Here is a 144,179-nt window from a genome sequence, read left to right on the forward strand (position 1 = left end):
AAATCAATTCTGATATGGACATGATCTTTGCAGATCAATTCTGATCTGAACATAATCTGTATAGAGTCGATATGTAGACCAGTTATAATCTGGACATATCGATTATGATTTGGACATGATCTGTACAAATCAGTTTTGATCTCAACATATTGGTTCTGTAAGGATCGGTTCTGATATAGAAAAGATTTTTGCAGATTTGAACATGATCTGGAAATGATATGTACATATCAGTTATGATATGGATATTGTCTGATCCTATCAGTTCTAGTCTAGATATATAATGTTTCTGATCTATAAAAATAAGTTCTGATATGGACATAACCTGATCATATCGTTTCTGATCCGGACTTAATGGTTTTAATTTGAACATGATGAATTGAATTTTTTGTTTATGTATTTTTATGCCTTAAGTAATAGATTTTAATTGCACCGACAACAACATACTTTTTTTTTTATTAAAGCAATAATAGTAATAAAATATTAAATACAATGATATAAATATATACCAATAATAATAATAATAATGATAATAATAATAATAATAATAATAATAATAATAATAATAATAATAATAATAATAATAATAATAATAATAATAATAATAATAATAATGTGTCTTGTGCTGGGATTGTGGGTATCAAACATCGTCATAATGTTGTTCGTGATACCCTTTTGGATATTTGCTATCGGTCGGGGATTTCTGCTCGCAAGGAGGTTGATGTTGGGCTGACTAGTGAGAGCGATGGAGCTCTTCGTCCTGCAGATATATTGCTTTACTCATGGGATGGCGGTCTAGATGTGTGTGTTGACTTGACTGGGTCTTCCCCTATGACGCAATCTGGGTTGTCAGGCTTCATTCCGGGTCGGGTTGTGGCGGTTGCAGCTCAGCGGAAGCAGGATAAGTATGCGGCACGTTGTAGGGCTTTGGGTTACGGTTTCTTTCCTTTTTCCTTCTCTTCTTTTGGGGAATTAGAGAAAGGGGCTGTTTCTTTGCTGAAGCGGGTTCAGGCGTACTCCAGGGCTCAGGACATTGGGGCACGTGCAGCTGCCCACATTTTCAGCAGGATCGGGTTCGCCATAGCTAGAGGAGTGGGGGCCCAGATTGTATCTCGGCTCCCCTCCAACTTCTTGTAGTTCACTTGATCTTTATAGCTTGTTAAGCTTGTAACGTTATAATAATAATAATAATAATAATAATCATAATAATCTGGTATGATCTGATCTGAATTTATTTTTTTCTGATCTGATCTGATCTGGTCTGATTAAATCTGAAATAAGTAATAAGGTCCTGAAATAAGGTGAACTAAACAGGACCTTTAATCTAGAAACAGTTAGAAAGAACAATCAACAATGGTGATAATGTAACATATAATATCAATATAATGTCAATAACAAAATAAACGGTTATAAAATAATCATAATAAATTGACGAAAATTGAAGCTTAGCCATAGAAAAAGAGAATAGACACATCACGTAAAATTAAAGCACATTACCTCTGATAATATATGTTTTTATAGTGTTGATTGTGTAAGATATAACGAAAATGGTGCTGTTAGTCAATTTAACTTAGCCCATAGAGTTATGATTAGTTAATTATTTGTATGAGTGCCTTCTATTTTTATTTAATTTGTCTTTGCAGGGGTTGTCTTTGGGTTTTTCCTTTTTTAACACATGTACATGTACATTAATAATGATGTCTTTTGAATTATCTCAATTTTAATAGTAAAAATAAAAATAAATAAAAGATTGATGATGCGAAGACACGTGTCACATAGTCACCTATGGTTTTAGTTTTTAAATACTAGGTTAGATTCTTGATGGAAAATATATTATTGTGTTGTGTGTTTGTGTTCGTGGGCATACACCTCTATTTATAATACAAACTAGACATCCTCCGCTTCGTAGGTTTCCTAAGTCATACAGACTTCTATCTAATATCACATAGTTAAGATATAACACAACTCTACCACATACGTTATTCTATCATCTAGGATATAACTACGTTATCCTCAATACCCCCGCAATCGGAACGACAGTTTCACGAACATTGCGATTGGAGAAATAAAAAAATGTCATATGCTTGTCTTGTCGTGTCAAGGAGTCCAGACGTTACTGTCGTTTCAAGGATTCATATTATTTCGTACAAGGAAAAAAATATCATATGCATGTCTTGTCGTGTTATGGAGTCTTGTCATTACTGTCATTTCAAGGAGTCATGTCATTCCGTACAAGGAAAAAATTTTCCTATGTCTGTCTTGTCGTGTCAAGGAGTACTGTCGTTACTGTCGTTTCAAGGAGTCTTGCCGTTTCGTACAACGGAAAAAAATGTCATATGCCTGTCTTGTCGATCGGGTCAAGTAGCCATGTCGTTACGTTGTTTCAAGGAGTCATATCATTTCGTACAAGAAAAACCAAACCTTGTATCACGGCACAAGGAGAGCAGAACCCTATCTCACGACATAAGGAGAACCGTCCATGTCTTACGATACAAGGAGAACCGTCCATGTCTTACGATACAAGGAGAACCGTCCATGTCTTATGACACATGGACACCGATAAATCATGTCAAAGGGTAATTAATCACCTAGTGCTCCAACATGAGATGCACACATCATCAATCGCCATCACCAAAAAAATTATTACTGAGCACAACATATAATTAAGTTAGTCTCCTCGTCAAACTCAATTTTTTTTTTGATAAAAGCACGACAAACCTCAATACTCACATCAAACAACACGAAACAAACATAAATTTTCCCTTTTTTTTAATGAAAAAGATAAAAATCAAACTTATCTCTAATACCTACCCCGCCTCATCCCCATCCCCATCCGCCGCGCCTCATCCTCATCCCCATCCCCATCTGCCCCGCCTCATCCCCACTTGCCCCGCTTCATACCTGCCATGGTGATGGGGTGAGTGTGGATTTATTTGCATGTCTAGGTGATAATATGAATTTAGGTGAGTTTTTTAAGTTTTCTGTTTGGAATTTTTTTGTTATGACGAGTATTTTTTCGATTATATATATTACTTTAGTCATAAGGTATTTTTTTTTCTAAACTTAACTTCCATTACTCCGTATATATGACAAATGTTTGTTAAATAAGAAAAAATAGGCGAGTATGGGGCGGGGCTAAGAAGGGGGATGGATACCTAGTTGGGTGGGGGGGGGGGGATGAATTTTATTTTATACCCGTTGGGGCGGGATGGAGATGAGTTTTGTACCCGCCATGGGTGATGGGGCGGGGATGGAGATGAAAATTTTAGGTGGGATGGGATGGAGGGACCTACATACGTACCCGCCCCGCCCCATTGACATCCCTACTTGCGCGCCAGGCAACGACGTGGCAACGCCCCGTGATCTTCAACCAATTATGCGCTTAGTATTTTTTCTTTTTATTATTTTAGTAAATTCGATTCTAAAATTTGAAAGCCAAAGATCGTAGTTCTCGGACGAGCTGTCGAAAAGATTCTGGAGCAAGCCATTAAGGCGAGCCAATGCACGTTGGCCAAGCGAATGAAGCAGCATCAATAACATCGACGAGCTGAGAATCTGCGATGGCAGCGCTGCTGTGCACAACGAACTATTGGGCTGGGCGCAAGCCTAGCCCATGTTGTACCTATTTTAGTATTTTGCTTCATTTTAAATCCCGAGGCCAAATTTTGGGTCTAGGTGGTGGTGGATTTGGGGTGGGTTTCCATGGTTGTGAGGGCAACATTTGTGTTGGTCTGTTGGAGTTGGGTGGTGATGTAGTGTATAAGTTGGTCAATGTTGGTCAAGGAAGATGAGTTGAAGAGGAGTTTAGGGGGTAAGGTTGATACCCTTGGGGGGGTGGGGACTCGTGGTATAGGGAAGTTGGGGAATGAGAGGGGTAAAGGTAGAGATGGCCAGTTGGTCGGGTTTGACCCAACCCATCCTGACACAACCCATAGTGGGTCACATTGGTCAGACACACTTATGACCTATGATATAACCCAACCCAACCCGGATATTTTTTTGATGTGTTGTGGGTCGGATTTTTTCAACACAGTCCATTTCAACCCACCCCATCGGACCCTACTCAACCCGCCACGCACACCCGACCCACCCAACCCACCCAACCCACCCAACCCAACACACGAATCCAACCCACCCAACACACAGACCAAACCCGCGAAACTCATCCTAATTTAAACAATTTATGTTTAAAATGCTAATAAATTCTAATTTTATTGTGTAAATATACATTATCCACATTTATGTGAGTAAGTGAATAACATAGAATTAATTAATGTAAGTTCATACAAAATTTATAACTTTTTATCGCTTGATTAATCTTCCAAACCCACCTGATCCAAATCATTTCCTAAAACTCATGTAAACTCACCAAACCCACCTTACCCACCGAAATCACATATGTCGTAACTCACCAAACCCATCAAACATACCCGACCTTTGCAACCCACCTTGACTTACGACCCACGGAACCCATGACCTATCATGTACTGTGTCCATTTTTTCCGACACAGTTCACGACTCGACCCACCCTAGTTTAATCGAGGCAGGTCGTGTGTCAATTATCCCCAACCCACGACCCACCCATCCCGCCACGTTGGCCATCTCTAGGTAAAGAGAATCTCTATTATATAAAGGAACAGCTGAGGGCGTTTTGGTAACTCAACTTTTCGTGTCCTCAAGCAAAAAGACGGATATACCCCTGTAATTTATCAGTTGCAACACAAACCTAAACCTTCGGCCGTTCACTTCCTCAACCGTTCACCTCCCCATACTTTCTTTCTCCTCCCTTTTACTCAAAGATCTCATACCTTCGATTCTCTCTCATCTTTGATCTCATCCTCAGGTAATTACAAACAATTCCCTTCTACTCTCTCCTCTCCTTGATCTCTTAAGATCTCAAATGCATTTTTCTTTTTGCATTTTTTTTGCATTTTTTCTTTTTTATTTTTCCTGATTCTTCGTGTAGCAATTACACCAACATCAATGATTTTCAATTGGTTTTTGGATGTGACGAACAGATTTGATTAATTTTGAGAAATTGCGAATATTGTATTTGTAATTTATGGGTTAAGGTTGAAGTATGGCATGGCGACGCAAGTTCGGAGCAAGAACTGTTTGATTCCGACGCTGAGTTCGTTGAGGTTGATCCGAATAATCGCTACGGTAGGGTAAGTATTTCTTAATCGAATTTCATATTTTTTTTTTCACTTCTGTAATTACGACATTTTGGTAAATTACAATTAGGTTATGAGTTTGGAATTAGATCTGGGTTTCTTTTTGTTGTTAGGTGAACTCAGTTGAAACATCTTCCTGCAAAAATATTCACGGATGGCCTCGATAATAGTGCCCTTCAATGAGTTTGTGAGGTATTCCGTATTCTTCTTCTTCCTCCCCTTTTCTATCTTAATTTTTTTTTTGTTAATTTTTTTTTTGTTAATTTTTTGTGTGTCTGATTTTTTTTTTTTTAAATTTTTAATATTGCTAATTTTGCATTTTATGGGGTATTATTTTTTGAGAGTCTGATTTGAATTTTGATGAAGTTTTTGATTTTATACTTTTTAGTGTTCTTTCAAAAAAATAAATAAATTACATTCTGGGTATGATTTGAATTTTCGTAGTGTTACAAAATTTACAATTTATATTTTGAATTTTTGTAATGTTACAAAATTTGCAATTTACTCTTTTTTGATGGAGGATTTACATTCTGGGTATGATTTGAATCCGTAACTACATGATTGTTGGAGGATTTGATGAGGAAGGGAGAATATATGGCATTGGCTTTCCCTGCTGAGCGATGATTAGTGCGATTTGAGTGACACGGATTAAGTGACGGTTTTGTCGTTCGATTAGTTTTAAAGTATTAGAATGGACGGTGCAGATTAGTTTGTAATATTTACATGTGTGTGGGAGGGGTATTTCTTTATCTCCTTCTTTCTCTCTCCTATTTTCACATCTATTGCAATTTGGATGAAATAAAGCTTGGAAATTATGGTTGACGGTTCATTGTTTGTTCTCAAGTGAAGTATATTGCAGGCTTGCAACTGATAGAAAAGTTGATTTGAGGTACTTTAAATAATTTATTTTCCCATAATTTTATGTATAAAATTTCCGTTTATTTTTTGGGGGTTTTGAACCGTTTCTTCTGGGACTTTTGGACTTTAGGGATGACGGAGGGGATCGATTGAAAAACTCAAAGGTCTCATGAATGACGGATATGGAATTGGATATAGAGACGAAACGGTTTTATCATGGCAAATCTGAGATCTTTAAATTTTTGTGATTAGTGTTTTATATCCTGTTAATTTCGAATTTTGTTACTTTAACAAGTGAATGATCGACTTTGTGAAGATTGGTTTTCTTTTATTTGTTGAATTCGTGAGTTTTTATGATACATGTTTTAGATTAATTCTATTGCATTCATTTTCAAATTGTGAGGAACAATTTTAATTTTTTTTAATGAAAAATCAGGTCCAACCGGACTAAAACCGGAATAGACCGGAATAATCAGGTCTGGACCGGAATTATACCGGTCCGGACACCGGACCAAGAAATTTGGTGATTCCAGTTCAGGACCATTCCGGTTCAGGTCCGGTCCGGACCGGTTTTGGACCGGTGCACACTCCTAGGCTTGGCTACCAAGTCATATTTTGAGAAGCCTGATGCAAGCACAAGAGGTAAAAGGTTGAGAAGCATGATGCAAGCACAAGAGGTAAAAGGGCTCAATCAGAGCACGACAATCGTATCATCGAACTTAGTTCCGTAAATCTAAAAGAACAAAATATCCCGATGAGACAGTAAAGCAAGTGAAACTTCTCCGAGCACAATTCCAGCTACTTTCTCAACAAATGACTACGGAACACTGATAACCTTGATGTCTTGGAATATACTTTTGGTTGGAAATGTACCTTGGTGTCTTGGAAAAGTCTTTTGAATGGAAATGTACCTAAATGCGCACAACAAGGTTTCATGTATGTTTGGGGAGGTTGGTTTTTTGTAAATTGTAGGGAATTTAGTAGGTAGAGGATGCTTTTTGAACTTGAAAATTACTATTGTTGTATTAACTTCATTGTTCTTACATATTCCTGCTTTTGTGATAGGTATTGGGTTTATGCCATTGAATTATTCAGTTTTAGCTCAAAAACGAATGTTGACCAAGAATTTGCTATAGAAAACACATTATTTCGTAGCAGATTATTGTAGTGCAGGGTGTAGTACCTTCAGAAAGTTGTTAGGTAAGAGCCGTAATAAAAGATTGCTACGGATTATTAATTTCAGTAGCAAATATTGCTATGGATTCTAATATTGCTGTGGAATGGGCTATCTATTGGAATGGATCCGATGAACTATGTGAACAATATAATAGCATAAATTTTATCTATGTGATGCATACTTTTATTAAGACGAACTTTATGAATAATTTTTATTGCCTAAATTTTAGGGTGATATATATAATAACACAATTTTTTTTAATATACCCGCACGCATCGCGTGCATATAAGACTAGTGATTAAAATGAATAAACAAACAACAACAAAGGAAATGAGAGGTTTTAATACCGACTCCCAAACAAACAACCCCTTACTCTCTTTTAATCAGATCAAACAAATTCCAACCAAATTTAATCAGATTTTATAAATTAAATTAGTTCAAGTTCACCGGCCTAAAAAATGTGTCACTGTTTTCTATTCACTTGATTTTCACTTATTTTTCCTTATCTGAACTTATCTTATCTGAACTTATCTGAACTTAACTGAACTTATCAGAACTTATCAGAACTTATCTGAACTTATCTGAACTTATTAGAACTTATCAAAACTTATTTTAGTTATAAATTGTACTTGGTCAACCCTTATTTTTCCTTAACTTATCTTATATAAATTTATCTGAACTTATTTTTTCTGAAATAAGTGAAAATAAAGTGAACAGAACAGGGCCTAACTTGAGTTCCATACAATTTTTTTCCCGGTTAACTATAGTCACGAATTAGTAGTAGTTTGTTTCTCTGTTGTCGTGAATTACTCCAGCTTATTTTTCCTACCTAAAAAACTGTACGACGAAAAAAAAGACACGAAACAATTTTTTTTCCCATTTTTGGTAAGAGGAGAGAGAAAGGGAGAAGGAAGTTCATTGAAGGTAACAATCTTAACCTCTCAAAAAGTTTGATCTCATTTTTTTTGTTAATTCTGATTGATTTTTGCCCAAGTTGATTGATGATTATCTGTGAATGTTAATATGTTTTTCGATCTGGGATTAAATTCCACTCTTCACGATTGGACCACTTTAACAATTCTGGGTTAATACGATGAATTGATGGTAGTAGGAATGATTTTGAAAGTTTGATTATCAAGTTTATCGATAATTATATGGTGTATGATGAAGCTTAGCTATCAATTTAGGATTATTTTCATATATTTGAGGAGATTATTTAGAATTTTAGGGTTTTTGAGGTGATTTAACGGAAAAAATGGTTGAAATTGGGGAAGTATCTGAACCTAGGGTTTGTAGAAATGGGTCATGTGTGGAGGTAGATGATTGTTTAACGCAAGTGGTTAGTTTGAGTATTGGTGGGACTAGGAGTTCGAGTACATTGGGGGGATCTGGTTCAAGGAATACGAGCCCGGCAGGTCTAACAGGGTCTAGGAATACAAGTCCATGTAAGCAGAAGGTTGTTAAAACGAAACCACGGGGTCTGGACGAAGAAACGGTGGCAACTTTTAGTAAAGCATTACATCCGGATGTTCAGATGGAGGATAATATTTGGGCGATGCTTCCTGAGGATTTGTTGAATGAGATATTAGCTAGGGTTCCTCCTTTTCTGATATTTAGGCTCCGTTCTGTTTGTAAGAGATGGAACTCCATTTTGCAGGATAGTAGCTTTTTGAAGTTTCACTCTCAAGTGCCATCTCATGGTCCGTGCCTTCTTACATTTTGGAAGAACTCTAATACCCCACAATGCTCGGTCTTTAGCTTACCCTTGAAAACATGGTATAGGATTCCATTTATGTACCTGCCCCCATGGGCATTTTGGTTGGTTGGTTCTTCTGGTGGTCTTGTTTGCTTTTCAGGATTCGATGGTTATGATTTTAAAACCTTAGTGTGTAATCCCCTTACACAGGCTTGGAGGATGTTGCCAAGCATGCATCATAATCAGCAGAGGCAGTTAATCATGGTTGTTGATCGCAAGAATAGATCTTTTATAGTTATAGCCACTTGTGATATGTTTGGCGACAAGTCATTGCCCACTGAAGTATATGATTCTAAGATGAACAGCTGGTCGGTCCACCAAATAATGCCTGCAGTTAACCTGTGTTCTTCGAAAATGGCATTTTGTGATTCGAGGCTGTATTTGGAAACACTTTCACCACTTGGTTTGATGATGTACCGTCTGGACACTGGATCTTGGGAGCACATACCTGCGAAGTTTCCTCGGTCATTGTTGGATGGGTATCTGGTTGCTGGTACACAGCATCGTCTCTTTCTTGTTGGAAGGATAGGTCTTTATAGTACCCTCCAAAGCATGAGAATTTGGGAATTAGATCACTCTAAGATCCAATGGGTGGAGATCAGTAGGATGCCTCCCAAATATTTTCGAGCTTTACTGAGGCTATCAGCTGAGAGATTTGAGTGCTTTGGGCAGGATAATTTGATCTGTTTTACATCCTGGAACCAAGGAAAAGGCCTCCTTTATGACGTGGACAAAAAAGTTTGGTCTTGGATTGTTGGCTGTGCTCTGCAATCATACAACAGCCAAGTATGTTTCTTTGAGCCAAGATTTGATGCATCCATCTATTGACCTTGATTTTGTTTCTTCTTTATGGAATGTACTCTCAAAGAGGATTTCGTGGGGCTTCTTTTGGCGTTTTCAGTCTTCAACCATGTAAATTTCATGCCCTTCATGCCTCGTATTGCTTCATCTAGAAATAACGTTTTTCAGTTCACTCATATTCATGTGTCCAAGATAAAGCACATTGTTTTGTTGATGTTAGAAATTTAGTGGCTGTTTCATGATGAAATTATGTCAACACATATTCCACATTTGCCGAACAATTTTGCTTCCTGATGAGTTCACTACAGCAGTGGTCTTTTGTTTAGGCATATGATTGGCCATTTTGACTGGGGACAGTGATTCAGTGCTGATGCGACATTTGGTATGCAGTGGATTAGGGTTGGTGAGATTTGTAACTGGAAAAGTAAGCATGAACTCCATCTGCGGAAGAATATGAAAGGATCTTTTTGTCTCTCCAACTGTTGTATACTAATAGACAATGTCAAGCATTTCAAGTTTTCAATGTAAATTTCTATCAATCTTGGTAATTGTTATACACACACTTATGTTTAGTGCTTTTGTAGCTTGTATATGTGCTGAAATCATCTTGCTAACTCGTCTTTCTCTTAACATATTCTCGTATTATCTTTGGAAATTAAGTTTACGACGATCTGGCTGCTAATGGTTCAGACTTGGAATGGATGCCTATGAGTTTCATTGCTGTTTTCGGCTGTCTAAAATTGCCAGTTTCGCAATTGTAGGTACTGCTACCAGCTGTGATGGTTGCTTGCTCTTCCCTATTGCTAAAATATCATCTCGAGAAAGCAATAATGTAATGACGATGAATATCTTTTCTTGTTACCTCCAAGAGGATTCTGAATTTAAACTACCTTTTTTTTTGTGTAGTTCATTTTCAGTGTCCCAATCACTTTTAGTACTTGTCTAGCCTTAATTATGCATTTGTTATGTCGATTATTCATCTGATGCACACATTTAATAGTTATCCTTTTGCATCTATTGGTGCAACTCGAAGGTTGTCAAGGCTCAGCTGTGTAAGAGCTTTATTTCATTGATAATTTGAACAGTATCATTCAGGTCTTACCTACACTTCAATTTGTACAAGCAATGTGGTGTTTAATGGTTTAGTTTCTCAATGATTAGAGGGATATGCACAATTATTCTGTATTTGTTAGGTTACAAATAGTCATGGGTCTTGATTATCGTTATACACAGGCTGCCATAGCCTTGTATGGCCTGTTGGTATGAATTTTGGTTTTGGTGCAGGGAAGTCAAACTGGCCAGTACTCACTGAAGTTACTAGCTCCTGAACCCACTGAAGTTGTTTACACTTTTTGCAAAGTTGTTTATTCAATTCTATCACATTATCTTTGTTGTGTTCTCCACATCTGCTTCTTCGTGCCAGAACCAGAAGTTAAGTTAGGTGTATCAGAATCTCTCAATATTGCATCATTAGTGTACCAATATTGCATCATTAGTGTACCAGAAGGTTGGTAGATTTAATAAGCTTTAAGATTGATGCATTAGTGTTATGTATTTTGCTTATGGTTGTTTATATATTGGTGGATCCGGTGATAAGGATTGGATTGGAAATTTGTTATTGCCTTTTCTATTATGTTTATTGAATAAGAGGGGATATCTTAGGAGAAATAAAAAAAAATGTCTCGCAGTACATCCCAAATACTGTTTACTTATGTGTGGTGGAAGCAGAAAACATTATACTGTGTAGTGGCTTTTTTTACCATGTGAGTAGGGAGACTGGGGATTTGTAAATCTGTCAAATTCTTGGGTATACTGTCTGTTGCTATAACGTTATTTTTTGATTTACTTTTCATCTCTTATTGATTTTTATATTTCCTAGCAACTACTATGAATGTAAATATAGAGCTTTGTCAAAAGCTGGAGTGCGGAACTGTTGACCTGATCAATTCAAGAAGGTCTGGCAAACCTTTGACTTGGGTGGCAATGTAGAGTTTGTTCTTTGTTGTGGAGAAGTTCTTAGTGATAGTGTGATTGACATGCGGAGAATCAGAACATGTCCTGAAATTTTTGGCAAGGTTCAAACTGGGTGTTCTTATTGTGAGAATTTGGGTAGCCTTGAAGAGTTTGTTCTTTGTTGCAGAGAAGTTCTTGGTCATACACATGTGGGAAATCGGAACATGTTCTGAGTAATTTCCTGCCAAGTTATGGACATACTTGAGAGTCAGCCACTCAGCTCTGCCCAAATAGACTGTCTGATGTTGAGGCTGTGTACATATTTACCTCCCAAGGCAAGAATAAAACTGGGTTTTCTATTGTGATAATTTGGGTGGCCTTGAAGAGTCTGTCCTTTGTTGCGGAGAAGTTCTTGGTCATACACATTGGGGAATCGGAACATGTTTTGATTTATTTGTTGCTAAGTTATGGTCCTTAAGGACATACTTGAGACTTGAGAGTCAGCCCAACAAGACTTCTGTTGACGAGGCTGTCTACATCTTTACCTCCCAAGGCAAGAATCAAACTGGGTGTTTTTATTGTGGTATGTTGGGGAGAGATTAACAGACCATGCTCATTGCAGTTTCTATATTACAAAAATATAATCCCTCGTCTTCACTTCACCTTGAAAGTTGAAACTTTACTGTTGGTTTATATTATCTGGTTTCTATTTTTCGTTTCCTTTTCCAGAAAAGTTTGTCCAATCTTGTTCCATTTATTCCTTATTGCTTGTTGTTCTAGTTTTTGTTGCTTGTCAGGTCCGACCATGCTTATGGAAGACTCCTGGGTGGAGTGGGTGGTGTGTTGTATCCTTCTATCCTCTATGGCAAAGGAGCTATTTCAATACCTTTCAAGTTATTCAGATTTCAGGAAGGGCATCTTATGGTTTGTTTCCTTTTTCTTGGGTAACTACTTTAATTCCTTTCCAGACTTACTGTTCTACTGGTAAAATGATAATGATTATGAATAGAGCTCACAATTATATGTCCAATTTGGTGAATTCGGTTCGGATCTATTCGGTGATGTCATTTGATTATATTTGGTTCGGTTCATGTCATATTTAGGTGGTCACATTCATGTCTATTATAAATTGGTTTTATCATGAAAATCAATAGATATTCATTATATTAATTTTCTGTTTGAGATGAGAGGGGTTGAGGGAATGGAGGGTGAGGATGTATGTCGATGACCTCATGACCATAGGAGATAAAATCTTGGTTCATGTGAATTCTGATGTTGGTTAGTTCATGTTGGGTCAATTTCAGTTGGGTCCCAAACAAATTATCTAGTTACCAGTTTACGTAGTGTTTGTGATCTTTTGGGTCAAATAAGTATGGTCTGCTTATAAACACTATTTTTTAATGCTATGGTGTAATTTCTACTTTCCAATTTTATTACATAAGAGTACAATGCAATGCTAAATCCTTGCTTAACTAAGTTAACATAATACAATAATAGAGAAGCCTAATAGGATTGGGTGACTACATTTGAGCTTCATGAACTTATAGTTGTGCCAATTGATAGATGCTGATTGGAATGCAGTCAGTGGCATACTGGCTGTAGCCTCTGCGTGCTATGATTGCATTTACCGCTTGGGTTGGGTGGAAGGAATCCCAGAAGACATACTGATTTCTATCTGCACATGGTTGCTGCAAAGGAAGGCAGGTAAGTTCCCCTCCTGCTCTTCCGTTCCCGCAGCAAGCCTTGGTTGATACAGTAAAACCTGTGCAGAAAGCAGGAACACTAACTAGTTAGTAAGTGTTATACTTCAAAGTTAATATCTGATTGTAGTTGATGTTGCTTCTCACCGTATTTAGAAGGGGTTTTTATCACGTCGTAGAAGAAATCGTAAGTATTCTGATAGACAAAGAAAGAACCCGGAAGGCTTTGGTTGAGTGTATTTGTAATCTGAGTTAGACGGCTATTGAATGGAATGATCAAATTATTGACGCTCTGCACACAGCTGTTATCGCTGGACTTAGATAAGAAAGAAGGTATGCATCCGAGGGGACCTGTTCCAACTAGCACCATTTTTCTTGCACCTATGTTGTACAATCTCTGTAACCAAATTAAAGGGATAAAAGATACGATGAGCCATGATAGTGCATTTAAAATGAATTATACTGTGATGATGGTATAATAATACAGCTATTAACAGAGTTGCTAAATTAAGTATTAAGTAGGAAATTCTAGGCAAGCTGCTTAGTTTTAGTACATAAGTTGCTTAGAGTTTTTCTTTATTTTTATCTTAGCATTATTAAATGGAAGTCTTCTGCTTCCTGTAATTTAGAGTCATTATGGTAACACTGAATTGGTTGAACTTCTGGGAAGTGAGATTAAAGTCAGTTTAGAACTAGTTTGACACTATTTAGCTGGCCATCTGGACACTCCAAATAAGGCTCATTTTATCCACAAATACTGAAGTGTTTTGTCTTGGTCGACTCTTTTGTTTTGGTACAAAACATATATGGGTTTGGGCTATCCATATGTCTCATGGACCAGTTGCTGTTTTTGAGCTTGGTAATATAGAAGACACAATGTAGATTATGAAACAACACAAGGAAAACTGCATAGATATTTACTTAAAATCAACGGATTGCGTGGACAATATAAAATGTCTCATTTCCTTTATAACATGGATGAAAAAATTGTATAGGAAAGAGCCTTACTGTTATCTGTGAAGTAAGTGTATTCATGAGAAGATCAGCGAATCCTTCCCCATCGTATATACGACTACTGTCATATCTCTCAGGTTGAAGATAGTTGTTGAGGTAGTCATTGCCTCCAATGTCAATTAGAAAGACTGATTTTGCGAGGTATTGGGTTAGCTCATCCTGGTTTTGGAAAAGCAGTGGTAATTTCAGTGCAACTGTCTCCTGAAATTGGGATATCTGTCCATTCAAGGATGTCCGCTGCCCCTGAGAAGAGGTTAGTGTTAAATGCTGCTCTTTATCACTGTTAACTATAAGTAAAGATAGATAACATAATTCTGTTATTTTGATTTACTTTAACTAAGTGAATTTTTTTTTTTTTTTTCTGTCTCTTTAGAACTCTAAGATACAGAGGTACGAATCCTATAGAACATATCCTGTTCAAGTAAGGTCGTACTTTAACTAAGCGAACTTAATTTTCAACTTGATTAAGTTTGATGCCTACAATTCATGCATTGGTCTTAAGTGGAGTAAATGTCAAGGAGGTACCTACTGCAGTTGAAAAGTTGCATTGTGGGTTTCGGAAAACTTGTTTTTGTTTACTTAAATTTACCCTTCTAAATATCATGCCTATTTGTTTGTAGCATGTTTAAAGTTCCCCGAGTCCTCAAGAATACATTTATTTATTTATTTTAAATTACATGTTTTTGTTGCTTAATAAAGAGCAGGTGGATGAATGGATCAAAAACACAAAAACTTGTTACTTTTACTCAAGCATAAGTAAGCTTACATAATGTCTTCCAGTTTCATCAAGTATCCCTGCTGCTGCTGATGCGTAGTTGATTCCTCTCAGTATATGTTTGCCGAATGATGTTAGTGAGAAGTATGGCGGTATAATGGGCAAACCCAGGTACTGTGCTGTTATGAGAAATAAAAAAGAAATGAAGTCAGAATCAATGAGCAAAAAAAGATTAAAGGAGTTGGGGTGTAAATTCCAGTTACCTCCGTAATCAACAACAGTAAGACCATTGCTGAAACGGCCTGTCGGGCCTCCAGAGTCTATCCCATACGGGAAGTAATTGGCCTTTGCTGCTGTGACCAAGTAGTTATTATTTCCGTCGTCAATCAGGGAGTCACCAAAGATGAACAAGGCAGGTGTGACTGGTTCCGTTGCAGCACCATCCTGAGCATTGGCTACCACATTCAGCTCAGGTAATAATAATAATAATAAGCAGAGAAATGTGGCAGCGAATGTTACTCTTCTCCTCTCCATTTCTCTGCTCAACTCCCTTCTACTCTCCTCTCTCTTTCTCTCTGTAAATCTGTCTTGGATTTCAGTTTGCAGAGTACAGACTATGCTCGACTGCTTGGCTGTTTATAATTGCAGCGAAGGGTCAGAGTTACTACGCCAGAGGGATGAAACAGTCAAGTCGTAGCGTTAGTTGTTAATGTTTACTTCTATTTTTGGGTACTTTTGTCCTTTTTACAGTCACCCCTGTGTGCTGTTTTTGCAGCTTTGGATTCTGACTACAGTCCACGTAAATTATAAAGAGGTTTGGTCCACATTATTTTTTCACTTATTGCATGAGAAATTTTATAGTTGGCATTCAATTTTTTAAGTGTCACAGTAAACATACAAGAGTAAGCAAGTAGTAGTAGTAATGCACACAAATATCATGGGTCATGGCATCTGCCATCTGGAGAGGTTACAGGGATGGATAAAACCAGAGTAAATGCACATCACTTCTCTGTTTCCAGTTGTGATTCTGGAGCTGTCCCTGTTTTCTCCTGCAGTTTATGCAGAGCTAGTAAATACTAAATAACGTGACTTTTAGTTCATTGTCTGGGTAATTTTCTTTTTTGTTTTTCGTTTTTTGTGTCCTTGCGTTTTCGTTGTCTTATTCCCCTGTAATTCTGTTAGTTGTGTATGGGAAAGAGAGCTTACAGGGCTGCTTAGCATAGTTAAATTTCTATGTAGATCTTGTCTAAGTTGGCCTTGATATGTGCTTCGTCTTGTTGTTGGCTCCAACCTTTTGGGACAGAAGTTGGCTACGATTTTTACTGAGGTTAAAAAGATAAAAAAGAGGGGAAGAAAATCTCTATTAAGTATTAACCCATATTGGCTTCTACCTTAGTGTTACTTGAACTAGTACAGTGTGTTATTGGCTCAGAAGTCAAAGGTATAACTTCCTAGGGTATTAAATAATAAAATGTGTCGACAAAGGACAACGGAAACGGAAAGTGTCCTTATCTGTTTAGTCCTATCATTATGATCTTAAATGAACAAGATATATTAGTCATCGTAATTAAGTTGAATAGAACTCATGTCACCCTTTCCGACCCCTTGGTATTTAGGTAAGGCGGGAGTACATGTCGTTACCTTCTTGTTGGGTCTAATCCCAGTGTCCAGCTTTTGGATTGGGGATTCCCATAGGTTTAGTTCATCTTCCGTACGGCCTCACGTAAACCAACAATTACCAAAAAAGAGAGAAAAATCATTAACCCAAATGTTAATTACTTAAGAGCAGCTGCAGCAACCTAGGAATTAGTGATTATCCTGCCATTGGCAAGGTCTGGTGAGGTTGATGACCGATTAAGATTAGTGCAGACAAAGTTTTTATTTTGTCCGACTTCGAATAGATACTCTGTATGTTCTTGTCTGCTTGATCACTAATTGTTTTAATCGTTATTATTATTACAATTAGAGTTGCAAAATGACCTATATCAAATCCAAATACTTTCAAACCCTAACTGTTAATATGACTACATGACCAGATTCTGTCATACTCAACCGAACAAATCAACTTTGACAATCCTTTTGCCACCTTTAATTGTGATGTGATATTGGTTTTCCTTTTGCTATTTTATGCTGATTAAACTGTTTGAGGTTAGAGGCAAAAACATGTCTGCAGACTGCAGTCCAAATCTTGAGGTACTCCATAAATGGCATATGCAATCCCAGAAGGCCAGAACCAATAGATTTCCCACCTTTAATTTCTGTTATCCCCCCGAATCTACCAACAACTTGTTCTGTAATCGTCCTGGTTACTTATTATCAGATTTACCACCATTCTACAAGAAATTTAAGCCATGCTATTTATAGATGAAGTTCAGAATTATGCAACCACCCCACCCCAATTCATTTTACTCATTCTGACATCTGCGAGAAAAACTTGGCAAATTCATGTTTATTTTTTGACATTGTGTTAGGGACCAATAAAAAGGGTTAAGTTTGACCATCATTAAAGAAAAATGTACCAATTTGGCCACACTATCTTTCAATTGAATTCATTATATGGTTTGTGTATGAGTTTACTAAAACAGGGGTTTATCTGCAGGTGAATTGTAAACCATACAACATGAGAGACCTTCTATTATGCAGCAAGGAAGGTGAGAGTTTCATTTAATGCCCCCTGCTATTCTTTGGGGGGCATTCATGGAGACGGGCCCGCTCTCTGTCACGGATGTTTCATGACAGGAATCATTTGGTTCGTAAATTTAGCAATGGTAAGAATTTAACTACCAGTTGTTTAGATTTACCTTAACTTCGTTATTTATCTCGATCCAGATTAGATAAAACAGGGAACGTCGTTAACATTAAAATGTACTCCGTAGGAGTTGAAAATGAAAATTGTCTAGTAAATTGTTAAAATTGGTACTCAATGTGTGTGTTTGCGGGCAATTTTTTCTTGTTTGGTGTACATCTGAAAAATATTTAACCCCAAAGGAGTATTATATGGGTTTGGACCAATTGAAGGTTGCCGTTGTTCATTATTACACACTATGATCTAATACCTCTTAAGCCTTAAAACTGCCAAGGCGTAACATATTAACGTGCATACTCAGTCTTAATATTTGTGATAATAGTAACTGTAAAGATCATTATGAAACGGAGATAGTAGTAACTAAGGTGTTTATTGAGTTAGATTATTGAGTGTCGACTATTAATTGAGTGTTCGTAGGGATGGTTCGTTACAACTGAAGTGTGCATTCATTTAGAGCAGTATGCATGGACGCATGATGCTCTCAGGAGAAAACTTAAGGTGGTGAAAAAAATTGACAGTTTGTATTATTAATAATAATTATTAAGTACTACTATAAACTTAGGGTTAGATGTCTCTCCAAGGTAAAGTTAGTTAATGTAGTACTCCGTACTATATTTCTAGTTATTTACTTTTCATGGAAATTTGGTCGGTAAAATAAGTTTGTCGGTGACGATTAAAAATGCAGCAAAAATTGGTAAAAAACATTATATTGAAGTGATCAAAGCTGACGGCAGAAATTTTATAGAATCAAGTACGGAGTAGAATATTGTGTTTGGTTCTTCTCGTTTAACGAGAGAAACTACATTATTACTTTGTTTAAACCACTTTAGTTTGAAAAAACAGACGATTATAGTTTATAAATTACATTATAATGATGACCCGAGATGCAATTGAGTTCCATCTATATCATTGCCTTTGTGGCGTTTATATCATAATTGGTAAATAATAGTTACATATGCTGACTGTTATACTTGATAATTTTTTACCATTGAAGCATAAGTGTGACAATCTATTCAAAGAGTAAATCAAAGTAACGACCCTAAATAATATTGTACGTAGTACAATGAATGAGATAGGTGTGGGTTATGAATCCACCTTAATGAATAATGAGGATCCTTCTATCTATAAATGTACGGTAAAACATTTAAATTGACCAAGAGTAAGCAGCTTTGTACGGGGTATATAATACTCCCTCCGTTCCTAAATAAGTGTCGCATTTCCTATTATAGCGTTTCCTTATAAGTGTCACATTTCCTTTTTTGGACACGTACACTTTACCAATATACCCTTGCATTTCCCAACAATTACACAAAATACCAACATTTTCTTAAAAAATGTGCTGAAAAAATAATAAAAAAATTAAAAAAAACCGATTTTTTTTTTTTTAAAATAGGAAAGTCAGAAATGGGGAGTTGTGTTTTGTGGGAATCTGAATTGGTCCCTCATAAATCCCCCCACCTACCCACTCATATTCGCTCGTCTCTCTCTCTCTCTCCCTCCCTCATTCATCTCTCACATTCATTCTCTCATTTTTCTCCTCTGTTTCTCTCGTTCCTCTCTTTCTCTCTCTAGAATTTGAATCGTTTTCTCAAATTTACGAAGGTTTTCTAGGTTTTAAGGGTTTCTGATCTAAAGTCCCCTTTGAATTTGTGTTTTTGTGGCTGAAATTTTTGTGAGATCTCTTTGCATGTTCGTTTTTCTGAAAAAAAATTGGGTTTTTTCGAGTTTTTTGGGTTGATATGGGTTTCTGGGTTGGAGATCTTGAAGATCGGTGTTTTTTGGGTGATTTAGGGTTTCTAGGTGATCTGGGTTTATTGTGAGATCTTGTTTTTTTGAGTGATTTGATCCTGTTTTTTCGTTGTTCTTGAGTTTTCTGGGTTGATCTGTTTTTTTCGGTTTGATCTGGGTGTTCTTGGTGTTCTAGGTTTTTGTTTGATCTCGATTTGTGGTTGATCTTGTGGTTTTTGTGTGATCTCGATCTTTCTGGGTTTGTCGGTGACTTGGGTTTTCTGGGTTTTTGTGTGATCTCGTATTTTCTGGGTTTGTTGGTTGTGTTTGTGGGAAACCTGGTTGATCTAGGGTTTTCTGGGTTTGTTCGGTGTTCTTTGAGGGTGATCTTGGTTTTTTGGGTGATTGGTTTTTTTGGCCCCTGTTTTTTCTGGTTTGATGGATTCCAAGAAAACGGAGAGTTTTCATGGCTTTTCGTCTTCCGATGATAACAAAGGAAAGACGAAAACGTTTGAGTATGAGTGCACTGATTCTCACTGTGATCTTGGTTAGTATTGTGAAGGTGAGCACAGCTACAACCGTGAATATCTCCGGTACTTACGGCGTAGATACGATTCTTTCTGTGCTTCTCCTTCTACCGGCTTTGAAAAAACGGTGGAGGGAAAAGCTCCGCCGCCGCCGCCTCCGTCCCTTGGTGGTGGATCTAAATCTCTGATTCCGGACGATGAGGTTGATCAGCCACCACCAAAGTCCCCTGGTGGTGGTTCAACAACCGTCGATGTGGGGGGTTCTGAAACCCTAGTTTTTGGGCAACCACCGGAAGCAGTGGTTGTGAACGACGGTCCTGATGACGCTGGTGAAAAATCTGAGGGTGCATGTTCGTTCTCCTAAGTTTGTGGGTGTTGCATGTTTACGAAGGGGAGTTTTCTCTTCTTCCCTCTCTCTCTCTATTTCTGGCTTTCCTTAGAATGCATGTTTAGCTGTTGAAATGTAGGCCAACAAGTGTGATCTCTTGCTGGCAGGGTTGGATTTGTTGTTTGTTGAAGGAGATTAGTTGTTGCATGTGGAGTTTGGAGGGTTTATTCATGATTTATGCCCCTGTTTTTTGTTCATGAAATATGTCCCTGTTTTGATTCATGATTATATGTCCCTGTTGTTTTGAATCATGATTATATGTCCCTGTTTTGATTCATGATTATATGTCCCTGTTGTTTTGAATCATGATTATATGTCCCTGTTTTGATTCATGTATGATTATATGCCCCTTTGAATTGCCATGTTTGGTAGTGAAAAAATTGGCCCCTGTTTTATGTGTTGATCAAAATTGATGAAAATTTGCCCCTATTTTATGCCCATATTTTACTTGATGCAAATACAATGTATGTTAAAGGCAATAAATTGGTGATCATATGTCCCTTTGATGATATTGACTTGAAATTTTACTTGATGCAAATTGTCCCTTTGTTTGGTGATCATATGTCCCCATTTGATGATCATATGTCCACATTTGATGATCATATGTCCCCATTTGATGATCCCATGTGGTGTTTTGACCCTTCTTCCTAAATAAGTGTCACAATATGTCTGCCCGTGCTGCCATGATGTGTTGGTTTGTGATGAGTCTTCAATGTGTCCCTGTTGTGTTGGTCTGTGATGAGTCTTTAAATTTGCTGAGAACTATCCATGTATAATAAACCACAGTGCGCCATTAGCATCCAGTCATTGACTGTTCGAGGCTTTTGTGTGCTAATGGTTTATTTTCATGGTGTGCTTCGATGAAGCTTGGGGACACCTGAGATCAAAGTATCATGATTTGTTTTGGCTTTTTGATCTTTTGCCAATTTTCATGTGTTAGGACACGAATAGTTTGGCTTTTGTGTGCTAATGGTTTATTTTCATGGTGTTTGTAGTTTGGATTTATTTCTATGATGCTTGGGGACATTCTGAGATCAATATTGGTGGTTTTTTGTTTTGTTGAGTCTATATGATATTGTCATGTTTGATGTGTGATGAAGCTATAAATGATTACATTGTTGATTTCCAAAAATTTCATTCATTCATGTTTTCAAAAGGTTACGTATCTTACAAATTGTTTTGCATACATGTATTGATTACAATCAAGCTTCCAAAAAGTGACTACTTGGCCCAAAATAATACATGTCCCCAAAACAAACAAGTGTTGTACCCTCGTATCAACCCAAAATCCTAAGTCCCCTAGATGGTCTGGTTGGGTCTTGTATGTCTTCCCATTCTTCCCATTGTTCCATTGCTTGCCTTGCTCTGTTTTGTTGTGCATTAGAGCTTTCTGGTATGTCTTCCATTGCTTGCCTCGCTCTGTTATGTTGTGCATTAGCCCTTGCTGCCTGTGTTTGTCCATTTGGAATTTGTGGCATGACTTGTCCATTAGCCCTTGCTGCCTGTGTTTGTGCATTTAGAATATGTGGCCTGACTTGTGCATTAGCCCTTGCCGCCTCTGTTTGTGCATTAGCCCTTGGTTGCCTTGCTGCCTCATTTTCTGTACCATATAATAAGTCCCAACCTTCATGTACTGCCCACATTGGTGCAATGACTTGAATAGGAAGTATTCCCTGACTAAAAAATCTTGCCTTGTTCACATGTGGTAAATTGTAATCGTTGGAGCCCTTTGCCTTTAACATCTCATTCATGTCATATTGATATGATAACCACACATTCCCAAGTGTTCTTGCTTCTAATTCATAGTATGCTTGATTCACTGCATCAATCATAGCATCAACATCCTTAGGCATTTTTTTGTGCATCAAAGATTGAATACTCCTGAAAAAACCCAAGTCTAGAATGTTTAAGTCGGGGCTGTTTGGTGGTTGTTGAACAAGAATGAATGTGAAGTCTCCTTGTTGATGTGCTTGTTGACATTGTGGATCAGAATGAGTAATGTGCGTTTTTTCATTGTCTTGTTGTATGAATATTGTTTTTGGCCCTTCACTTGGTGGCCATTTTTGCATGATTGCTGGAACGATTTCATTGATGAGCATGTTCCTTGTCTCTTCTTTTCTGACTGATTCAACCATCTTGGTGACCATTGTCCCCTTTTCTCTGTTCTTTGATGTCCTCTTTGTTGCTTCTTGATAAGTGAAGGGAAATATGCCCAATTTCCCATCAAATGTGCATCTATTGTTTTCATTGAACCTTGGTCTTGCCACTGCTGCTGTGAACATCACTTTTGGTATGAATTTGCTTGACTTGCCTGATCTTTACTTACCCCGTTCATTCTTCTCTAAGTACACCCTTTGTTGGTTTTTGGTCAAGTAGAACCACTTCTCATCAATGTGTACAAAGTCAAACATTGATAGATATTGCCTCTTTGTTTGTGGACTGTCCCCTTCTAGTAAATCTAGAACGCACTTGACACGTTGTAGCATATTAGGGTCTTGCAAACCGGGATGTAGAGGGTTTGTGTGTGGTCTAACATCACCTCGTTTGATCATTCTCCAAAGTGTTGTGGGTCCAATATTTAACATTTCAGCCAAATCCCGTATGCATGTTCTGTCCCCCATGCCTAATTCTGTGATGCTGTCTTGTTCAACTTGAATTCTTTTCCTGCCTGCATTTTTTGCCTTGGTTGCCATATTGTATCTCTGAAATGCTTCTTTTTGTGCCCTTGCTGTCTTCCATATTCTTGAAACTGTTCTTGGATGACAATTGTAGATTCGAGCAACGTGTGCCATGGCCCCAAAATAGGGTTTGCCCTTGTCCCCTTTGCTGTGATTGTTCAAAAGCCACATTAGGATTTGCAACCTTGTGTCACAGCTGAGCCTTGGCTTTTTTTTGCGCTGATGACCCCGTGGCCTGTAATGTTGCTGTTGGAAATACTCAGTGGGTTCATTGGTTGCTGGTTCATTGAGGTCAAAAGGAAATACTATGTATTCCCTCGTATCTTCTGTCGGGTCACTCAAATCAAAATATTGGACCTGTTCATCAATGATGTCCCCTTCTTCATCCGATTTAGGCACCCAATGATCATTGATGTTCCAAGCAGCCTCTTGCCATTGATGTTCATCATTTGTTTCCATGGTCTGAGCAAAAAGAAGCCAAAGCAAGGAAGCTTTCCCTGTTTTTTTTGGCGTTTTTTCTATCACTTTCTGTTGTTTTTTTGGTTCTGATTTAAAGAAATTCTCTCCTCATGTAATAAATGAAAAATGGAGGGAAAAGTCCCCTTTTGGTGCCAAATTTTCCCTCAAAAAGGGATTTGTCCCCACTTTTCTGATTCATCCGTGTATTTGATGTTAATGAAATCTTATTGGCTGTTGGTTTTTTTTCCTGCAATTTGATTGGTTGCTTTTTAAGTAAGTGGATTGATGATGTGGCAGTGGTTCATCCCTTTTCTGATTTCTCTCTCTTTTCTCACTTTATTTTTTGTACTTTACTCAATTAAACAATTATCTACTTTATCCATCCCAAAAAAACATTCCCAATCATTACTTCTTACACACTTCACAATTTTATTAATTACCGTGCAAAGTCCCAAATGTGAAACTTATTTAGGAACGGAGGGAGTAATAGTCAACATTATTTAACTACTCCCTCCGTTTCTTTTTGTTGTATCCGTTTCCATTTTAAGCGTTTCATATTGTTGTATCCATTTAGAATCTTTTCTATTTTTGGGCATACATTTTATCCTAAAATACGCTTACATTTCTATCTAATTACCAAAAAACCTAAAGATTCTACCCATATTCCCACCTAATTTTCCTCACCCATAATATTTAATTAATTTATTTTTCCAAAAAATATTATTTAATTAATATTCTCTTCCCATCACTTTCACTCTCTCTCCTCCCTCGTATTTTCACTCTCTCTCCTCCCTCCCTCCTGATTTCACGTCCCTCCCCTCCCCTCCCCTCCCTCCTCTTCTGATTTCATTTCTCTCCTCCCACAATCTTTTCACTCTCTCTCCTCCCAAAACCTCTCCGCCGCAACCACCACCACCACACCTCCGCCGCCTTTGTGCCTCCACCACCATCTCTGGAAAAAAACTCTATATTAAAGCTTTAGATGGTGAAATTCGACCATAAAAATTCTAGATCTAGAGTTTTCATGGTCGAATTTGACCTCTAAATCTTCAAAATCTTGGATTCATGGTAAAATTGTCGATTTTTATTTTATTTTGTTGATTTTTTAGGTTCGAATTTGGGTTCGAGTTTTGGGTTTTTTGGGTTTGAATTTCTGGGTTCGCGTTCTTGTTTTTTGGGTTCGAATTCTCGAATTTCTGGGTTCGAATTGTTGATTTTTTTTGTCGATTTTGATTTGGTTTTTGTTGATTTTTGGGTTGATATTTTTATTGATTTTTCGGGTTGATTTTTCGAATTTTCTGGGTTGAGTTTTTGATTTTTTCTGGGTTTTTGTTCTTGAGTTTTCGAAATTTTTGGGTTTTTGTTCTTGAGTTTTTGATTTTTTGTTGATATTTTTGTTCGAATTTCTGGGTTTTTGTTCTTGAGTTTTCGAATTTTCTGGGTTTTTGTTCTTGAGTTTTTGATTTTTTGTTGATATTTTTGTTCGAATTTCTGGGTTGAATTTTCGAATTTTTGTTGATTTTTTTGGTTCGATTTTGACTGGGTTTTTGTTGATTTTTGGGTTAAATTTCTGGGTTGATATTTTTGTTGATTTTCTGGGTTGAGTTTTCGAATTTTCTTGATTTTTTTTGTTGATTTTTGTTCGAATTAAAAAAATTGTTCTTGATTTTTGTTCTTCAGTTTTCGAATTGTTCTTGAGTTCGAATTTTCCGGTATATAAATCCTTTGAGTAAATCTGATTTGTTTTAGTAATAATAATAAATATCTCCATTTACGCTAATTATTTATTGTTTTCTCTCTCCTTCTTTTATTCCAATCACTTACACACAATCATTTCTCTTACACCCAATCATTACACTTATACTCATACAAACCAAGATTCTAATTTTCTTAAAAACCACACTTGATTCCATATGGATACATCAAAAAGAAACGGAGCGAGTACTCCGTATGATATATACTCTGTATTAGGTCTACCCCTCTAGAGAAATGGAGGGTGCATAATATTGCAAGCCCGAGGCAGGCTACATCGCAGTCCACCAGCGACAAAAAGACCCCATATCCAGGGCAAAATTGTATTTCCGCTACATGAGTTGAAAGTCAAACAAATTACTAAATATCGGCAATATGACAGTAATTGATACAACAATGACAGTATTTTAATACAACAATGAGAATATTTATGTAAACGATGATAATACTTATATAACACTTGTATACATACTTTTATCCATTCATTTAATATGCAACACTTTTATCTATTCATTTAAGTGGTCTCTTTACTTTTTCTATTTCATTACACTTGTATACATAATTTCCTTTTTTTGGGTGATTGTGACAGTATTTTAATACAACAATGACAGTATATATATAACAATGACAATACTTATATTACCAATGACAGTATATAACAAGTTAGCAACACTTGTACACATTTATTTAAATGTGGGCCATCTATCCAATTATTTTTTATTTTTTTTATTTTTAGGGTGGGTATGGGTTTTTTTTGTCGTTGGTGGACAACGATGTAGACTACCTCTTGTAAGCCCTTTAACCTCTCCTCCTTACACACCCGAACACCACGGTTATTCAAAACGGTAAGATCCATTTTAGGATTTCTAGAGAGGAGTTTGTTGTCAAGTTGTATGAGAAAACTTCGTATTTTAGTACAAGTGAACATGAACTAACTAAAAAATTATGTGTTGCATAATTTAAAATCAGAATGAGTAGGTTTGTCACCAAAATTTGACAAGTTCGCTACTTGGCTCCAATATGGCATGTTAGGTGTTGCAATTTGCAATGCCAATTACAGGGGGATGTGCACACTACAGCCGATGAGAAACTTAATAACTCGGAGCACATCCAACCTCTATTGTTTATTGTTTCGTTAAATTTAATCAGTATAAGAATCAAGTGAATTTTCTATGTCTAACGCGTTACGTGTATTTGGCATAGTTGGATCATATGGAAAGGGAGTTGTTTTAACTTGGTTGGATATGAGACCCTAGGAACGAAGAAATATAATGGACTTACTCGGCTATTTCACTAAGTCCCTATGTAGTTATTACAATTGAAATTTATATAAAGAAATCAGTTGTACATATAGTACGACTTAAGACTTATGAAGACTTGAATAGAGCGAGTCTTACCTATGCTAGTTAGTCGATGTCTTACCTATGCTAGTTAGTCGACATACAATTTTTTGTTTCAAATTTCACTATTTTTTCTGGAAGGAAGGAGTGCTCGGTCTTATTATTTATTGAACACACATTAGAAAAACTAGCCATATAATTGAAACTACATAATATTTGATCCATCAAACACAACTAGAACTATACAGATAGATGGAATTAACCCCTGTTATCCGTACTTTTCATTTTACCTCAAATACTTGTATTAGATCCTCGACACTTTTACATGGATATGGATGCTTGGACACTTCATTTCGGACCAAAATCATACATTTTTCTCACAAAATAGTCGTGTCAGTCACTTGGACACGTACCTGTATCGGATATGGTATCTGAGTCCGGGTAATTCATCCACTATGAATTGTTTTATGAAGTTACAGATGTTTCCAGATCGATAAGTTAACCATTCATCCACTATGAATTATATTGTTTTATGAAGTTACAGATGTTTCCAGATAATTTTCAAGAAAGGTACGTTATCCATCTATATCGATCCTATACTACTTCATTCGCCTCTAGTTGACTGTTCATTTGACACATAATTGTCAAGTCAAATTCCTTTCGCAATCCTGGAAAGCTTAAAGCCAACATTATTAAACGACATCAACATGTCAAAAATAACTCAAGGTTATGAATCAAAATCAAGAGCTAGAAAAGATGATGAATCAGAGAGGCTTTTACAGGCTGATGAAGCGATTATGAAGCTAAATAGCTATTGCGTAGAGAGTAGAGACTACACTCCACTCCTTACCGGGTTCTGATCATTTTTAGCTTTCTGTTTTCTACATTTGCATCCTCATTTCTTTTAAGTCTAATTTTCATATTATTGGTTCATGATCTGTAAAACAAATACTGGTATAGCTTTGTGTCTTACACTCTTACTTGACCCATGAATTAAACGATGTATCCGGACCTTTTGTCTGGCATTTTGTGTTCCATATATATTGATCGATCTTCTTGTTGATTGTTGATACACTATACATAGAGCTGGCAAAAAGTAACCCTACCGAGAAATCGACCAAAATTAACCGACATCCAAATCGAATATATCTGAAAAATAATGATCTCAAAACTGACTCCAACCTATTTGTTGTTGCCTAACCCCTGAATTCAAGACCCGAACTCGAACCGCTAATAATACAAAGAAACTCGTTACCCGATTTGTATCCGTTAACTTTTAACTTAACTGAGCCAAACCCACATCCGTTCCGATAGCAATCCGAAAATCGATTTTACCCGATAACAACCGCATTCAACCCAACCCGGTATAACCCCATACTCGATTTAATCTGACCAGCATCGACCCTAATCCAAATTGAACCGATTAACGGCCAATCAGATATCTGAAAATAACCCGGTTCGAGTTAACCCGATAAACGAATATCAATGACGATAACGAGGAAAAGCATGCTCTCTCGAGTCTAATGATTCCCTTAGAATACAGAACTAGCAGGCTCTCGCAATTTACTACCAAATAATCCTATCTAATAGTTATAGGTCCAAAATATCAAATTTATACCTCTCGTCGCGTAATCCAACATTAACCAACTCAATCAATAGGGTTTGACCAAACGAAATCGACAAGCAGTGAAACAGACTATAGAAGCTAATTAACGATTAATAAATCAAACCAATCCAATCCCAATCAAACATTTATGTATCCCCTAAACCCTAGAAATAATTACTCACGCATAAAATGGGATAAAGAAATAATAATATTTGAAAACATGACTGAAATAAAAGAAGTATACCGAAGGATGAACGAGCTGAAATTGAAAAATCGAAACTTGAATTGAATAATGTTAAATGAGCAAAAGTATTTGAAAACTCTTATGTTTTTTTTTTTTTTATTTTTTTTTTATAGGGAATTGAAAACTCTATGTTGAATACATTAAACTAAGCAAAAACTAAAAACGTAGAATAAAAACGTAGAATAAAAGAAGGTTTTCTCCTAAAATAATGTTTAAGTATTTATAGGCTCCCTAAAATAAATAAAGAAAATAATACTTAGTAAATCCGACTAAAAACCGCCGGGCCCGATGGCCTCGGGCGGCTGCTGCCCGGTCGGGTGTGACTACATTCCTATAAAGCATAGGGAAAAACTTGTTCGCCCGATGAGACCGGGCAAGCTCACCCGATCGGGCCCAAATGCAGCACAACTTAGTTCCAATAAATTGCTCTATAGAGTGAGGCTTCCCGATGAGACCGGATGCGAACGTCCTTTTGTGATTTTCATGGGCTTTCATCCTTAATTTGAGGCCCAAGTCTAACTCTTTTGGGCCTAATATAGAATTTGTGGCTTCTCGAATTTGATTAAAGTTTTCCGAACAAGCTCGGATCCCGTGTAGCAATCCAAGAAGGTGGGAAACGAGTCCCAAAAGACCAATTTTCATCAAAAAGCGTCATGCAACTATAACGTACTCCGAAAGTGGACCGAAAGTAGCCCTACACAACGCATATTAGTAATAAAGTAGCCCAGGAGAACTCATTTAAGACCGAAAGTGGATATGGGGCGGGGGAAAATACTATATATAAAATGGACACATTAATACCCTATCCATAATTGACCCAAGTCCGAGGTTTGTCTGATCCAAACATGACCCGAACCCGAGACTCACCGATCCATACTTGACCGAGTATGAGACTTAGCCGATCCGAACATGATCCGTAGGGCCGTACCCAATGTAACCCGGTCAAAAGTTTACCCGGATCTGACATACATACATCCAACCAAACTCAATTCAAACCAAATCAAACCGATAAAAATATTTTAAACCGTTTTAAACCTGAACCAGTTCCACCGAAATTGACCTGAACTGAAATTACCCGAACCAAATCAAGTTCAATCCCAAAATATTTATTACCCAACTTCATCCGAACCAATCAGTATTGAGCCAAATAGAAACATTAACCCGACATTACCCGATTTCAACGTGACCTGAACCGGTTATAACGGATATGATGACCCGTTAAGACAACCTAACTATATGTACTACGTACATGATTTTTTTCACAAATTCTTATTTACAAGTGGTGTACAATAAATATTATAAATCGAAGTAAAAGTTAACTCAAAATGCTTAAAAGTTACCCTTATGTATGTAAAAGTTATGTATTTTTTAATGATAAAAGTTTTCATTTTATTTCTTTAAATCACTAATAATGCATAAAATTAATCATTTAACCCTTTAAAAGGTTTAGCTATCAACTTTTTTATAATAATATATAAAAGTTAATTAAAACTATGTTAAAGTTATAAAAAACTGGTTAAAAGTTATCTTGATATACAATAAATTTATTGTACACCTTGTGCACGCAAGACCTTTTGGATTTTTTTACTTGGTAAAGACGTCAACCAACTAAAACGAGTAGCATAACTAGCATACAAGTGATATATTGATTAAAATAGGAAACAATAATCCCCGTGAGTATTATATAGGATCATACATTCAGCCCAAGGCTTTGGGTGCCAGAACACAGAAATCGAGCTAGGCTGGAAACAATAGCCCCAACCTCGGCCAAACAAGTCGGGCCGTCCTTGACCGGCTCTTGGAAAATAACATCTTTAATTTTCTATTTTTAGCAACACTACTTGTTGCGCGCAGTCCTCCAAAATATTTGACTCAATTAGCAAAAATAAATGAATTACGTTAATAGGTTGAATATTAGATGAGGAGTAATTATTTATCAAATGTTAAGTAATTATCTTATGGTTACTAATAATACATTGCAAATGAAAGAGTCCGATTATATAAATAAATAATCAGCATACAAAGATAAATAAATTATTGAAATGAACGTAAGAGAAAAAATAAGGACAAAAGGGTTCAGGTCATCAGATAGAAGGAGAAAGAAAGAAAAAGAAGAAATGAACAGTTGATGGTAGGATTTGAACCTTAGACTAAAGGAAACAAGCATAGCTTGCAAAGGGAAGGTTTGGAATTTTTTATATGAATACTCCGAGGAATCATCACTCACATCACTATTGATAAGCATAGTACTCAAAACACATGCATTTTTAAAGGTTTTGGATACTACATACAATTTTGTTTCCAAATTTAACCGACATATCTATACTCGTGTTACGTGGCGTTCTCTCTCAATTCATGGTGCGTGATGGAGCTGGTGCGTGGTGGAGGTGTGGTGTGAGGATCAGACGATGGTGGTGCGTGGTGTTGCGTGCTGTTGGTGTGAGGATCAGACGATGGTGGTGCGTGGTGTTGCGTGCTGTTGGTGTGAGGATCAGACGATGGTGGTGCGTGGTGGGGAAGCTGACCGGAATAAGAGGGAGGGTGAAAGCTAGGTTTTGATGAAAAGTGAAGAGTTGGGGCAGATCTTATAAGGGCACAACTGTCATTTTTCATAAAATACGCAGACGTTTTTAACAAACGAGAACGTCGAATAGCGATACACTTAATATAAGAAAAATAGAAAAATGCAAATTGATAGGCAACTTCAAGGGTTGACATGTGGCAAAACGAAGTTGGTAGCAACAAAAAACAGCGTTATCAAGGAAGTAGCACTATGGTTTAGTTGGAGAAAGAGCCCTCGTGTTCTTAACTTAACACATTGATGTTACAAAAGATTTGTTTGCCGCACAAGTTTATTAAATTCAATGCAATTATCACTTGCCATGTTCCTTAAGCTCTCACTTTTATGCTTATGTTATACCCTTTGGTCACCCCCTTTATGAACTATTTTTTCTTAATTGCTGTTTGTTTTATCTACAAAGTCATTGAGATCGAGTAGGCTTCCTAGCACACTATCCGGCTCGAAAATACTCCATCCGTTTCACCCTTTAATAGTGTTTCAAAATGTTTGTTACATAAAGAATCTTTTTATTTATAAATTTGTTACTATTATTATTTTTTGAGCGAACTTTTATTTCTAATTGGTCCAACTTTTCAACTCAATAAATCTCATGCAACCAAAAGTCACATTATGACAAGTTAGCAATCCATGTGATTTTTAATTATTGGTTCATTTTGATAATAAAATAATCTTATTTAGTGGATTGAGGTATATTTTTTTTAATAAAAGATTTGCACTATATTCAAAGAGAATAATAAATGTCAGAATTTGGAAAGATAAAATCAGATTTATGATGGAATCTAGAACTTTAAAATTAAAATTAAAAATAATCTTAATTATACGTTAATAAACGTGCCAAAATTCAAACGTAACAAACATTTTGAAACGGAGGGAGTATTAAGCTTGGGGTTTGGGATGATATTTTGGTTCCAAACACTTTGACCGACTTGATCTAATGAAAAGTTTTGAGCTTTAGGCATTAATTTTAAGATGTCAAGCTTGATTGGTTTTTGTCATGGTATAAGACACTTGTTACTTATTTTTATTAGAATGATACTCCCTCCGTCTCTTTTTATTTTTTACGTTTGGTATTTTTCACGCGTTTTAACGATTAATTAATTTGCATCGGGATTCCTCAATTTTTTTGTTCAAACAAGATAAATTACGTTAATTTATAATGTTTTCACTTTTATCAAAATTCTGATATTGGGAAATGAGAAAAATTTAATGTCCCAATGGAAAAGTGTGAAAAGTTTAATGTCCCAATGAATTTAATTGGTTAAAATAAAAATTGGACACAAATTTTGATAGAATAATAAGTCATTTATGTGATAATATAAAAGGAAATGTAAAGTACATTTTGAAATACCCAAAAAGGAAAACGTAAAAAACAAAAAGAGACGGAGGGAGTACTAAATACTACGTAATACGCATCAAATTAGAATGGACCAGAAATTAACGAATTAAATTTTCTTATTTACTTTTTCTTTGATGAGATACGAGCACATTTTTTTTTTTTTTTTTTTTAAAGGAACACTACATCCGTTCTGAAAGTTGTTTATAATGTGAAATATGTGTCCAAAATATCAAAAAATTGTATCGTAAATTCTCATTATTATATATATTTTAATACATTATCATGAGCGATCTTGTTAGATTTGCCTTGGCATATATTTTCAGAATATCAACTTTTTATAAATTTTTCACATACAAAATAAGATATATTAGTGGTTAGATATTGCGTTGGAGTAGTGAAAATAATGAGTGTAAAGAACTTGCAGAAACGTAGGTAGTACACCTTTATTAATTCCTATGTATAGGTAAAAGTGATAAAAAATACACATTAATTAACTAACAACACCGTAGTTGATAATGTTTTTAATATATTTCGTATTTTTTTACCTTATTTAAGGTGAAAGAACATGTTCTTACCCGGCCAATGTTTGCATATCCGTTTAACCTTTCTTTGCTACAAGTGAGGGAGCTATTTTGATGAAAAAGGTACAAAATGTAATGAATGTGTACTGTATGTTACTAAGTTACTAATCAAATTCATCAAATATGTCTGAAATCACAGGTTTAGATGGAAACTCTGACTAAAAAAAAGGGCTTTGACCTAATTAATATCTTATCATTGAACTACTAAATTTGGTCATATAAAATTATAAATGTTAATTACTCCTATAAGTTATAACAGCTAGAAAGCTGCTATCTCTCTGCTTGTTATTGAGTTCAAATAGCATGCCTATTTTTTTTTTTTTCTTTTTCTTTTTGTTAATTTGTCTTCTTTTTCTTGGGAGGATCAAGGGGCCGGTGAACGGGCTGTTGATATTTTTATAACTGGTGGTACAAGCTAACAAGCTACTCAAATTGTATCTATGTATAATACATTTGTTTAGTTCAATCGACATAAATCATCAATCTTTGTTAAGACTTTTTTAAATTAGGGTCTGCGTATAATTATATTTCAAAATAATAGACCGTTACATAATTTTAAAGTTAAAAGTCTGTGAAATATATATGATAATACGTATAGTAGTATTATTTTGAGATTTCTAATATGGAGTTCCTTGGAAAGTAATAAATTACGAGTATTTAATACATAGAGACCATCAAATCGGTCACAATTCCATTAAATCGTTAGTATAACACAATTGTTTATAATACTATATTAAAATCGACTGTTCACAAAATAGTTACTCGAGGCATTCATGCTATTAATATAATTTGAACTAGTAACATGATGAATTGAAAACTGATTTCGACCTGGCCAGTCGGACGGAGGGATATAGTGCATGACCATATATCATCCTATAGGCTATAGTACAACACCTTCAGTAGTTCAGTCCTCCATGCATGCAAACAGCACTAGATTCTGTCAAAAACATCCATAATTATTAATTTTCAAGTAAAACAACAAACTACATACATAAGCCATATTTTTTTATGTTATTCTCAAAATTTAACTTTGGTTGCTAGCTCAATTGAGAATCTTCATATCATATGACCGCATTCAACTTTAGAACATAAACAAATAGTTAACTCTGAAATTTCTTGATTAAATTTTTATTAATTCTGAAATTTCTTGAATAAAATTTTAAGTTTCCCAATGCTTTGTCTGTACGAACAAATTATATTTAATTTAATCTTTTGGACTTAGGAACCCTAGCTTTGACTTGAGTCTCTTCAACTAGCTTAGCTCTCTATAAAATCCCATTTTGAGCTTTTCATTGTTCTTCTCTTTTTCTCTAGAACACCCCAAAAAAATAACAAGAAAATAAATAAAATGAGAAAGATGGTTTCATTAAGGTTAACAAGCTTAATTTTGGCTGGTTTTCTTCTTTTACATGCCCTAAGAAACTCCTTAGCTGATGCTCATCAAGGTGAATTTACGCATTCTTCATTCTCTTAATTACTAGACTTAATATTACATTTTCCTCTAAGAGATTTCATTTGAGCTTTCTCAATATCTAACAATCTTCTTCCTTTCTCGCTTTCTTGTAGCTAAGGTAGCAAACACCCTATCGAAGAAAAACCATGTATTTGCAAGAGAAGTATGTTATATCTTCATTTAGCTTCAATCACCATTAATTAATTGTTCTACTAATTATTAATCTTTATCTATTTATTTTGGTGATTGCTCCATTATAATTCTTTGGTCCCAATTTAATTTCTTCATAGCACCAATTAATAATATTTCATTATTTGCGCGCTGATTGAGGAAGTTTGTGCAGGAAGTTGTTGATGCAAAAAATCAAATTTCAAAGGCAAAGGCAAAGGCAAAGGCAAAGGCAAAGGCAAAGGCGGTACCTATAGGAGGAAGGAAAATGATGATTAGTCGCGAGGATGATCAAATGGTGACAGAGAATCCAACTCCAATGCTCTCAGCCTCAGGTGCACCTAAAGTTATTGATACGAGTGATTTTGAAGTAAAAGGGGATCTTGATATGAGTTTCAAAATTAATGATCATACTACTACTACTACTACTACTACAAGTGGTGGTTATAGCTCTATGAAGTTGAATGAAGGTTTTAGTACAAATGATTATCACGGTCCTCGTTCACACCCTGCTAAGCATCACTAAGTCTTATGAACCCTAGCCATGATGAGTTGTATAGTAGTTCAATCTAGGTATTAGCTAGATTCAAAATTTTGTTGTGTATATATTCTCTTAATTGAATCTCCTATTTAAACCTTCAACTCATAAAATATTGTTTTTAGGGATCTTAATTAGCTATGTGTCTAATTTGTTTCCAAGAGTTAGGAAATTACAATTAAAGTAGTATTTACATATGTGCATGTAAATGAACCTTATGTATGAATGAAGTTCCTTCTTTTCGCGGTATGCCTATGGAATTTGTGTTCTTCTAATCAAGATGTACAACCAATTAATTAGTTGTTAGTTTAAGAAAATTATGAATTTTGTTGGTTGGTTTAATTTCTTGATTGTGTTTTGGACAAATTTGTTTTGGAATGCAGGAAATGATCAAGAGAGAAATGCTATGAAGATCGCCGCCTCTTCTTTAAGATTGCATGATGGGTCACACAATCAGGTAATTATATCCCTAATCGTTTAATTAAGCACGTTATCATATACAAATTGTAATTCTCTTATTTGGAACCAATATATATCAGGATAAAGAGAAGGCTTTTCGCAACCTCGGAAGCTTAAAGCCAAAACTTAACAAGGCAAAAATCACTCAAGACTATGATACAAGGGCTAAAACAGACGAAGAATCAAAGCGACTTGTAGACGCAGCTAATGAGATAATGAAGCTAATGCATAAAGATTATGGTGGATGGAAGAAACCTAAGGGGAGGCCACCCATTAACAACCATAGTCCTAAACACTAAAACCAAAAAAATTGTCAAAATCAACCTTAGTTAGGTTTTCGGTTCACAATTTTGTACCCTTAATAGTAAGTGAACCTTCAATCTTCACTAGGTATATAGTCCTGTACTATATTCGGCTCCTATTTTTTCGGCCTCATTTTGGATTAATGTTTTAGTCTATATAAGGAAAATAGTATAGGTATTAGGTAGTCATGGTGTTACACTGTTACATGACATATAGGCATAGAAAATTAGCATGTAAAGAGTGATATCAAGTTCAAGGTATACGATTTCTTGTTGAGCTTCAAAACTACGAAAGACGAGCTAATTAGTCCCTTTCCACAACGCTTTATAAAGTGCGTGGAGTATTTCCGGATATTTGAGAAATGACCTATGTCTTGGGCCTATTGGCCCAAAAACAGTAATATTCAGCCCGTTTGCAATCACAAAGATTCCCGAGCCCGTATCTTTTGAAATGACATATGTCTTGGGCCTAAAGACGTGTATGATAAAGTAATTCGTACGTAGTACTCCAAAATATAAAACTATAACTGCATTCACGTAATCGGGTAAGGGAAGGTAAAATAGATAATTTTGTGATAAATTTACTGGGCCACGTACATGCCCATACATAAATGAGATTGATAATACATAAATCTGATACGGTTTTCCTCTTAAAACTAATCGGTGATATGTAGCGTAATCCACCAATCTTATATATTAGTCAATGTTTTTCTATTGTTTTCATGTGAGATAATTGGGCCGAAGTTATAACACAATAATTTTCAAAAGTAAATAGTTATGGTTTCAAAAATTATTGATAGCTTTGTATTAACTTGTATTCACATACGACTCTTTTTTTCCATTTTCCTTGTTCGGTTTTTGACCCACCAACTATCGACCGTCTAAAATTGACCCTTTATTACCTGACCCGCCCAATAACCAGGCCTACGCATGATATCTAGAGTTGAACAAGGTGGCTGAGATTCAAAGGAACGCAAAGAGAAGAGCCATGGATGCACTGAGCTGATAGACGAGAGTAGACAAGTTCAGTAGGATGATAACCATCCCAAAAGTAGTGGTTATTCGGGTTTTGACATGGTGCTTCTTCTGGGATGCATGACGAGGTTCCATTTAACCATGTTTTGCAACATGGATTGCTACTATCACTTAACCCTGCACATCCATACAAGTATATATACATTATTTATTTGTCGTGTATATTCTGTAAAAGATATATTAGTAAGAATAAATAAAAATTGGCATACCATATTTAGCCGGATTCATAATGGCGTCGTAGCTAAACGAGTACGTTTGCAGAAGAATGAAGTGTGAGTCTTGGAGAGTTGTTTCCAAAATTTTGATCATTTCTATTAACTGTTTGTTGAATAGTAACAGAATGTTATTTGCACCGTCATCACACTTCGTGCCGTGCTTATGGTTCAGGTTAGTTGTCACGCCCCTTGCAAATATGGGAATGCAACCAATTGGACCCACCTCAGACACCAAGAATTTCCTCGCCCCTAGACCATATAGCCTCTACACAAAACACACACCAAAAAGAATTATACAGACTATGTCACATATCACGTTATAAAAACGATAATTATTACTCCGTATTTGTTTTTTTTGAATGACAACGCGCTAACTTTAGATACAAATATTTAATTACTGAATTTTCCAACAACTTCTGTATATATATTTTTTTAACAAAACCCCATTATTTGAAATGAAATGATTTGACCATGATATTTGTTTTTCAAATGACCAACCAACCAAGTTCAAACGTCATTTCTTGTTATATTTTAGTTTTCATTAAATTGCCAAACAACATATCAATCAAGAAAACAAAAAAAAAAAAAAAACCATCCGAGACTAATAGTACATATTTAAGAACAACAGAATAACCCGGCCTACACCCAAACTCTAGTAAAATAATCGAAAGGGCTTTAATGAGCAATAGCAAGAGATGCTCTATCAGCCTCCCTAAAACCATGAACAAACTTAACACGAGAAACAAAGTTAACAAACTCAAAAATTTGACGCATAAACAAAAGGTTAATTACCTGTAGTCTTAGTGATAATTCATCGATGAGAAAGTGAGCAAAATGAGGGGGGTCATAAACCTTGCTTTCAAGATAAAGAGGGTGTAAATAATTGTTAAGATAATCATTGTTCCCTACTGAGAGAAAATATATTGATTTGGACAAATGTTGCTTAAGCTGTTTTTGTTCTTTGAAATATGGGCCTAATTGTGATTCAATTGTACTTTGAAACATCCCAATTTGTTCATCCAAATTGAAGCATTTTCCCTGAAAAATTAAGCATATAAAAAGTTACTTCCCGAGTGCTCAGTATATATTACTTCCTCCGTCTTTTAATACTCGTAACGTTTGGACTTTTGCCACTATTCATATGATCTACTTTGACTATTCGTAGTGTTTTTTATATAAGATAAAACATAGTCATGTGAGATTTTGTTAGATTCGTCTCAATGTGTATTTTAAAAATATCAACTTTTTATAATTTTTGCATAAAGAGAATTTAAGATATAATGATCAAAGTTGTGCATTGACATGCGTGAAACTAACGAACGTTGCGAGTATTAAAAGACGGAGGAAGTATAAATTAAAAAGTAACAGAGGTTAGAGGTAGTATTCTTACAAAAAGAGATCCAGTTTCTGGTAGAATGCCACTTGCACCCGACGCATAATTGTACCCTGTTAGCAAATTTGGCCTATATAGACTTGCATATGGCGGAGGATAAGGTAATTCAAGATACTCCGCTTCAATTCAAAATTAACAAACAAGTTGAAATTAATGAAAACATTACATAATTATCCTTAAGGTTACACTCGTAGTTTTTAATTTTAATTTGATGGTTATTCATTATTTAAATTGAGAAGGTAGAAATTGAAAGAATGAAAAAGTAACGTAGGTACCTATAAAATCAGCAGGAGTTCTACCATTGGTAAATCTTCCGGGAAGGACTTTAGTAGGAAAATCGAGGCCATAAGGAGAGTAATTAGCTCTAGCTATGGTCGGCAACAAGTTGTTATTGCCATTATCAACCAAAGAATCTCCAAACACAAACAAGGCAGGAGCAAGAGAGGTTGATTTGATTTTTTGGGGTGAGCTTGCATTTGTTGATAATAATGTGAGAAAGTGGAGGAAAATGAGTATGATATGATGGAGGAGGGTTGGAGGTAACATTTAAAAGTTAATGAGGCAAACTTGTTTAATTTCTTAGGGTTAGCAAGGGAGGTGAATAAAAGAATTTGTATGATGATGATGAGTTTAAGTAGTTGGAAATTAGAAGGTGGTGAGGATATGATGAGTAGAATGGAGTACATGTTAAATTTGCATGCTTGTCAAGTTTTTATTTTTATTTTTTTTGACATCAATAAAATAAACAACGGTTTTTTCACGAAATATTCTCGAGATTTGACTTTATTCACCAAATACCCTCGTAGTTTCAGGTAATCACCATAGACCCATGAGGTTTCATTTTGTTGCATGATGTGACCCTACTGTTAAGTGACCGTTAGAAACTTTCATATTTTCACCATATGCCCTCTGGGACCTAAAACTTTAACCATATGCCCTCTGGTATCTAAAACTTTAACCATATGCCCCTGTTAAGCAATGACTAGTTTTTCAAAACTAACCGTTAACCAATATTCCAAGCATCCTCTCCTCTATATGAAGAAGCAACAACATTGCTTCTCACACATTACACCCTTGCTCCCAAATACTTGCTCATAAAAACTTTCATATCTCTTGTAAAGCTACTAAACTGCAGAAATGTCATATTATTGATACATATTTTCAGTTTATTACATCATCCACTTTCTCATTACAAACACTAGAATCAGAAACATTAAATGCCAATTTTGGTAGCTCCATGCATTAATTTCTTCCGTTCCTTAAGTTTCTTCTTATTTGGTGAATTTTCTTATTCAAGCTTCTATTTTCTGGTATTCCTTCATCCTCTATGTTGCATATGTTGTTTCTGCTTGGATGTGGTTGCTCAATGCTTCCCTTGCACCACCTGAAATTGTCACATAAGTGACACTTGTAATTAATATAGTCTTTGTGCACTTTTTTTTTGGCAAATAAGGATATTATTAACCAAAAGAGAGAAATAGGCACAGCCTAACAGTTACAACTAACCATAGAGCCACAAAAGCCCAACAACCAACATAACACACCCAAACCTAAGAGCTTAAATTTAACAAGGAGTGAAGCTCATTAAACACTCTAGCTGCAACTCGAAACTGAATTGCTTTAAACAAATCAGCAGGCTGCTTACAATGATTGTTGTAAACCTTATCATTCCTATTAAGCCAAATAGAGTGCACTATTTCAGCAAAGAAAGGCACTATCAGCTTCCCTTGCACTTTTCGTTGTTTCAGAACTCCTTATTGCATTTTTTTTCCCACATTTGTTGTATGTTTTGTTTGGAACTACAATGTTTGAGGATTCATATACGGAAGAGAAAGGTTGAGAATATGAGCTTGATGAATTAAAAAGTGATACCGCAAATGCATGGTGTCTGTTGTTAGCAGATACTTAGCAAATACGGGTCGATCCCACAGGGAGACAAGTTCTATTAGCTTTTGCTCAATTATATAAACTATTTCAATAAACGAAATGTAGAATTTTGGTTTATAAACTAATGAAACTAAGCAATAATATAAATGTTGAATTTATCAATGAATTAAAGGTCTAGGGCATCTGTTCGGTTCACCATGCTTATACCAATCCAAGAACACAAATCAATTCGACAATGAATAGGCTAGGCCGAGTAATTAAAGTACTTGTTAATCCTACGGTCGGATCTTAACACTTTCAATCCAACATATGCAATACGGTCGCTAACATAATCAGAATTACTAATTGCACCAAGCCTCTAAGAATATGAGCTTTCAATTTTAATTCCTATTAATTAGCTAGATAATCAATCCACGATATTGACCAATTACATTAATAAAAAATTAAGAACAAAGCAATTGAAATTACTCAAACATAATCTAGAAATTCGCAAACTTTAATGCATAACAATCATGGTATAAACATGGCTTTCCTTACTTAGCCCTAGAATAAAACTACTCGCTCATAATTGAATTAACAAACATGATAACAATAATAAACATGAATTTCATAATCAAATGACAAATTAAACTAAGGAACGAAAACAATAATAATGAATTAAAGCAAAAACAATTCTTGAATTACCTCTAGATTGATGAATTGAAATATTGAAAAGCTAGGGTTCAACAATGGAATAGATAAGAATATGGAAAATGACGTGAAAGAGTTCTAGGAAATTAAAACATAAGAGAAAATAAAAGCATAAGGGAAATAAATTAATTCCCTTGAAGTATTTATATGCTTTCTAAATTCTAAACAAAATAGGAAAATAACAATGATTACATAATTAAGTTACGATTTAATTGAACGATCACGAGAACGAATGCAACGAATCCGAGCGGAAATCAGATAAGCGCAGAAACCAGCGGGCTCGATGGTCGGTCGCTGGTTTTCGCGCCCAAGGGGAAGATTCGGGCCAGCAATGTGGGCCGTGGGCAAATCGGATAGTCGAGCCACCTTGTTTATGTCATAACTCTTGTTCTACAATTTCTATAAGGACGTGTGACCTATTGGAAAGTTCTTGAAACCTACTTTCTACCACAATCAAAATCGTCTCATTCCGACAAGTAGAACTTGAGATATCATCAAAAGAGTGAACGCTTGTCCGTTTTGATGCTTAGAAAAATAGCGTTTAGCTTCGTTGTTGACTCAAAATTATCCCTAGAGACATATAATGATCCTCGAGTCAACATCCCATCCGTTCATCATCCAAGTCAACTCATAACACTCCGAAAGCATCAAAATGACTGTAAAATCACCTGAAACATTAAAGAAAACACAAACGGGGCGTAATAGAGTACAACAACGATAACCTATGCAAATGTGACCCTAAATGCAACTAAAATGATATAAATGCCTAATAATGCAACCTAAATGAGCCTAAAATACCCTATACAAATATGACTCATCAAATTCCCCCAAGCTAGACTGTTGCTTGTCCCCAAGCAACACTAAACCAAAGATAACGAAATAAGACGCACATGACTTTCATAAAACCATGGTAAGACTGTTAGGTTATGATACATATGACAATTCATAAATCATGCGGAAACAACCATTAAGCCAGGAATACATATTATTTACACATAATCATATAGCATAATTTAGATGCATACTCTTTGTTGCGTGCCTTCCCTAGCTGCGCCCGAACCGAACAAGAACAAGTCTTTAGGACTCCAAGTGTCGTCCCTCCGTAGATAGTCCACAGCACGTCCGGATCCGCCTTAAGATTGACCAACTAGAATCGCCCCTAAGGTACTATAAATTTTCGGCACTTTTGAGCAAGATGTGTGACTGAATTTTTTTCTCAAAAACTCACTTTGAATACTTGAATAACTCGTTATAAATTGTGAACCCAGGCCACATATTTATAGGATACGAATTAATTAAATTAGAATTATAATAAAACTCTTATTTAATTAATTTATCAAATAGAATTAGGAATTTAATCATTAAACGAATTCTGCACGTTTTAGGTTTCGTATGCGAACACAAACACTTACGCGAGCATGACCCGCAAGCGTGCAGGCCATGCCCGCGCACAGCCCACACGGCCGCACGGCCCACGCGAGCTACAAGCCCACGAGAGCTGCAGCAATGCTCGCAGCCCACTGCTCACAGCTGCGCGCGCTGCGCGCGCTGTGCGTGCTGCCACGGCCTGCTGGGCCTGGCCTTGCGCTGGGCCTGGCGTGGCCTTGGCTGTTCGTGTGGCGCGCTTGGCTTGCTGGGCGATGGCCTGGCTTCGTTCTGGGCCCTCGTCCGGCAGGCCTCGTCCGATGCTTATTCGTACGATACGCTTCCGATTAAATTCCCGATTCCGGAATTTATTTCCGATACGAACAATATTTAATATTTTCGATTCCGGAATTAATTTCCGTTTCGAACAAATATTTAATATTTCCGTTTCCGGAATTATTTTCCGATTCCGATAATATTTCCGATTCAGACAATATTTCCGTTTCCGGCAATATTTCCGATTCCGGCAATATTTCTATTTCCGATAATATTTTCCGATAAGTACCATGTTTCCGTTTCCGGCAACATCTACGACTTGGATAATATTTATATTTCCGATACGATCCATATTTCCGTTTCCGGCAATATCATCGTTTCCGGAGTATTCATTTCTTGCCTGTGACGATCTCAGCTCCCACTGAAACCAAGATCCGTCGATTCCGAATATCCATAGTTGGAGTATTTAATGCCATTAAATACTTGATCCGTTTACGTACTATTTGTGTGACCCTACGGGTTCAGTCAAGAGTAAGCTGTGGATTAATATCATTAATTCCACTTGAACTGAAGCGGCCTCTAGCTAGGCATTCAGCTCACTTGATCTCACTGAATTATTAACTTGTTAATTAATACTGAACCGCATTTATTAGACTTATCATTGAATGCATACTTGGACCAAGGGCATTATTTCCTTCAGTCTCCCACTTGTCCTTAGGGACAAGTGTGCATTTCCTAATTCCTTTGTCGCTCGATGCTTGCTCTTGAACATAAGGTAAGAGTTGTCATCCTTATTATGTCCAGAGGTGTTCCTCGGTTTCAGAGTTAAACTAATCAAATAGACAGATAATCATAGCCTATGATTCATCCGAGCACGGCCATGCATTTCACAGTTTCTAGCTCTCCGAGTGGCCTTGTACAACTTTTAAGCATCTCATCCCGATTTATGGGAGGACAATCCCAATCTTGTGATCTTGAGATTAGACTTCGTTTGATAGGTGATTACCTGAGCGTTGCCTTTATAGCCTCCTTTTACGGTGCGACGGTTGGTCAACGTCAAAGCAACCAGTTCTCAAACAAGTAATCTCAAATCACTCAGGTATTGAGGATTTAGTGTCTAATAATTTTAATGAAATTTACTTATGACAGATTTTCATCTCTTACAGTAAAGTTTCATAGGTCTTGTCCGATACTAGTCTTCCCAAAGTAAGTATCTATGCAAATGATTATGACATTGCCATGTCCACATAGTTCAAGAAACATAACTACTAGTCATCTTGCATTCTAATCGTCTAACGTTTTCTATGCGTCCAATTTTATAGAAAACTCCGACTAGGGACCATTTTCAACCTTTGACATTCAAGTTCACTTGATAGACATTTCTTAGTCACAGGACTGGTCCTGACAGTCTATCTTGAATATATCGTCAAATTGAAGGGACTCATCATTTAATAAACCACAAATTAAATGGAAAAATGAATTCTTTTCATTTATTGTGAATGATTAACCAATAATGTTTTACAAAGATTTAAACTCTAAAACTTTAAAACATTAAACAGAGACATCAAAGCCATTCTCTAATATGCTTGATTCCCATAGCGAGTTGTGCTTCGCCTGCGGCAGAGGTTTAGTTAATGGATCTGATATGTTGTCATCAGTACCAATTTTGCTTATCTCGACTTCTTTTCTTTCAACGAACTCTCGTAGAAGGTGAAATCTACGAAGTACATGCTTGACTCTCTGGTGGTGTCTAGGCTCCTTTGCCTGTGCAATAGCTCCGTTATTATCACAATACAGGGCTATTGGTCCTTTAATGGAGGGGACTACACCGAGTTCACCTATGAACTTCCTTAGCCATATAGCTTCCTTTGCTGCTTCATGTGCAGCAATGTACTCCGCTTCAGTTGTAGAATCCGCAATGGTGCTTTGCTTAGCACTTTTCCAGCTTACTGCTCCTCCGTTGAGGCAGAAGACAAACCCAGACTGTGATCTGAAATCATCTTTGTCGGTTTGGAAACTTGCGTCCGTATAGCTTTTAACAATTAATTCATCATCTCCACCATAGACCAGGAAGTCATCTTTGTGCCTTTTCAGGTACTTCAGAATGTTCTTGGCAGCAGTCCAATGCGCCTCTCCTGGGTCTGACTGGTATCTGCTCGTAGCACTGAGTGCGTACGCAACATCCGGGCGTGTACATATCATAGCATACATTATTGAACCAATCAATGATGCATATGGAATCCCATTCATTCGTCTACGCTCATCAAGTGTTTTTGGGCACTGAGTCTTGCTTAGAGTCATTCCATGAGACATGGGTAGGTAGCCTCGCTTGGAGTCCGCCATCTTGAACCTATCAAGCACCTTATTGATATAAGTGCTTTGACTAAGTCCAATCATCTTTTTAGATCTATCTCTGTAAATCTTGATGCCCAATATGTACTGTGCTTCTCCTAGATCTTTCATCGAAAAACATTTCCCAAGCCAAATCTTGACAGAGTTCAACATAGGAATGTCATTTCCGATAAGTAATAGGTCGTCGACATGTAATACTAGGAAAGCAATTTTGCTCCCACTGACCTTCTTGTATACACAAGATTCGTCCGCGTTCTTGATGAAACCAAAGTCACTGACTGCTTCATCAAAACGTATATTCCAGCTCCTGGATGCCTGCTTCAATCCGTAGATTGACTTCTTTAGCTTGCATACCTTTTTAGCATTCTTTGGATCCTCAAAACCTTCAGGCTGTGTCATAAACACAGTTTCTGTTAAAACGCCGTTTAAGAAAGCAGTTTTGACATCCATCTGCCATATTTCGTAATCGTAATATGCAGCGATTGCTAACATTATCTGAATAGACTTTAGCATTGCAACTGGTGAAAAGGTTTCATCGTAATCCACACCGTGGACTTGCCTGTAACCTTTTGCAATCAATCTAGCTTTGAAAACTTCAAGTTTCCCATCCTTGTCCTTTTTCAGTTTGAAAACCCATTTGCTTCCAATGGCTTGGTAGCCATCTGGCAAATCGACCAAATCCCATACTTGGTTTTCAGACATGGAGTCTAATTCAGATTGCATGGCTTCTTGCCATTGCTTGGAGCTAGGGCTCGTCATAGCTTTTTTGTAAGTCGCAGGTTCATCACTTTCAAGTAATAGAACGTCATAGCTCTCGTTCGTCAAAATACCTAAGTACCTTTCCGGTTGAGATCTATATCTTTGCGATCTACGCGGGGTAACATTTCTAGATTGACCATGATTCTCACCAGATTCTTCTAAAGATCTCTGAGTTTCATCCTGAATGTCATCTTGAGCATTCTCTAGAGTTTGTTGTTCGACTCGAATTTCTTCGAGGTCTACTTTTCTCCCACTTGTCATTTTGGAAATGTGATCTTTCTCCAAAAAGACACCATCTCGAGCAACAAACACCTTGTTCTCAGATGTATTGTAGAAGTAATACCCCTTTGTTTCCTTTGGATAACCCACAAGGATACATTTGTCAGATTTTGGATGAAGTTTGTCTGAAATTAATCGTTTGACGTATACTTCACATCCCCAAATCTTAAGAAAAGACACATTTGGAGGCTTTCCAAACCATAATTCGTATGGAGTCTTTTCGACAGCTTTAGACGGAGCTCTATTTATAGTGAGTGCAGCTGTATTTAGTGCATGTCCCCAAAATTCTAATGGAAGTTCGGCCTGACCCATCATTGACCTGACCATGTCTAGGAAGGTTCTGTTCCTCCGTTCCGACACACCGTTCCATTGTGGTGTTCCAGGAGGAGTCAATTCTGATAGAATTCCACATTCTTTCAGATGGTCATCAAATTCATAGCTCAGATATTCACCGCCTCTATCAGACCGCAGTGCCTTAATCTTCTTGCCTAATTGATTCTCTACTTCACTCTGAAATTCCTTGAATTTGTCAAAGGATTCAGACTTATGCTTCATTAGGTAGACATAACCATATCTACTGAAGTCATCAGTGAAAGTGATAAAGTAGCTGAAACCACCTCTAGCATTTGTACTCATTGGTCCACATACATCTGTATGGATTAAACCCAATAGTTCATTTTCTCTTTCTCCAACTTTAGAGAAAGGTTGCTTTGTCATTTTGCCAAGTAAACATGATTCGCATTTACCATAATCCTCTAAGTCAAATGGTTCTAGAATTCCTTCCTTTTGAAGTCTTTCTAAGCGTTTCAAGTTTATATGGCCTAATCGACAATGCCACAGATAGGTGAGATCTGAATCATCCTTTTTGGCCTTTTTGGTATTTATGTTATATACTTGTTTGTCGTGATCTAATAAATAAAGTCCATTGACTAATCTAGCAGATCCATAAAACATCTCTTTAAAATAAAACGAACAACTATTGTCTTTTATTAAAAAGGAAAATCCCTTAGCATCTAAGCAAGAAACTGAAATGATGTTTTTAGTAAGACTTGGAACATGGAAACATTCTTCTAGTTCCAAAACTAGCCCGGAGGGCAATGACAAAAAGTAAGTTCCTACAGCTAATGCAACAATCCGTGCTCCATTTCCCACTCGTAGGTCGACTTCACCCTTGCTTAACTTTCTACTTCTTCTTAGTCCCTGTGGATTGGAACATAAGTGTGAGCCACAACCTGTATCTAATACCCAAGAAGTTGAATTAGCAAGTATACAGTCTATAACGAAAATACCTGAAGATGGAACGACTGTTCCGTTCTTCTGATCTTCCTTTAGCTTTGGACATTCTCTTTTGTAATGGCCTATTCCATCACAATAAAGACAGCTTGATGTGGACTTGTCCTGCTTTGATTTAGCATTGCCCTTGGACTTTCCACCTTTCTTGAACGGTCTCCTTCTAGCCTTGAGTAAATCTTTGGCTTCACAGTCCAGTATTATTTCAGCCTTTCTGACAAGGTGAACAAATTCTGCAACTGTTTCTTCTCTTGGTTCACTTAGGTATAGTTGCTTGAAGCGACCAAACCCACTGTGTAGTGAATTGAGCAAGATAGAGACTGCCATCCTTTCGCTTATTGGTGTTCCTAGTAGACTTAGGCGATCAAAGTATGAACGCATAAGATCCACATGGAACCTCAGTGGGACGCCTACCCTCTGTTTAGTGCGAAGGAGCTGAACATGTGTTTCTTGGACCTCCATCCTATAACACCTGTTGGGAGAACTAACCTTTAGACCAGACATTGATTCAATCAACTCATGGACGTTCAGGTCCCTGTCCTCCGTGCTTCCACGACAGATATCCCTCAGATTCTTGATGAGCGTAAAAGGTTCATAGGCTACAAACCTTCTAGCCCAATCATCAGGGATATTGTTCAGCATGAGACTCATAACCCTTTTGAGATCCGCATCCCAGGCGTAAAATCTCTCAGGGGTCATGTCTCTGGCATAGTAGCTTGGCATGGGATGTGATAGTACATACTCAAGTCCATTGAGTTTGACTATTTCAACTAGCTTAGCTTCCCATTCAAGAAAATTTGCCAGGTTCAGCTTGACCATAAGCTCAGAACCCATGATGATGTTTTGATTGTTGTTTGCCATATTAAAAACTACAATTGAAAAGAATAAACAAATAAATAACCATTCACAGTTTCTCTTAATAAACTTAAATTCTAGCATACATGCATAATTCAATGTTTATTAAGCATTTTATTCAAGTTATGTGTTCCGGCAGGTGTGAATAAAATGATTCCAAGATCCTAAAATCATTGAAGAACTAAGCACAGTTTGTCGACTTAATCCTAAAACATCTTAGGTAAGCAAAAGCCTTTTGCTAATAGTCTAGAAACTATTCTTGGTTGATAGGTACGTCTAAGAACTTATTAGGTAAACCTATCGATTTTGCCACGACATAAAAGGACTCCTTACTTATATCGTTGAGTTTCACCAAAACTAACATGTACTCACAATTATTTGTGTACCTTGCCCCTTTAGGACCAATAAGTAACACCTCGCTGAGCGAAAACTATTACTAGATTGATGTAAAGGATATCCAAGCAAGTGTATATTTTGGCATGGCACCTTTTAACTCAATTTTTAAGTTTGGAACTTAAGGCTCTTACTATGTTGGTTAGATTTTAAGTGAACTAAAATCCTTAATCATGCAACATAATCAAGCCACAATCTTATGCATAATTAAGACATATTTAAAGCAATAAATAACTTAAAGCATGCATAAGATAAATGTGATCTAGTATGGCCCGACTTCATCTTGAAGCTTTGACTTCAAAGTCCGTCTTGAAAATCTCCGTGGGAGGCACCATTTTCTTCAAATAGGATAAGCTATAATTAAAACTAATTACAACTATTTGATGGTACGCAGACCATATTTGAATTGAAAAACAACTTTGGTACTTTAGACCAATTACATTCAAATTAATGGTACGCAGACCATATTTTCTATCCTATTTGGGCCATACTAGTCACTTCATAACCTGCAAAACAGTACATATACAATATATACCATTCACCCATTCATTATCATGAATGGCCCACATAGCTGGTTAGTAAAACACATTATGCATCACGCAAACATTTGCAGCAATTAATCAAGGGCACCAATAATCTACCAATTATTCAGTCCTTATTAATTCTAATCAAGTTGTTTTAACCTTAAGGATTCGTAGACCTAATCAAGAGTTTATGACTAAAAAGCGCTCCCACTTAAACCAATAAATTCATATGCTTTACTAATTTTAAACATAAAAATGTATTTCAAGTCTTACCGGAAACATACAAATTTAATTAAAATTTAAAGCCCATATAAATTTATAATTGAATCCAAAAATTTTAATTTGATTTCAGTCGTATTTAAATTAATTCATGATTTTAATTTTAGTAAAATAATTAGAATAAATAAAATTTATTATAATTACAATATTCAAAATTAAAATCCAAGAAAATAATTTAAATCATTAATTTTAAAATTAATTAAAATTACGTAAACTAAAATTTCAAATTAAACATTCAAAACGATCTAATCGCAACGCAAACACCCTACGCATCGCACGCCCATGGGCCACACGCACACAACCATCGCTGGCCATGTGCGCGCAGCCCATGCGCTCGTCGCATAGCTGCTGCATCTACCCATCGCAAGCCATCGCACAAGTTGGTGCTCGCTGCGCGCGCGCCAGCGCTCGATGCACGTGAGCCATCGCTCGCTGTGCGCGCTCGCCAGCGCTTGCTGCGCGCGCTCCAGCGCTCGATGCACGCGAGCCATCGCTCGCTGTGTGCGAGCAATTGCTCACTGCGCGCGATCGACGCTGGGCGCAGCGCTCGTGGCACGCGAGCTTGCGCTCGCTGCGCGCGATGCTGCGCGCGCTTGCGCGAGGCAGTGCGCGTTGTGGCGCAGCTCGCTTGCTGCCCACACGCGACTGTCGTGCCTTGCCTTCGCCCATGCCTCATTCGTCCATAGCTCGTGGCCCACGACACAAGGCAGGGCTGCTGCCTTGTGCTCGTGCACCATGCCCTTGCTCATTGCATTCGTGCCGCACGGGCGACGAGCTCCCTTGCTCGTCGTCGCATGCCCGCACTATACAACACCCCTTAAGGGTAACACGTAGCGTCCATTGCTTTGTGCGTGCAAGTTATATGAACGAATCGCATAAAAACTTAAAATTTATATTTAAAATTAATGACAAATTAATAAATTAATATTAATTTCATAATTTTAGGGCGAAAAAATCGAAAATTTATTATTCAATTGATTTCCGATTATCATGGATTCAAGCCTAGGTCATAAAAATTTAAAATTTATCATAAATTTACAATTTTTATGGTGGTTTTTAATCATAGGTATCTAATTAAATTATAATTAATTATGAAAATCAAATTAATTCTAAATTATTCTAATTTTCAACAAATTAATCATAATTACAAATTAGATTGCATAATTAACAAGGCTAGGCATTCAAACTTGTTAAACATATACAGTAGGTCAATCAAAAATTCAAGATTTATCAACAAGAATTGCAAATATTTAATTTAACATCTTAAATTTACGAAATTTTGCATTCGAAAAACTAAAACCTTCGAAAAGTCATAGTTAGGCTTCGAATTTGAGAATTCTGGGTTCGGCAGAAAATTTTAGAATGCCTTTTACATGCGGAATTGACACAAAAATCACTCGATTTGGATGAGTAACGAAGAAGCTGCCGAAAAACTGCGTACGTATAATTAAATAAACGCAATTTGCAATTAATTAACAATTACGAAAATTAATCACCCCTTTTAATTCTTGCAAATTTGTAATATTTAACCATGTTCATGCAATTTAGATTATGAAAATAATAAGAGGCTCGTGATACCACTGTTAGGTTATGATACATATGACAATTCATAAATCATGCGGAAACAACCATTAAGGCAGGAATACATATTATTTACACATAATCATATAGCATAATTTAAATACATACTCTTTGTTGCGTGCCTTCCCTAGCTGCGCCCGAACCGAACAAGAACAAGTCTTTAGGACTCCAAGTGTCGTCCCTCCGTAGATAGTCCACAGCACGTCCGGATCCGCCTTAAGATTGACCAACTAGAATCGCCCCTAAGGTACTATAAACTTTCGGCACTTTTGAGCAAGATGTGTGACTGAATTTTTTTCTCAAAAACTCACTTTGAATACTTGAATAACTCGTTATAAATTGTGAACCCAGGCCACATATTTATAGGGGTATGGAAAGAGAATTGGAATCCTATTAGGATACGAATTAATTAAATTAGAATTATAATAAAACTCTTATTTAATTAATTTATCAAATAGAATTAGGAATTTAATCATTAAACGAATTCTGCACGTTTTAGGTTTCGTATGCGAACACAAACACTTACGCGAGCATGACCCGCAAGCGTGCAGGCCATGCCCGCGCACAGCCCACACGGCCGCACGGCCCACGCGAGCTACAAGCCCACGCAAGCTGCAGCAATGCTCGCAGCCCACTGCTCACAGCTGCGCGCGCTGCGCGCGCTGTGCGTGCTGCCACGGCCTGCTGGGCCTGGCCTTGCGCTGGGCCTGGCGTGGCCTTGGCTGTTCGTGTGGCGCGCTTGGCTTGCTGGGCGATGGCCTGGCTTCGTGCTGGGCCCTCGTCCGGCAGGCCTCGTCCGATGCTTATTCGTACGATACGCTTCCGATTAAATTCCCGATTCCGGAATTTATTTCCGATACGAACAATATTTAATATTTTCGATTCCGGAATTAATTTCCGTTTCGAACAAATATTTAATATTTCCGTTTCCGGAATTATTTTCCGATTCCGATAATATTTCCGATTCAGAGAATATTTCCGTTTCCGGCAATATTTCCGATTCCGGCAATATTTCTATTTCCGATAATATTTTCCGATACGTACCATGTTTCCGTTTCCGGCAACATCTACGACTTGGATAATATTTATATTTCCGATACGATCCATATTTCCGTTTCCGGCAATATCATCGTTTCCGGAGTATTCATTTCTTGCCTGTGACGATCTCAGCTCCCACTGAAACCAAGATCCGTCGATTCCGAATATCCATAGTTGGAGTATTTAATGCCATTAAATACTTGATCCGTTTACGTACTATTTGTGTGACCCTACGGGTTCAGTCAAGAGTAAGCTGTGGATTAATATCATTAATTCCACTTGAACTGAAGAGGCCTCTAGCTAGGCATTCAGCTCACTTGATCTCACTGAATTATTAACTTGTTAATTAATACTGAACCGCATTTATTAGACTTATCATTGAATGCATACTTGGACCAAGGGCATTATTTCCTTCAAAGACCAACCCAACTCTCGAGCAAACAATCAAACAAAGTTATATTGAGACAGAAATCTAGCTCGGATACAAATAGAACCACAAAGCATCATGATCCACAATCGAAACAACCAAGCTTAGCCACATACTATTCTTAATCAAGCTAGTCGTCGCCGCATACCTTGTAGAATATAAATATTATTAGGCTATGAATAATATAACAATATAATTCATGCGAAAAAACCATAAAGACAGGAATCCAAATTAATTGCCACATAGTCAACTAGCATAATTAGTATACATACAATGTGATGCGTGCCTTCCCTAGCTGCTCCAGAACCGAACAAGGACAAGTTTAGGACTCCAAATGTCGCCCCTCCGTAGATAGTCCGCAGCACGTTCAGATCCGCCTCAGATTCAATTAACTAGAATATTATCTAAGGTTTTTTGTGCACTCGGGAAACTTATTATAATATTAGGCAAGTATTAAATTCTCTCTTGAATCTAATAATGTAGAATAGTATATTGAATTGCATTATAAATTGTGATTATCAACCAAATATTTATAGGGTGGAAATAACGGAGTTTGAATTTTACTAGGAATCGAATAACTATCATTAGGATTCTAGTTAAATAATATCATTAGAATTTTAGGTTTAATCAAATAACTAAGTATTTCAGATTTAACTAAAATATCCAATTTGAGTAGAATTAGGAAAACACGATTACTAGACAACGAAGTAATCCTAACCGGCCAAGGCTTGGTCGTGTAGCACGCACAGCCCGCGGCCCAGCAGCACGCAAGCCCACGCGTGGCGATGCTGCTTGCTCGGTTGGACCAAGGGCGCTGACAGCAAGCACGCGGCCCATTTGGGCGCTGCTTTGCTCGGCCTGCTTTGCTCCAGCCCCTTTGCCTTCCTGCTTCCGCGCGGGGGCTTGCTGGGCGCTGGGCCTTGCGTCTCGCAAGTTCGTTCGTCGATCGTTCGTACGTCGCGCTTCCGATTCGTTTTCCCATTCCAGAATTCATTTCCGATTCGAACAAATATTTAATATTTTCGATTCCGGAATTTATTTCCAATTCCGGAATTTATTTCCGATTCGAACAAATATTTAATATTTCTGTTTTCGAAATTTATTTCCGATTCCGACAATATTTCCGATTTTGGTAATATTTTCGTCTCCAGCAATATTTCCGATTCCGACAATATTTCTATTTCCGATAATATTTTCCGATACGTACCATGTTTCCGTTTCCGGCAACATCTACGACTTGGATAATATTTATATTTCCGTCATGATCCATATTTCCGTTTCCGGCAATATCATCATTTCCGGAGCATTCTATATTTTGCCTTTTGACAATTTCAGCTCCAACTGGAACCGAGATCCGTCGTTTCCGAATGTTCATAAATAGAGTATTTAATTCACTTAAATACTTGATCCGGTCACGTACTATTTGTGTGACCCTACGGGTTCAGTCAAGAGTAAGTTGTGGATTAATATTATTAATTCCACTTGAACTGAAGTGGCCTCTAGCTAGGCATAAATCTCACTTGATCTTACTGGATTATTAACTTTTTTAATTAATACTGAACCGCATTTATTAGACTTAGCATTGAATGCATACTTGGACCAAGGGCATTATTTCCTTCAGTCTCCCACTTGTCCTTAGGAACAAGTGTGCATTGCCTAATTCCTTTGTCGCTTGATGCTTTCTCATGAACATAAGGTAAGAGTAGTCATCCTTATTATGTCCAAAGGCATTTCTCGGTTTCAGAGTTCAACTGATTAAATAAAAAGATAATCATAGCCTATGATTCATCTGAGCACGACCATGCATTTTTCAGTTTCTAGCTCTCCGAGTGGCCTTGTAAAACTTTCAGCATCTCATCCTGATTTATGAGAGGACAATCCCAATCTTGTGATCTTGAGGTTAGACTTCGTTTGATAGGTGATTACCCGAGTGTTTCCGTTATAGTCTCCTTTTACGGTGCGACGTTTGACAACGTCAAAGTAACCAGTTCTCAAACGAGTAATCTCAAATCACTTAGGTATTGAGGATTAGTGTCTAATAACCTTGAAGCATATCCTTAGATATGTGGCAAGCACTGCAGGTCAAGGCATATTACTGAAAGCTTCAGACTCTTCAAGCCTTCTCAGACAGTGATTGGGCAGCATATCCTAACACTAGGAAGTCTATAATTGTCTATGTTCTACTCTTTGGTAATTCTCTTGTCTCATGGAAGTCCAAGAAACAAGGAAATGTCTCTCGAAGTTCCTCTAAAGCAGAATACAAGACCATGGCCGCAGCTGCTTCAGAGGTCTGGCTTGTTAGACTTCTTGAAGAAATTGGTGTGCTATTTAAATTGCAAAGAATCTTGTGTTTCATTAGCCAACAAAACACATAGAATTTGATTGCCATTTCACCAGAGATAAAGTGCTTGAAGGCTTATTGCAACTCACCTACTTGGCTACTCATTCTCAGTTGGCATATGTGTTCACTAAAGCTCTTCAATTCCTTCTCCTCAGTACAAAGAGATTTTGTCCAAGGTAGGATTTCTCCTGCAACCCCTAGCTTGAGGGGAGGTGTTGGATATCATGACTGAGCAAGCTAAGAAGATAAGAGCAAGCAGCAACAACATTGCAAATATGGACTTGCTCAAACAAGATCCTAGCTTTCTCCTGTAACTGAATTCAGTTACACTTATGCCAAGCTGGCATTCCTACATCATACTTGTTTATGCTCTCTGATTGGTTGTTAGATTATTGGAGCTATCTGATTGGTTATGACAGCAACATATATATAGTGCTAGTATATATAGAAATGCTTCCCCTCTTGTAATTAATTAATTCTGAGCTTTAGCTTGTACTGTAGAAAACTCTCTCTCAATATATTTCCTAGCTCTCTGCAGTTGAGTTTATAGTTTATACTGCAGTGGTCCAATTGTATTTCTGTTTGTTACTCGATTCAATACTAAGTTTTGAACAAGTACATTGTATGCAAAGTTGTTTCAACTTTGGCATGGTATCTAGAAGAGCTTGTATACTGTTATTACACGTTTAAATAGATCGTTCAAGAAATTTTGTAATGCAAATACTTATCCTTTATTCAAGATCTTTTTGTGTAAGTAAACTAACATTGCTGCTATCGTCTTATTGTTGTTTTGATCGGCTGAAACTATGCTGAACTATGTAGAGATGTAGAAATAGTAATTTTCTTTTGAACAAGTTGTTCGATATTGTTAGGGACACAAACACCGGAACCATTGAAGCATGGAGTGGCCAAGATTCTGTGGCTAGCTTCAGTAGGATGAGCACCATCCCAAAATAGGTATTCTTCTGGCTTTTCACATGGACGCAAATTTGCGAAGCATGGTAGATTCTTCAACAATTCTCCTGTTATGCAACATGAGTGGCTAACATTGGTCATACCTGCATATATGAACAATGTTTAAAGTCAATATGATATGTGTATATTTAAAAACGGATGATGCATGGTAGATGACTAAACAATTCGATCTGCAACATGAATAACTAATTAATATTAATTTGTTATACCTACATATATATTGTATAAGGTTTAAAGTCAATATATATCGTACATACATTTGAAAACGGATAGGAGGAAACATGTACTACACATTTTATATACGAATTGGCATATCAAATCATTTGACATACCGTAATTTGCAGGATTTTGGAATACATCATTTGTAAGATCATAAAGTTTGCCGAGAGTGAAGTAAGAATCTGGGTAGGAGGAAGCCATATTTTGTACGACAGGACCAAGTAGATTGTTGAACATTGCTGCCATTTCATTTTTTTCTTTGTCACACCAAGTCGCATTATGATTACCGCTTTTGCGATAAACTGGAAGACACCCAAGGGGTCCCACCTCCAACACCACTAACTTTCTGGCTCCCAATTCATATAGTGTCTGTCATATAAAAACATATTTTAAACTGAGTAAATAAAATATAAAAAAAAACTTCAAAGAGTTGACTTATAAAGTAGCTTAGTAAAGAGCTCGAGTTACCGTTAGTTTCTCCGATAAGCTGTTAATAAGGTGTAGAGCGAATTGTTCAGGATTTAACACCGGGTTTGGATCAGTAAAGTAGTTAAGGAGGTAATCATTGCTGCCGCCCCAGACGATGAATATGGAGTTGGCCAAGTATTCAGAAAGTTGCGCTGGGGTTTCGAATAAAGGGACTAACTCTTTGGTTATTGTTTGGTTCAACAGAACCATTTGTCCATCCATACTCAAGCAACTCTGCCAATATTTTATTAAAACAAATTAACAAATATAATCAACTATTCATTCAGAATGATTAAATCCGGTTGTAATAAGCTTCACTGGTCATGTAACTTGATTTGCATATATTGGACATCAATTGATTAAGATTTTAAGGAAATTGTACTCTGATTCAACTTTGATTAGATCAAGGGCCGTACCAATTTTATATATATTTTTATTTCCTCAAAATAAAAATCTATTCTTTCTTAAAGTAGATTGGTTTGGGTTCCAATACCAATATTTGGCCAAACGATATTTTACGTAATAATATTTGATTATTATACATTGGTAAAAAGATTCAAGTCAAAATTAGTAAATGAATAGTGGCAAAGTATATATACCAAACCGGTGCCAGTTTCTGGCAGTATCCCACAGCCTGCTGATGCATAAGTGTATCCTGTTGTTGACCTAGCGGGTTTACGATAAGCTCGGGGGAATCGCAATCCTAGAAATTCAGCTGCATATATACAAGTAATACAACAAATTAATTATAGACAGATATTACGTACAGTTATAAATGTATTAATCGAGAGACTGATGGATAACTCAGTTGGTTAGAATTTCCATTCAGGTTTCAGGTGATCATGAGATCGATTCTCATCTCCGCCCTTGTGGCTCATTTGCACCAAAAATAAAAAAAGTATTAACCGAGATATAAACAAAATATATACCAGTAATATCTGCAAAAGTTTTGCCGTCGGTGAATCTTCCGGTGATGCCATTAGGAAAATTGTTACCATAAGGAGGGTAATTAGCCCTGGCAACCCAGGAATAAAAGTTGTTATTCCCATGATCAGTTAATGAATCTCCAAACACATACAAGGCTGGAGCGAGTGGCTCAGAGCTACATTGTTTTGTGAACAAAGGGGAGAAAGCCAACAACGAAACAAATAATGGAAGCATTTTATATTTATTGTATGAAGCTACGTACCAAAGGAAAGAGGGTGAAGACTGAAGAGTTGATGTGTGAATTACTTGGATATAGGTCATTCATATTTATAGCTTAATTGGATCTATCAAATCACATGCATGTTCCCATTATTACCAAATTTTATATTAATAATGTTATTAAGCACGAGCATAATATTATTCATTTAATTTATGTTCATTTAAATATACTGTGCGATCATTCATGAATCATGAATGATAGTGACAGAGAAATGTACTTACTACTTGGTATTTTATCTTGGTTTGACCTTATCTTTTCGAATCTTGCATTGCGGTCTATCCGACTATCACCAGAGATATTAATTAGTCACCTTATTTCCTCTCAACTAAATTTATTTCACATACGGATTACTTTTTATCTCCATAGTTCCAATAACCCCGTTTAATAAAATTATGGACTGAATATTTTTTTATTATGAGCGCTTTCGTGGTCAAATTTACTTTAAATTTGATGAATGCATTATTGCATGTGAAGTATGTACGTGTCATGCATATCCTAGTTGTTTAATTATTCCAGCATTGATTTCGGATTTTGTAATTGTGTTGATCGAGTATTGTCCAACCAATTGTTATTAATAATAGAAGAATACGAGCTTACAATTCTACTTATGATCAACAAGAATTAAACTATAATCAAATTTCTCTTGAAGCATTAGCTAATAAAAATAACTGAAGGTTACACAATGACGGTTGACAAAGAAGAAATTAGTACGTACAATTTGTAATTTCATACAAAACAAAAATAGACATCAATGAAGAATATTCATCGTACAATTGATAGTATCATACGAATTATAACTAATGTTATTTCTAGATAGACGAGGAAGAAAATAATTTTAATTGTACTATATACGTACATACAGACAACAAATCTGTTAAAACTAAAAGATTTATACCTTTAAATACTTTTAAAAAGGTAAACATTAAAGGATTGTTCTACTTAGGGTTTAGGGTATATTATTTGAACTTATTTCTCTGAAATCATGAAAAATAAAGGGAATTTCTCAATTATGACTCTATACAATTGTACTTTTTCAATGGTAGCCAAAATAAAATTATTATCATTAGTAGCCTTATATTTGTGTGTATTATCATTAGTAGCCTTGTATTTGTATTTATTATCAACAATGACATTAAAAACTAACCATGGTAAACTAAAAGATGGTTCAATTACAATAACACCCATAAATTAATATAAAAAAAAATCCCCAAAATTTGTCTCCTTCTTCGTCCCTTTTCTGGTCTCTCCTTCTCTTCCTCCCTCTGCTTCTCTAATCCATTTCTTGAACCTTTTAGACTAATTACACCATCAAATTACTTAGAAAATTCAAGACTACTCATCTCTCAAATCTCGTGTATACTAGCTACTGCCCTATTGCATCGAAAATTACCCATTTAGGCTCCGTTTGGTAGGGCGTAAAACGCTTTCATGGAAAACGATTTTCCCATTTTTAATCATATTACGTTGTTTGGTTGAGTACGGAATGTAAAACAATTTTCCATTACTCTCTCAAAGGTGGAAAACCCTTTTCCATTTGAAAGGGAGGGAAACCACTTTTCCTCCTTACCTCCTCTCCTTTCTTCCCCTCAATTTTCACCATCTTCTCCCTTTTCCTTTAAGTTACCAAACAAAGGAAAACTAGTTTGGAATTGTGTTTTCCCTTGAAAAATCGTTTTACAATGAAAACGTTTTACACCTTACCAAACGGAGCCTTAAGGAATTGAAGAAGGTAATTAAAACCCAAAAATTATACTTCCTCCGTTTCTATTTACATGATACAATTGGATTTTGACACTATTCACACAAGCTCTTTTAACTTTCTTTTGAGATTTATACATAAGACAAAACTTAGTTGTGTGGGATCTTATTAGATTTGTCTTAATAAATAGTTTTTAAAATCAACTTTTATAATTTTTTCTTATCCATAATGGAAAATATTAACGTTTGAAATCATGTATTGACAAACGTGCCTAAATAATCGTGTCATTTATAAAAGAACAGAGGAATTATAAAGCATGAGCTGCGAGTCACAGTTGGGCTTCGTTGCTCCATATAATTTGCTATGTATTTTTAGTTAACCTAAGCCAAAAGCCTAATATTAAACAAAGCTCAAACATTAGGCGCTAATCCAAAAGACAAGTAAATGATTAATAGCTATAGAGAGATATATCTAATCTGTTCTAATATTTTAAAACATAATGTTTGCATGTAATGATGCCACATGTCATCTCTTTTATATTTTTTTATTTTTTTGTTAATTCATCCTTTATAATCATTCTTTCCAATTCTCCTCCTTAATTACTTAGATATTCATTTTATTTCAAAAATACTTTTATTCATTTCACATTCTAAATTTAATTTCATTATACTCCAAATGTTTCACATTTTATTTTTCAAAATTTACGTATCCTACTTTAAATGACATAAATGATGCACCCGAATTTTTAAATTAAGAAACTCGTGCATCGCACGGGGTAAAAACTAGTTATGTATAAACAACTCATGGATGAGTTAGAAAGCGGATAACGGTAGATATTACGGAGTAGCATACTGAGGGGTAGAGCCACTACAGAGGTTTCTACCAACATTGATGAGACAGTCTTTGAAAAAAATATGCTGGAAGTTCATTGGGTCAATGGGGAAGGCAGAGCTGAACCACTGACAATGGAGATGAACACTACAAGAATTTGTATCTTTTACGACAACTTAATTATGACGGGTCAAAAATCTCGTCGCAAAAGCCTTTTGCGACGGGGCTAACAACCAAACAATGACGGGAATTACCGTCGCAAATGTCTTTTACGACGGGTTTATAACGGGTTTACGACGGGATTTTCTATTAACGACGGCCCCCTTTTATGACGGGTTCGCGACAGAAAATCCCGTCGTTAATCAACAATTATTGGCCTTTCGCGACGGGATTTCCCGTCATTAATAGTACAATGTCTTGTAGTGGAATGTGAAAGAAAGCACTGGGTGCATGGTTAACCATAAGATCGAGAAATAAATTTTAATGTAATACAAAGTACATTTATGGCTTAAATGGGCAACAATAAATAAATAAAAGCTAACCATTTTAACCATGGTTAGATTAATGTCATTATTGATAATAAATATAAATATGAGGCTACCTATGATAATAAGATTTTTTTTTTTGCTACCATTAAGAAAGTAAAATTGTATAAGGCTACCATTAATAATTTTCCAAAAATAAAAAACGAGTAAATAGAATTTGGAATAAAAGAGGAAGTGAGGTCATAAGCATGGAATAGGAGTAGACTTGGAAATATAGACCGACCAGAATGACCCGACACAAACTCCAAAAAAGATGACCTGAAATGGGCTCGACCTGCAAAGGACCCGTACCCAAAAAATAATGACCCGAAATGGATACGACCAAATTGACCTTACATGAATGGACTTGACTGATGACATATAGTTGAAATGAATTAGTTTCCATAATAAGTTAATTTTCAACAGACTATAGGCCCGACCTGATCCGACCCCACCTGAAACAGTAGTTGAGCGCAGAATCCTCAAACAAAAATTAACAGTATCAAAATGGACCTGACCCAAAATTTCCTTACTCATATTTGACATTTCCGAATAAATCCGGCTCGAATACGGATCAAACGACCCGTTTGTGAAGCATGGTAGGAGAGAGTGGTTGGATTACAATTTACAATGTCGATCAAGTACCAATTATTTGTTGATTCAGTGGTGATTGAGGCTGAACTTGTTAGGTAGGACCACGCGGATCCCCACAACATCAATTAAAAAAGGACTAAAATTTATTTACTCAGAAGTCAGAACTCTCCCCGAATTCGAATTAACTCTAGAGTTAAAAAATAATGTCGACCAAGTCCCAAAACATGAGTGTGATTCGGTAGATATCGATGTAGGTCTGTCCAAAAATTGCAATTATTTTTAATTAAGCGTGAATCGTGCAAGCAGGTAGTTTATTATTTTTTGGTAGGAACAGCAGTTTATTATAATTTGTAGTCAGATCCCTAAAACTGGAGGAAATTAATTAGTGAGTGGGCCTCGTGACTCATGGCTTCTTCGAAATTTCCAATTCGCAATAGAAATATTGTGAAAAGGCAAATTTGTCTAATAATTGGAAATTGGTCTAGCAAGTTTATATCAATAGTACTAATTAAAAAAATAACCATAATTATTGCAATATCTTTGGAACCTATAAGTTTAACGAGAATTGACACCGTGGCATGTATAGTCTTTGTTAGGTTTAAATGTAAGTTTAATTTTTTAAATTATTAAAAAGAGAAATTGTATTTCGCTCGTGTTAACTAAAAAGACAATAAAGAGAGAAAAATAAACTTCTACGTTACTTTAAATTAATAGAAAAATTAAAAGATAAATTGTCATGAAATTTATTGGAGGTGAAGTTGAATGAATTATTTTTGGTGGTGAAGAGACATGAAATTGGAGAAGAAAGAAACATGAATTCTAAACCTAGTCTATATAAAGGAAGACCGTAGATTATTTGATGACATGTGTCATCCCACTAATTTTTATTTTTATTTTATTTTTTCTTTTGTTGTTTGTTATACGAATTATTTTACAAGTTTAACACACCAATTCATCTTCCTTATTCAACATCAATTCATCAGCCATTTAATTCATATACTCTCTTCCACCTCATCTCCCTATTTAACACTCGATATTAATTCACCATCTAATTTGTGTATTTTTTCAATTTTCAACCCACTGAAATCACAATCCCTTAATCATGGTCTTCCAATCATAGAACACATCAAAGACACCATCTTTATGCTTTATAAAGAACACCCAAACCTTCCTAGAGAAGTCATCAATAATAGTGAGCAAATAATTACAACCACCAATCGAAGGAACTCTAGAGGGATCCCACAAATCCAAATGGATGTATTCAAGTATCCCTTTGGTGTTGTGTACGGTGGGTTTGAAGGTAACCCTCTTGTGTTTGCCAAACACACAATGCTCACAAAAGCCAAGGCTTCCAAGCTTCCAAAACAACCTTGCTTGCTGAGCTCCGACATACCATGCTCCCCCATATGGACAAGTCTCAAATGCCATAACTTGGTTTCACTATCACTCATAGTACCCATGGAAACATTTGCCGAGCCTACCATGGTGGATCCTTGCAATGAGTACAAGCTACCCATTTTGGCACCCTTCATCAACACAAGAGCACCTTTCACAACCTTCATTACTCCACCTTCCGCTATACACTTACAACCGTTAGTGTCAAGAGTGCCAACAGAGATCAATTTCTTCTTTAGCTCCGGAACATGACGAAGCTACCCATTTTGGCACCCTTCATCAACACAAGAGCACCTTTCACAACCTTCATTACTCCACCTTCCGCTATACACTTACAACCGTTAGTGTCAAGAGTGCCAACAGAGATCAATTTCTTCTTTAGCTCCGGAACATGACGAACTTTAGTTAAGGTTCTCACAATACCATCAAACATATTGATGGCTACCGTCCCAGTTCCAATCACCTTGCACGTTGCATTGTTTCCCATGGTGACATTACCTCCATTATACTCCTCATTGGAGCTAAAGATATCCTTGTTGGGGGTCATATGAAACGAGCAACCCGAATCCAAAATCCATTCATCCTTACCCTTGATTCTTCCATGAGTGGCAACCAATGCACCATTTTCACTATCGGTATCTACATAGCTTGCCTCGGCGGTAGCATGAGGTTCTTTGCCCTTTCCGGACTTACCATCACCTCCCGATTATTTCTTTTGCCAATTCCAACATTCCGACTTACTGTGGCCTTTAATGTGACAGTAATTGCAAGACTTGTTACGGTTAGGATTCGGTTTCTTTGACTTGGACCGACCCCTATTCTTTCCCTCATTACCACCACTACTAGTAGAAGTCTTCTCATGATTTCTACCCCTCACAAACAATCCATCATTGGAGTTATTTGATGATTTAGAAATTAATTGATTATCAATTAAGTCCCTTTGGGTCAAAGCATCTCTAACATCATCAATACTCAAGTCATCTCTACCATACAAGATAGTTTAACGAAAATGTTTATAAGATGGTGGTAATGAACATACCAAGTAAATTGCAAGATCCTCATCATCTAAAACAACATCAATATTTGAAGGTCCATAGCACGAAAAGAATTCATCTAAATGAGAGTTAAGAGAATTACCTTCCTCAAGCCGAAGATCATAGAACTTACTCTTGAGTAGTAGACAATTGGTTACACTTTTAGCCATATAAAGAGCCTCCAACTTCGACCATAGATCATCAGCGGTTTTCTCCTTGGCAACTTCCCTCAATACTTCATTCGAGAGGCAAAGTTGTATCGCCGACAAAGCCTTCAAATCAATCTCCTCCCACTTCTTTTCCGTCATGGTAGTGAGTTTCTTATCCTTCCCTTCAAGAGTCTTGTGCACACCATTTTGTATCAAAATAGCTTTCATTTTCAATTGCCAAAGGCCAAAGTTGATTGACCTATCAAACTTCTCAATATCCAACTTCATTGTCGACATGAGTATTCAATACTTCCCAAGAAATCAAACAAACAAGCCAAACACAACTTTAGCTCTGATACCAATTGTTATGAATTAAGGACCTTTTAGGCTTGAATGTTGATTTGTATGACAAATTTAATGTTGGAATAATGAGAAGAAATAATTGAACAAATTAAAACACACACAAAGATTTAAGGTGGTTCACTCTTCAATGAACTACATCCACCATGGGGGAGGGTTTGGAGCTTGTATTACTCTTCCATGGAGAAAGGATTACAAAGAGGAATTCTCAAAGGTGAAGAAGAGAGAATTCTATGTATGCTTAGATCTAAGGTTTCAACCTCACTTATGTTTTTCTCTCTTAATTCTGAAATTCTCATTACATTTGGTATTTATAGTGTTAGACATCAAACCAATCTAAGGGACAAGAAAAGACCACGTCGATTGAACTTTGCGGAGAAGAAAACCCGCAGGGTTCTGTCGAACCTTTAAAGGGTTCGGCCGAACCAAGGTCAGGTTCGGCCGAACTTACCCAAAGTTCGGGCGAACCTCCAAAATCTCAAAGCTACTGATTCTCTTCCGGTTCGGTCGAACCATCTAAGAGTTCGGCCGAACTTCCAGCAGGTTCGACCGAACTTACCCAAAGTTCGGGCAAACCTCCAAAATCTCAGTCCCTGACTCCCTTCAGGTTCGGTCGAACCACCTAAGAGTTCGGCCGAACTTCCACTAGGTTCAGCCGAACCTCCAGCAGGTTCGGCCGAACTTCCCCTGCTACATGACAGCTTCTCGTAAAATAGTCATAACTCCCTCATTTCTCATCCAAAATAAGATTATGACCAAGCGTTGGAAAGATATTGAGCCAAACTTTCACTTCCAACTTGAATAAACTCAATCTAATGAGTAGATCATGAGATATGTCCATTTGAAGTATACCTTCCACTATAACACCCTAACATCCTTCAAGGAAGATTTGAGTCACACATAACAGCATGGATCGGACTCCGGTCGGAAGTCATAAATTCCGAATCCGATCCATTTAAAATTTAAACTCTAATACTGCATCCATATCCAAATCCATTTAAAATTCGAACTCTAAAATTGCATCCATATCCAAATCCATTTAAATTTCGGACTCCTAAATTGCATCCATATCCAAATCCATTTAAAATTCGGACTCCTAATTGCATCAATATCCAAATCAGAATCCATATCCATATCTATTTACTTATATATCCATATCCGAATCCATATCCAAATCCAAATTGCATCCATATCCATAATCATGCGTTAACTTACTTACATAGAACTTGTATTTTTTTAATTCTAAAATATATTAGAAATCATGTTTCTCATTTACCAAAATCTAATGAGTTTCTAATAAGTTAATAAATTACAAATATACGCGCTTTAATTAATATATTAGATTAAATTAGGAACTTCCTTTTCAAAAAAATTATGTACGAAAATAATACACTTTGAAATAATTTCGAGTCGGATTTGGACTCGGATTCAGACTCGGGTCGGACTCAATTGGATTTGTGTCGGAGTCTCTGTAGACTCCATATCCTATTCATCTCCATTCGGATTCGGATGTTTCTAATCGAATTTGGATTGTGACTTTTTTATCGTAATTTTTCCTTCGGATTGGGTCGGACTCGGTTCGGATTTGAATGTGATTGCCACCTTTACTTGCAAGTTTCATTTATAAACTAAGAGACCAGTTATTTGAAGACATGATCTCTTAAATTTTGTTAATTATTCCACCCTTCACGGATTGCAATAGATTTACAATTTTTAAAAAGTTTCATATAGTCATAACTTTAAAATTTTAGTTTACAATTTCATAAAAAGCTAGCATAACCATTAAACAAATTATATAAGTGTTATCGTTATTATTTAGCTTAATCATGTACATCATTGTTAGAAAATGGGTACACACTATAAGATTAATTAATGTTATAATAGATGCAAGAAAGATTTAAAATAATGTAAATAAAGAACAAAGAGGTTTTACGTGGTTTACTAATGATGTGTTAGCTACGTCTACAGGTAGAGGTGAGGAAATTTTCATTGATCTTGAGCAGTATTAAAGAATATAACTCGGTTATAATCTAGAGAGTTTATATAGTAAGGGGCTTGATTCAAGACATATTCTAACAATCAGTCCCTCCGTATTTTAAAAGAGATAAACTTTGATTGTCATGTAGATTTAAGAGAGTGAGGATCAAAACATGTCAAAAATGAAAAGTATATCTCTATTTAAAATAGGGCAGTTTAAGAAAGTATATCTGTTTATAAAATACGGAAGGAGTAACATATAGTGGAATGAATTAATAACTCAAGTATGTTTTATTTGGCAAAAATGATTCGGACTACTCTGTATTGTAGAGGTATTTTAATCAAGTCTAGCTTTGTACCTCCATTCCTAAATTTTTAAATCCGCCACTGTGAGCAGTGACCATTTAATTCAATTTCATAAGTATGTTTTATTTGGCAAAAATGATTCGGACTACTCTGTATTGTAGAGGTATTTTAATCAAGTCTAGCTTTGTACCTATATTCCTAAATTTTTAGATCCGCCACTGAGCAGTAACCATTTAATTCAATTTCATATTGTGCAATGGGTAAAATATCCCTACAGTATAAGATATCAAATGTATGACCGATCAAAGTTGGTATCTGTGTTCCTGAAAAGAGTGTTAATTATAAATAATTGTGGTCTAGACTTGAACAAGCTGCTGAATATTGAGAGGAAGACAAACAGAGGAGCCAGTGATACATGTAGAAGCAATAACAGAGTTGATAGCCTCACTGGGATGAACATCATCCCAAAAGAAGTGTTGGTTAGCATTCGAGCATGGTTGCAATAGTGGCACTTCTGGAATCACTGGGATGCATGTCGGTGTGCCATTTCCCAACGTTTTACAGCATGGATTTCTACTATCACTTAGCCCTGCACAAAATCAAACACATTTCTACAATTAATTAACAAAAATTAAGGAACTTTATGTATATATGTATGAATTGAGCATAGTAGTAAATTAAGGTGAATTGATTGAAACGTAGGCATATATATATATATATATATATATATATATATACCGTGACTACCGGGGTTGATAATAGCATCATAACCAAGCCAATAAGCATGGCCAAGTATGAAGTGTGAGTTTTCAAGTGTAGAAGTCAAGTTCTTGAGCATCAAAGAAAGCTGAGAATTGAAGTTTAGTACTATTTGATTCACATTTTCATCACATCTTCCGTTGGGCTTGGAATGCCGAAGAATTGATTTAAGGCAACCAAGTGGTCCGAGCTCGAATACTACCACCTTTCTTGCTCCTAATTTGTATAGCTTCTGCACACCATGCAAAATAACAACAGTTTTTGCTTACTTTCAAAATTAAGATTTGGCTGATCGAAATTCGATCTAGTATTTTGAGGGCTGCCCAACTCAAACTAATATATGTATTAATCAAGCGACAAAATGTCTAATTTTAAACTTATGGTTGAAAATCTAGTAACTATGGGTACTACTAGTAATAGTGCACTAAACTTAATTCTTAGTTTGTTTTGAAGTATATTCAATTGAACAAAATGACCTTTTGAGGAAGTTTCATGTGTCGATACTAATTAAGCTAATTAGGTTGTGCTGAGATTAATTAATTGACTGATCGATGACCAATATAGGGTACATTTTGTTGGGTACGTATATATATACCATGTAGATAGAGAGTCGCAGAGTAGTGATGTATATGGATATATTTAGCCTTACTCATGATGTAGTGATGTGATAGTGGTCACACATGGAAGCAATTGGTCGACCTAGTATTAAACCGGCCGAAGCTAAGCAAATTAATAATCCACTTTAATTGGCATCAATGATATTACTCCCTCCGTCCCTTAATACTCGCACCGCTTTCCTTTTCAGGCCGTCCCTTAATACTTGCACCGCTTCTATAAATGGAAATCTTTATCAATATTATATTATTTCTCACAATTACCTACTACCCCACCTACACCCTTACTTCCTACAAAAAATCATTTAAAAATCCACACTCCTCACTCATTACTCCCCACCCCTTACACATTTCCCACTAACTATATTAAAAAATACCCCCCTATCAACTAACACCCATTAAATTAATAAGTCAATTCAAATGTTTTAAACTCCGCACCGATCAAATCGGTGCGAGTATTAAGGGACAGAGGGAGTAGTAATTAAACGAGTTCGAGATAGTATTGTATAAAAGTTTAAAAAAAAAAAAAATCACCTGTAAATTGAGTGATAATGCATCAATGAGAAGTTGGGTAAACTGTTGAGGATCGTAACGTTGTCTTGTATTAGAAGACTTGCCAAAATAGTTGCCGAGGTAATCATTATTGCCAGTGGAGAATAGAGGTGTCAGAAGCTGACCCGACTCCGAAAAACCATCTGTTTCGAACTGTAATCGAACTGGTTTGATCCGAAAAGTTCAGGACCGAAACCCGACCTGTAACCGATTTGACTTTATCCGACACCCGTTTCACCCGATCTGAACTCCACCTGTAACCATTTTTGATCCGACCCAAACTCCACCTGTCACCGGATAGACTCCACCCAAACTCCACCCGACACCGATTTGACCCGACATAAACTTCACCGAAAACCAATTTGACCCGGTAAATATCTGATTTGACCCGATTTGGTTTGACCCGAACTGTTGTCTAACCGACACCGATTTGACCCGGCCTAAACTCCACCCGATATCGGTTTGACCCGACCTGAACTTCACCCGGCACCGATTTGATCCGTAAAATATCTGATTTGACCCGATTTGTTTGAATCGAATTGTTGTCTAACCGACACCGGTTTAACCCAACCTAAACTCCACCCCACCGATTTCACCCGACAAATATCTGGTTTCACCCGATTTGACCCGAACCATTATCTAATCGACTTTTTTTTAAATTGAACCAACCTAACTATATCTGATCTCACTTAATTTTACCTTCAACTCTTTTAATTACTCGAATTCATATATTTGTTTATTTGTTCTTAATAACTTTTTTCCTTCCCTATTCAAAATAATATTAGATCAAGACTAGTTTTGACCATTATTATCTCCAATTTAATCTTATAATATTGAATTGATAATCCAATGTTCTTTACTTTTTACATAAATTTGCATATTTTAGCATAATCAAAAGTGAAGAGAAATTTAAGCTTAAGGGATTGCATTATAGTACGGAATAAGAATTATCCAAACGGGCATGATAAATATTGAAATACTAAACATCAAATTTGTCGACCTATTATATCCTGCTTATTTTATGTTCATAAAAATTTAAGCTAATTAAAAACTAACAAATAAATAATTATAAAATTTCATTTTTATTAAAAACATCCATAAATATTTACATTATTCTCCAATTGTTTGGCAATTTACAAACTGATACTTAATTCCTCCTTGCCTAACATATTTAATTCTTGAAGGCCTCCACTGCATTCCACGAACCACAGAAGGAGAAGAGGCTCCACCGACGACAACTGCAAGTCTGCAATGATAATATAAAGAAAACCACACACAAGAAATGAAACTCTTACATCAGGCTTTATCAATTTCGAAAACGAAAACCACATAAACAAGGAGAAGATCCAAAATATCAATAAAAGTAATACTGAGTTTTAGAGAGAGAGATGAAAGGGATACCTGAAAATACTACCACAATTACCACTAGACGGCAGATTTGAGTTCGATTTTAGTGAGTTTATAGTATTGGATTCGAGTTTTTGAGAGAGATCGAGTGTTAGAGCGAGGTTGAATTGCAGAAACCAAACCCTAACTCGGTTTTTGTGAGAGAATGAAAGCTCACAAAATGAGAGTTGTGTTGAGGTAGGGAGGACTGAAGATTTGAGGAGGCGCCGTTGTGTAATCCGAAATAGGGTTGAGAATTTGAGATTATAATGGTATATTTATATGGGGATCACCAATTATGCCCTACTTTTTCTTAAAATATATTATTATTATTATTATTTATATAATTATATGTTCTTTTTACTCTTTTTTATAAAAAATGGTGTCTATACTAATAATATATTACTACTAGTATCATACTATACTTATTATATTATTAGTAACAAAATTATTATTAAATAATGTTGTGAGTTTACTATGCTTATTATATTAGTACGTACTATGCTTTTTTAATAATATATTAGGACATAATATGCTTATTGTTATGGTTATTATATTTTATTATCATAATTAACATAATAAAAAATGTTAAAAACATGTAGAATAACTTTAGACTCCGTTCTATTAGACTTATTTTGACTAAAATTATATCATCTAAACTTAACTGGACTTATCTGGACTTAACTGGACTTATCTGAACTTAACTGAATTAATCTGAACTGATTAATAACTTATTTTGTCTGAAATAAACTTATTTGTGTGTGAAAATGTCTGAACAAAACTTATATATCTCTAATGATATATATTAATTAGTCGTTCAACCCATTAATCTCTAATGATATATATAGTCAACTAAAAAAGATCTCATAGATTACGTCCCGACATGTGTCTCATTATAATGTTATCAGATCCAAATAGCTATTTACAGTTAAGTACTTTGTATACTAGTAATAATTGACCAATGTTTAATGATATAATCCAATTCTTAATACTTTCAATTCTTACATTTGTAGAGTACGTTATTGTTGTGAATTTTGCGTTCTTATATGCGATTATGATCGTTAACACTTGACATATTGGTCGTTTTTGGTTTCCTGTCGACTGATACAATCTCATAGATTTATTGTTTCATACTTTAATGTCTATGTTATCTCGATATAACGTTATCAGTTTTAATTACCTATTTCTTGTTAATCAAGTACTTGTATACATGTAATAATCATTAAATGTCTAATGATATGATCAAATTCATGATATAAAAATGAATACTGTGTTCTTTAAACTTGTTAGGACTACTAGTAAATTGAAGAATTGTTTTGATAAGTTATACGGAGTAGTTGTTTAACTGTATTAGGAGTATATTTATGATGTATGTTATTATACACTATAATCGTTATTATTTAGTAAGAGTTATATTCTTAATTTCTTATAGATTTACATATATTGTATATCTATTTTTTACATGTGGTTCTCGTTATATAATCATTAATCATCTAATAACTTAAAACAAACATTGATATAACGATGTTGTAGTTTAGTAAATTAAAAATACTCGTAAATACGTAGATTAATAACTTGTTTAATTAGAAATAGAATGAAAACATTAATCGATAATGACTTGAAAAGATATAGAATGAAATCGATCCAACCCGAGACCTAACTGAAATGACCCGAACTGAAATCGAACTGGTACTGAATTGACCCGAACTGAAATGACCCGAGTCAAAGTCTACCCGACCCAAAGTTACCCGACCCGGGTTTGACCCGACAAAACCCGTTAAGGACCCGACACGGGAACACCGGGTCTGTTTTTGACCCGAACCGAACTTGAACCGACCCGAAATTTACCCGGACCCGACAACAATTGACCTGAAATTGACCCGAATCGAATAGACTCGACCCAAACCCGATCTGATCCCGATAACTTTTGACCCGAACTTGACCCGAACCGAATAGACCCGAAGTGTTATGGGTCAACCCATAACCCATCCGGTGACCCGATTTGACACCTCTAGTGGAGAACATGAATATGGACTTAGCCAAGTGTTGGGAAACTGAACTTAATTTTGGAGACAGATGTTTTCTGATACTCCTTTCAAACAATCTCATTTGTTCATCCAAACTCAAGCACCAACCCTACAAATATCGCAAAAAGTTAGTCGTATGTATAGTATAAAACCTATAATTACTTAGTTCTAATGCTAAAATTGCAATAAACTCTATAGAGTACACATGAAACAGCAATTGGAACACGCGCAAAATAGTAGGAGTAACCAATGACGGATTTTGAACGGTTGGGGGACCAAAATAAAAATTAAGCAATATAATATGTAATTTATACAATTATATTAAAATTTTAGAAAGGGGCAGAATTAAAAAAAATACACTACGAAAATTATCAACCAAAAGGGCGGGCCCCACCCAGCATCAAGAAAATTCGCCATTGGAATTAAGTCCTCCAATGTATACCTCGTAACAAATATTTTCGACAAAACAATTGGGTTTCAATTGCACGTCTATACTATATATTAAAAAGTGTTTATAAGAATATGTATGTGTCACGTATGCCTCTCTTTATTACGCCACATCACCACTAATAAACATTATGGCATGTCATTCACAACCAAAAAGCATGTAGCAAGGATTGAACACCATACCTCATGAATGAAAAGTTACACTTCCTACCATCTTAACTAGCTACAATGTTCATTATATATTTCCATGTAAATACAAAATATAATTTTTTTTTTAGTGAATAATAATAAATTAAAGAAAAATGAATGCAAAAAAAATAAAAGGGAATAAATTACTAAACTTATAAATGTAAAATTCATCCCTTCTCATCTTAAGCTTAAAAAACCTGTGAATTGGAGTGCTATTATGATTACAGAAGAGAGAACATTGACACAGGTAAAACATTATACTAATTGCGAAAAAAAAATCAACTTTATTTTGCTTTTCGGGTATGGGGCTTAGATAGGAAGGTTGCTGATCGGACGTTGATCTTGCATCAACACGGAAGTTCGTTAAGGACACCACCTATATGGACACATGTTGGTGATCACACTCCCTACACTACAGCTAACCTTCTGCTGTCTTGTTTACATCATGCAGCAAGCAATGCAGCACGCATCAATACTCCTACAACATCAGCTACACCTGCTCAAGTCTTCTAGAAGAATCCAGCTTAACTGTTAGATTGTATTAATGCTGTTAGATTGTATTCATTCTGATGTGTCAGAATGCTGCCTTCCCATTGGCTTGAACACGTATTACTACTGCTGTATATATACTGAATCATGCTGTAATAATCATTCATTCAATGAGAATCACAATCTTATTTCATCAATCTCTTTTCTTCTTTCTCTCTTCCTTCTTTCTGTTTCTCAAATTCAGTGATTGTCTGTAGACAATCATAGTTCAAGAATCACCTAAAAGGCTGATTCTAACATGGTATCAGAGCGAGTGATCTATTGATCATGCTACAATTGTTTGTTTGACAATCAATCTGAATTTTACAGTTGATTTTGTTTCCAGAAAATTTAGAATTCAACCACAATGCCTGCAGATCAGCAAGATCAAACACTAAATCCTAATTCTGCTTACTATCTAAGCAACAGTGATTTGAATGCCACAAAATTAGTGAGCATTGAATTTGAAGGACAATTTTTCAATGACTGGAAACGATCTATGATGATTGCTCTTTCAGCAAGGAATAAACTGTGCTTCATAGATGGCACTCTCAATCAACCTGCAGCAAATTCTCCAAATTACAGATTATGGTGCAGATGCAATGACTTGGTGATTTCTTGGATGCTAGCCTCACTTGAGCCTAAAATAGCAAGGAGTGTTTTGTACTTGAAGACTGCAAGAGCAATTTGGCTAGAACTGGCTGATAGATATTGTAGAGAATCTGGTCCACAGTTGTTTTCTGTTCAACAGCAGTTGAGTGAGTTGACTCAAGGAGAAGATGAAGGAATTGCTAGTTTCTTTACGAAGATCAAGCTATTTTGGGACCAACTTGATGCACTTGAACCTCTACCTACATGTGTTTGTACTGGTTGTAGTTGTACATTAACACAACAGCTTCTCAAAACTCAACAAAATCAGAGACTCATTCAATTTTTGATGAAATTAAATCAAAGATATGAACATCCAAAGAGCACTATCCTAATGATGAATCCTTTGCCTACAATATCAAAAGCCTATGGCCTTTTACTTCAAGAAGAGCAACAAAAAGAGCTGCATGATCTCAAGAATCAACCACATTCAGAATCAACTGCTTTTAATGCCAGAAGATTTGATCACAAACCTTATAAACCTCAGTATGTACCTCAATCTAGTCAATACAATTCTGGTACTGGATATCAAGCTGCAGGAAATATAAACCAGTACAGAAATTCAACAAGGAACAATTTGTTCTGTGATCACTGCAAGATGAAGAATCACACCATTGATAAGTGCTGGAAACTACATGGATATCCTAAAGATTTCAAAGGAAAAGGAAAAAGAGTAGCAGCAGCAGCTTCATTGGATGAATTTCCTACCAAAGATACACAAACTGAGAAAGAACAAGGAGTAGTTCATGCCACTTTCACTGAGGAACAATACAGTCATTTGATGCAGTATTTGAACACCAATCAGGTTGCTAACCAAGCTGAGAATTCTAGCTCTCACTCACTTGGATTAGCAACAACCTCTCACAAAGGTAATTTTTGCTTAACTGCTAATTTTAAAAGAACATGGATTCTAGATAGTGGTGCCAGTGATCATATGTGTTCTGACTTGTCATTATTTGATTCATTTGAAACTGTGAAAGATAATCAACATACCATAACCATTCCTCATGGAACTGAATTGCCAGTTAAACACAAAGGCATTATTCATCTAGATGCTGGTATTACACTCAGAAATGTGTTACATGTTCCAGAGTTCCATTTTAATCTGATCTCTGTGTCCAAATTGTGTTATGATGCTGGCTGTTCTGTTTCTTTTACAAATAATGATTGTTTTCTTCAGGACCTTTCCAAGAGCAAGCTTATTCTGCTTGGTAGGTCAAATAAAGGACTGTACAGATTAAATGATGAATTGTTAACCTCACACAAGACCTTGCCTCACAATAACTGTGCACTTACAACTGCTGGATCAGCTGCTGTTCAAGAAGCCAAGTTATGGCACCTTAGATTGGGCCACATGTCATTTGGGAAAATAAAAAGTCTAAATGGAGTTGATGTTCCAGGCTGCTTAGCAGAATCATTTTGTCAGATTTGTCCATTAGCAAAGCAAACTAGATTTCCCTTCACAACCAGTTGTATTAAGACCACTAAGGCTTTTGAATTACTACATATTGATGTATGGGGACCTTACTCCACTTTAGACTCTTCTAGGTGTAATCAGTTTTTAACAATTGTTGATGATTATACCAGAATGACATGGACTCATCTTATGAGAAATAAAACTGACTCATTGAAAATTATGGATCAATTTCTAAATTATGTTGAAACTCAGTTTGCTTTACAAGTTAAGCATATCAGATCAGATAATGCCCCTGATTTGATTGAAGGAGGAATGAAGGATTTATTTCTTACTAAAGGGATTTTACATCAGAAAAGTTGCAGCTATACCCCTCAACAAAATGGTGTTGTTGAGAGAAAACACAAACATGTCCTTGAAACAGCTAGAGCTTTGTCATTTCAGTCTCAACTTCCTGACAAATACTGGAGTGAGTGCATTCTCACTGCAACATATCTCATCAATAGAATGCCCTTGAAAAGCATCAATTTCTGCACACCCTTTGAGAAACTCTTTAACAACAAACCTGATTTGTCCCATCTCAGGGTATTTGGCTGTCTTTGTTATATCACAACACCCAAAATCAACAGGAATAAATTCAATCCTAGAGCAGATCCCTGTGTTTTTATAGGATATCCATCAGATCAAAAAGCATACAAAGTTCTTAATCTAGCCACAAATAAAATTGTTACATCTAGAGACATTGTTTTTCATGAAAAACATTTTCCATTCCATTTTTCACCAACACCAACCACCACCTATAAAAATCAGTTCTTCCTACCAGTGGCTACAGAATTCACTGACTTGTCCACCCTTCCTGTTTTTGATTCAAATCCACCTTTTCACTCTTCTGATTCTACAACTACTTCTGCTGCAATCTCTCCTCCTCTCTCACCCACCTCTATACCTTCTCTTTCTCCATCTCCTCCTCCTAATCTCATATCTTCTACTGTATTTCCTTCTTCCCTACCAAATCAATCCTTGGAATTTCCAATTCTCCCTCCTAGAAAATCCACTAGACAAACTAAACCACCATCTCATCTCAAGGATTATGTTTGTCCTTCAGCTACCAGACACTGGTGTAATATTGTAGCTTATGATAGCTTGCCTGCTAAGCACAAAGTGTTCATTGCTGCACATATGGATCTTATTGAACCTACTTCTTATTCAGAAGCTGCTGCAGATACAAATTGGGTTACAGCCATGGAAAAGGAGATTACTGCCCTTAACAACAATCACACTTGGGATTTTGTTCTTCTTCCCAAAGGCAAGAAAGCCATAGGCTGCAAATGGGTTTACAGAATCAAGAAAAATGTTGATGGTTCACTTGAAAGATATAAGGCAAAGGTTGGTTGCAAAAGGTTTCACCCAAAAATTTGGGATTGATTATCATGTAACATTTTCTCCTGTGGTAAAAATGTCCACAATCAGATGCTTAATATCTCTTGCTGCCAGTAAGCATTGGAAATTATTCCAGCTAGACATCAATAATGCATTCCTACATGGCACTCTTGAAGAGGAAGTTTACATGAAAGTCCCAGAAGGTGTTACTGCACCTGTTGGTCATGTATGCAAGCTCACCAAATCTCTTTATGGTCTTAAACAGGCATCCAGACAATGGTTTGCCAGACTTTTAAATGAACTTACCACTCAAGGTTTTAAACAGTCAAAGAATGACTATTCTCTCTTCATCAAGCATGATTCTACAGACATCACAGTGGTGGCAGTTTATGTTGATGATATCATCATCACAGGTTCTAATGAGGACACCATTACTGAGTTAAATAGACACCTACACCAAACTTTTAGCATCAAGGATTTAGGGCTTCTCAACTACTTTCTTGGTATTGAAGTTTGTCACACATCAGATGGCTATATTCTCACTCAAAGGAAGTATACTAAGGAGTTGTTACAAGATTGTAAGCTTGACATCACCAAACCAGCAGTCACTCCATTTCCCTTGAATCTTAAGCTTTCTACTGATGGTGATCTTTATGACAATCCAGAACTCTATAGATGTCTTGTTGGCAAGCTTAACTTTCTCACTCACACTAGACCAGATTTGGCTTTTGCTGTTCAGTCATTGAGCCAATTCATGCATTCACCCAGAATTCCACATGTTAATGCTCTCTCTCACACTCTGAGATATGTTAATCATACAGCTGGTCAAGGAATTCTTTTAAGAGCTACTGACAAGCTTACTTTACAAGCTTTTTCAGACTCTGATTGGGCTGCTTGTCCCACAACAAGAAGGTCTGTTACTGGCTATATTCTCTTACTAGGAAATTCTCCTATTAGCTGGAAATCAAAGAAACAATCCACCATTTCCAAAAGTTCCTCTGAAGCTGAATATCGAGCTATGTCACAAGCTGCTGGTGAAGTTTCTTGGATTGTTAGGCTCTTAGAAGAGTTAGGTGTTACTGACCTCCAACCTGTTCAGCTCAATTGTGACAATCAATCTGCTTTGCACATTGCCAAGAACCCCATCTTTCATGAACGCACTAAACATATTGAAGTTGATTTCCACTTTACCAGAGATAAGGTTCTTGAAGGTCTCCTACAACTAAGTTATCTCCCAACACAGCATCAGTTAGCTGATATCTTTACTAAGATCCTACCTAGTCCTCAACACAGAATACTTTCATCCAAACTTGGCATGATACATGTTCCTCCCATCCCAAGTTTGAGGGGGGGTGTTGGTGATCACACTCCCTACACTACAGCTAACCTTCTGCTGTCTTGTTTACATCATGCAGCAAGCAATGCAGCACGCATCAATACTCCTACAACATCAGCTACACCTGCTCAAGTCTTCTAGAAGAATCCAGCTTAACTGCCTCCCTTAATTCTAGGAATCAGTTAGCATTCAGTTAGCATTCTGTTAGACTTGTATTAATGTTGTTAGATTGTATTCATTCTGATGTGTCAGAATGCTGCCTTCCCATTGGCTTGAACACGTATTACTACTGCTGTATATATACTGAATCATGCTGTAATAATCATTCATTCAATGAGAATCACAATCTTATTTCATCAATCTCTTTTCTTCTTTCTCTCTTCCTTCTTTCTGTTTCTCAAATTCAGTGATTGTCTGTAGACAATCATAGTTCAAGAATCACCTAAAAGGCTGATTCTAACAACACATATTTACAAAAAATAAACCTCACTAAAAGTAAAACCCGGAGCAATGTCCATGTCACACACTAGTTTGTTTTTTAACCTTTGTTTTTGTCTTCTACAGTACTAGGTATCTCTTATCATAAAGGTGAGACGATAAATAGATCAACTATATACTCCCTCCGTCCCGGAATACTCGACCCGGTTTGACCGGCACAGAGTTTAAGGGACTTGAATTGACTTATTTAATTTAATAGGTAGTAGTTGATAGTGGGGTATTATTTTAATGTAGTTAGTGAAAAATGTGTAAAGGGGTGGGGTTGGGGGAGAGTAGGGGTTGAATTTTTAATTATTTTTTGTATGGAGTAGGGGGTAGGTGGGTTAATAGGGGTGGAGTGAGAAATAATATAATATTGTTAGAATATTTCCATTTTAAGAAACAGGTCAAGTATTAAGGGACGGCCCGATAAGAAAAACATGTCAAGTATTTCGGGACGGAGGGAGTATTTCGGAGTATAAATTAAATGCATTTTCCTAGAGACAATTTCTCAATGGAACCTCATACATCACATGCATGCCGTTAGAATCGGGATTAGCCTCGATACTCCGATCTGTTGCATGAATAATCAAACAGAAGTTGGCACCACGTACGGAGTACATCACACTGATCATATTGCCGCATTGATTATTCACTAATCTTAAGAAGTTTCATTATCAAAATTATTGTTAATTATTCTTTCTTTAATTTCTAGCTATATAGAAGGAACGTAAATTACGTAAAATTATAAGTACAAGATACTAATAAGACCGATGACACATTTTTTTAGTATCAGATACTAATAATAGGACACATTTTTTAGTTGATCATGTGTACGCTTTTTTGACTAGGGTTCCAACCTAATATGACACTTTATCTTACCTTCTAAAAAAATGTTTACGCTCTTTTCTATAATGAATTCCTTAATTAGTATGGAGTAACATAATTTGGATAATTCTTGAAATATTGAATAATAAGACGATCAAATTATAGTTTCATGCTACGTAAGAAATATTTCATTTTCTGAAGGGATAGTTTTATTCTCCCTCCGTCCCTTAATACTCGATCTGTTTTGACTTTTTGCACTATTCACATAATTCACTTTCACCTTATTTTATTTCTAGTATATGAAAACAAATGTTAGTATATAATATATTGTTGGCTTCATCTTAATATATATTTTCAAAATACTAATACTTTTATATGTTTTTGTAATATGTAGTTAAAGAAATTGGTTGTCAAAGTTGTGCATTGGTAAGCTTGTCCGGTCAAAGCAGGTCGAGTATTAAGGGACGGAGGGAGTAAGAACTTAAGGGCTCGTTCAGTATCATTTTTTGTTTCTAGTTTTCTGTTTTTACAAAATTAAAAACCAAAATATGAATACCACACAAAGTAGTTTTCAGTTTTTTGTTGTCAGTTTTTAAAATCAACATGATTACTATAAGTATGCTTATTTTTAGTTAATGATTCAATTTAAACCAAAAAACTAAAAACTGGAAACTGATAGTGATTCTAGTTTAAGACTTAAGAGAATGGTTTTTTTGTTTTTTGAAGCCTGTTGATGACAAGTAACGTTCGATTGTTCAATTTTTCATTAATATTACAAGAATTTCTCATGTCCATTTCTTGAGTGAACAAACTAATACTTGAAGCAAGAAATTGAATTGAATTCACAAAGAATTAGCAAATTAAGAGCAAATTTTACTAAGCCTAAATAAACATTAATTAATAAGTGTTGATGGCGGATATCTTACAACATCTTTTCCAGTTTCGGGTAGAATGCCACAAGCTCCAGATGCATAGTTATACCCCATTAGCGTATTTGGCCTTAACCACGATGGCATAACATATGGTGGCGGATATGGCAGTCCAAGATATTCAGCTACATACATTACAAATTTGTATTAAATTATTAATCAGAGTACGTAGTATATGATACAAATACGAAAATTACGATTCTACACATAATCTGTAAATTTCATACGTGAGAAATGATCAAAAGTTCATAATATTTTCGAAATATATACTGAGATGCATGAATCTGACAAGATCTCAAGTAATAATAGTTGATGAATATTACAATGAGAATTTAAGGTTAACATTTTTCCACTTTAGACACAATTTTTAAATTTTGTTAAGAGTTTTTTATACTTAGATACTAGAGTACATGAATGAAATACAACAATACTTCCTCTGTTTTATTGCGTACACACAACTCTCTCGCTGCTTTCTCTCCCTCTCTTTTTTTCTAGGTTTTATTTTCTAGGCCGTTATAGGCCGAAAATAGTCTAATTTCGAAGAAATTAGACTATTTCAGACCCTTTGTCTTCAATTAATTCATCTATTGTCTCTTTAAAGTCAATAATTTTTACCATATGGGCGGAGTTCGTCCTTGTTCGTTAGTCTCTCTATAGTGGAGTTAGTTTTAGTTCGTTTGGTTTGTCGTTCACTCGTACTGGATTTATGTAATATTGGTCCGTTGATAAAGTTATATGCGGGAAATATCAATTTTTCGAGTACATCCAGATGAATCAAGTGGAAACCAAATCGTTAGACATTTTCTCTGAAAATGTTGTAAGTTCCAGCGTTTTATACGGGAGACGTTCTACAGTGCAAGATATATTCAACGACCGTATAGTTTTGATGAAAGAAACCTTTATTTGATTCAATTTGTCATGCATTTGTTAGATCTATATTTATCTTGTAGATGTCGTGGGACTCTTTATTAATGAATGAATTTTCCTTTAAAAAAAATACTAGAGTACATATGTATGTACAACAATATGAAAAATTGTGAGTAGAACACATTTGTCAGTGTCCTCACCTTATTGTGAGTAGATCAAAAAATCAGATCAACAATAGAAATTCAGACCAGAAAAAAGCAAAAAACGCTCACAGAAAACATTCAAAACAAATCAAACCAGGAAAAATCAAATCAGATCAGGTGAAAAGAACAAAGTCGTAGTATGGTGTACACCTTAGTGTTATAGATATATAATTTGAAAATGTTAGAAGAAAAATTTGCTCTTAAATATAAAAAGAAACTTTTTACTCCGTAAGTAAGAACATATGAGATCAATATCATGATGAACACTACAAAATTTAAAGGACATATACACGTACCAATAAAATCAACAACGAGTTTTCCATTCGTAAATCTTCCGGTAGATTGGCCTTTAGGGAAATTTTGACCATAAGGAGGGTAATTTGCTTTGGCCAATGTAGGCAACCAGTTGTTGTTTCCACCATCAAACAACGAATCTCCAAACACATACAAAGCAGGGACTAGAGGTCGTGATGAACCACAATCACCCCAGAAAAATTGTGACAAAATCAATATTATGGAAATTAATATTTTTGGCGACATTTTTTTAATATGTGATCAACTTTTTTGGGGGGTCAGTTTACAGTCTCTAGTTAGTTGTGGGAAACTCGAACGCACGTCGTTACCTCGACCGTCGTCGAAGAAGAAATGTGGGAGGTTACCAACATGGAATTAGCACATGATATGGAGTTTAATTATATGTAGAGACAGAAAACTACGGAGTAGAAATTTAGGGAAAGATGAAAGGTCAACTTAATTAATTTTAATTTTGAGTTTTATTGTAGTGCAAGTAATTAATAATGCTGAGAAATTATGATTGTTATCAGTTCTGAGGGAATATTGGAAGTTTGGAACCGGTTGGCATGACATGAATTCATGTCTACATTATCAAGGAATAGGATATTCATTCGTATTAAGCATTGTTTTTATAGTTACACCGGTAGGAGTACGCTTCTAGGGTCGAGCGATATACACTGTTACATGTATACATATAACTAGCTTTTGACAGAGCATATCAATTACCTAATGTGGCCGCTTCTCCCCTCTCTCCCTCTTTTTTCTCTCTTTTGAGGGTTTATAAAAAATAGGGTTTTCTAGGACGAAAATAGCCAATTTTTCGTAAATTTGGTTATTTCCGCCTCTTCTCTTTCAATTCTGTTGTGTTTTTGCGTTAGATCTCTATAAAATTACATAGTTTTAGTGTAGTGAGTACTCCTATGGTGGGTTTGATTGTTTCGATGTAGTAAGTACCTCTATGGTGGGTTTGTTTTTAGTTAAGTTTTGTATGTTTAGGTTCAGGTTGTTTCTTTGGAAAAGACTTATGTGGGATCGAAGAGGATGTCAATCTTTCGACTACAATCAGACGAATCAGACGGAAATCATATTTGTCACAGCTACAACAGATCTATAGACCCCCTCGTTAATGAAGGCTGTAAATCACAGCGATATAAAGAGGGTATACAAAATGTTTGATATACTACGATCGTAGCTATGATGAAAAGAAGTTTTTATTTGATTCGATTGCTATGTATTTGTTAGATTTAAATCTTTATGTAGATGTCGTATGACTTTTTACCAATGAATTAATTTGTTTATCAAAAAAAAATATAACTAGCTCACTACAAGAATAAGTAGTAAATAGGGCGATTTTTCTGTAAAAGGAAGGGCAACTGAAAAATTGTCCTAGTAGAACAAATCAAATAGGGCAACCATCTTTCGCCTCCTTTGAAAATAACAAGAGGGCGAAAATTTATATTTGTCTTCTTTGATACTACTAAAAAGGGCGAATTTTAAATTTTGCCTTGTTTGATCAATTTATTAAAAAAAAAAAAAAAATCAAAAAATGCCAAACTCCGTAATCTTAATAGCTCACATATTCTGTATTAGGTGTTGTAAACTCCGTCTTCCCCAGACTCCCAAAATGAAAAAACCTTAAATGTTCAATTTAGCTTTTCTTCTACCTTTCTCTCTCCTTAATCTCCAATTTAATTTCTCTCTCCCAATCTTCAATTGTGCTAAGCTCAACAACCTTCCTTTTCAGCAGTGTCAACGTAATACCACATCTCTACTGTCGATTGTCAGCCTTCTGGTACCGGCGGTAAACTTGTTTCGTCTCTGGTACTCTCCAACTCGCCGGCGAACAACACGCTCTCAAATGCAGTCAGGTATCGCTTTTTTTTAAAAAAAAATGGAATTTTGGTGATGAATTGATTGATTTAGGTTTTTTGGTTTTGATTGTTTGGTTAATTTTGTTGTTGTGATGCTGAATTGATAGGTTAGGGTTTCCGGATATTATGGAGGATGTAGTGTTTGTTTGTTGAAATGAATTGTTTGTGTTTTGTTTGATCTACGTTTCGATGACAATTTTCTGAAACTGTTTCGGTAATTGAGCGATGAATCGGGGATGACTTTGGAAATTAGGGTTTTGGAAGGGTTTTTATCTCGTGAACTTTTTTTGGGGTCTTGAATGGAACACTTAATGTAGGATTGTGGCTTTGAGTACTTGAAATTAATTGATTAGTTGTCATTGGAATATGGTTGCATTCACTGGAGTGAAAAATTTAGAGGAAGGGGAGGGTCAGTCCAAACCTTAAGCTAGATCACCCAAGTTCATTCTAGTTAATTATCCTTTTGGAAATCAACTTCTAATTCAATAGTATCTAAATTCTAACATATAAAGAGTACTAAAGTACTACATATAATGATATAAGATAAGCAACAAAAAGGAAGAAGATACCTTATTATGCAGTTCAGCAGGAACATCCAAGTCAATGTAAATAGAGTTGCCAAATAAATGAGATCCTTTGTTTCCTCCAGTTGTTGAAATGGAAGCATCATCAAATGCAGTTGGATTGAGAACCATAGTTTCATCGATTGGGAAGCCGGGTTGTGCAACACTCGAAAATGTATAGGGTAATTCATCTAACTTGACTGAAACAATTGAAAGCAATAGAGTCATGAATATCCATGATAAACTGGGAAACGACTGTAGCAGACAAATTGATTGTTTGTGGTCGGATTACCATTGTTGTTGACGCAATCAATAAACCAACCAAAATTAACAACAAAAGGCTTATTTCTAAAACCATGATTCAATGCATGTTTTAGTTTGTGTCCACCAAGATTGTGAAGAGAAAGAGAGAATCAAGGAGTAACATGGATTTAGAATGACAAATAAGAATTCATTCATAGAAAAGGATATCTGGACCAGCAAGCGGGTGCAATTAGGATGCAAATTAGGGGTGTATTTACCACCTAATATCTTTGTGGCTTCCACAACTTGCTTCCTTGTTGATGTGTTTTGTGATTTGCAGGTCCCCAACACGGAGAATGTAAAGTACTTCTGATGTACAGAAACATTCTTCGATCAAGATTTTGCAAGACACAATAATCAGTGTCTTCGGGATCTACTCTGGGTATTACCAGACATGTGAAGGTGACAGGTTTGGGGATATGTCCTCATTCGCACCACCAGTCAGTGAGTCAACTCAAAACCAACTGCCTCTTTAGGTACAAATCAAGTTCGAATCCGTCAATTCTTTCTTTCCCTGCTGCCTATCCTCAATAAAATGTCTGGAGAGGTGTGAGAATCTGAATTAGATTTATCTTAAGTGCTCCACTTTTGACAGCAGATTTAGTTGGAATAAGCAATGAGATTAGGTGAGTTCTGTTGGTGTCTACACCAGCTGCAGCTGATGCATGCTTTGAATTTTCCTATTTCAGTTTGGAAACATGACCACTAGTGGGATCTCTATTTTGATCCATGCTGTATATACAATATTCCTCGATATATGGCATTAAGATTTACATGTATGTCTCTCTAAATCCATTTCCACATCCTCTAGATTCATTCATCAATATGCTGTCTAATAATTTCATTTTATTTTACTCAGTTTGTACTAGCTCTGGATCGAGAGATTATGATTACAACTTGTTTGAAAAAGGATAGAAGCAACTGATAAGCCTCTACTTGAAATTCAGGAATTCAAGCTAGTTGTTTGCATAGGTCCCGAGTTTGAGTGCAGGTTGAAGGTCCGAGTCCACCAATTGGCTTTCAGGTATATGTCAGGAAAGTTCTCTCTTAACCTGCAAAATTCTAAATAAGTATATTGGTGATGTATTGTCCTAAATAGAAGTGTCGCCCGGAAATGTTGAACTCAGCCTAAATTCTGTATTTTTCAAAACTAAAGAATTTTATTGTTGTTGTATGTGAAAAATTAGCTAGCTTTTACAGACTCCTTTTCTTATTGTTTTCGTGTGGCTTATTTGAGTGCAGGTTGCTGCAAATTATGTTGCAAATGGTTCCTTCTGCAAATTATCTTCAAATATTTTAGCATGTCTTCTTGTTCCTTTGCAAAACACCATCCTTGAAACTTCTTCCGATGATCTTGGACACTATTCAATAGAATTACTGGTACTGAACATATAATATCTCTTCTTTTCACATTGTCTCGTTTGTTCTAATTTTTATTTTCTCCTACTAGCCTACTAGCTCAATTGGTAGAGCATTGTGCAAATGCACAAAGGATGTGGGTTCAAATCCCATGTAGGTTAAATTGCTCATTTGATAATATATTGAAATAAGCCATGGCTAGTTGATTAAAATTGATTTGCTAAAAATGTGAACAAAGAGGGAGAAATAGTTGTTTGCCTTATTTGGTTTAAAACAAAGAAGGCAAAAACAAGTGTTGTGTTTGGTTTTGATCAAACAGGGCAAACATAATTGCCCTATTAAAGCTGTTTTAGAGGAAGAAAAGTAATCAAGAAGGGCGAGATAAAGGTTGCCTTCCTTGAGTTCAACCAAAGAAGGCGAAAGTTGTTTGCCCTCTTTGGTTTTGATCAAAGAGGGCGAAATTAGAGAGTTACCTTGAAAATCTAATAGGACGAATCTAACAGGGCGAGTCAAAGGCGATTTTTAAGTCGCCCTTAAAGGTTAGGAGGGCGATAATTTGATCAAACAGGGCGACTTGTTTCGCCCTCTTTGATCTTGTTTGTTGTAGTGGCTTTTGATCCGTTCAAAGAACGGACAATTATATATATAATGGATGTATAACCGTCTTTTAAAGTTCTAATTTTATTGAAAGTTTGTGTTTTTAGTGAGAACTAGCATTTTAACCCGTGCAATGCACGCGCGGGAGCATTTTGTAAAGTTCAATAAGAACTTAGGGAGTACATAGTTATATTGCTCGACATACAATAACTTAGATATTATGAAATTTTAAATTATTTATATGCATTCGTAAATTTTTGCTTATTTACCAGTCTCTGCCGCCATCCTAAAACCCTAATAATTGAGATGCTTCTTTAAAGCCAAACATCTTCTCAATGAATGGGATTATAGACTCCGTTTGGACTCTATTCAATCCCACTCCTTTCTCTCCTCTCAACATCCTTCAACCACCGTCCTCCTGTTAGGTTATGATACATATGAATAAACATAAATCATGCGGAAAAACCATAATGCCAGAAAACATATTATTTACACATAATCATTTAGCATAATTCAGATGCATACACTTTGTAGCGTGCCCTCCCTAGCTGCGCCCGAACCGAACAAGAACAAGTCTTTAGGACTCCAAGTGTCATCCCTCCGTAGACAGTCCATAGCACGTCCGGATCCGCCTTAAGATTGACCAACTAGAATCGCCCTTAAGTTTCTTAGATTTTCGGCTATTTGGGTGCAAGTGTTTGGCTGATTTTTGCTTAAAATCTTATCTTGAATACTTCAATAATCGTCTGTTAAATATGTGACCCTAGGCCTATATTTATAGAGTTTATGGAAAGGAATTATAATCGTACTAGGATATGGATTTATTAATTAGAATCCTACTTGAACTCTAAATAATAAATTTAATCTATTAGGATTAAGATTTAATCATTGCACGAATTCCGATAGGATTAGGATTCGTTACGAACACGAGTGTCGCAACGACCACGAGGGACGCACGCACCCGCGCAGGCCTTGCGGCCCACACGAGTGGGCGCTGCCTCGCAGCCCACGAGCACACGCTCCAGCGCGCGCGCCTACGGCCTTGCTGGGCCTGGCCTTGCGCTGGGCCTGGCGAGGCTGTGGCCTTCGTGTTGGGCGCTTGGCTTGCTGGGCGCGGGCCTGGCTTCGTGCTGGGCCTTCGTCTGGCAAGCCTCGTCCGATGCTAATTCGTACGATGCGCTTCCGATTAAATTCCCGGTTCCGGAATTCATTTCCGATACGACCAATATTTAATATTTCCGATTCCGGAATTAATTTCCGTTTCGAACAAATATTTAATATTTCCGTTTCCGGAATTATTTTCCCATTCCGATTATATTTCCGATTCTGACAACATTTCCGTTTTCGGCAATATTTCCGATTCCGACAATATTTCCATTTCCATTAATATTTTCCGATACGTACCATGTTTCCGTTTCCGGCAACATCTACGACTTGGATAATATTCATATTTCCGATACGATCCATATTTTCGTTTCCGGCAATATCATCGTTTCCGGAGTCTTCATTTCTTGCTTGTGACGATCTTAGCTCCCACTGAAACCAAGATCCGTCGATTCCGAATATCCATAGATGGAGTATTTAATTCCATTAAATACTTGATCCGTTTACGTACTATTTGTGTGACCCTACGGGTTCAGTCAAGAGTAAGCTGTGGATTAATATAATTAATTCCACTTGAACTGAAGCGGGCTCTAGCTAGGCATTCAGCTCACTTGATCTCACTGAATTATTAACTTGTTAATTAATACTGAACCGCATTTATTAGACTTAATATTATATGCATACTTGGACCAAGGGCACTATTTCCTTCAGTCTCCCACTTGTCCTTAGGGACAAGTGTGCATACTTGGACCAAGGGCACTATTTTGAATAATGTAATTATAATAAATTTTATTTATTCTAATTATTTTACTAAAATTAAAATCATGAATTAATTTAAATACGACTGAAATTAAATTAAACTTTTTGGATTCAATTATAAATTTATATGAGCTTTAAATTTTAATTAAATTTGTATGTTTCCGGTTAGACTAGAAATACATTTTTATGTTTAAAATTAGTAAAGCATATGAATTTATTGGTTTAAGTGGGAGCCCTTTTTAGTCATATACTCTTGATTAGGTCTACAAATCCTTAAGGTTAAAACAACTTGATTAGAATTAATAAGGACTGAATAATTTGTAGATTATTTGTGCCCTTGATTAATTGCTGCAAATGTTTATGTATGCATAATGTGTTTTACTAACCAGCTATGTGGGCCATTCATGATAATGAATGGGTGAATGGTATGTATTGTATATGTACTGTTTTGCAGGTCATGAAGTGACTAGTATGGCCCAAATAGGATAGAAAATATGGTCTGCGTACCATTAATTTGAATGTAATTGGTCTAAAGTACCAAAGTTGTTTTTCAATTCAAATATGGTCTGCGTACCATCAAATAGTTGTAATTAGTTTTAATTATAGCTTATCCTATTTGAAGAAAATGGTGCCTCCCACGGAGATTTTCAAGACGGACTTTGAAGTTAAAGCTTCAAGATGAAGTCGGGCCATACTAGATCACATTTATCTTATGCATGTTTTAAGTTATTTATTGCTTTTAAATATGTCTTAAAATGCATGAGATCAAAGCTTGATTATGTTGCATGATTAAGGATTTTAGTTCACTTAAAATCTAACCAACATAGTAAGAGCCTTAAGTTCCAAACTTAAAAATTGAGTTAAAAGGTGCCATGCCAAAATATACACTTGCTTGGATATCCTTTACATCAATCTAGTAATAGTTTTCGCTCAGCGAGGTGTTACTTATTGATCCTAAAGGGGCAAGGTACACAAATAATTGTGAGTACAGGTTAGTTTTGGTGAAACTCAACGATATAAGTAAGGAGTCCTTTTATGTCGTGGCAAAATTGATAGGTTTACCTAATAAGTTCTTAGACGTACCTATCAACCAAGAGTAGTTTCTAGACTATTAGCAAAAGGATTTTGCTTACCTAAAATGTTTTAGAATTGAGTCGACAAACTGTGCTTAATTCTTCAAAGGTTTTAGGGTCTTGGAATCATTTTATTCACACCTGCCGGAACACATAATTCGAATAAAATGCTAATGACTTGTTTAAATTGCATGATTGCTTTAATTTTCAAGTTATTACTCATGATAAATGTTTAGACTTTGCATGCTTCAATGTATGTTTTAATTATTGTTTATAATTAAATATCTTGCACTGCGGTAAATCCTTTTAGAAAGGTAACAGTAAATTTCTTCGATTGGTAGTGAATTCAAGAACGATTCACGGAAATGAGAGAAAATGAGCGATTTAAAATGTACGTTTCTTTTAGCGACTTTTATGGTTGTTTTCGAGTATCAAAGTCGAATGGCAAACCGATTGGTGCTTGTGAATTCAAAATACAATGTAGTTTTGAGATCATAAAGCATTGAGCTTAAACTCTCAGCTTTACCAATGGTTAACAACCTAATATCTTTGTCCATTTAATTCTCGAATGAGTCTAGTCCCTAGACATTCGAATAGATCGATGCTTAGAGAACTTTAGAAGCTTCTGGTAAGATCATCTAGTTGAAACAGGATATTCAACATAAATTAAATGGAAAGAACCTTGTTGGAGTGACATTGGACATGTCTAACAAAATATAAAAGTCAACACTAGAGAATTCAATTCTTAAGGCTATAAGAAAGGGTACAAGAAATAGGAAAACAAAGGAACAGATGAAAGGAATTTACAATTCCGTTTCTACCTGTAAGTTTATGTTTAAAGAAAAGTGACCTAGGAATCAAACTTCCTTGGTATCATATACCGCTTGAGGTTCTTACTTCGGTAATAACTCAAACAATGGAAGCTAGGATACACTAATGACCTACAAGTGGGAAATGAAGCATGGCAATGCTACATTAGTTGTAGGGTCATCTAGTTTGTTTTAAGTCCTTTCAAAGGCTGGAACTTAATGGCTATTTTGTTCCATAATCAGCATACCTAAATTTCTGTTTTTCAAACACAGAAAGACTCACATTCAAGAAAAACAAAAACAATGTTTGTTTGTTTATTTGAGTGAAATGGTCAATTACGGGTTGAGTCAATATGCTTGATTAAAACAAACAACTCTTTAACAATAAAAACTTAACTAGGTTCAAATCAACCCCTTGATTTGAGTTCCACTAATCTTTGGCATTGTTGCTTAGACCATATCAAGTTAACATTCAAAAGCTCTATTTTGATGGACTTTTGAAAGTTCATTGATTTCTAGATCAATTTAAGACGACTAGTCTTACTTGTTGAAAGTAACAAAAGATATGAACTATTGTTAGAACGCCTAGACAATAGAGTTCAAAGCTAAAGAAAGATTTTATGACTTTATTATTTCACATGGATTTGAGTGAATATAGGTTTATTTACTCAAAGTGATATAAGTTTGAATCTGTTTGACTAGTTCAAAGATTCAGAAGTATAAAATCCACTTGGCAAGAAATCATAAAGATCTAGGTTAGATCATGTTGATGATTACTTGAGACCAAATATGATCATCAATGATTGTGTGTTGTAATTTCACAATCTAAGTCCATAAGATATGGCATATCTTAGTTGGAATAATCGAAGTCAATTAGTACTTGATTCGATTAATGATGAATCATAAAGACTTTTCCTATAATTTCTAAAACAAAATGCTCAACTACCACCAAACTAAACCAAATTCGTCAAAGCTATTTCAGAATATCTTTTCATAATATATCTAAAGAGTTGCTAAACTCACTGGGAGCTTAGTGTTTGTTATTCAACAAACTAAGGCCCAAGTATAGATATATGTTTCATTGTGATTTATTCAAATGAGACACAAGGGTATAGTTTCTACCACGAATTTTTGAGAACATAATGTTTGTTTGCTCTAAATAATGTCCTTTTGGAGATTCATTTCCAAAATGACAAGTGGGAGAAAATAGACCTCGAAAGTCTTCGAGGCGAACAACAAACATAAACGGACATTCTGGAGGCTTTTCGAAGTTCTTTAGAAAATCCGAACACTTATTCTTTGAGGACTTTAGAAGTGGCTTTAAAGAATATACATCTCTTAGAAGACTTTATAAGTGCTTCAAGGAGAACAAAATATTCAAAGGACTTTCAAGTGGCTATTGATATTCTGTTGTTTGATGTTCTAATCCCATGTAGGCATAGAGTTCAAGTCACTATGAGATTCTTCTATTAGATAGTGAAGAAACCTACAACTTGCAGTCAAACTATTATCATGTAGATTAATGAGTTTGTGACTTATAAGAAAGCTATGACGAAACCCAGATTCCCTAAAATGGTTAGAGGCCATATATAGACTCAAATGTTTTAAATGGTTAGAGGCCATAAAACATACTAAATGTTTTGATGACAAAATTGAAATTTTGTTGATTTGCAAGAATAGTTTCACACCTATTGGTTGCAAGTTTGTTTTAAGGATAAAAACCATCAAACATGAAATTGTGTTCACACACAAAGCTAGATTAGTTGCTAAAGGTTACAAGCAAATTCACGGCGTGGACTGTGTTGAAGCCTCATGCAAAATCGTAATGCTTAAGTCTATAATTCAAGCAATGATTGCATATTGGTACATATGGCAATTGGATGACAAAACATCTTCCTCAGTCAAATGTTGGAAGAAACTATGTACATGGCATGTCATAGGATTTGTGGATCCAAACAAATGCTTGAAAAGGAATGCTAGCTTATGAAATCTAAGTACAGATTTAAGCAAGCAATTGGGAATTAGAAATGTATTTTAGTGAAACTAATAAGTATTTTAGTTTCATAAAATGTACGTGATTCTTATAGATATATAAGAAGTTTAGTGGGAGTACATAAAAACTTAATTGGTTCTATGTGTATCATACACATATCTCTCTATTGTGAAATAACATTCAAATGCTAATGACTTGGATTTGAAATTATTCATCAATGATGGACCATGGCGAAACTTAGTACATACTGGGTATTAAGATCTATTTACAAAGATCTTATAATATTGTTTTGGATTAAGTAATGACATTTACTAAATCAAACACGAAATACTCCATTGGAGATATTCGACCCATGTGAATAAATCTAAGTAAAAGATGTCTGAACTATGTATAAGCGTTTACTAAGTTAAACATCAAAGGATCTAAGTAAGATTCTTAACCTATATTATATGTCAAAGAATTTAGCTAGATTTAGTATCTACTGAAACTAGATGAGCTAAACTTACATGAATAGAATTCAATTGGGAATTATTCTGCAAAAGAATTTATCATGTATGATATAATATGAGGATCTCCAAAAACGTATCGTATGACTTTAGGCATAACGAACATATACCAATCTCTATTGATCTAAGTGAAGATCAACTAGATTGAGATCAAGAAAAACTTATGGTACTTGAAAAGGTACATAGGAATAGTTCTTGATTCAAGGAAATAAAGATATGCTAAATATTGATGCTACACGCATAAACACTGGCAAAGGATCAAGCAAGACCCTTTGGAGTTAACCATTGACAAGGACGAGCTATAGAGCATTGTGTTTTGAAATGGCAACATGGATTGGAGACCATGAGTTGTTGCGTGGGAAATTAAAATAATAATTTCTATGTTCTAAGATATAGTTGGAGAGTTTTCCACATATCCGTGAACTGCTTGGATAAGTAAATCCAAACCAAAGCATCACTAGCAACCTATACAGTTGAAGTAGAAATACTTATTGCCTAAGAAGCAATAAAACTGATTTGTTTACATTAAAAGTTCTTCATTGAACTTGGCTGGATCACATGTCTGCTGACTTGATGGTTCTTCATTGCAAAATGCGTAGAACCACTATTTAAGTAAGAAAGACTAGATCACATAATAAACAAACTCAAAAGATCTTATCATCCTATCTCGAAAAACATTCGATGAAAGGGATATTAAGATTAGCAAAGCATGATAACTAAACCTATGCAACAAGTGAGAAGCAACACTCACATTGTAGCACTGGAAATCAAGCATAGCTTTGAATTCCATGAAATGTTTTAAAAATGGGTTAGAGGCCCATGGTTGTAAAACATTGGGGTTGAACATTTATCATATATGAAATGTATTTTCATATTCCATTTAATCTTGGTTTAGTATTAAATGAAGAGTCCCTTCAATTTGACGATATATTCAAGATAGACTGTCAGGACCAGTCCTGTGACTAAGAAATGTCTATCAAGTGAACTTGAATGTCAAAGGTTGAAAATGGTCCCTAGTCGGAGTTTTCTATAAAATTGGACGCATAGAAAACGTTAGACGATTAGAATGCAAGATGACTAGTAGTTCTGTTTCTTGAACTATGTGGACATGGCAATGTCATAATCATTTGCATATATACTTACTTTGGGAAGACTAGTATCGGACAAGACCTATGAAACTTTACTGTAAGAGATGAAAATCTGTCATAAGTAAATTTCATTAAAATAATTAGACACTAAATCCTCAATACCTGAGTGATTTGAGATTACTTGTTTGAGAACTGGTTGCTTTGACTTTGACCAACCGTCGCACCGTAAAAGGAGGCTATAAAGGCAACGCTCAGGTAATCACCTATCAAACGAAGTCTAATCTCAAGATCGCAAGATTGGGATTGTCCTCCCATAAATCGGGATGAGATGCTTAAAAGTTGTACAAGGCCACTCGGAGAGCTAGAAACTGTGAAATGCATGGCCGTGCTCGGATGAATCATAGGCTATGATTATCTGTTTATTTGATCAGTTGAACTCTGAAACCGAGGAACACCTCTGGACATAATAAGGATGACAACTCTTACCTTATGTTCAAGAGCAAGCATCGAGCGACAAAGGAATTAGGAAATGCACACTTGTCCCTAAGGACAAGTGGGAGACTGAAGGAAATGGTGCCCTTGGTCCAAGTATGCATATAATATTAAGTCTAATAAATGCGATTCAGTATTAATTAACAAGTTAATAATTCAGTGAGATCAAGTGAGCTGAATGCCTAGCTAGAGGCCGCTTCAGTTCAAGTGGAATTAATGATATTAATCCACAGCTTACTCTTGACTGAACCCGTAGGGTCACACATATAGTACGTAAACGGATCAAGTATTTAATGGCATTAAATACTCCATCTATGGATATTCGGAATCGACGGATCTTGGTTTCAGTGGGAGCTGAGATCGTCACAAGGCAAGAAATGAATACTCCGGAAACGATGATATTGCCGGAAACGGAAATATGGATCGTATCGGAAATATAAATATTATCCAAGTCGTAGATGTTGCCGGAAACGGAAACATGGTACGTATCGGAAAATATTATCGGAAATGGAAATATTGCCGGAATCGGAAATATTGCCGGAAACGGAAATATTGTCAGAATCGGAAATATTATCGGAATCGGAAAATAATTCCGGAAACGGAAATATTAAATATTTGTTCGAAACGGAAATTAATTCCGGAATCGGAAATATTAAATATTGTTCGTATCGGAAATGAATTCCGGAATCGGGAAATTAATCGGAAGCGTATCGTACGAATTAGCATCGGACGAGGCCTGCCAGACGAAGGCCCAGCACGAAGCCGGGCCATCGCCCAGCAAGCCAGCGCGCCACAACGCACCAGCCAAGGCTGCGCCAGGCCCACCGCAAGGCAGGCCGAGCGCGCCAAGGCTGCGGCAGCGTGTGGGCCTCGTGGCAATGGGCTGCGAGCTCGTGGGCTGCGCGCGCGCGCATGGCGCCCCTCGTGGGCTGCTGTGCGTGCGTGTGTGTGTTTGTGTGCTATAAGAATCCTAAAGCTATCAGGTTTCGACATATGATTAAATTCCTAAACCTAAAAGGATGAATTAATTAAATAAGAATTCTATTAGGATTCTAGTTTAATTAATTCGTATCCTAATAGGATTCCAGTTCCTTTTCCATACCTCTATAAATAGGTGCCTAGGGTCATAATTTATAGAGACAATTCAAGTATTCAAAGTGATTTTTGAGAGCAAAAATTCAGTCATACAATTGCCTACAATAGCCGAAAATTCTAAGTACCTTAAGGGCGATCCTAGTTGGTCAAGCTTAAGGCGGATCCGGACGTGCTGTGGACTATCTACGGAGGGACGACATTTGGAGTCCTAAAGACTTGTTCTTGTTCGGTTCGGGCGCAGCTAGGGAAGGCACGCAACAAAGTGTATGCATCTAAACTATGCTAAATGATTATGTGTAAATAATATGCTTTCCTGGATTTATGGTTTTTCCGCATGATTTATGTTTTGTCATATGAATCATAACCTAACATTTATAGCCTCCTTTTACGGTGCGACGGTTGGTCAACGTCAAAGTAACCAGTTCTCAAACAAGTAATCTCAAATCACTCAGGTATTGAGGATTTAGTGTCTAATAACTTTAATGAAATTTACTTATAACAGATTTTCATCTCTTACAGTAAAGTTTCATAGATCTGTCCGATACTAGTCTTCCCAAAGTAAGTATCTATGCAAATGATTATGACATTGCCATGTCCACATAGTTCAAGAAACAGAACTACTAGTCATCTTGCATTCTAGTCGTCTAACGTTTTCTAAGCGTCCAATTTTATAGAAAACTCTGACCAGGGACCATTTTCAACTTTTGACATTCAAGTTCACTTGATAGACATTTCTTAGTCACGGGACTGATCCTGACAGTCTATCTTGAATATTTCGTCAAATTGAAGGGACTCATCATTTAATAAACCACAAATTAAATGGAAAAATGAATTCTATTATTTATTGTGAATGATTAACCAATAATGTTTTACAAAGTATTAAACTCTAAAACTTTAAAACATCAAATAAGGACATCAAAGCCATTCTCCAATATGCTTGATTCCCATAGCTGCTGTGTGCGAGTTGTGCTTCGCCTGCGGCAGAGGTTTAGTCAATGGATCTGATATGTTGTCATCAGTTCCAATCTTGCTTATCTCGACTTCTTTTTTTTCAACGAACTCTCGTAGAAGGTGAAATCTACGAAGTACATGCTTGACTCTTTGGTGGTGTCTAGGCTCCTTTGCCTGTGCAATAGCTCCGTTATTATCACAATACAGGGCTATTGGTCCTTTAATGGAGGGGACTACACCAAGTTCACCTATGAACTTCCTTAGCCATATAGCTTCCTTTGCTGCTTCATGTGCAACAATGTACTCCGCTTCAGTTGTAGAATCCGCAATGGTGCTTTGCTTAGCACTTTTCCAGCTTACTGCTCCTCCGTTGAGGCAGAAGACAAACCCAGACTGTGATCTGAAATCATCTTTGTCGGTTTGGAAACTTGCGTTCGTATAGCCTTTAACAATTAATTCATCGTCTCCACCGTAGACCAGGAAGTCATATTTGTGCCTTTTCAGGTACTTCAGAATATTCTTGGCAGCAGTCCAATGTGCCTCTCCTGGATCTGACTGGTATCTGCTCGTAGCACTGAGTGCGTACGCAACATCCGGGCGTGTACATATCATAGCATACATTATTGAACCAATCAATGATGCATACGGAATCCCATTCATTCGTCTACGCTCATCAAGTGTTTTTGGGCACTGAGTTTTGCTTAGAGTCATTCCATGAGACATGCGTAGGTAGCCTCGCTTGGAGTCTGCCATCTTGAACCTATCAAGTACTTTATTGATATAAGTGCTTTGACTAAGTCCAATCATCTTTTTAGATCTATCTCTGTAAATCTTGATGCCCAATATGTACTGTGCTTCTCCTAGATCCTTCATCGAAAACCATTTCCCAAGCCAAATCTTGACGGAGTTCAACATAGGAATGCCATTTCCGATAAGTAATATGTCGTCGACATATAATACTAGAAAAGCAATTTTTCTCCCACTGACCTTCTTGTATTCACAAGATTCGTCTGCGTTCTTGATGAAACCAAAGTTACTGACTGCTTCATCAAAACGTATATTCCAGCTCCTGGATGCTTGCTTCAATCCGTAGATTGATTTCTTTAGCTTGCATACCTTTTTAGCATTCTTTGGATCCTCAAAACCCTCAGACTGTGTCATAAACACAGTTTCTGTTAAAACGCCGTTTTAAGAAAGCGGTTTTGACATCCATCTGCCATATTTCGTAATCGTTATATGCAGCGATTGCTAACATTATCCGAATAGACTTTAGCATTGCAACTGGTGAAAAGGTTTCATCGTAATCCACACCGTGGACTTGCCTGTAACCTTTTGCAACCAATCTAGCTTTGAAAACTTCAAGTTTCCCATCCTTGTCCTTTTTCAGTTTGAAAACCCATTTGCTTCCAATGGCTTGGTAGCCATCTGGCAAATCGACCAAATCCCATACTTGGTTTTCAGACGTGGAGTCTAATTCAGATTGCATTGCTTAATACCATTGCTTGGAGCTAGGGCTCGTCATAGCTTGTTTGTAAGTTGCAGGTTCATCACTTTCAAGTAATAGAACATCATAGCTCTCGTTCGTCAAAATACCTAAGTACCTTTACAGTTGAGATCTATATCTCTGCGATCTACGCGGGGTTACATCTCTAGATTGTTCATGATTCTCACCAGAAACTTCTAAAGATCTCTGAGTTTCATCCTGAATGTCATCTTGAGCATTCTCTAGAGTTTGTTGTTCGACTCGAATTTCTTCGAGGTCTACTTTTCTCCCACTTGTCATTTTGGAAATGTGATCCTTTTCCAAAAAGATACCATCTCGAGCAACAAACACTTTGTTCTCAGATGTATTGTAGAAGTAATACCCCTTTAATTCCTTTGGATAGCCCACAAGGATACATTTGTCAGATTTTGGATGAAGTTTGTCTGAAATTAATCGTTTGACGTATACTTCACATCCCCAAATCTTAAGAAAAGACACTTTTGGAGGCTTTCCAAACCATAACTCATATGGAGTCTTTTCAACAGCTTTAGACGGAGCTCTATTTATAGTGAGTGCGGCTGTATTTAGTGCATGTCCCCAAAATTCTATTGGAAGTTCGGCCTGACCCATCATTGATCTAACCATGTCTAGCAAGGTTCTGTTCCTCCGTTCCGACACACCATTCCATTGTGGTGTTCCAGGAGGAGTCAATTCTGATAAAATTCCACATTCTTTCAGATGGTCATCAAATTCATAGCTCAGATATTCACCGCCTCTATCAGACCGCAGTGCCTTAATCTTCTTGCCTAATTGATTCTCTACTTCACTCTGAAATTCCTTGAATTTGTCAAAGGATTCAGACTTATGCTTCATTAGGTAGACATAACCATATCTACTGAAGTCATCAGTGAAAGTGATAAAGTAGCTGAAACCACCCCTAGCATTTGTACTCATTCGTCCACATACATCTGTATGGATTAAACCCAATAGTTCAGTTGCTCTTTCTCCAACTTTAGAGAAAGGTTGCTTTGTCATTTTGCCAAGTAAACATGATTCGCACTTACCATAATCCTTTAAGTCAAATGGTTCTAGAATTCCTTCCTTTTGAAGTCTTTCCATGTGTTTCAAGTTAATATGGCCTAATCGACAATGCCACAGATAGGTGAGATCTGAATCATCCTTTTTTGCCTTTTTGGTACTTATGTTATAAACTTGTTTGTCGTGATCTAATAAATAAAGTCCATTGACTAATCTAGAAGATCCATAAAACTTCTCTTTAAAATAAAACGAACAACTATTGTCTTTTATTAAAAAGGAAAATCCCTTAGCATCTAAGCAAGAAACAGAAATGATGTTTTTAGTAAGACTTGGAACATGGAAACATTCTTCCAGTTCCAAAACTAGCCCAGAGGGCAACGGCAAATAATAAGTTCCTACAGCTAATGCAGTAATCCATGCTCCATTTCCCACTCGTAGGTCGACTTCACCCTTGCTTAACTTTCTACTTCTTCTTAGTCCCTGTGAATTGGAACATAAGTGTGAGCCACAACCTGTATCTAATACCCAAGAAGTTGAATTAACAAGTGTACAGTCTATAACGAAGATACCTGAAGATGGAACGACTGTTCCGTTCTTCTGATCTTCCTTTAGATTTGGACACTCTCTTTTGTAATGGCCTATTCCATCACAATAAAGACAGCTTGATGTGGACTTGTCCTGCTTTGATTTAGCATTGCCCTTGGACTTTCCACTTTTCTTGAACGGTCTCCCTTTAGCCTTGAGTAAATCTTTGGCTTCACAGTCCAGTATTATCTCAGCCTTTCTGACAAGGTGAACAAATTCTGCAACTGTTTCTTCTCTTGGTTCACTTAGGTATAGTTGCTTGAAGAACCAAACCCACTGTGCAGTGAATTGAGCAAGATAGAGACTGCCATCCTTTCGCTTATTGGTGTTCCTAGCAGACTTAGGCGATCAAAATATGAAAGCATAAGATCCACATGGAACCTTAGTGGGACGCCTACCCTTTGTTTAGTGCGAAGGAGTTGAACATGTGTTTCTTGGACCTCCATCCTATAACACCTGTTGGGAGAACTAACCTTTAGACCATACATTGATTCAATCAACTCATGGACGTTCAGGTCCCTGTCCTCCGTGCTTCCACGACAGATATCCCTCAAATTCTTGATGAGCGTGAAAGGTTCATAAGCTACAAACCTTCTAGCCCATTCATCAGGGATATTGTTCAGCATGAGACTCATAACCTTTTTGAGATCCGCATCCCAGGCGGAAAATCTTTCAGGGGTCATGTCTCTGGCATAGTAGCTTGGCATGGGATGTAACAGTACATACTCAAGTCCATTGAGTCTGACTATTTCAACTAGCTTAGCTTCCCATTCAAGAAAATTTGTTAGGTTCAGCTTGACCATAAGCTCAGAACCCATGATGATGTTTTGATTGTTGTTTGCCATAGTAAAACTACAATTGAAAAAGAATAAACAAATAAATAATCATTCACAGTTTCTCTTAATAAACTTAAATTCTGGCATACATGCATAATTCAATGTTCATTAAGCATTTTATTCAAGTTATTTGTTCCGGCAGGTGTGAATAAAATGATTCCAAGATCCTAAAAACCATTGAAGAATTAAGCACATTATGTATTTAGACTCAATTCTAAAATCTTTTAGGTAAGCAAAAGCCTTTTGCTAATAGTTTAGAAACTACTCTTGGTTGATAGGTACGTCTAAGAACTTATTAGGTAAACCTATCAATTTTGCCACGACATAAAAGGACTCCTTACTTATATCGTTGAGTTTCACCAAAACTAACATGTACTCACAATTATTTGTGTACCTTACCCCTTTAGTATCGATAAGTAACACCTCGCTATGGCGGAAAACTATTACTAAGATCGATGAAAAAGGATATCCAAGTAAGTGTTATTTTGGCATGGCACCTTTTAACTCAATTTTTAAGTTTGGAACTTAAGACTCTTACTATGTTGGTTAGATTTTAAGTGAACTAAAATCCTTAATCATGCAACATAATCAAGCTTCGATCTCATGCATATTTAAGACATATTTAAAAGCAATAAATAACTTAAAACATGCATAAGATAAATGTGATCTAGTATGGCCCGACTTCATCTTGAAGCTTCAACTTCAAAGTCCGTCTTGAAAATCTCTGTGGGAGGCGCCATTTTCTTCAAATAGGATAAGCTATAATTAAACTAATTACAACTATTTGATGGTACGCAGACCATATTTTAATTGAAAAACAAATTTGGTGCTTTAGACCAATTACATTCAAATTAATGGTACGCAAACCATATTTTCTATCCTATTTGGGCCATACTAGTCACTTCATAACCTGCAAAATAGTACATATACAATATATACCATTCACCCATTCATTATCATGAATGGCCCATATAGCTGGTTAGTAAAACACGTTATGCATCACATAAATATTTGCAGAAATTAATCAAGGGCACCAATAATCTACCAATTATTCAGTCCTTATTAATTCTAATCAAGTTGTTTAACCTCAAAGGATTTGTAGACCTAATCAAGAGTTTATGACTAAAATTGCTCCCACTTAAACCAATAAATTCATATGCTTTACTAATTTTAAACATAAAAATGTATTTCTAGTCTAACCGGAAACATACAAATTTAATTAAAATTTAAAGCTCATATAAATTTATAATTGAATCCACTTATTTAATTTATTTTCAGTCGAATTTAAATTAATTCAAGGTTTTTAATTTTAGTAAAATAATTAGAATAAATTAAAATTTATAATAATTACTCCCTCCGTCCCGGAATACTTGACCTGTTTTCCTTATCGGGCCGTCCCTTAATACTTGACCTGTTTCTAAAAATGGAAATATTCTAACAATATTATATTATTTCTCACTCCACCCCTATTAACCCACCTACCCCCTACTCCATACAAAAAATAATTAAAAATTCAACCCCTACTCTCCCCAACCCCACATCTTAACCCACCTCCCACTAACTACATTAAAATAATATCCCACTATCAACTACTACCTATTAAATTAAATAAGTCAATTCAAGTCTCTTAAACTCTGTGCCGGTCAAACCGGGTCGAGTATTCCGGGACGGAGGGAGTATAATATTCAAAATTAAAATCCAAGAAAACAATTTAAATTATTAATTTTAAAATTAATTAAAATTACTTGAACTGAAAAACTTCAAATTAAAATTTAAAACGCGACAATCGTAACACGACGAGCACTTGGGCTTGCGCCCAAGCCCCGTCGAGTGTTCGTGTAGCAATACGCAAGCAGGCCACACGCAACGCAGCAGTGCAGGCCACACTGCGCGCGCCCGCTCGCTCGCCGCGCCTGCTTGCCTCGTGTCTGCTTGCTTGCTGGGCGTGGCAGCGCGCGCTGTGGCGCAGCACGCTTGCTGCCCACACGCGTCTGCTCCATGGCTTGCTCCTTGGCCCTTCGCCCTTGCCCACTCGCCCATATGCGCACAGCACTCGACACAGGGCAGCGTGTTGCCTTGTGCTCGTGTGCCATGGCTCTTGCTCGTTGCATCGTACCGCATGGGCGTCGAGCTCCCTTGCTCGCCGTCGCATGCCCGCACTATACAACACCCCTTAAGGGTAACACGTAGCGTCCATTGCTTTGTGCGTGCAAGTTTTATGAGCGAATTGCATAAAAATTAAAACTTTTATTTCCAAAATTAATGACAAATTAATAAATCATATTAATTTCATAATTTTAGGGCGAAAAATCGAAAATTTATTAATCAATTAATTTCCGATTAACATGGATTCAAATCTAGGCCATAAAAATTAAAAATTTAACATAAATTAACAATTTTTATGGTGGATTTTAATCATTGGTACCTAATTAAATTATTAATTAATCATGAAAATCAAATCAATTCTAAATTATTCGAATTTCAAAAAATTAATCATAATTACAAATTAGGTTGTATAATTAACAAGTCTAGGCATTCATAATTGTTAAACATATACAGTAGGTCACTCAAAAACTCAAAATTTATCAACAAGAATCGCAAATACTTAATTTAACATCTTAAATTTACAAACTTTTGCGTTCGAAAAACTAAAACCTCCGAAAAGTCATAGTTAGGCTTCGAATTTGGGAATTCTGGGTTCGGTCGAAAATAATTATTTTTGTCAAAATTTTAGAATGCCTTTTACATGCGGAATTGACACAAAAATCACTCGATTTGGATGAGTATCGAAGATACTGCTGAAAAACTGCGTACATATAATTAAATAAACGCAATTTGCAATTAATTAACAATTACGAAAATTAATCACCCCTTTTAATTCTTTGCAAATTTGTAAAATTAAACCATGTTCATGCAATTTAGATTATGAAAATAATAAGGGGCTCTGATACCACTGTTAGGTTATGATACATATGAATAAACATAAATCATGCGGAAAAACCATAAAGCCAGGAAACATTATATTTACACATAATCATTGAGCATAATTCAGATGCATACACCTTGTAGCGTGCCCTCCCTAGCTGCGCCCGAACCGAACAAGAACAAGTCTTTAGGACTCCAAGTGTCGTCCCTCCGTAGATAGTCCACAGCACGTCCGGATACGCCTTAAGATTGACCAACTAGAATCGCCCTTAAGTTTCTTAGATTTTCGGCTATTTGGGTGCAAGTGTTTGGCTGATTTTTGCTTAATATCTTACCTTGAATACTTCAATAATTGTCTGTTAAATATGTGACCCAGACCTATATTTATAGAGTTTATGAAAAGGAATTATAATCCTACTAGGATATGGATTTATTCATTAGAATCCTACTTGAACTCTAAATAATAAATTTAATCTATTAGGATTAAGATTTAATCATTGCACGAATTCCGATATGATTAGGATTCGTTACGAACACGAGTGTCGCACGACCACGAGGGACGCACGACCACGAGGGACGCACGCACCCGCGCAGGCCTTGCGGCCCACACGAGTGGGCGCAGCCTCGCAGCCCACGAGCACATGCTCCAGCGCGCGCGCCTACGGCCTTGCTGGGCCTGGCGAGGCTGTGGCCTTCGTGTTGGGCGCTTGGCTTGCTGGGCGCGGGCCTGGCTTCGTGCTGGGCCTTCGTCTGGCAAGCCTCGTCCGATGCTAATTCGTACGATGCGCTTCCGATTAAATTCCCGGTTCCGGAATTCATTTCCGATACGACCAATATTTAATATTTCCGATTCCGGAATTAATTTCCGTTTCGAACAAATATTAAATATTTCCGTTTCCGGAATTATTTTCCGATTCCGATATATTTCCGATTCTGACAATATTTCCGTTTCCGGCAATATTTCCGATTCCGACAATATTTCCATTTCCATTAATATTTTCCGATACGTACCATGTTTCCGTTTCCGGCAACATCTACGACTTGGATAATATTCATATTTCCGATACGATCCATATTTTCGTTTCCGGCAATATCATCGTTTCCGGAGTATTCATTTCTTGCTTGTGACGATCTTAGCTCCCACTGAAACCAAGATCCGTCGATTCCGAATATCCATAGATGGAGTATTTAATGCCATTAAATACTTGATCCGTTTACGTACTATTTGTGTGACCCTACGGTTTCAGTCAAGAGTAAGCTGTGGATTAATATAATTAATTCCACTTGAACTGAAGCGGGCTCTAGCTAGGCATTCAGCTCACTTGATCTCACTGAATTATTAACTTGTTAATTAATACTGAACCGCATTTATTAGACTTAATATTATATGCATACTTGGACCAAAGGCACTATTTTCTTGACCTCCAACCATCTCCCCGCCCATCATGGTGAGGTGGTTTCCTCCTCCCCCAGGAGCCTTCAAACTTAACTTCGATGGGTCATGCAAAGGTACTTCAGCAGCAGCAGGAGTAGTTATTCGAGATTCGTATGGTCAAATTAGGAGCGCGACAACTTTCAACCTGGGCTCTACTCAAGTCTTTATGGCAGAGGCTTTGGTACTTCACAAAGGAATTCAAGAAGCTATCAGACTCAACATCAACAACATTCAAATCGAAGACAACCTTTTTGTTATCAACTTTGTCAAAGGCATTTGGAAAACTCCATGGAAGCTTCACAATATCATCGAAGACATCAAAAACCTCATGTTGAATTTTTCGTCGGTCAACATTAACCACGTTTACAGAGAAGAAAACAGAGCAGCTGACTGGATTGCTAATGTCGGCCATCTGATTCATGATTGTATGTATATTCAGAATATATAGTAATAGTCAGGCTCTAGATAAGATTGTAGCTGATGATTACTTAGGAGTAACCCTCGAGTGGAGAGGTTCCTAAGTTTTTTTTTTTTCTTAGCTTAAAAAAAATTGAGATGAGTTCGAAAGAGAGATTAAAATAGTGCCGGAGTTAGTGATTTAGTGATGTAGTGGAAAAAAGTAAAAATAAATAAATTAAGAGGATTGTGGAAAATTGGAGTACTAATGAATTATTAATTCCTTAGGAGGCCAACCTATATGTTAGAGATACTTGGAAAAAGTATTACAATACTGAATCAAACAAATGTGTTAGTTATCAATGAGACTATAACCAGTATATCACGTACGTAGTATGTTTAACTGTAAAATGTTTAGACTTTTTAACAAAATCGACGGCCGTTTAATTTAGACTCGAACAAGTTGCTGGATATTCATAGGAAGGCAAACATCAGAGCCATAGATACAATGAGATGCAACAACAGAGCAAGTAGCTTGGGTTAAATGATAGCCGTCCCAGAAGTAGTGTTCGTCGGGGGCCGAGCACGGTGTTAGCTGCGGTATGCATGAGAACGTACCATTCCCCCATGCTTTGCAACATGGATTGCTACTATCTCTTAACCCTGCAAATCATGTATTGACGGTAAACACATTAGTCATTGCATTAGTCTAAGGTATATATATGCACAAGTTACTTAAATATCCATCATATCTGTCCGAAATTAGTTGTTATAATTAATTAATTGGATTATTTTAATTGGATATAAGAAGGCTTAAAATGTTGGCAATACAATACCATATTTAGTAGGATTGATGATAGCATCATATCCAAGCCCATGGGCTTGCCCAATTATAAAATGTGACTCCTGAAGAGTAGATGTCAAATTCTTGAGCAATAATCCAAGCTGAGTGTTGAACAATGATACCGCTTGATTTATATTTTCGTCACATCTTCCATTTAGCCTCGAACCCCTAACTATTGAGGGAATGCAACCAATTGGACCTAGCTCGAACACCACTATTTTCCTCGCACCCAAATTATAGAGCTTCTGAATTTTGTTACAAGAAAAATATCCGTTTAGATTTAGTAGTCACGTATGTACTCACATTGATATATAGTACTAGTATGATATGAATCAACAAATGTACGTATATGTAACAATTGAATAATTGAATCTGAATACGTTAATTGATAAGCTAAGAGTCACCTGTAATTTTAGTGATAGTTTATCACTCAGGAGTTGAGCAAATTGTTGAGGATTATATCGTTGTCTTGTCTGAACAAGCCCAAAATAAGTGTTTATGTAGTCATTATTTCCCACTGAGAAAATGAAAATGGACTTGGCCAAGTATTGTGAAAGCTCATTTGGGGCTTTCAACTTTGAGGCCAACTGTTCTTTCACTGTCCCTTCAAACATTTTCATTTGCTCATCCAAATTCAAGCACTCTCCCTGCAAATTTTAACTATTATTACACATTTATTTGGCTATTAATCTTATATACACGAGAATAAAGTTAAAATGCAATCTATTACAAAATAGGTACTGTTGTTAATCAAGTAGTGCTCGGTGTATTTCGACTTGGTTGATGATAAAGGTCGCAAGTTGCGACAACATTTAGTTGTCGCAATCTTACGTGTCGGAATTTAATGGTACATATAGGCGTTCACGTAGTTATGTGTCATCAGAATATTTTTACTATCAATGCAATATTTTTACTATGAAAATAATATAAATAAGGTAGTCGATATAAAGAAGGAAATAAATTAGAATATTAAGATTTTTCTACTTTTTTTGAAACATATACAATAGGTTATATAAGTTAAATATTTTAGTGTCCAAATAAAATCATTACATATAAGCATGACATGTCATAATCGTGACACGGCATAAGGGTAACATGTTGCGACCTTTATCATTTTCGTTTCGACTTATATGAGTGGGTTCAATTATTTACGGCTGCGGCTTTTTAGATTGTAGTTCCCTGAATATTTAATTATCATATCACATTCTATGTCACTCATTTCTTTCTGACCTTGTATACTACTCGGTACTATGACTTCTATTAGACATAGTCTAACAGTTAATTAACATAAGACGGACTCATAAGAGACAAGCTAGTTATAAAATATCTCATGAGACTTTAAATAGTTTTTGTTACTGAGTATAAGGTGTGGGCCTTACCTCTATTAGCCCATATAAACTAGCCAAATCGATCTTTAGACCAAGTTTGACAAAGGCAGTTTAGTCACTTTAATTTTATTTTATTTTTCTATTACGAGGAGTTTCCACCGCCTTTGACGAGTGGATAATCTTCCGCGAGAATTTGCATGGGTACCTTGATGGGCAGCATCCCTCCCACTTGAATTTTTTTTTCATACCCAAGGCTTGAACCCAAGACCTTGGTTAAGGTCAAGAGACCCTTAACCACTCATGCCAACCTCAATTGATAGTTTAGTCACTTTATTATAGCCCTTTTCAACCAAAACCCATCTGGATTACAAGTCCACACTCAGTCTTTTGCACTCATACAAATACCTAATAGACTGATTCATTTCCCATCTTAACATTATGACCATAAATTAGTATAAAAAACAGTTTCCCAAATTCCTTATATATTTTTTCCTTTTCATGGTACCAAACTGTTGATTTAAGAATCTCCTACAGTATATCGCTTATGAGTTATGAGCCATGGTGTAAATATGAATACGTTTAATTTATTCACAGGAATAATATAGTTTTGACTTAGTAATACTAGCTATACTATTATAATTGAATCTCCATGATTATGTTATGTATGCACAAATCACAGTTGCACAACAATGCCGCTGACCACGGAATTCTTGAGTATATATGATCTCCGATAACCATTATAATGTCGGGAGATCAAAGTATATATTATGATTCATTTCGACGTCTTTTTTTGAGGGAATTTCTACGCTTTATTTAAATTATCTGATTAACTATCATAATTACATCTCCACTAACTTGTGACTAATCAGCTCAATTCAGTAATTTTTTTTATTTTAATGTTTTCAGTATCTTATGCATGTGGAATGTTGCATATATTGGGATTCTCCGTTATTTTGGGGATCATATACGTAGTATAATTATGTACTTCGTATTATTTTATTTTTTTGAGGAGGTATACGTAGTATATGATGAGGTGGTACAATGCACGTATGCGGTATGTTTTACAAGTAATTCAGGAAAAAAAAAGTGTGTCGCTATTCGATGCCCGCCCACGTTAAAATTGTCCTATGCAAAAGTATAGAACTACCCTTATAAAAACTTACCCCTCCCTTTCATTTTTTTACCCTTCTCACCTCACCTTTCCCTCACCTCTCTCTCAACCCCCCCCCCCCCCTCTCTACCAAGCTGGCTCCCGGATTTTCGCCGGAAACTGAAATTCCGGCGAGAAATTTTTTCCCCCTCTTTAACTCATTATGGTGTCTTAACTTGTAATTCCGTCGGAATAAGTTGTTGGCAACGTTAGTTTCTTCATAATTCATGTGGGAGTTGCGGCGGTGGTTATAGTCGTAGAAGTTGTCCTGGAAAATCGGCTCCCGGAAAATCTGCTCGTAAGCTTCAATGGAGGAGGTAAAAATAGTGTTTTTATTTATTTATTTATTTTATTCATTTCTAGCGCACAAGATTTGCACCGTACACATGGCAGTGGCGCACAGATTTTGCACCGAAGTGGCGCAAAATCTGTGCGCCACTGCCATGGAACTGGCGCACAGAATATGCGCCACTTCCATGTGCACGGTGCAAAATCTGTGCGCCACTGCCATGTGTACGGTGCAAATCTTGTGCGCCAGAAATGAATAAAATAAATAAATAAAACACCATTTTTACCTGATACGGCCGGCGTTGGTGTGACGATTTTTGGACCGGATCAAAGGGAGCGGTGTTGTGTGTGCGGTGATGGACGAACCTTTGGTGTGGTGGTCGGCGTCAGACCGTCAGTGAAGGAGGGAAAGGTCGGCGTTGGTGGTGGGTGGTAGGTGTGTGAAGTGGTGGTGTTGGTGGTGAAATACAGAGGTGGGTGGGTGGGCATGTGTTGGTGGTGAAACTGAAGGGAAGAGAAGGGTGGTGAAAAGGGGAGAGGGGTAAATGAATTTAAAGGGCAAATATGTACTTTCACGCAAAAAATAGGGGCGATTTTAACGGAATGGGGCGACGAATAAAAATCCCAAAAAAAATTATGGGCAATTTATTCGAATTGACCATGCATTAATCCGTGTTAATGTGGCGAAATACTTCTCACGAGGAGTGCATTTATACGTTAATAAAGAACGAAGAAGTATAGTGTAATTTATATACTAAGGTATAAGTATGTATATAATTTAAATTAAGGAAATTTTATTGAAACAACACCAAGTATGGTTCAAGTGCGCCCTATAATACAACCTCTGACTGAAGTACTATGTAACCGCGCGTAACACCACTTATGAGGCGGTGGTGCATTTTATGACATAGCAATACTTCTTACAAAAGTAACGTTCCCTCTAAAATTAATTAACGTATTGTGGTATTAATTCGATTTAATCATGGAACAAGATGAGAATATAATACGTTAATTATGAGCTGAGCTTGGATGTTAGGGTGTACACGTGCAATGTTGAGAAAAATAATTCTTGAGTGAATTTGAAACAAGGCATAAATTCCCATCAAAATAAGAAATTGACAGAAATTACTTCATTTTCAACCAATTAGGCGTAACATAAATGTCTAAAATCATCTAAAAGTCATCTCTTTATAAAGTTGATTGTTATGTGATTTTTATAACGCTATATAGAAACTTGTCAAATGCTCCGATAATTTATTTGAAGTAGCCCGTATACGTTTCGTATCTCTTTTAGACAGTCCCTTTAGGACTTTTGGTATTTACGTTAAAACCCAAAAGGAGAGGAAAAAACATACAACTATTCATATTGAAGTAAGAAAAATACAGAAAATAGAAGATAAGATTTGTTTGGATGTCTTACAATGAACTTTCCTGTTTCAGGAAGAATTCCGCAAGATCCAGAGGCATAATTATACCCCATGTACGACTTCGGCCTCAATAAGCTAACTCGCGGCGGAGGATATGGCACTCCAAGATAATCAGCTACATTTAGCAAACTCAATTCAATCAATAATTACTCGTGCAAAAATGTACAAGTTTCCTAAAAAATATAATCCGATTCAATTAGGTGACATACATAAATTAAACGATATTATATATAGATTAGAACGACGTACGTACCTATAAAATCGACAACAGTTTTGCCATTAGTGAATCTTCCGGTGGGAATACTTCCAGGAAAGTTGAGACCATAAGGATAGTAATCGGCTTTAGCCAAAGTAGGCAACCAGTTATTGTTACCACTATCGAATAATGAATCTCCAAACACGTAAAGCGCCGGAACTAGAGGCGTCGGACTACATTTTGCTGAGAAAATACTCGAGAAAATTAAAAGAATGTAAAAGAATAACATCTTTTTAATTTGGCTTGAAAATACGCAACTTTTGATCTTGTTTTCACAGGGAAATTGCGTGTTTTTGTAAACCCAGGAAAAAAAGAAAGAAAGATGGGAGTTACTAAAAGTGTAACATGAAGGCCACATTTAAGAGTGGGATATTTCATGCTTTTTAATTTTTATAGTGAGAACGTAACTGGGAAGAAGTGGTAAAGGGGTTTAATAATGATGGGTTCCGCGTCAATCGTCATGTTCCTTTCTTTCTAATATGGGAATTATCATTGTTTTTTATTTTGCCAACTTTTAGAGATTTGATTTTTCAAGTATAGTAGGGGATATGTAAATGAACCGATATACTCGTGACTTGCTTGTCATTGATAATCATCATGATCAGGTTGCAAGTTCGGTCAAAGTTTGATCAAAACTCGTTCAATGAGTAATCATATATACAAGTTTAAACAGAAATTTTAGGCTCGATGTATTAATAAACAAGCCTAGCTAACTACGGAGTAGTTAAAATTAAATAACTACGTACACGACTCGTCTAGGCTCACGAAAACTTTTTCTTATTTAAAAAAAAATCAAGCATTACCATATAATTAGGGCAGGTGTATAATAAGATGGATGTAAGATTATCACAAAATGATTAAAAATAAGTCGTTTATTATTTTAATGATTCTCTAATATGGATTACTACGTTACGTAAAACACTACTGCGTACATCATTTTTGGGTCTTCTTCACAGGTCGACATACATAATGTGAAAATGTGACACATACACACTATAAAAACAAAACGACCGTATGTCCCAACTTATAGTGCTTTACTAGTGTAACAGTGATTGTTTTTTACGGAAAAATTGAAGTTTGAATTTTCGCAGACAAATGTGTACAATATAATGCCGAACCAATTTCTGTATTATGCAGAAATTTTGATGGATTTTGAAATGGAGACAAAACATACCTTGAATAATATCTACGCCATAAAATACATTCGATCGATTTACACTTCGAAATAAATTTAAAGACGTACATCTTCCATTGATCCACTCCGATCCATCCAACGATTATTGATTTATTGTCACATCGCCCAGCCTCACCTCTAAGGATGTCAATGAGCCGATACGCTCTTGAACAACTCGTGAACAAGCTCGGTCAAAGCTCGGTCAAAGCTCGTTCAATAAATAAATAAACGAGCTTGAACAAAAATTTTAAGCTCGTTTAATAAATGATACTAGCTCGAACAGCCTAGTGTTCGGCTCATTTAGGCTCGCGAACAACTCGTTCATATTCGTTTCCAAGCTCGTTCGTGTTCGTTTATAAGCTCGTTTAAAAGCTTGTTCAAGCTCGTTTATATTAAATTTCTAAAAAAAAATATGACAAATTTTTATTTATAAGTAAATATAAGTTACAATTATTTTGTTAGATTTTGATTTTTAGGAGATTATAATTTATAAAATAGTATTAGTTAGTATACTGTGCTAACTTTTTATTTGGGTATGGTTATGTTTTTATAATTTTTTAAAATAATAGTTCATTTATTAATATGATCATTTAAATTCGATCTTGCTTGTTTATTAAGGCTTGTTTGTTAAAAGCTCGTTTATTAAGGCTCGTTTGTTAATAGCTCGACTCGGCTCGAGCTTGAACTTAAACAAGCTACTCGTGAGCTAAGCTCGAACAACGAAAAACTTAAATGAGCCAAGCTCGAACAGGGAAAATGAAAGCTCGGTTAAGCTCGGCTCGAGCTCGAGCTCGGAAATTTCTTATCAAGCCTAGCTCGAACATCCAAATACTCGGCTCGGCTCGGCTCGTTGACATCCCTACTCACCTCATAATAATTATGGATATAAACTAATTTTACGAAACTGTCATTTTATTTATATACATAATTGGACGACTATTCTCCCACTCTAGCGCTCATTACTCAAAACAGATGATGTCACTAAGAAAACATTACGCATATCCTTCACCCATCCTTTTTTTTACTCCAATGTAATTTTTTTATCATGTTTATCAATGTAATATTTTTATTATTAATATCTTTAATTAATAATTATCAATGGGTAAAGAATATAAAAGTTGAACTAAAAATCTATACAATGATCGAGACGATTATAACAAGATTCAACTTGACTATATTTTTCTTAAGTACAAATCACATTGATAGTCAAAGTACGAGTTAAGCTAATAAATGGGGTCTATCATTTTGAACTTTTCACTGTTTAGGATCTATACCTCTTTTTTCACCGTTTGGGACCTCATTCCCTTTTTCCGGCCAAATTTAACTAGAGTACATTAAAAGGTTAGGTCCCTGGTTAAAAGATTAAAGTAAATCTAAAGTTTGAGAACTAACCTTTTCGCTTTTTCACCTTTCAGGACCTGAACTTTCTTTTTTCACCTTTTGAAACCTCATTCAAATTTTCATGTAATTCCAATTCAATTATTAAAGTTTCTAATCATTAACATATAATAAGTTCAAATTGAAATAATATGTAACTTAATTCATAAATTTAGCCCATGTATAAATTGATTTGGGTATCAAATAATCTAATGAATAAAGAAGCAAATAATTATTTACAAGCTGGTCATATTTTATATATTCGGTTATGGTGTCCAATGACAATAGAAGAATTAAGCAATTTATATAATAGAGTACGATATTCATACAATTATACTCAAAGGTTTACGGGGATGGTGGAACTAAAAATACACTACGAAATTTTCTGCCCCGGGACACAAGTTGTTAGGAAGATCCGCCATTGATGGTAAATCCTCACAATTATTTGTGGTTTGTTTGAAGAATATTAATAATGTCCACACAAAAACGTAAAAATAATAAAAAAAATAGGTTAATTTTAAACGAATTCTGATTTTGATCACAAGTTAATATGTCATACTAGTTCCTGATTGTTTTATGAGAGTAAAGACAATTGGATTATTGATGCTCATATTTGATGAGGTACTTAAATGATTTATGCTTAACTCGATCAAAATTAATCAGCAATTTCCGAATTAAAATTTCTGACCTCAAATTTTCTATAAACATATACAAATCAGTTGTTATTGGATTACGTAAATTAAGTTTCAACTATTAAAGGTCTTATGAATGAGTAAATTTTATCTATGATGTTTGGAGAAGAGTACTATGTAGTTTTAATTGTATGATGGGGTTTGGGAAAGATGAAATATTATTATTATTATTATTGTTAAATATATTAATAACAATTATTACATAACAATTAATAAAAATAAAAATATTAATAACTATTATTATAATTATTAATTTGAGAGCTAACTTTTTTTTTTTGCATTTTCTGATTTTTTTTAATAGTAAATAACGTTGGTATACAAAAAACGGATATGAGGTCCCAAAAGGTGAAAAAAAATATTCGGGTCCTAAACGGTGAAAAAATCAAAAATTTGGACCCTAACCTTTGTCTTAATTTATTATTTGAGTGATAGTATGGTTAACGGTGAGTTAAACTATGGTTAACTGGCCGGAAAATGAACATGAGTCCCCAAAAGGTGAAAAAAAAAAGTTGAGGTCCTAAAGGGTGAAAAAACCAAAAGGTTGAACCCCAACCTTTAGCTTAACTCGTCAAAGTACTACGTAGATTATATATATGAATTAGTGTTAAAAAATCAAATTGTGTATCTAAAAAGGAACGGAAGAATTATTAGAGTTGATATCGATCATCTATCCGCTTAATGAGGTAAGATGTCCTCTATTAAGATCCATTGCAAGGGTAATGACAAAGGTCGCAAGTTGTGACAATATTTAGTTGTCACAATTTTACGTGTCGGAGTTTCATTGTGCATATAAGCGCCACGTAGGCTATGCGTCATCAAAATATTTTTATTATCAATGCAATATTTTTACTATGAAAATATGTAAATAAGGTAATCGATATAAAGAAAGAAATAAAATAGAATATTATGATTTTCTTAGCTTTTTTTTAAACATGTATAATAGGTTATGTAAGTTAAATATTGTAGTTTCCAATTTAAATCATAACACATAAGCATGTCATATCATCATTATGACACGGCTTAAAAGTCGCATGTTACGACCTTTATCATTTTCGCCATTGCAATATACCAAGTACGGAGTAAAAACGCTTGTGGAAATGTGATCTCTCCTTTTTTTTTTTTTTTTTTTTGGTACGGTGTATGTGACTAGGCCGGACTCTAGGAGGACATTAATAATAATAATAATTCATACGGCTGTAAGCATAGGGAAACTTCAATAGGCTAGAGCAAATAAATGGTTATTACTTACTCCGTATTTGGGTGGTGTGAACATTTGATATAGTTGACAATGGGACAACGAACCGAAGCCTAAGCGTGACATAATAAGCGTGAATTATTTGCATTTCAGGGTATGTAATATCAGCTCAAATCCAGAATAGTTTGTTAAGTATTGAACTACTCAATTATTGTTACTAGTTGAGTCAAAAAGGCTCAACAAATTAACACAACTATACGGCTATAACTTAGTATTGTAAATATGGGGTTTTCAAGGCAAAATACTAGAATAAGAATAAGTACGATTTTAGGAAATCGTTGCGCCGTAGTAATCAAATCAGTGCCTTGAAACGAGATTTGGTGCAAGCGGGATGCTCAATTGTATTCACCGATATGTTCCCTAAAGTTACACAAACACTCAAAGGCACTTATGCCCAAGAATAAGGAGTCATATAAACTGAAGGAAATAATGCCCTTGGTCCAAGTATGCATTTAATGGTAAGTCTAATAAAAGCGGTTCAGTATTAATTATGCAAGTTAATAATTCTGTGAGATCAAGTGAACTGTATGCCTAGCTAGAGGCCGCTTCAGTTCAAGTGAATTAATGATATTAATCCACAGCTTACTCTTGACTGAACCCGTAGGGTCACACAAATAGTATGTAAACGGATCAAGTATTTAATGGCATTAAATACTCTATCTAATGGATATTCGGAATCGACGGATCTTGGTTTCAGTGGGAGCTGAGATCGTCAAAGGCAAACAAAATGAATACTCCGGAAACGATGATATTGCCGGAAACGGAAATATGGATCATATCGGAAATATAAATATTATCCAAGTTGTAGATGTTGCCGGAAACGGAAACATGGTACGTATCGAAAAATATTATCGGAAATGGAAATATTGCCGGAATCAGAAATATTGCCGGAAACATAAATATTGTCAGAATCGGAAATATTATCGGAATCGGAAAATAATTCCGGAAAACGAAATATTAAATATTTGTTCGAGACGGAAATTAATTCCGGAATCGGAAATGTTAAATATTGTTCGTATCGGAAATGAATTCCGGAATCGCGAAATTAATCGGAAGCGCGTCGTACGAATTAGCATCGGACGAAGGCCCAGCACGAAGCCAGGTGCACGTCCAGCAAGGGAAACGCGCGCCACAAGCACGCCCAGCCTAAGGCTGCGCCAGGCCCACCGCAAGACAGGCCCAGCGCGCGCCCAAGGCTGCGACAGCTCGTGGGCTTAGTGGCATGTGGGCTGCGTTGCTCAGGCTGTGCGCGCGCACGCATGGCGCCCCTCGTGGGCTGCTGTGCGTGCATGTGTGATTGTGTTCACATACGAAACCTAACGCGTATAGGATTCGTTTAATGATTAAATTCCTAATCCTAAAAGATAAATTAATTAAATAAGAGTTCTACTAGGATTCTAATTTAATTAATTCGTATCCTAGTAGGATTCGATTACTTATTCCATGGCCTATAAATATGAGATCAAGGCTCATAATTTATAACGAGTTTCAAGTATTCAAAGGTAAGAATTTGAGCAAAAATTCAGCCAAAACACTTGCCCATATAGCCGAATATTTTAGTACCTTAAGGGCGATTCTAGTTGGCCAATCTTAAGGCGGATCCGGACGTGCTGTGGACTTTCTACGGAGGGACGACACTTGGAGTCCTAAAGACTTGTTCTTGTTCGGTTCGAGCACAGCAAGGGAGGGCACGCTACAAAGTGTATGCATGGCAATTAATTTGGAATCCTGTCATTTATGGTTATTTCCGCATGATTTATATTCGTTTATATGTATCATAACCTAACAGTGGTATCACGAGCCTCTAATTAATTCCATAATAATTGCTTAAGATGAATAAATTTTACAAATTTGCAAAGAATTAAAAGGAGTGATTAATTTTCGTAATTTTTAATTAATTACAAATTGCGTATATTTAATTATATGTACGCAGTATTTCGGCAGTTTCTTCGTTACTCAACTAAATCGAGTGATTTTTGTGTCAATTCCGTATGTAAAAGGCATTCTAAAATTTTGACAAAATTACTATTTTTCAGCCGAACCCAGAATTCCCAAATTCGAAGCCTAACTATGACTTTTCGGAGGTTTTAGTTTTTCGAACGCAAAAGTTTGTAATTTTAAGATGTTAAATTGAATATTTGCGATTCTTGTTGTTAAATCTTGAATTTTTGGTTGACCTAATTTTTATGATGTTTAACAAATTTGAATGCCTAAGCTTGTTAATTATACAACCTAATTTGTAATTGTAATTAATTTGTTGAAATTCGAATAATTTAGAATTTGGTTTGATTTTCATAATTAATTAACGATTTAATTAGGTATCCATGATTAAAAACCACCATAAAATTGTTAATTTATGATCAATTTTAAATTTTTATGACCTAGATTTGAATCCATGATAATCGGAAATTAATTGATTAATAAATTTTCGATTTTTCGCCCTAAAATTATGAAATTAATATGATTTATTAATTTGTCATTAATTTTAAAAATAAAAGTTATAATTTTTATGCAATTCGCTCATAAAACCTGCACGCACAAAGCCATGGACGCTACGTGTTACCCTTAAGGGGTGTTGTATAGTGCGGGCATGCGACAACGAGCAAGGGAGCTCGTCGCCCATGCGGTACAATGCAGCGAGCAAGGGCCATGGTACACGAGCACAAGGCAACACGCTGCCCTTGTGTTGAGTGCAGTGTGTAGCGTGGGCGAAGGGGCAAGGGCGAGGGCGATGGCCACAGGCGCAAGCCAGGCGAGCAGTCGCGTGTGGGCAGCAAGCGTGCTGCACCACAGCGCGCGCTGCCGCGCCCAGCGAAGCAAGCAGACGCGACGAGTGAGCGGGCTGCGTGCAGCGTGGCCAGGGCTTGCTGCGTTGCGTGTGGCCTGCTCGTGTGGTGCTGTACGATCAGTCGAGGGGCGATGCAGCCTTGTGCACTCGACGGTGCGCCCAAGTGCCTCGTCTTGTTACGATTGATGCGTTTTTATTTTAACTTTTAAATTTCAGTCCGGAAACGTTTTTAATTAATTTTAAAATTCGTAATTTAAATTGTTTTCTCGGAATTTAATTTTGAATAATCTAATTATTATAAATTTTATTTATACTAATTATTTTACTAAAATTAAAACTTGATTAATTTAAATTCATTTTAATTCAACTGAAAAAAAATTAAATGGATTCAATTATAAATTTAGATGAGCTTTAAATTTTTATTAAATTTGTATGTTTCCGGTTAGACTAGGAAATACATTTTTATGTTTAAAATTAGTAAAGCATATGAATTTATTGGTTTAAGTGGGAGCATTTTAGTCATAAACTCTTGATTAGGTCTACATTCCTTTAAGGTTAAACAACTTGATTAGAATTAATAAGGACTGAATAATTGGTAGATTATTGGTGCCCTTGATTAATTGCTACAAATATTTATGTGATGCATAACATGTTTTACTAACCAGCTATGTGGGCCATTCATGATAATGAATGGGTGAATAGTATATATTGTATATGTACTGTTTTGCAGGTTATTGAAAATTGACTAGTATGACCCAAATAGGACAGAAAATATGGTCTGTGTACCATTAATTTGAATGTAATATTGGTCTAAAGTACCAAATTTTATTGCTTTTAAATATGGTCTGCGTACCATCAAATAGTTGTAATTAGTTTAATTATAGCTTATCCTATTTGAAGAAAATGGCGCCTCCCATGGTGAAATTCAAGACGGAGTTTCCAAACCATTTTCAAGACGAACTTTGAAGTTGACGCTTCAAGATGAAGTCGGGCCATACTAGATCACATTTATATCTTATGCATGTTTTAAGTTATTTATTGCTTTAAATATGTCTTAATTATGCATGAGATTATGGCTTGGTTATGTTGCATGATTAAGGATTTTAGTTCACTTAAAATCTAACCAACATAGTAAGAGCCTTAAGTTCCAAACTTAAAAATTGAGTTAAAAGGTGCCATGCCAAAATAACACTTACTTGGATAACCTTTACATCAACCTTAGTAATAGTTTTCCCGCATAGCGAGGTGTTACTTATTCATTCTAAAGGGGTAAGGTACACAAATAATTGTGAGTACATGTTAGTTTTGGTGAAACTCAACGATATAGGTAAGGAGTCCTTTTATGTCGTGGCAAATGCGATAGGTTTACCTAATAAAGTTCTTAGACGTACCTATCAACCAAGAGTAGTTTCTAGACTATTAGCAAAGGCTTTGCTTACCTAAAACATTTTAGAATTGAGTCAAAATACATAATGTGCTTAATTCTTCAATGATTTAAGGATCTTGGATTCATTTTATTCACACCTGCCGGAACAATAAATTCGAATAAATTTCCAATGACTTGTTTAAATTGCATGATTGCTTTAATTTTCAAGTTATTACTCATGATAAATGTTTAGAATTTGCATGCTTCAATGTATGTTTTAATTATTGTTTATAATTAAATATCTTGCACTGCAGTAAATCCTTTTAGAAAGGTAACAGTAAATTTTCTCGATTGGTAATGAATCCAAGAACGATTCACGGAAATGAGAGAAAATGAGCAATTTCAAATGTATGTTTCTTTTAGCGACTTTTATGGTTGTTTTCGAGTATCAAAGTCGAATGGGAAACCGATTGGTGCTTGTGAATTCAAAATACAATGTAGTTTTGACATCATAAAGCATTGAGTTTAAACGCTCAGCTTTACCAATGGTTAACATCCTAATATCTTTTTCCATTAAATTCTCGAATGAGTCTATTCCCTAGACATTCGAATAGATCGATGCTTAGAAAACTTTAGAAGCTTCTGGTAAGATCATCTAGTTGAAGCAAAATATTCAACATAAATAAAATGGTAAGAGCTTTGTTGGAGTGACATTGGACATGTCTAAACAAAGTATAAAAGTCAACACTAGAGAATTCAATTCTTAAGGCTATTAGAAAGGGCATAAGAAATAGGAAAACAAGGAACAAATGAAAGGAATTACAATTTCGTTTCTACCTATAAGTTTATGTGTAAAGAGAAGTAACCTAGTAATCAAACTTCCTTGGTATCATATACCGCTTGAGGTTCTTACTTCGGCAATAACTCAAACAATGGAAGCTAGGCTACACTAATGGCCTACAAGTGGGAAACGAAGCATGACAATGCTGCATTAGTTGTAGGGTCATCTAGTTTGTTTTAAGTCCTTTCAAAGGCTGGAACTTAATGGCTATTTTGTTCCATAATCAGCATACCTAAATTTCTGTTTTCAAACACAGAAAGACTCACATTCAAGAAAGACAAAAACAATGTTTGTTTGTTATTTGAATGAAATGGTCATTTACGGGTTGAGTCAATATGCTTGATTAAAACAAACAACTCTTTAACAATAAGAACTTAAATAGGTTCAAATCAATATCTTGATTTGAGTTCCACTAATCTTTGGCATTGTTGCTTAGACCATATCAACAAGTTAACATTCAAAACCTCTATTTTGATGGACTTTTGAAAGTTGATTGATTTCTAGATCAATTCAAGACAAGCTAGTCTTACTTGTTGAAAGTAACAAAAGATATGAACTATTGTTAGAACGCCTAGACAATAGAGTTCAAAGCTAAAGAATGATTTTATGACTTTATTATTTCACCTAGAATTGAGTTAATATGGATTTATTTACTCAAAGTGATATAAATTTGAATCTGTTTGGCTAGTTCAAAGATTCAGAAGTATAAAATCCGCATGGCAAGAAATCATAAAGATCTAGGTTAGATCATGTTAATGATTACTTGAGACCAAAATGATCATCAATGATTGTGTGTTTAATTTCACGATCTAGCTCCATAAGATATGGCATATCTACGTTGGAATGATCGAAGTCAATTAGTACGTGATTCGATCAATGATGAATCATAAAGACTTTTCCTATAATTTCTAAAACAAAATGCTCAACTACCACCAAACTAAACCAAATTCGTCAAAGCTATTGTAAAGTAATTTCAGAATATCTTTTCAAAATATATATCTAAAGAGTTCCTAAACTCAGTGGGAGCTTAGTGTTTGTTATTCAACAAACTAAGGCCCAAGTCTAGATATATGTTTCATCGTGATTTATTCAAATGAAACACAAGGGTATTGTTTCTACCACGAATTTTTGAGAACATAATGTTTGTTTGCTCGAAATAATGTCCTTTTGGAGATTCGTTTCCGAAATGACAAGTGGGAGAAAATAGACCTCGAAAGTCTTCGAGGCGAACAACAAACATAAACAGACATTCCGGAGGCTTTTCGAAGTTCTTCAGAAAATCCGAACACCTATTTTTTTAAGGACTTTAGAAGTGGCTTTAAAGAATAGACGTCCCTTAGAAGACTTTACAAGTGCTTCAAGGAGAACAGAATATTCAAAAGACTTTGAAGTGTCCATTGATATTCTATTGTTTGATGTTCTATACCCAAGTAGGCATAGAGTTCAAGTCGCTGAAACTATAAGATTCTTCTATTAGATAGTGAAGAAACATGGAGTTCAGGTCACTGAAGCTATGCGATTCTTCTATTAGATAGTGAAGAAACCTACAACTTGCAGTCAAACTATTATCATGTAGATTAATGAGTTTGTGACTTGTAAGAAAGCTATGACGAAACCTAGATTCCCTAAAATGGTTAGAGGCCATACATAGACTCAAATGTTTTAGATGGTTAAAGGCTATAAAACAGAATCAATGTTTTGATGACAAATTGAAATTTTGTTGATTTTCAAGAATATATTAAACACCTATTGGTTGCAAATTGGTTTTAAGGATAAAAACCATCAAACATGGAATTGTGTTCACACACAAAGCTAGATTAGTTGCTAAAGGTTACAAGCAAATTCACATTGTGGATTGTGTTGAAACCTCATGCAAAATCGTAATGCTCAAGTGTATAATTCAAGCAATGATTGCATATTGGAACATATGGCAATTGGATGACAATACGAATTCCTCAATCAAATGTTGGAAAAACTATGTACATGGCATGTCATAGGATTTATGGATCCAAATAATGCTTGAAATGAATGCTAGCTTATGAAATCTAAGTACAGATTTAAGCAAGCAATTGGGATTTGGAATTATATTTTAGTGAAGCTAATAAGTATTTTAGTTTCATAAAATGTACATAATTCTTATAGATATATAAGAAGTTTAGTGGGAGTACATAAAACTTAATTGGTCCTATGTGTATCACACACATATCTCTCTATTGTGAAATAACATTCAAATGCTAATGACTTAGATTTGAAATTCTTCATCAATGATGGACCAAGGCGAAACTTAGTACATACTGGGTATTAAGATCAATTTACAAAGATCTTATAATATTGTTTTGGATTAAGTAATAGCATTTACTAAATCAAACACGAAAGACTCCATTGGAGATATTCGACCCATATGAATAAATCTAAGTAAAGAATGTTTGAACTATGTATAAGAATTTACTAAGTTAAACATCAAAGGATCTAAATGAGATTCTAAACCTATATTATATGTCAAAGAATTTAACTGGATTTAGTATCTACTGAAACTAGATGAGCTAAAGTTACATGAATAGAATTCAATTGGGAATTATTCTGCAAAAGAGTTTATCATGTATAATACAATATGAGGATCGCCAAAAACGTATCGTATGACTTTAGGCATGACGAACACATACCAATCTCTATTGGTCTAAGTAAAGATCAACTAGATTGAGATCAAGAAAAACTTATGGTACTTGAAAAGGTACATAGGATTAGTTCGTGATTCAAGGAAATAAAGATATGCTAAATATTGATGCTACGCGCATAAACACTGGCAAAGGATCAAGAAAGATCCCTTTGGAGTTAACCATTGGCAATAACGAGCTATAGAGCATCGTGTTTTGAAATTGCAACATGGATTGGAGACCATGAGTTGTTGCGTGGGAAATTAAATATTAATTTCTATGTTCTAAGATACAGCTGGAAAGTCTTCCACATATCTGTGAACTTCTTGGATAAGTAAATCCAAACAAAGCATCACTAGCAACCTAAACAGTTGAAGTAAAAGTACTTGTTGCCTAAGAAGCAATAAAACAGAGTTATTTATGTTAATGAGTTCTTCATTGAACTTGGGAAGATCATATGTCTGCTAACTTAATGGTTCTTCATTGCAAAATGCGTAGAACCACTAATAAAGCAAGAAAAGAATAGATCACAAAATAAACATACTCAAAAGATCTTATTATCTATCTCGAAGAACATTCGATGAAAAGGATATTAAGATTGGCAAAGCATGATAACTAAACCTATGCAACAAGTGAATAGCAACACTCACATTGTAGTATGGAAATCAAGCATAGCTTTGAAATCCATGAACTGTTTAAAAGATAGGTTAGAGGCCCAAGGTTGTAAAACATTGGGGTTGAACATTTATCATATATGAAATGTATTTTCATATTCCATTTAATCTTGGTTTAATATTAAATGATGAGTCCCTTCAAATTTGACGATATATTCAAGATAGGCTGTCAGGACCAGTTCTGTGACTAAGAAATTTCTATCAAGTGAACTTGAATGTCAAAAGTTGAAAATGGTCCCTCGTCAGAGTTTCCTATAAATATGGGAGCATAGAAAACGTTAGACGACTAGAATGCAAGATGACTTGTAGTTCTGTTTCTTGAACTATGTGGACATGGCAATGTCGCAATCATTTGCATAGATACTTACTTTGGGAAGACTAGTATCAGACAGACCTATGAAACTTTACTGTAAGAGATGAAAATCTGTCATAAGTAAATTTCATTAAAATTATTAGACACTAATCCTCAATACCTGAGTGATTTGAGATTACTTGTTTAGAACTGCTTACTTTAACGTTGTCAACAGTCGCACCGTAAAAGGAGGCTATAAAGGCAACGCTCAGGTAATCACCTATCAAACAAAGTCTAATCTCAAGATCGCAAGATTGGGATTGTCTTCCCATAAATCGGGATGAGATGCTGAAAGTTATACAGGGCCACTCGGAGAGCTAGAAACTGTAAAATGCATGGCCGTGCTCAAATGAATCACAGGCTATGATTATCTGTTTATTTGATCAGTTGAACTCTGAAACTGAGAAACACCTCTGGACATAATAAGGATGACAACTCTAACCTTATGTTCAAGAGCAAGCATCGAGTGATAAAGGAATTAGGAAATGCACACTTGTCCCTAAGGACAAGTGGGAGACTGAAGGAAATAATGCCCTTGGTCCAAGTATGCATTTAATGGTAAGTCTAATAAATGCGGTTCAGTATTAATTATGCAAGTTAATAATTCAGTGAGATCAAGTGAATTGTATGCCTAGCTAGAGGCCGCTTCAGTTCTAGTGGATTAATGATATTAATCCACAGCTTACTCTTGACTAAACCCGTAGGGTCACACAAATAGTACGTAAACGGATCAAGTATTTAATGGCATTAAATACTCTACCTAATGGATATTAGGAATCGACGGATCTTGGTTTCAGTGGGAGCTGAGATCGTCAAAGGCAAAAAAAATGAATACTCCGGAAACGATGATATTGTCGGAAACGGAAATATGGATCGTATCCGAAATATAAATATTATCCAAGTCGTAGATGTTTCCGGAAACGGAAACATGGTACGTATCGGAAAATATTATCGGAAATGGAAATATTGCCGGAATCAGAAATATTGCCGGAAACGGAAATATTGCCAGAATCGGAAATATTATCGGAATCAGAAAATAATTCCGGAAACGGAAATATTAAATATTTGTTCGAGACGGAAATTAATTCCGGAATCGGAAATGTTAAATATTGTTCGTATCGGAAATGAATTCCGAAATCGCGAAATTAATCGGAAGCGCGTCGTACGAATTAGCATCGGACGAGCTTGCTAGACGAAGGCCCAGCACGAAGCCAGGCGCACGTCCAGCAAGGGAAACGCGCGGCACAAGCACGCCCATCCAAAGGCTGCACCAGCCCACCGCAAGACAGGCCCAGCGCGCGCCCAAGGCTGCGACATCTTGTGGGCTTCGTGGCATGTGGGCTGCGTTGCTCAGGCTGTGCGCGCGCGCGCATGGCGCCCCTCGTGGGCTGCTGTGCGTGCATGTGTGATTGTGTTCACATACGAAACCTAACGCGTATAGGATTCGTTTAATGATTAAATTCCTAATCCTAAAAGATAAATTAATTAAATAAGAGTTCTACTAGGATTCTAATTTAATTAATTCGTATCCTAGTAGGATTCGATTACTTATTCCATGGCCTATAAATATGAGATCAAGGCTCATAATTTATAACGAGTTTCAAGTATTCAAAGGTAAGAATTTGAGCAAAAATTCAGCCAAAACACTTGCCCATATAGCCGAATATGTTAGTACCTTAAGGGCGATTCTAGTTGGTCAATCTTAAGGCGGATCCGGACGTGCTGTGGACTTTCTACGGAGGGACGACACTTGGAGTCCTAAAGACTTGTTCTTGTTTGGTTCGGGCGTAGAAAGGGAGGGCACGCTACAAAGTATATGCATCTAAATTATGCTAATTGTTATGTGGCAATTAATTTGGAATCCTGGTATTTATGGTTATTTCCGCATGATTTATATTCGTTTATATGTATCATAACCTAACATAAACTTATGCCCAAAAATAAGGAGTAGAAAACAAGATATAAGATAAGGATTACCAAAGGTCTTAAGAGACCAATGCCATTAATAGAGAATAATAAGATATTTTACTCAAGAGCATGAAAAACATGTAACCCCAATCAATAAAAGGGAACCATTATGATTATAATCATCAAAGGATTAATGTCAATTAAGAACAATAAAATAATTGTAAAAAAGAATCTCGAGGAAGCAAAGAATCACAAGGAAGACTGATTGGTGGACTCCGATCCGCACAGTCTGGCACGCGCACAACAGAAAACCCACAAGTGTAGACACCTACTTTTGTCCCCATTCCCGAAAGGGAAGGTTCGATGATGAGTACGTAAATCTCCACTTGACAACGCATCTCCTATAAAATAACGAATCTCAATTCCCGTTTTCATTTCACCCGAAACCTGCTATTTATAGAAACCTGCCATTTATGGAAACCTGCTAAAAATAGTAACTGCCGTAATGGGTAGTTGTTGAAAGTGGCAAGTCATAAAAGATAGAAACCTGTCAGAATTAGGTGTTGCACTCCAACATAAATCCTAAATGAGATAGAAATTGCGAGAAGAATCCTGTTCCTAATACGATTCGAAAATAAGAGTTACGTATTAATTAAAATCCTAAACGAGCCTAGAGTTCGTAACGGGCCCAGACGCATCCCGTCATAAAATTTTATACGCACTAAAAGACTCGATTAAGTCTCATACACTCCGGATTCTAAGAGTCCGAATCTGACAAAGAAGCGGCCCAAACATCAATTTCAACGCCCAGCCCTGGGCGCTGAAATTGCCTGGATCCTATTTTCAACGCCCAGAGCTGGGCGCCGATATCTTTGACGCCCAGGCCTGGGCGCTGGAAATACTTGGGACGTGTTTTTTCCTAATTCCTCGTGGATTAGAGTTCTACAATTCTATCTTTCCACGAACTCTTTTCTATAAATAGGGCCCTAAGTTCGACGTGAAAACAAAAAAGAATAACACACAATTATTATTCTGAGTATTGACTCTAAACCCCTAAGCCTAAGCCTCACGCTTCAAAACTGATCACGCGTTCTGTCGCAATCGATCCATAAATCGAACAGAACGTATCCCGTCCCACAATTTGAGATTCGTTAAATAAAAGGAGAAATAGTAAAGTCAAAGTGGTTAGTTTTCTGAGAACCGTGACGCACCTCTCAAGGGTGCGTCGTAATGTGTCCCTTTTCCATGGTTTAATTGCTTTCCTCGCCCTTTTATGAACTGTTAAACTAACTAAATCTGATTGTTTGATCATGCCTAATAAGTATGATATTTTTGGGAAATTGGATTATCATGCTAGGTCCTTTAAAACAATCTAAATCAGATAATCGCGTTCGATCTAGTACTATATGTTGCATATTGTTAAAATCAACTCAGATTAGTTTAATAGTTAACGCATGTCCCTTCAATTATTTATGCTGAGCTAGTAAGGATATCCTGCCTTTGGAGTTATCGAAGAGCGAGTACTCCTCTCGGTAGTTACAGTCTCCCGAACCCTCAATCTCTACCCTGCGGGTGTACGTTGAGCGATCCCCACCACCAGGGATCACAAGGGAACCTACGGCTGTCGTGGTCAAACATAATTGCACTTCCTTTATGTCACGATAACCGGGTTTTGTCAGTTTTTCTCATTGTCGTTAAAAACTGAATGGCGACTCCTATATTACTAGTCAATTGGGTGTAAACTCACAGGAAATCCAATTACACTTGATTTGACAAAAAGAAGCGTCACACCCACGAGGGACGAGGTCACGCATTAGCCTCGTGCTTTTTCGACCCTCTCACAACAAGTATATTCGTCGATCGCGTTTTCTTGTACTCGCGCCTGGTCGGCCCACTTCGCCCGGTACTACCGGGCAAAACTCTTTTCCAAGTTTTACTTCCAACACTTAGGGGGTGTTTGGTTCATGATTTTGGAATGGATTAGAACGGAGTTAGAATCCATTCCATCTATTTCATTATTTGGTTATTGGTATGGAACCTCATACCCAGAGGGTTATAATTCCACCACATCCTCCTGAAATCCATACCCACCTCCCCACCCAAGATTCACAATCCATTCCTTTGATAGAAACCCTAACTTACAATTCATGAGGAGAGAGAAAAAACAGCTCATAAAGGTTAACGACACTTGATTTCCACTTCAGATCCGACCATCTTTTCCGTCCACCTTCTTCGGTCAGATCTTTCCACTTCACCGGCCACCGTCGTCAGTCAGAAAGTTCCTCTTTAACGGCATCCTGATTCTCTTTACATTTTTTAGTTTTAATTTATCTCTCCAAATTGATGAGTTTGTATTTAGATCATGACTTTATTGACTGCAGAGGCTAAAGAATCAGAAATGAACTTGTTTTTTAGTTGTTTCTTCTGCTTCGACAATGCTTAAGTTGAGTATTCCATGGAAATATAATTTATTTCGGTTAATTGTGTTAGAGCATGATTAGCCCCAAGTCTTAAGACATGAGTTGTGCTGACATGGCATATGATTCATCAGTCTTAAGATCAAACATATAGAAATTGTAGTATTGAAGTAGACAAGTCTTATCAAAGTCTTAAAGTGAGTCTTGAAAAATTAAGACTCAACTTAAGACTTGGTATGTGAGTTAAATTAAATAATAAAATGATATTTTACATAAATTTACAAGTCTTAAATGATTTAATGGGTGAAGAGCTAAATTTGATTTAATCTTAAGGAGTCTTAACAATAATTTAATTATTTAATATTAATGAAATGCTGACATGGAAAATGAAGAAAATCTTAAGACAAGACCCCCTTGATCTTGCTCTTAGTATTGAGATGCCATTTTTTTTATTCTCTTCTTGTTTTGTAAGTGTGGTGCCCGATTTTCTATTTTATTTTTACTTGCTATAAAGTGCCAAAAAACATCATTAATTTGGATTTATTGTACAATTTTTTTTTTGAATGTTTGGTGTTTAAATTCATTCCAATAGTGAACCAAACATTGTAAATGGGATATAAGATACATTCTATGATTAAACCAAACCACTTTAGAGTGGTATGGGATTTTGAAGCCATACCCCTATGGTTTGAGATTCCATACCATTCCATTCCAATTTATTGAACCAAACGACCCCTTAGTTCATTACTTCAGCTACATTTGGATCTTAACTAGTGTGTGGCCCGGGCAGCGCCTCGGTTGCTACATTGAATAGTTAAAATTTTAGATTTTTCTTGAGCTCAATATTTGACAAAATCCATGTATACCATAAAGTGAAAAACATCCATTAAAATCATCAACTACACAGATACAATACTTCATTTGCCATGCCAAATAATTTTTCAATTAGACCATCTTATAATTTGTTTTCTAGTGGAACTACGTGCTTCAAATTAATAAACACCACATTAGATATATGCAACCATGCAAGGAGTTTCCAACCAATGAGATCATGCATGTCATCCTGCAAACTTTTTGAAATCAAAACCATGGGGAGGCATTTCACTTGGACAAATAAGTAGGATGGTGCAGCTAGAGGTTTCACTAGGATTGATAGGGTCCTAGCTAACACTCAATGGGAAGATATCTTCACTACTGCTGAGGCCACTTATTTGCCAAAAGAGGAGTTTGATCATTGTCCAATGATCATGAGTTGTTACAGAGTGGTTCACCAGAAAAAGCCTTTCATGTTTTATAATATGTGGGTTAATTCTGAACACTTCATCCCCACAGTTCAGTCAAACTAGAGCAAGCCAGTTCATGGTTGCCACATGTTCAGGGTTATTCAGAGATTGAAGTGGATTAAAGCTGACTTGAAGCTGCTAAATAAGAATGGTTTCAGCTCAGTTGAGGCTACTGATATCAAAACACACAATGACCTTGTGCTTGCTCAGAATGCTCTTCATGTTGCCCCTATAGACGGTGATTTAGCTTCAGTGGAGAAAGCTGCAAATGAGGCTTACAGAATTGCTCATCACAATTATCTTGCTTTCCTCCAACAAACAGCCAAGTTACAATGGCTCCTGTTGGGAGATGAGAACACCAGGCTGTTTCACATGAGTATTAAGCACAGAAGGAGACAAAATAAGATCAACTCCATCCATGATCAGGAGGGAAATTGGATCCAAACTAGTGATGGTGTGCAGCAAGCCTTCACTCAGTTCTACAATACTCTCTTTGGTGATTCCATGAATACCAAGACCCCTGTAAAAGCAGTGGTGATAGACCAAGGTCCAAGACTCAATGCAGAACATTTAACTAGCCTTTCTACTACTATTCAGGAGAAGGATATTAGGAGAGTGCTTAATGCAATCCCAAACAATAAGGCACCTGGATTGGATGGCTTCAATAGCAAGTTCTTCAAAGCTTCTTGGCCCATCATAAAAGGTGACTTGTGCCTAGCTATTTCAGACTTCTTCACCACAGGAAAGATTCTCAAGGAAGTGAATGTTACTTCTATTTCTCTTGTTCCTAAAGTTACAGTCCCAAACTCTGTTGGTGACTTTAGACCAATTGCCTGATGCTCCGTAATTTATAAGTGCATATCAAAACTGATGTGTGACAAGCTTAAACAGGTGCTACCAGATATCATATCTCCCACTCAGGGTGCCTTTGTTGCAGGGAGATCAATCCTGCATAATGTGATGATTTTCCAAGATATTATCAAATCCTATACTAGAGGCAATGCTAAACCTAGCTGCGTGATGAAATTAGACCTCAAGAAGGCCTATGACACTGTAGAGTGGGGGTTCATAGAGGAAGTTATGAAGAAGTTTGGCTTTCCTCATCACTTTATCCAGTTGGTTATGACTTGTTTGACCACCACTCAGTATTCTCTCCTTATAAATGGTGTTCCTTCTCCTCTCATACAACCTAAAAGAGGTTTAAGACATGGGGACCCCCTCTCCCCCCCCCTCTTATCCACTCTCTATATGGAGTATTTTTCAAGAATTATGAAGTTGATTGCCTCTCATCGCAATTTTAAACACCACTCAAGGTGTAAGAGAGTCAATCTCAACCACTTGTGTTTTGCAGATGATCTCTTGCTCTTCTGTCATGGGGATGTAACTTCCTTTCAGCTGATGCTGGAGGGTCTCACGCTGTTCTCTTCTTCTACTGGTCTACAGGTGAATCCTAGTAAATCTTCTATCTACTTCTGTGGGTTTTCAGCTCATGCCAAAAACATCATCACTGGTCTTTCTGGCTACAATATTGATAATTTCCCCTTCAGATACCTAGGGGTTCCCATTAGCCCCAAGAAAATTCAGCTGGGTGATTGCAATTTGTTGATGGAGAAGATGGTGTATAGAATTAAAGTCTGGAGCTCAAGACATTTTTCTTTTGCATGGAGAATGCAATTGGTGAATTCAGTTCTCATGAGCATAAGTGTGTATTGGTGTCAGCTGTTTCTCCTCCCTAGCACTATCATCAAGAAAATCAATGCTATTTGTAGATCATACCTGTGGTTTGGAGTATATGATGATGGAACACCTGGTAGTGTAAACTGGGACAAACTTTGTGATTCTAAGGAGCAAGGTGGTCTAGGGTTCAGAAATTTAGCTTTATGGAATCAGGCAGCTGTGGGAAAGTTGGCTTGGGCAATTGAGCAAAAACAAGATAACTTATGGGTGAAGTGGATACATGCTCTGTATGTAAAGAACAAGAATTGGCAGCTGTTCTCTCCATCACTAGCTTCTAGTTGGCCTGTGAAGCACATTTGCAAGGTCAAAGGGATGTGTACTGAAAAGCTTAATGGTTCTAGCTGGCTCACTACTTCTAAGTACTCTATTAAGAGTATGTACATCAAGCTTTGCACTCCATCAGAAAGAACTCAGTGGGCCAGGTATATTTGGAACCGACTGTCTGTTCCTAAACATAGGTTCTCCCTATGGTTAGCTCTGTTGGATAGGCACAAAACCAAAAGTAGACTTTATCAATATGGCATAAGCACTGATAATCTGTGTGCCATTTGTGGTTCTGCCCCAGAGACCAGTACCCATCTCTTCTTTGATTGCTTCTACAGTCTTGGATGCTTGACTGAAATCGCAGACTGGTTAGGTCTGTCTTGCACCAGGAAGAATGTTATTCAGATTCTGAATTGGACTAGAAGATACTGCAAGAGTGCCTTTAAAAGGAAGATCATCATGCTGCTGTTGCAGGATTGGTTTATGCAATTTGGAGAGCTAGAAATACTTCAGTTTGGGAAGGGGCAGTGCCAACTGCTGTGAGGGGGTCGAAAAAGCACGAGGCTAATGCGTGACCTTGTCCCTCGTGGGTGTGACGTTTCTTTTTGTCAAATCAAGTGTAATTGGATTTCCTGTGAGTTTACACCCAATTGACTAGTAATATAGGAGTCGCCATTCAGTTTTTAACGACAATGAGAAAAACTGACAAAACCCGGTTATCGTGACATAAAGGGAGTGCAATTATGTTTGACCACGACGGCCGTAGGTTCCCTTGTGATCCCTGGTGTGGGGATCTCTCAACATACACCCGCAAGGTAGAGATTGAGGGTTCGGGGGACTGTAACTACCGAGAGGAGTACTCGCTCTTCGATAAATCCAGAGGCAGGATATCCTTACTAGCTCAGCATAAATAATTGAAGGGACATGCGTTAACTATTAAACTAATCTGAGTTGATTTTAACAATATGCAACATATAGTACTAGATCGAGCGCGATTATCTGATTCAGATTGTATTAAGGGACCTAGCATGATGATCCAATTTCCCAAAAATATCATATTTATTAGGCGTGATAGAACAATCAGATTTAGTTAGTTTAACAGTTCATGAAAAGGGCGAGGAAAGCAATTAAATCATAGAAAAGGGACACATTACGACGCACCCTTGAGAGGTGCGTCACGGTTCTCAGAAAACTAACCACTTTGACTTTGCTATTTCTCCTTTTATTTAACGAATCTCAAGTTATGGGACAGGATACGTTCTATTCGATTTATAGATCGATTGCGACAGAACGCGTGATCAGTTTTTGCAGCGTGAGGCTTAGGCTTAGGGGTTGAGAGTCAATACTCAGAATAATAATTGTGTGTTGTTCCCTTCACGTCGAACTTAGGGCCCTATTTATAGAAAAGAGTTCGTGGAAAGATAGAATTGTAGAACTCTAATCCACGAGGAATTAGGAAAGAACACGTCCCAGGTAATTTCAGCGCCCAGGGCTGGGCGTCAAAGATTTCGGCGCCCAGCTCTGGGCGTTGGAAATAGGATCTAGGCAATTTCAGCGCCCAGGGCTGGGCGTTGAAATTGCTGTTTGGGCCGTTTCTTTGTCAGATTCAGACTCTTAGAATCCGGAGTGTATGAGACTTAATCGAGTCTTTTAGTGCGTATTAATTTTATGACGGAATGCGTCTGGGCCCGTTACGAACTCTAGGCTCGTTAGGATTTTAATTAATACGTAACTCTTATTTTCGAATCGTATTAGGAATAGGATTCTCTCGCAATTTCTATCTCATTTAGGATTTATGTTGGAGTGCAACACCTAATTCTGACAGGTTTCTATCTTTTATGACTTGCCACTTTTAACAACTACCCATTACGGCAGTTACTATTTTTAGCAGGTTTCCATAAATAGCTGGTTTCGGGTGAAATGAAGAGGGTGATTGAGATTCGTTATTTTATAGGAGATGCGTTGTCAAGTGGAGATTTATGTTCTCATCATCGAACCTTCCCTTTCGAGAATGGGGACAAAAGTAGGTGTCTACAGTTAGCCCCCACTTTGACTGAGTCTTGGAGTAAGACGATGGTCAAAGTATTAGACGGAGTGCGCCACACAAGTCATGGTGACCTGCTTTTACGAGGGTCTCACGAGCCCCCGAGTGATAACATTTGACTTAAGGGTCATCACTTGAAGTGTCGACATATCCCTCACGTGTCATTGGGATTAGTCAACGGATAGTATAGAAACTCCCTCACTTTATCATTGGAAGTATCTAAAGATGCGCAGAAACTCCCTCACTTTGTCATTGGGAGTAGCTACAGATGTTTTCGAAATCAAAGCTATAAAGTGTAATTGGGCCTGGCCAAGCCCAATCACGAGGTAAAAATGTTTTTAAAGATTCTCATTTTTAGGGTTAGCTAAACGAGAAACCCCCTTGTTTCTATGTAAAAGGAAGGAAAATCCGGCACATCGTTCTTTTTTTGGAAAAACGGAAAACCAATCCTTTAATTTTTTGAAAAAAGGAAAACTACTCACATCGTTCTTTTTTGGAAAAATGGAAAACCAATCCTTTAATTTTCGGAAAAAAGGAAAACAACTCACATCGTTCTTTTTGGAAAAACGGAAAACCAATCCTTAAAAAAGGAAAGCTACTCACATCGCTTTTTTTTGGAAAAACGGAAAACCAATCCTTAAAAAAGGGAAAGCTACTCACATCGCTTTTTTTGGAAAAACGGAAAACCAATCCTTAAAAAAGGGAAAGCTACTCACATCGCTTTTTTTGGAAAAATGGAAAGCCAATCCTTAGAAAAGGGAAAGCTACTCACATCGCTTTTTTGGAAAAAACGGAAAACCAATCCTTTAAAAAAAAGGGAAAGCTACTCACATCGCTTTTTTCGGAAAAAACGGAAAACCAGGAAAAGTTATTGCTGCAGCGACTAAGGACCTGCGCGGTTAGTGACGCAGACCTCGCCCGCTGAAGGTGGGCGAGCCTGTTTTTGTTTTTTGAAGAATTTATTTTCTTTCGAGGGATGCTCGGATTTAGTTGCAACCTGAATGTGGGTTGACAACGTGCTTAGACGGACCATTGTCTCGTGGTCATCATCTTTCATGGTTTTGAGCTAGTTTTTACGGCTCAATTTTGCCACTACTTGGGTCCTTGATTAGGGGACTATGTATAAGTATCAACGGCGACTTTTGTCTTGAGGTCGTAATCCGGTTTTATCTTTTGAGTTTATCCAAAGACGGGACTTCGTACAGCGTAGTCTGGGAATATTGTTTTAACTTTGTATACTCTCTTTTGAAATATATATTTTCTTTCGAGCCCCCAAGCATTCGTGCTTGACGGTCATTTCTTGTCAAAGAGGTTCCTTGGGGATATGCATTTTGTAATGTCCTTGATCGTGTTTGGGGATCGTGCTCGTAAGTGCGAGCGATCTTTGAAGTAGTATTCTACTTTGATGAAGTCGCGGAATGTGACTTTCAGTAAAGAAATCGGCAATTTTCGAGTCGAATGGATACGGCAAGGCCCTATAGCAGTCAGGGCTTCTTTCGGGTCTGGGATCATTTTCGGCGCCCAGGCCTGGGCGTTGAAATAATTCACGCCCTAGGTTGGGCATTGAAAATGTTGTTTGGGCTGGTGTTTTGATGACACAGTTGGCCTCTTTTTTTACTTGGAAATTCTACGTATTCTCTTCTCTTTTGTTTTTTTCCTTTTTTTTTTTGGAACGTAGAATTTTGGAGATCGCAATGAGTTGAGCTGATTTTCAGCGCCCAGGGCTGGGCGTTGGAATATCTGGCGCCTGGTCCTGGGCGTTGAAAGTGCGTCCCAGGCAGGACTCTCTCGTGATGCTTTCTCGAGAAGCCGTAGCCGATTGGTGGACTACGGTGTTTGTCGCTCTTTAAGGCGTACAGTTATTGCAATAGTCGGGCGAGTCTATATGGCCCGAAGAACATACCTTGAGGCATAAGACTTTGATCGCTCTTGTTGTTATTTTGAACGTATATTTTTTTTTCTTTTGAACGTGTTTGTGAATGTTTGATACTTAGAATGTATGTGCGAACAAGCGTTCATAGAATGGCCGTTGCGTGCGGTCCATTAATCAGTTCGCTTGAATCATTTTTTTTTTGAGCAATGACTGATGTTGAATAGTTTGCTTAGAAGCTTGATAGGGTTCAGGCCCATTCATGAAGTGGGCTCAAACATCGTGCCCTTTTTTATCGTTCAAACATTTGCTTTGAGATTTTTTATTTTGCTATGGTCGTTTCGTAGCTTGGAGCCCCCAAGTATGCATGTTGGGATGCTTCCTTTTGGCGTACGATTTTTGTAGGTTCTTTCGAGAAAGATGCCTTGGGGTTTCGCTCGTGTAGGTGCGAGCTATCCCTTCTGTGGTAGGTAATATTTTGCTACCTTTAATCCTTAATGTATAAGACGTGTGGCTTGCATTTTGAATTTGGGCGATAAGTAGTCTTTGCCTCTTTTACACATGCTCTTGGTCGTGCCCACATTAGTGCAATATGCCTTACTCTTTTTTTAGACTTGTACCGTGGGATGGTTGAACTTATGGTGCGACGTAGCTTGTGTGGCCTAACAACATGTATTAGAACATTTCTCCAGGTGTTGGGACATCATTATTATTTTTTGCATTGGAGTACTTCATCACGCCTCGTTCAGGTGCTCGAACAAGTGCAGCATCTTCTGCGTGGGTGTGCACGGCTTATTACTTCGTTCGATGCGAGGATTCATAGGTGTTTCTTTCTTATTTTATATCTGGGCAAAACTTGGCTAGCAGAAAGAATCAGCGCCCAGGCTGGGGCGTTAAAGATATCGGCGCCCAGCTCTGGGCGTTGAAAATGATTTCTGGGTATATTTTGAAAGTTCTTATCCTTGATTTTTCTTTCGCTTTTGCTTTGGAACGACGTAGACTGTGTAACGGGCGCTTATAGGGCGAGCGTTAGGTGCAGTAGTTTGATCGGAGTTTTGGTGACTCGCGATTTTCAGTTACCCTTGTTAGTGGGGTGACTTTATATATTCTAAGTAGTGCTTGGAATTTGGGAGGGGTTGTAGCCATTTTAAAGTTCATTTTACACGATTAAAGCTTAGGATTGTGCCCCTATGATGTATGTATAGTATTAGCGTCAAGAATTTGCGATAAAATCATCATTTCGAGCATTTTTAGAGTGTTTTTCTCAAGCCCCCAATTGTAGCTACGGGATTGGCTTGGTGCTATAATGCTTGGCATACGTTTTTATGCATTCAAGGTGACATGGATCATGAATAGTTTGAACCAGACTCGTTTAGTGCGAGGTATGTTCGATCAGTGATTTGCTACTTCTCGTGTAAATGTCGTATTGTGCGACATTGCCATGGTCAAGGTAGTCACATGTTGAAGTGTGCCTTGACCAAAAGCTAGGTGTCTTTCTTTACCCATAATCATATTTAGAAATCTCTTTGACTCACTTGCAACATCGAGATAAATGCATACTTAGCTTAAACCAACGACACTTTATTATGTTCGAAGAAGTCTTTGAAAATTATTTGAAATCCGAGTCCTACTGTGTACAATCCGAGGTGTCCTAAGTAGGTTGACTTATAGAAGGGTTCGTACAGGATTACATGAGTGAATCAAAATACTATTACGATTTTTGGAATGCTGTCTAAGGATTTGCTGGAAGCCAGGGTGCAGGCGTCGAGATATACTTGTGCCCGTTTGGCATATGCTTTAGGCTTTTAGGGCCATCTTTTCCAGAATTGCGGGAATATAAACCGTTTTCAAATTGACTAAGATTTACTTGGTGTATGTCTGCACAAAAGGTCAAGGTATACTTAGTTCTTTCCCTAGTTCTTTCATTTCAATCTTTAGCCCCTAGTTGCTATTATGTCTTCTCATTAATGATGCTTTCAGATTTCGATTTTAGATGCCCGTGTCATATGTCTGAGTAGGGTGAGCCTTGGTTAAGTGCCGAGTCCTATTGACAATGTCTGATTTTTTTTCAAAGGGGATTAGCAAGCATTTGAATTACCATGAACGGGTGTCCTGAGTTCGAAGGAACGATGGGGTGATGCCGTAGAACAATCCTCTTCATTGCAAGCTTACTGCCTTTACTACTTGTTGGCGATTATGACTGTGTCTAGTGGTGAAAGAAGGTCTTTAAGCGAACGACTATGTCTAGTGGTGAAAGAAGGTCTTTAAGTGAGTTAGTTCGCTTTAGGGAGGGTCAAGTCGAGTACTTTAGAGGCCATGGACGCTTGCGCTAGCCCCCATTCAATTGAGGCAAAGCGATCTTTTGAGTCTTGGCTAAGTGCCTAGGAGTGTGAGTGCTCCTTCTGGCAAGGGTACGTGCCCTTATTATTTTTCGATGTGTGCTCATTTTGGCATCTTGATGACTTGGATTCTTCCTTTGACTTAAATTTTTCTTTCGACTTGGGTTGCAAGTAATTAAATTTCAATAAGGGACTCTATTTCTTATTTTTGTTATTCTATAGGCTTTGATATTTTTGCAAATTGGTTGGACCGAATCATGGATTGCCTACGTATCCGCCTTAAATAGATTTAATTTGGAATCAGGTCTTGCGTAGTTCTTAGCCAGAAAATGGTTTCTTAGAAAGCCGAATTCGATAAGTATGTTATGAGGTGAAAACATATTATTTGAAACGGTATAATAAGTGAAGTTTATTTTAATCTGCTGCCTTGCCGAAAGCCAAAAATTTGTTTATATTTTTTTGAGTACATGTATTTTTTGGTGGTACGTATATCTGAATACGTGTTGTACCCCTCCAAGTGTTCGTTATTTTTCCGTGTATGTGCGGATAAAATGACGAGCACTTCTGGACAAAATTTGGCGAGCAGAGAGATTCAGCGCCCAGGCTGGGGCGCTAAAGATTTCGGCGCCCAGCTATGGGCGCTGAAAATGACTTCTGGGCGGATCTTTTTTGGTGCGCTGAATGCTTCTTTTTCTTTTTAGACGAACTTTTAAAGGCGCTTTGCAAAGTTTGCTTTTTTATTATTTATTATTTTTTGTACTTTTCATTTGTCTTCTTTTTTATTCGTGACTCAAGACGGTTTGAAAGATGGGTTGAATGCGATAGGATAATTTGTATAGGTATTGGTCAAGCATGAGGATTACATCTGCTAGGACTCACAAGTTGCAGCCTCAAGCTAGTGTCATGAGTTTACATCAACCAAGGCCAATGAGTAGCATGGGGACAACTCAAGGGTATATCAACAGGATGTATCCAAACAAGTTATATGGTCATTACGCTAATGGTGGCGTAAGAGCAGGTTTTGGGAATAATGGGTATGACGCACGTGTCAATGGCCGTGCATGGTTTGCAGTTGATAACAAGTTCAAGAACAAGAGTCGAGGTAATGGTTTCTTGGGTTATGGCAATGAGAACATTGATGGGTTAAATGAGCTAAACAGGGGCCGTAGAGCGAAGGCGTCTAAGAATATAAGGATTGGAAAGGGTAGACATCGTAGAACTTTATGTAGTTTTTGTGGCATAATTTGGATTGGTTGACTCAATTCTTTTCCTTCGTTTACTTGGGTAAATTTCGCACTTTGGGAGGTACGGGCTAAGTATTCCATGGCTCGCTCTTTTCGCTCTTTTCCCTTTCTTTTTAAGTATTTCATGGCTTACTCTTTTCGCTCTCCCTTTTCTCTTTCTATTTTTTCTTTTGCTTGAGATTTCTCCCCAACATAAATCCTTCAAAAGAAATTTATTTGGGCTAAAAGGTAGATGGTTGTGGTCTTTGAGTCACGGGGCGAGACTGAGTGAGCCTCGTTTGGTAGGCCTATAGTGAACCTTTAACTTTAGTAGGCCTAGGGTGGACCTTTAGCTTTAGTAGGCCTAGGGTGGACCTTCAAATTGTCTTACTTTGCAAGTGTATTTAGTCGTTTCTGAAAATGTGCAAATAGCGTAGATTCAAAATGTTGTTTTTACCTTATTGAAATTTAACGAAAGAATTACATCGAAAATAATTTTTTTGTTTCTTTTCAGACTCCATTTTATGGGATTTAATTGGAAGTTGTGATTTAGACTCGAACTTTCATTAATCTTTCTGATTATAACCCGTGTATGAATACAAGGAGGTGGCCTAGACTCAAAATAATGACGTGGCGTAAGCCTATAATACTTGACCAAGCGACTCTCAGACTTAGGCTAATTGGACCATAACTCTCGTTGGTTGACACTTTAGATTTTAACCCTTGGGTGTTCATTTGTCATGTGCCATTTTGCTTAATGTGGGCAAGGTAGTTAATTGGGAAGATCGAATTTTTATTTTTGCAAGACTAGAATCATTAGTGCGGCTTCTCTCTTAGTGTGTATTGCTTTACCCCAATGGTAGCCTTATGGTATGCCGATCTGGGTATTTTCATGGTTGGTCATGTTGCATTCATGGAAAATCTTTTAGTCCGTACTTAGGAGTATTTAAAGGAGCGAGTGGCTCGAGAGGACTATGATAGTCGTGACCCAATGTGATCATAAGCCTTGAGGCCATTAATTTTTTGCTAATGGTATTGACACCTTAGGTTCACTTTGGGGGTTGTGCGACTATGGGGAATGATTTCCAGAATGTGACTGTTTCCATTTTGCAAATACATAACATATTCTTTTTATTGGTGAGAGAGAGTATTGAGGCCGTAGATTCTTAGCAAGGGATGACAATTACATATGGGTGCTTATTGATTTAAATGTTAGGAATGGAGACTCAATATGTTTTAACCTTTTTATTTGCAGAACGACACCAAGCATTAGGACCGATTCTATGGATAAGACAACTAAAACTTTAGGATTTAGATTGTACTTTGGCATAGCCTAGTCTAGACTCGGGTTTATTTTTTATTCGAACATTATTTTTCTTTGAACACTCTATTTGAACATTATTTTTTGAATACTTTACCCATGTGACATTCATAGTTATTAGCATGTTCGGTTTTGATGCCGAGCATTGTCGTCGTAGGACGCCTAACAACGACACAAAGAGTTATTTATTACTATTTTTTATAGTCGCTTTTAGAATCGAGTGCCTTTTCATACGCCCTTGCAGCAATTTTTTACGAATGGTTTTGTTTTCTTTTGCTATATATTTTTTTTGCGGGGGCACCGAGGCTGCTGCACCTGACCCAAAGGCCAGGCAGAAACTTCAGCGCCCAGCGTAGGGCGTGAGAAGTTCTGGCGCCCAGCCAGGGGCGTTGATAATGCGTCCCCGGCTGGTTCTCGTTTTCTGTTTGCGTCTACTTTTGTTTATGCGACTTCGATCTTGCGTGCTTGCCCAATAACGTCCTTTACGCGTTGTGCAGCGTTTGTGGGATTCGTTACAGGCCATCCCGAGCGTCGCTTATTTTTTGTGGCGATTGTTCGGGTTTGCGGAACACGTATTTCGGTATAACACTTTGGCAAATTGGTTTATGAATGTTTGGGCAATTTTTAAGGTCGTTGGTTTTCTAGCATTATTTGTCACACACAATCACACATTTCGCTACACATAACTAACATTACATCATGAGGCAATAATAATATGTCATGTAGCTTATGATAGGCTTCTATGGGTAGTATTTGCGCCTGGCTTGGTACCGCTTCTATCGCACATCCAACACATGCCCCGGTCGAGGTAGTGCCTTCAACAGACGAATTTCGCCCAAGAGGCCAATCACGATGTAAGCCAAGGGGGCATGCACCAATGAGAGGGACCTAATGGGCGAGCGATTGGGTTTGGGACGGGTGTACTACTAGCGAAAGTGCCGAGTGGACAACATTCGAAGCGTATGCACCCCCCCGGTTGGCGATGGGTATCCTTAGTCCAAACTCCCTGAGGGAGCCAAGATTCGTTATGCGGTTCTGTCCGTTCACATTAATATGCTGATTTTCAGGTCGTCCCAACTTGATTGGGAAATAAACGCGGGGTAGGATCGTTTCACCCTTCGGCTATTTTGATTACCTACGAGCACGAGTATTTCCTTCACTATCCCCAGCAGAGTCGCCACTGTGAGGGGGTCGAAAAAGCACGAGGCTAATGCGTGACCTTGTCCCTCGTGGGTGTGACGTTTCTTTTTGTCAAATCAAGTGTAATTGGATTTCCTGTGAGTTTACACCCAATTGACTAGTAATATAGGAGTCGCCATTCAGTTTTTAACGACAATGAGAAAAACTGACAAAACCCGGTTATCGTGACATAAAGGGAGTGCAATTATGTTTGACCACGACGGCCGTAGGTTCCCTTGTGATCCCTGGTGTGGGGATCCCTCAACAAACACCCGCAAGGTAGAGATTGAGGGTTCGGGGGACTGTAACTACCGAGAGGAGTACTCGCTCTTCGATAACTCCAGAGGCAGGATATCCTTACTAGCTCAGCATAAATAATTGAAGGGACATGCGTTAACTATTAAACTAATATGAGTTTAACAATATGCAACATATAGTACTAGATCGAGCGCGATTATCTGATTTAGATTTTATTAAGGGACCTAGCATGATGATCCAATTTCCCAAAAATATCATATTTATTAGGCGTGATAGAACAATCAGATTTAGTTAGTTTAACAGTTCATGAAAAGGGCGAGGAAAGCAATTAAATCATAGAAAAGGGACACATTACGACGCACCCTTGAGAGGTGCGTCACGGTTCTCAGATAACTAACCACTTTGACTTTGCTATTTCTCCTTTTATTTAACGAATCTCAAGTTATGGGACATGATACGTTCTGTTCGATTTATGGATCGATTGCGACAGAACGCGTGATCAGTTTTTGCAGCGTGAGGCTTAGGCTTAGGGGTTTAGAGTCAATACTCAGAATAATAATTGTGTGTTTTCCCCTTCACGTCGAACTTAGGGCCCTATTTATAGAAAAGAGTTCGTGAAAAGATAGAATTGTAGAACTCTAATCCACGAGGAATTAGGAAAGAACACGTCCCAGGTAATTTCAGCGCCCAGGGCTGGGCGTCAAAGATTTCGGCGCCCAGCTCTGGGCGTTGGAAATAGGATCCAGGCAATTTCAGCGCCCAGGGCTGGGCGTTGAAATTGCTGTTTGGGCCGTTTCTTCAGATTCGGACTCTTAGAATCCGGAGTGTATGAGACTTAATCGAGTCTTTTAGTGCGTATTAATTTTATGACGGAATGCGTCTGGGCCCGTTACGAACTCTAGGCTCGTTAGGATTTTAATTAATACGTAACTCTTATTTTCGAATCGTATTAGGAATAGGATTCTCTCGCAATTTCTATCTCATTTAGGATTTATGTTGGAGTGCAACACCTAATTCTGACAGGTTTCTATCTTTTATGACTTGTCACTTTTAACAACTACCCATTACGGCAGTTACTATTTTTAGCAGGTTTCCATAAATAGCTGGTTTCGGGTGAAATGAAGAGGGTGATTGAGATTCGTTATTTTATAGGAGATGCGTTGTCAAGTGGAGATTTATGTTCTCATCATCGAACCTTCCCTTTCGGGAATGAGGACAAAAGTAGGTGTCTACAGTTTGCCCCCACTTTGACTGAGTCTTGGAGTAAGACGATGGTCAAAGTATTAGACGGAGTGCGCCACACAAGTCATGGTGACCTGCTTTTGCGAGGGTCTCACGAGCCCCTGAGTGATAACATTTTACTTAAGGGTCATCACTTGAAGTGTCGACATATCCCTCACGTGTCATTGGGATTAGTCAACGGATAGTATAGAAACTCCCTCACTTTGTCATTGGAAGTATCTAAAGATGCGCAGAAACTTCCTCACTTTGTCATTGGGAGTAGCTACAGATGTTTTCGAAATCAAAGCTATAAAGTGTAATTGGGCCTGGCCAAGCCCAATCACGAGGTAAAAATGTTTTTAAAGATTCTCATTTTCAGGGTTAGCTAAACGAGAAAACCCCCTTGTTTCTATGTAAAACGAAGGAAAATCCTGCACATCATTCTTTTTTTGGAAAAACGGAAAACCAATCCTTTAATTTTTTGAAAAAAGGAAAACTACTCACATCGTTCTTTTTTGGAAAAACGGAAAACCAATCCTTTAATTTTCGGAAAAAAGGAAAACTACTCACATCGTTCTTTTTGGAAAAACGGAAAACCAATCCTTAAAAAAGGAAAGCTACTCACATCGCTTTTTTTTGGAAAAACGGAAAACCAATCCTTAAAAAAGGGAAAGCTACTCACATCGCTTTTTTTGGAAAAACGGAAAACCAATCCTTAAAAAAGGGAAAGCTACTCACATCGCTTTTTTTGGAAAAATGGAAAGCCAATGCTTAGAAAAGGGAAAGCTACTCACATCGCTTTTTTGGAAAAAACGGAAAACCAATCCTTTAAAAAAAAGGGAAAGCTACTCACATCGCTTTTTTCGGAAAAACCAGGAAAAGTTATTCCTGCAGCGACTAAGGACCTGCGCGGTTAGTGACGCAGACCTCGCCCGCTGAAGGTGGGCGAGCCTGTTTTTGTTTTTTGAAGAATTTATTTTCTTTCGAGGGATGCTCGGATTTAGTTGCAACCTGAATGTGGGTTGACAACGTGCTTAGACGGACCATTGTCTCGTGGTCATCATCTTTCATGGTTTTGAGCTAGTTTTTACGGCTCAATTTTGCCACTACATGGGTCCTTGATTAGGGGACTATGTATAAGTATCAACGGCGATTTTTGTCTTGAGGTCGTAATCCGGTTTTATCTTTTGAGTTTATCCAAAGACGGGACTTTGTACAGCGTAGTCTGGGAATATTGTTTTAACTTTGTATACTCTCTTTTGAAATATATATTTTCTTTCGAGCCCCCAAGCATTCGTGCTTGACGGTCATTTCTTGTCAAAGAGGTTCCTTGGGGATATGCATTTTGTAATGTCCTTGATCGTGTTTGGGGATCGTGCTCGTAAGTGCGAGCGATCTTTGAAGTGTTATGCTACTTTGATGAAGTCGCGGAGTGCGACTTTCAGTAAAGAAATCGGCAATTTTCGAGTCGAATGGATACGGCAAGGCCCTATAGCAGTCAGGGCTTCTTTCGGGTCTGGGATCATTTGAACGTGTTCGTGAATGTTTGATACTTAGAATGTATGTGCGAACGAGCGTTCATAGAATGGCCGTTGTGTGCGGTCCATTAATCAGTTCGCTTGAATCATTTTTTTTTTTTTTGAGCAATGACTGATGTTGAATAGTTTGCTTAGAAGCTTGATAGGGTTCAGGCCCATTCATG

The 144,179-nt window shown here is 36.6% G+C and overlaps 8 protein-coding genes and 1 long non-coding RNA gene across 9 annotated transcripts; 3 read left to right on the top strand and 6 right to left on the bottom strand.

Annotated features, from left to right (window-relative positions):
- Positions 1-8,009: 8,009 nt before the first annotated feature.
- LOC110806068 (F-box/kelch-repeat protein At5g15710) lies at positions 8,010-10,673 on the top strand. The gene has a single exon (XM_022011704.2). The coding sequence runs from the start codon at positions 8,462-8,464 to the stop codon at positions 9,788-9,790; it is 1,329 nt and encodes a 442-aa protein (XP_021867396.1). The 5' UTR covers positions 8,010-8,461; the 3' UTR covers positions 9,791-10,673.
- A 2,487-nt stretch (positions 10,674-13,160) lies between these two features.
- On the bottom strand, positions 13,161-15,817 carry LOC110806067 (GDSL esterase/lipase 7). Its single transcript, XM_022011703.2, has 5 exons — positions 15,409-15,817; positions 15,197-15,324; positions 14,425-14,673; positions 13,564-13,813; positions 13,161-13,478 (listed from the first exon to the last, which is right to left on the bottom strand). Exons 1-5 carry the CDS (start codon positions 15,677-15,679, stop codon positions 13,258-13,260), a joined length of 1,119 nt encoding a protein of 372 aa, XP_021867395.1. The 5' UTR covers positions 15,680-15,817; the 3' UTR covers positions 13,161-13,257.
- Positions 15,818-34,470: 18,653 nt separating this feature from the next.
- LOC110806069 (uncharacterized) lies at positions 34,471-36,372 on the top strand. Its single transcript, XM_022011706.2, has 5 exons — positions 34,471-34,616; positions 34,738-34,787; positions 34,968-35,127; positions 35,714-35,787; positions 35,870-36,372. Exons 1-5 carry the CDS (start codon positions 34,520-34,522, stop codon positions 36,086-36,088), a joined length of 600 nt encoding a protein of 199 aa, XP_021867398.2. The 5' UTR covers positions 34,471-34,519; the 3' UTR covers positions 36,089-36,372.
- A 269-nt stretch (positions 36,373-36,641) lies between these two features.
- Positions 36,642-39,346, bottom strand: LOC110806071 (GDSL esterase/lipase 7-like). Its single transcript, XM_022011708.2, has 5 exons — positions 39,010-39,346; positions 38,732-38,853; positions 38,134-38,379; positions 37,336-37,606; positions 36,642-37,243 (listed from the first exon to the last, which is right to left on the bottom strand). The coding sequence occupies exons 1-5, from the start codon at positions 39,278-39,280 to the stop codon at positions 37,029-37,031; spliced, it is 1,125 nt and encodes a 374-aa protein (XP_021867400.1). The 5' UTR covers positions 39,281-39,346; the 3' UTR covers positions 36,642-37,028.
- A 16,373-nt stretch (positions 39,347-55,719) lies between these two features.
- Positions 55,720-57,965, bottom strand: LOC110806064 (GDSL esterase/lipase 7). Its single transcript, XM_022011700.2, has 5 exons — positions 57,662-57,965; positions 57,332-57,447; positions 56,733-56,966; positions 56,378-56,633; positions 55,720-56,128 (listed from the first exon to the last, which is right to left on the bottom strand). Exons 1-5 carry the CDS (start codon positions 57,891-57,893, stop codon positions 55,875-55,877), a joined length of 1,092 nt encoding a protein of 363 aa, XP_021867392.1. The 5' UTR covers positions 57,894-57,965; the 3' UTR covers positions 55,720-55,874.
- Positions 57,966-66,778: 8,813 nt separating this feature from the next.
- On the bottom strand, positions 66,779-82,044 carry LOC110806070 (GDSL esterase/lipase 7-like). Its single transcript, XM_056836429.1, has 6 exons — positions 81,689-82,044; positions 80,320-80,447; positions 72,144-72,255; positions 68,716-68,840; positions 67,547-67,799; positions 66,779-67,397 (listed from the first exon to the last, which is right to left on the bottom strand). Exons 1-6 carry the CDS (start codon positions 81,930-81,932, stop codon positions 67,165-67,167), a joined length of 1,095 nt encoding a protein of 364 aa, XP_056692407.1. The 5' UTR covers positions 81,933-82,044; the 3' UTR covers positions 66,779-67,164.
- LOC130467736 (uncharacterized) lies at positions 69,797-70,273 on the bottom strand. The gene is made up of 2 exons (XR_008927452.1): positions 70,135-70,273; positions 69,797-69,979 (listed from the first exon to the last, which is right to left on the bottom strand). It is a non-coding gene; the product is annotated as an uncharacterized lncRNA (long non-coding RNA).
- Positions 82,045-105,185: 23,141 nt separating the features above from the next.
- LOC110777981 (GDSL esterase/lipase 7) lies at positions 105,186-110,683 on the bottom strand. Its single transcript, XM_021982551.2, has 5 exons — positions 110,238-110,683; positions 109,978-110,099; positions 106,196-106,438; positions 105,784-106,036; positions 105,186-105,610 (listed from the first exon to the last, which is right to left on the bottom strand). Exons 1-5 carry the CDS (start codon positions 110,596-110,598, stop codon positions 105,396-105,398), a joined length of 1,194 nt encoding a protein of 397 aa, XP_021838243.2. The 5' UTR covers positions 110,599-110,683; the 3' UTR covers positions 105,186-105,395.
- A 19,208-nt stretch (positions 110,684-129,891) lies between these two features.
- On the top strand, positions 129,892-131,565 carry LOC130465519 (uncharacterized). The gene has a single exon (XM_056834310.1). It carries the CDS (start codon positions 129,892-129,894, stop codon positions 131,563-131,565), a length of 1,674 nt encoding a protein of 557 aa, XP_056690288.1.
- The last annotated feature ends 12,614 nt before the right edge of the window (positions 131,566-144,179 follow it).

This window comes from Spinacia oleracea, chromosome 1 (genome assembly GCF_020520425.1).
Source record: "Spinacia oleracea cultivar Varoflay chromosome 1, BTI_SOV_V1, whole genome shotgun sequence".
NCBI classification, from domain to species: Eukaryota; Viridiplantae; Streptophyta; class Magnoliopsida; order Caryophyllales; family Amaranthaceae; genus Spinacia; species Spinacia oleracea.

What these genes read in the sequence shown, in the direction of transcription:
- LOC110806071 (XM_022011708.2), bottom strand. Translation starts at nt 39,280, where the DNA reads ATGTTACCTCCAACCCTCCTCCATCATATCATACTCATTTTCCTCCAC. An exon ending in CAGAAACTGGATCTCTTTTT is followed by an intron (nt 38,380 to 38,731) that starts GTAAGAATACTA and finishes TTAATTTTTCAG; the next exon opens with GGAAAATGCTTCAATTTGGA. An exon ending in AATTATCACTAAGACTACAG is followed by an intron (nt 37,607 to 38,133) that starts GTAATTAACCTT and finishes TGTTTTGTGTAG; the next exon opens with AGGCTATATGGTCTAGGGGC.
- LOC130465519 (XM_056834310.1), top strand. Translation starts at nt 129,892, where the DNA reads ATGTGTGACAAGCTTAAACAGGTGCTACCAGATATCATATCTCCCACT.
- LOC110806067 (XM_022011703.2), bottom strand. Translation starts at nt 15,679, where the DNA reads ATGGAGAGGAGAAGAGTAACATTCGCTGCCACATTTCTCTGCTTATTA. An exon ending in ATGAAACTGGAAGACATTAT is followed by an intron (nt 14,674 to 15,196) that starts GTAAGCTTACTT and finishes ACCTCTTCTCAG; the next exon opens with GGGCAGCGGACATCCTTGAA. An exon ending in AAAAACCCCTTCTAAATACG is followed by an intron (nt 13,479 to 13,563) that starts GTGAGAAGCAAC and finishes CTTTCTGCACAG; the next exon opens with GTTTTACTGTATCAACCAAG.
- LOC110806069 (XM_022011706.2), top strand. Translation starts at nt 34,520, where the DNA reads ATGAGAAAGATGGTTTCATTAAGGTTAACAAGCTTAATTTTGGCTGGT. An exon ending in ACCATGTATTTGCAAGAGAA is followed by an intron (nt 34,788 to 34,967) that starts GTATGTTATATC and finishes AAGTTTGTGCAG; the next exon opens with GAAGTTGTTGATGCAAAAAA. An exon ending in ATGATGGGTCACACAATCAG is followed by an intron (nt 35,788 to 35,869) that starts GTAATTATATCC and finishes AATATATATCAG; the next exon opens with GATAAAGAGAAGGCTTTTCG.
- LOC110806064 (XM_022011700.2), bottom strand. Translation starts at nt 57,893, where the DNA reads ATGCTTCCATTATTTGTTTCGTTGTTGGCTTTCTCCCCTTTGTTCACA. An exon ending in GCTTATCGGAGAAACTAACG is followed by an intron (nt 56,634 to 56,732) that starts GTAACTCGAGCT and finishes TTTATATGACAG; the next exon opens with ACACTATATGAATTGGGAGC. An exon ending in CCAAAATCCTGCAAATTACG is followed by an intron (nt 56,129 to 56,377) that starts GTATGTCAAATG and finishes TCATATATGCAG; the next exon opens with GTATGACCAATGTTAGCCAC.
- LOC110777981 (XM_021982551.2), bottom strand. Translation starts at nt 110,598, where the DNA reads ATGTGGCCTTCATGTTACACTTTTAGTAACTCCCATCTTTCTTTCTTT. An exon ending in CTGAAACAGGAAAGTTCATT is followed by an intron (nt 106,439 to 109,977) that starts GTAAGACATCCA and finishes TAAAATTTGCAG; the next exon opens with GGAGAGTGCTTGAATTTGGA. An exon ending in AACTATCACTAAAATTACAG is followed by an intron (nt 106,037 to 106,195) that starts GTGACTCTTAGC and finishes AACAAAATTCAG; the next exon opens with AAGCTCTATAATTTGGGTGC.
- LOC110806070 (XM_056836429.1), bottom strand. Translation starts at nt 81,932, where the DNA reads ATGTCGCCAAAAATATTAATTTCCATAATATTGATTTTGTCACAATTT. An exon ending in ACTCGTTGTTGATTTTATTG is followed by an intron (nt 80,448 to 81,688) that starts GTACGTGTATAT and finishes TAATGTATGTAG; the next exon opens with CTGAATATCTTGGACTGCCA. An exon ending in CTTGGCTAAGTCCATATTCA is followed by an intron (nt 68,841 to 72,143) that starts TGTTCTCCACTA and finishes TTCTGACACCTC; the next exon opens with TATTCTCCACTGGCAATAAT.
- LOC110806068 (XM_022011704.2), top strand. Translation starts at nt 8,462, where the DNA reads ATGGTTGAAATTGGGGAAGTATCTGAACCTAGGGTTTGTAGAAATGGG.